The sequence below is a fragment of the Salvelinus namaycush genome, chromosome 32, assembly GCF_016432855.1.
Source record: "Salvelinus namaycush isolate Seneca chromosome 32, SaNama_1.0, whole genome shotgun sequence".
NCBI classification, from domain to species: Eukaryota; Metazoa; Chordata; class Actinopteri; order Salmoniformes; family Salmonidae; genus Salvelinus; species Salvelinus namaycush.
The window spans coordinates 7,645,696-7,769,139 of NC_052338.1; the positions used below are offsets into that span (position 1 = coordinate 7,645,696).

Sequence of the window (123,444 nt, forward strand, 5' to 3'; positions counted from 1 at the left end):
TCCATAGAATCCGCTCCTCCTAGGCAGAATTCTGTGGACCTAATTCAGATAACGCATGTCATAAGATGTCCGGCACCTCAAGCCTCCTCCTCAACCTGCTCTCTCCCCACCCGCAAAATGTAATTTGCATCTTGCGCCATAGGCTACACTTGTCTGTCCATCACGCATGTGAACAACTAGCTTGCCTGCTCTGTCCTCAGCGATTGGTGAAGTCATTCATGAGCTACATGTAAAAAAAACGGTTGATTTGACAGGTTAAAAAAGGAACAGAAAATAAACCAATACTTTTTTGGGGGCCGAACCAGCTCAAAACTTTATTTCGCTGGTCAGAACAAAACGTGAAAAAAAAGTGCTTCTGTTCAGAATGAAACGATGGGAAAATAATTTCAGTTTCAACGCCTGCTACACACAGAAACAAACACTCACATGGACACAATCACACAAACACACATACTGTACATACCTACACCAACCCACACCCTCCCCTCTTTTACCACACACTAACTAGAGCCCTGCATGGGCATGAATTTTAAGCCCCGACCTGCGACGATCAGGCCCTACCATACCCAGACCAGATTGCTTCTGCCATTAGCGGCTCCTCTCTGTCTGTCACTCGATCGCTCCCTGCGTGCAGGCAGCTCACTCTGCATGCGTTCTGCTCATAGCGGCTTTGAGTCTGTGTATCCATAGCAACGACTCTGCTTGGGCTGCTCTGCCAGACATATTAGAGAAAGGAGGACATAGGAATCCCATTGGCCAATGAATAGGGGAACGTATAACGCCCCACCCAGCAGTTTTCGGCCAATCGCATTCACATTGTCATGCTGCATCATGCGATTGCTAAACTAATCGTCACGCAATCCCTTCTCAAAGTCAGGGTATGAGTCAAGAAACGTGCCTATTTTCCTTGAAAGTACGTAATGTCACGATTCCAAAGTTCTACAATATTACAGATAGCAAGTTACAGTAAGTATCTCACATCTCGGAAAATATTTGTAATGTTGTACTTCTTGTTGACTGACGTTATGCTAAGGTTGCGTTTTTGAGCTAGCGCCCACTTGACTCATTCACTCCTTGAAGGAGATCTCTCCTTGTCTCGGAATCGCCCAGAATACACCGCACGGCCCATTGACGTAGCATGGGCAACGTACAAAATGGCCATCAATACGATTCCAATGGAGTTTTCCCATCTCCTCAAAAGTATCTCTGGCTTTGCTCTGCGAACGAAGAGACATGAGAAAGCAGTTAGCTACTTTTGGTCACTCTACACTCAAGGAAGTGTTTTTAAAAATAATTTCTCCTGTCTTTTATATTTGCCGAGGTTAAAGGACTTCTGACACCATGTTATGATCTTAGTCAGATATGGCTGTACTGCGCAGCAGAACACGAGCAAATGTCTCAGCTTCAAAACGTTAGTGATTAATTTAGCGATACCCGAGCCCTACTCGTACCTTTGTTATTGATGAAAAAAAACAGGCCCTAACCCGATGTATAACGTTGGGGCCCATCGGGCTCGGGTCAGGTAGCAGAGCTCTACTACTAACCATGTAGGCACTCGGGCACTCCCATCATGCCTGGCAGTCCGTTTGGTGGCAGCGGCACATTGTCCAGGCCCAGCAGCGAGGAGGAGGAAGATGAGGAGGACATGGAGGACGATGAAGAAGAACATGGCGGAGGGGATGACGGCGGGCACTGGGAGCTCTGGTTGGGCACGGCCGACTGCAGGGAGCTCTGCGAGGGCACCTGGGCGCTGGCGCTGGAGCCGTTGCCACCTTTGTTGTGCATGGCCATGCCGTTCTCAGTCAGGAACTCCTCCAGGTCCATGTACTGAAGCTGGAAGAGGCCCCCGTCGCTGCAGGGCAGCGTGCGCTCCCACAGATGGGGCCCCAGGAAGGCCGACTGGGAAGGCCGGCCACCTGGACCCCCACCCATTGAGTCCTCGTCTGAGTCCTGGGGCTTGTCTTTATCTGTTAGTGGGAGATGGGGAGAAAGAGATAGAAAGGAGATGGAGAAAGAGAGCGAGCGAGATGGAGAGAATAAATGAAAGAGAAAATTGGAGGAAAACGGGAGAGAGAGCAAGATAAAGAGAGAATAAATGAAAGAGAAAAATTGGAGGAAAAGGGGAGAGAGAGAGAGGGTCACTGAGTGCAAAAATCCAGCCTGTTCAGTGTTCATCACTGCTGTTGCTTGTCATCACATAATCTGCCTGGGAGCCTTGTGCCTTCAACAGCTCTGCAGGCAACCAACCGCCATTACATGGCTGCATCAGCAACAGTGCCAGCAGTCTTCCCATCCACACACAGGCTGGCTGACAAACGTGAGTAAGGGTGTGAGATGCTATGCTAATATCATGAAGGTGAACTGAAATGCTACTCTGACATCATGAAGAGGAAGTGAGATGCTAAGCTAACATCATGAGGAAAGAGAGAGATGCTAGGCTAACATCATGAGGAAAGAGTGAGATGCTAAGCTAACATAATGAGGAAAGAGTGAGATGATACGCTAACATTATTAGTGGAGGTGGCATCGTCTCGTGTCTCAGCCCTCCGTTGAGTTGGCAGCTTAGCGAGGGTAATAAGGGGAGGCGAGAGCCATCACATTAATGAGCAAGGAGAGGGGGCTCCAAAATGGGGGATGACTATCAGTGTGACACTGCTAAGAGCTAGGCAGAGGAGATTAGATAGAGGGTTGAAGGGGTAGGGAAAAGGGTGACAGGGCTGATTCATAGTGTGATGATCACGCCAGGGCTGTACTGGCCAGCACAGCACATTATTGTCAGCACACACACACGCCCACACACCGTTTTGGAAGTGAGATAGAGAGGAGAGAGACATGAAGAGAGAGGAGAAAAAAAAAAGGGAATGCAAAATAAGCCAGACAGACAGGAGAGATGATAGAGAAGGGAGGAGACATGAGAGGAGTGAGAGGGGTGAAAGGGAGGAGAGACGAGAGACGAGAGATAAGCAATTCAAAAATCATAAATAGACAGGAGAGGAGAGATGGAACAGAGGAGTAATTAGGGAGGAGAGGATGGAGACAGAAAATATAAAAAGAGGGAATGAATATGAGGAGATAAGGAAGAGGAAAGGGAAGAGGAGACTAAAGAGATTCAAATAGAAGGAGAGATGGATGACAGAGCGATATTGGTGGAGGAGGGGAAATATAGGAGATGAGAATAAAGAGGGTGAGAAGAGAAAGAAGAGAGTGGAAATAGGAGGAGTGATGGAAGAGAGAAAAGGATAGGCAGAGAGAGATATGCAATGCAAAGAAAAGAAGTGGGATGAGGAAAGAGATAGAAGTGAAGGGGGATTGAGGGAGATGTGACAAGTGCAAGAGGAGTGAATGAGGGGGATTTGGTAAATGTGCTAGAGGATGGAGAGGATGGAGAGGCGGACAGAAGAGGTAGGAGAGGAGAGATACGCACAGCGAGTGGGTGTATATGAGGGTGTCGAACAAAGCAAGCAAGCCGACCAGGGAGAGAAATATACTGTTTCTGTTCAAAGGGAAATGCATCATGTATCGAAGCCACAGGCAAGCAAATATGTTGGATGCAAAAAACACTCAAGACTCCATCTCATGTAATAAAACCCTTCTCCATCCATTAACATTAGTGATGCACCCCAACTATGTATGCTCTAATGGTGAACTTGATGCTGGTAGGTCCTTTATGCCCCGACTCCATTGGAGGAGCTGTCAGTCTTGGTCAGCGTCACCTCTTACACAAAGACATCCATGGAAATGGTGGAGGGCTGCTGTTCAACTCTATAGCCACCAGGGGGAAACTGTTAGTCAATGTGATTGTTGTTTGTGTACAAACAGCAGCTGACTAAGGTTGTGACATCCCTTTAACCTAAACGTTAAGTTCCTCATTTTAGGGGACTAGCTACAGAACTGTTTCGCCTGCACAGACTGGAATATGTTCTGGGACTCTTCCAATGGCATTGAGGAGTTTACCACATTAGTCACCGGCTTCATTAATAAGTGTATCAATGACGTTGTGCCCACAGTGGTCATACGTACATTTCCCAACCAGATGCCATGGGTTACAGGAAACATCCGCACTGAGCTAAAGGATAGAGCGGCCGCTTTCAAGGAGCAGGACACTAATCCGTACACTTATAAGAAATCCCGCTAAGCCCGTCGACGAACCATCAAACATGCAAAATGTCAATACAGGACTAAGATCAAATCCTACAGCACCGGCTCTGACGCTCATCGGATGTGTCTTAATGGATTACAAAAGGGGAAACCCGGCCGAGAACTGCCCAGTGACACGAGCCTACCAGATGAGCTAAATACCTTCTATTCTTGTTTCGAGGAAAGCAACACTGAACCATGCGTGAGAGCACCAGTTGTTCCGGACAACTGTATGATCACACTCTCCATAGCCGATGTGAGTAAGACCTTTAAACAGGTTAACATTCACAAGGGACAGACAGATTACCAGGATGCGTACTCAGAACATGCGCTAACCAGCTGACAAGTTTCCTCACTGACATTTTCAACCTGTCCCTGACTGAGTCTGTAATACCTACATGTTTCAAGCAAACCAACGTAGCCACTGTGCCTAAGAACGCCAAGGTAACCTGTCTAAATGACTACCGCTCCGTAACACTCACATCATAGCCATGAAATGCTTTGAAAGACTGGTCATGGTTCACATCAACACCATCATCCCAGAAACCCTGGACGCAGTCCAATTTGCATACCGCCCCAAACAGATCCACAGATGACACAATCTCTAATGCACTTCACACTGCTCAATCCCACCTGAACAAAAGGAAGAATGCTGTTCATTGACTACAGCTCAGCGTTCAACACCATAGTGACCTTCAAGATCATCACTAAGCTAAGGATCCTGGGACTGAACCCTCCCTCTGCAACTGGATCCTGGACTTCCTGACGGGCTGCCCCCCAGGTGGTGAGGGTAGGCAACAACACATCTGCCACGCTGACCCCCCTGCGTGTTCACCCACGACTGCGTGGCCGCGCAAGTCTCCAACACCATCATTAAGTCTGCCGATGGGGCTGTAGTAGAGCGGGTCGAGAGCTTCAAGTCCCTCGGTGTCCACATCACCAAGAACCTATCATGGTCCAAACACACCAACATAGTTGTGAAGAGGGAATGACAATGCCTCTTCCCCCTCAGGAGGCAGGAGTCTGAAAAGATTTGTCATGGGCCCTCAGATCCTCAAAAACTTCTACAGCTGCACCATTGAGGGCATCTTGACTGCATGCATCACCGCTTGGTAAGGCAACTGCTCGGCATCCGACCACACGGCGCTACAGAGAGTAGTGCATATGGCCCAGTATATCACTGGGGCCGAACTCCCTACCATCCAGGACCTCTATACCAGGCGGTCATAGCCGCGGGAAGTAGGGGGTTGCTAAGGGTGCTGCAGCCCCCCCTGAAAAAATCTAAATTCTATTTGAAATATATATTTTTTTTAAATCTGAAAAGTAGTGCTGTGCATTTAATAGTCCTGTATTAACAGACCAATATTACCGTCTGCAGTGCCAGCACAGGCAAAAAAAGGTTAGTCCAGCCCCACCCCAACTACTTCCCACAGCTATGCAGGCAGTGTCAGAGGAAGGCCCTAGAAATGGTCAAAAACTCCAGCCACCCAAGTCAGACTCTTCTCTTTGCTACAGCACGGCAAGCGGTACTGGAGCACCAAGTCTGTGATCAAAAGGCACCTGGACAGCCTCTACCCTCAAGCCACAAGACTGCTGAACAGTTAATCAAATGGCTACCCAGACAATTTACATTAAAGCCCTCTATTATTTATCTCTCAGTTGTTTTGTACTGACACTCCAACACACACATTACATACACTCACACACACATGCATATTGACGCCACACACACACGCTGCTGCTACTCTGTTTATTATATATCCTGATTGACTAGTCACTTTTCCTCCTACCTACTTGTACATACTATATTACTTCAATTACCTCGTACTACTGCACATTGACTCGGTACTGGTACTCCTTGTATATAGCATCGTTATTGTTTTAATTGTGTTACTATTTCCTTTTCTATTTAGCAAATATTTGTCTTTCTTTTTAACTCTGCACTGTTGGGAATGTCCTTTAAATTAAGCATTTCACTGTAAAGTCTGCACCGGTTGTATTTGGCGCATGTGACCAATAAAATTTGATTTGACTCAAAGTTCTGGTTGTCCCGCTTCACGTGCTGCTCTCATCTGAGATGCAGTATGTGAAATCTGACGCCTTATTTGCATAGGCCAGAAAATGTGTCGCTCCCTATCTAAACAAAGGATCGATTTCCTCTGGCTGTGAAGCTCGCAGCTCCACTTACAATGAATACAGCATATGAAACAGGTGACTGCAGAAAAAAATATATATCTCACTGTGATGTTCTCGGATGGACTTTGAGCTCTCAACATGAAAAAATACAAAATAATTTAGAACAATATAAACAAGACCACTTTCTCTTGGTCACAGAGCAACTAAATCATTTTGTGCTTAAGGTTGAAGTTGTAACAAGTTAGCAGGCGTTTGAATGGCGTCTTTTCCGTCGTCAGTTATATGAAATGGTGCCAATTTTGTACTGTCACGAAGTATGATCATATTTATTTTACAGCTATATGAAAGATTAAATAAGTCATTAATCATTTGATTGTTACTATATTTAGAATGCATTTTAATAATTTCAAACCCTTATCCCAACTTTTGTTGAATAGGAAATAAATCATACATGATTTTTCACATTTTCAACTGTGAACACCTCAGGATTTTATAACTACTTGCCAGAAAGGTGAGATTGTTATATTTCTAGCAGTAATGACTAGATATTGCTTATGGCCCTCATGATAAATAACTTATTTTGGGTACATCTATTTTTTTACATTAGATTTTACATTCCCTCTCCCCACCCTTAGTTAGCATTTGACCATTTACAATGTATCTAGTCTGTGTTTGTTTGTTGGATTGAGAGCTCGTGTACGTACACTGAGTGTACAAAACATTTGGAATACCTGCTCTTTACATGACATAGACTGACCTGGTGAAAGCTTGGATTCTTGGACACTTGTTAAATCCACTTCAATCAGTATAGATTTTATTTATTATTAAACTAGGCAAGTCAGTTAAGAACAAATTCTTATTTACAATGACAGCCTAGGACCAGTGGGTTAACTTCCTTGTTCAGGGGCAGAACGACAGATTTTTACCTTGTCAGCTCTGGGATTCGATCTAGCAACCTTTTGGCCCAACGCTCTAACCACTAGGCTACCTGCCGTCCCACACAATAGATGAAGGGGAAGGGCCAGGTTAAAGGATTTTTAAGCCTTGAGACATTGATTGTGTATGTGTGCCATTCAGAGAGTGAATGGGCAAGACAAAAGATTAAAGACCTTTAAATGGGGTATGGTAGTAGGTGCCAGGTGCACCGGTTTGAGCGTGTCAAGAAATGCAACGCTGTTGGGTTTTTCCATTTCAAAAGTTTCCTGTGTGTATCCAGAATGGTCAACCACCCAAAGGACATCAAGCCAACTATGGGAAGCATTGGAGTCAACATAGGCCAGCATCCTTATAGAACGCTTTCGACACCTTGTAGAGTCCATGCCCCCAACGAATTGAGACTGTTCTGATCACAAAAGGGGGTGAAACTAAAATATGTTCCTAATGTTTTGTACACTCAGTGTACATCAATATCACGAGATATGTCCTTAATGAAGGATAAACACACTCATGTTCTATGCTGTGTGTGTTGTTCTGGCAACAAAAATATGAACCTATTGCCATAATAAGTAATGCATGATACAAGTTAATGGAAGAATGCTTTATATTTATAAACATGAAACCAAGCCAACGAAATTAAAACAAAGTTTGCAGGCCACTTATTTTAATATGTGCTTTGCATATACTGTCCCCTTCCTTCCTGCCCTCACCACACACACAAACCTCACCTTTCATTACACAGCAGTCTTTCGCTCGCTGGTCAACCTTGATGGGCAGCTGTAGGAGAGTCTTGAGGCTGGCCATGGAGTTCAAGTGTCCGCCGGTCGGGACACTGCCCGCAAGGTTACCCGTACCGAACTGTGGGCTCGCTCCAGCCGGGAGGTCAGGCGGTAGGAGCTGTGTGAGCGGCCTAGACATGATTGTGATGGTCGTTGATTCCCACCGTGGAATGAGCGCGGAGTTTATCCGATTAATCCACAAAACGATTGACTGGCTGTCAGCGGGTTCACAACACAGTGACGTGAAGATTAAAAAGGTGGACAGGTGAACACACTGCTAGACCGACTGTTATTTACCTCATTCGAACACCGAATGTTAGCCTATCTAAATATGCATTAAGTGCTAGAGAATAATAGTAAAATTCGACATGACAAATAATTTGATATCAACAATAAACTATTGCTATTGCTCTTCCAACTTTCCATGAGAAAATCAAAAGTGAAAATGATGTCTTCAAAAATATGTTCATGGTAAAATGTGTTTTATTCAATAACCTTAACAGATGCAATGTGCCCTTTAAGAGTTAATCACTTATCCCAGCCTCTATCTATGAGATAAACAAAGTTGCACGTCAGCGCTCAGATTTCGCCAAAACGCCTTGCTTGATGATGTCCGTTTAATTGAGAATAGGCATCACACCGAGTTGATTTTCTTCTTGACCTGGACAAAAATAAAACAAACAAACCTGAGGGTTGTCCATGGAGTAAAATGGATTATGGAGCGATACCTGGAAATCCAATAATAGAGAAAATAAATGTGGGCGGGGGGTGATAGGAGGGAAAAAAAGTATTCGTCAAATAATATCCAACATGAGTAGGATAGGTGTTGAGGTCTCTTGTTTTTCCTCTCCCTACTTAGTCGATCTCGCTCCCTCCGTCTTTCTCTCTCGTTATTTTTGTCGTTTACATTCTTTCCCTGCCTTTCTGTAGGCTACGAGCAAGGAAGCAACCGAGCGCGGCAAGAGTCAGCTGGAATGAACACGGGCCGCTCTCGTGACATCACCGCTCACAGGGGATTGGCGCTGGGGGAGAGGCTGATCAATATTCATGATCTACAACTAAAACGCCCAAAACAACACTAATGAGCACCAACCCTTCCTAAACAAACCAGTCAGGGTGAGTTGTCGATTACTGTAACCAAACCACGCCGACTTGAACAATTCGCCCTCTGCATAACTTTTAATGTAACCAATGGATGGAACACGTGGTTGACCTTAATGTCAGTCATAAAGCTGACATTAAAGTAACCACGAGATGAATGGACCAATGTACATATCTGATTAAGATCACGGGTCCTGTAGGTTACACACAAACTCCACACCTGTAACAAATCCTAAACCTACACAAGAATGGAATTGCTTTGCAATGTCCAGTACCCTCTGATTTATTTTCAAAAATGTTACTATTTAATTCCTTGTAGACTACTTGGGGTGTGGACTATCTCTGTAATTTCAAGGATCCGGATCCCAAATTCAACAAATCATTAAAATCATCATCATCAATATTTTTGCATTTAATCCGCCAAAAATGTGAAAGTCTGTGTTTGGCCGACACAAAATATCTATCTCCCTACTACCTTAAAACCGATTCCTGCACTCGAAGGGAGCACATGGCCCTGGCACGCGCGGATGCTGCCTACCAGCGATTGGTTCAAATTAGGTTAGTCTCTGCCCTTCGCAGAACGTTATTGGACAAAACTAGGTCATTGGCTCCGCCCAAAGATTTCCCCATGGTACGGCCGCGTGAGACAGAGGCGAAGTAAAACAGGCAAATGAGCCCAGTGAGATTGAACGGATTAGTGTTTAATTTATCAAGATCCAGAGATCATACGGAATTTGCTTTAAAGTAATTGGTGACCACCGCACAGTGTAAAAGTTTTGCTTGATCATTTCCTTATTATAGTATTCCAATAATGACAATAGGCTATTCAAACTTGACCCTACTAATACATTATAGCCTAATAATGAGCATCAACACTTCAAATATATCTATGGAAGGTACTTCTCTATATTAACTACCCCTCTAGTTAATACTTGCTTTGAAAGTTAAATAGAATTTTGTCTTGATAGTAATCATTTCCCATTTTATCTGTCACACTTCTGAAGTACAACAGTGTGATGTGCTATTTTACATAATTTAAAAACAGCTTCTGAGGAACTGTGTTTAGGAAAAGTAGACCATATCATCAAATCCACATCACAACTCTAACAATTCATTTTTTAAAAGACAGACATTAATGCTTTGTATTATTTATATTACTATTCACATGGGGCCTTTCAATAAAGTAGGGGATATGTTGGGATTTGAATTAAATGAACAACATGGATTGTCTGCCTTGATAATCCCAAATTTGAGTGGTTAAAATTGCCTAATGCATTTGATTTTATATTGTGTCATTGATTAAACAATAACCTGTCACAATTTATTAAAACTTCAATTTTAAAATATGCATTAGACCTACAAACCACTAGATGGAGGTGATACTGCGGTTTTCAAGAGCAAACATATCATAAACCGAAAACACATTCAAAATACATGGACAAAATATTCACACAGATTAATCACTCCTTGACTTGTGTATATGGTGTGAATCGTTATAGAATGGATACTTTCAATGTGCATGTTATAACTTCATTTCTTTATGTAAATTGCAATGTTTCTCATACACAAAATATTCCCCTCCGTCTCCCTGGTCATGCTTCTTCTGTAAGCGTTCATAAAAGGGCCTCATATGGCCATCTAGAGGACACTGAATAGTATTACACAAGTCATTTTCTAACCACAGATGCATGGCTGTTCTCCCAACAGTAATCAAATGTTACTGTGCGTTTAATGTGTATCTATCTAATCTGCAGTTTTGACTGCAGATTCACACCATTTACCCTATGAGAAACTAACGTGTGTTTAATGCATGCCCTGCAAACTGGTGACAAAATACAGTATATCAAAAAATAAAGAACTTTCTAAAAGGAGAATTCTAGCAAATACACACATAAGCAATCTTCCAGTTAGGGAAACTTTCAGAACAGCCGGTTGTGAGTCTGACAAACAGCCATACTCATCCTCAGGGATTTTTACCCTCTGTTTCTAAATGGAGCATGGAATGTGCCAAGAAGTGAGCAATAAACATCTCTGCAGTGTAAGGACAGCGCACTGGGGCACCAAGTGTGGAGGACCTGGCGTTTCTGCCATTCTTTTGAACCTGTTAACTGATCAACATACAGCGCATTCGGAAAGTATTCAGACCCCTTGACTTTTCCACATTTTGTTACATTACAGCCTTATTCTAAAATGGAATATATACACTACCGTTCAAACGTTTGGGGTCACTTAGAAATGTCCTTGTTCTTGAAAGAAAAGCTCATTTATTGCCCATTAAAAAAAATACAGTGTAGACATTGTTAATGTTGTAAATGACTATTACAGCCGGAAACGGCAGATTTTTTATGGAATGTCTACATAGGCCCATTATCATCAATCATCACTCCTGTGTTCCAATGGCACGTTGTGTTAGCTAATCCAAGTTTATAATTTTAAAAGTTTAATTGATCATTAGAAAACCCCTTTTGCAATTATGTTAGCACAGATGAAACTGTTGTTCTGATTAAAGAAGCAATAAAACTGGCCTTCTTTAGACTAGTTGAGTATCTGGCGCATCAGCATTTGTGGGTTCGATTACAGGCTCAAATTGGCCAGAAACAAATAACTTTCTTCTGAAACTCGTCAGTCTATTCTTGTTCTGAGAAATGAAGGCTATTATTCCATGCAAGAAATTGCCAAGAAACTGAAGATCTCGTACAACGCTGTGTACTACTCCCTTCACAGAAAAGCGCAAACTTCATTAAATAGTATCCGCAAAACACCAGTCTCAACGTCAACAGTGAAAAGGCGACTCCGGAATGCTGGTCTTCTAGGCAGAGTTGCAAAGAAAAAGCCATATCTCAGACTGGCCAATAAAAAGAAAAGATCTGCAAAAGAACAGACACTGGACAGAGGAACTCTGCCTAGAAGGCCAACATCCCGGAGTCGCCTCTTCACTGTTGACGTTGAGACTGGTGTATTGAGGGTACTATTTAATGAAGTTTGAGCTTTTCTGACGAGTAATAACTGACGAGTTTCAGAAGAAAGTTATTTGTTTCTGGCCATCTTGAGCCTGTAACCGAACCCACAAATGCTGATGCTCCAGATACTCAACTAGTCTAAAGGCCAGTTTTATTGCTTCTTTAATCAAAACAGTTTTCAGCTATGCTAACATAATTGCAAAAGGGTTTTCTAATGATCAATTAGCCTTTTAAAATGATAAACTTGGAATAGCTAACACAACGTGCCATTTGAACACAGGAGTGATGATTGATGATAATGGGACTCTCTACGCCTATGTAGATATTCCATAAAAAATATGCTGTTTCCAGCTACAATAGTCATTTACAACATTAACAATGTCTACACTGTATTTCGGATCAATTTTATGTCATTTGAATGAACTTTTTTGTTGTTGCTTTTCTTTCAATAACAAGGACATTTCTAAGTGACCCCAAACACCCCATATAGACAAAGCAAAAACAGGTTTAGACATTTCTGCAACTCGATTAAAAAATAAAACATAAATATCACATTAACATAATTATTCAGAACTTTGTTGAAGCACCTATGGCAGCAATTACAGCCTAGAGTCTTCTTGGGTATGACGCTACAAGCTTGGCACACCTGTATTTGGGGAGTTTCTCCCATTCTTCTCTGCAGATCCTTTCAAGCTCTTTCAGGTTGGATGGGGAGCATCGCTGCACAGCCATTTTCAGGTCTCTCCAGAGATGTTCGATAATGTTCAAGTCCGAGCTCTGGCTGGGCCACTCAAGGACATTAAGCGACTTGGCTGTGTGCTTAGGGTTGTTGTCCTGTTGGAAGGTAAACCTTCGCCCAAGTCTGAGGTCTTGAGCGCTCTGAAGGAGGTTTTCAACAAGGAGCTCTCTGGACTTTGCTCCGTTCATTTCCCCTCAATCCTGCCTAGTCTCCCAGTCACTGCAGCTGAAAACATCCCCACAGCATGATGCTGCCACCACTATGCTTCACCGTAGGGATGGTGCCAAGTTTCCTCCAGCCGTGACACTTGGCATTCAGGCCAAAGAGTTGAATCTTGGTTTCATCAGACCAGAGAATTTTGTTTCTCATAGTCCCGAGTCCTCTAGGTGCCTTTTGGAAAACTCCAAGCAGGCTGTCATGTGCCTTTTACTGAGGAATGGCTTCTGTCTGGCCACTTTACCATAAAGGCCTGATTGGTGGAGTGCTGCAGAGATGGTTGTCCTTCTGGAAGGTTCTCCTATCTCCGCACAGGAACTCTGTCAGAGGGACCATCGGGTTCTTGGTAACCTCCCTGACCAAGGCCCTTCTCCCGATTGCTCAGTTTGGCCGGGCGGCCAGCTCTAGGAAGAGTCTTGGTAGTTCCAAACGTCTTCCATTTAAGAATGGAGGCAACTGTGTTCTTGGGGACCTTCAATGGGGCATACATCTTTTGGTACCTTTCCCCAGATCTGTGCCTCGACACAATCCTGTCTTTGGAGCTCTACAGACAATTCCTTTGTCCTCATAGCTTGGTTATTGCTCTGACATGCATAGTCAACTATAGGACCTTATATAGAAAGGTGTGTGCCATTCCAAATCATGTCCAATCAATTCAATTTACCAAAGGTGGACTCCAATCAAGGTGTATAAACATCAAGGATGATCAATGGAAACAGGATGCACCGGAGCTCAATTTCCAAGTCTCATAGCAAAAGGTCTGAATACTTATGTAAATAAGGTGTTTGTTTTTTTATATACATTTGCCAACATTACTAAAAACCTGTTTTCACTTTGTCATTATGGGATATTGTGTGTAGATTGATGAGGGCGAATTTTTTTTTTTTTAGAATAAGGCTGAAATGTAACAAAATATGGAAAAAGTCAAGGGGTCTGAATACTTTACGAAAGCACTGTATATAAAAGTAAATAAACAGCGAACTGTTTAGGAGTGGTCATTTGTGCGTTGGCAAAAATTGCTCTCAATTTAAATCAGTGGTATTCAAACTTTATCAGCGCAAAGCCCATTTTTTGGGCCAGAATTTCTACCAACCCCACCCACTCAAACAAATAGTGTAATCAGTCCACTTAAAAAATTTGCATTAAAGCCTACTTAATTTTTCAAGTTGAAATTATTTTTACTACATCAGGGATAGCACGTAGAGACATTTAGGATTTCCAGTCTTCTTCATTGTGTAGGTAAAATGTTATTTGAATTCAAAACAGCATTTGAAGGGAACAACCGATGAGCAGCAGGTGCTTCTCAGGGTTGCCGCTAATCTTCCAATCAGGGATGTGGGTTTCTGGTCTACCTGTATACAAATTATACCCCCATTGCATTTCCCTCGCATCCCCACTAGGGGGCGACTTCAAATACCACTGATTTAAATAAAAAGGAAAGGCATGAGATTTTTTTTTTTATTAGATTTGAGGGTTTCAACAATTCACTTTAGGCAAAGAAAAGGATAGTTATTTAGTAATAATATTTAATGTTTTAGTTTACTGAAAGGAAAACACTGGGGGACAGGACCTAGGTAATGAACAATGTGTATGCGTGTTACGGGATAGGGCTTAACTGTGGCAAAGGGTTGGTAAAAGGGGGAGAGAAAAATCACATCGATATATATACTCGTCATCATCCCATTGTTTTACAAAGAGTCCCCAAACTCATTCCCACCCACCCATAGAATAGCAACAATGATAAATAAATGATACTTGGGAGTATATAAAAAAAAAAAATGCAAATAAACAATATATAATAAAATATAATACGAATTGTACAGTATTCTCCTGTTGTTCCCATTGACCCTTTCCATTCCTGACACCTAAGTCCCATTAATGTTTTCCCACATATATATATATGATGGAATAGTTTACAGAAAAATGCTCTCTCATTCCATTCTGATCCATTTCAACCTATTCAGCTAGTCAGTTTTGCAAAATTTATCCGAATGTTTGAAAAGATACCTCCAGTTACACTAAGTGATTTGGTAAGTCAAGTTTCATAACAGGAGTGACTTAATTGACTTCCTTTTTCCGATAAATTGCTTCTTACAATGACTGGCCTGTTTTACCGGCCAATTTTTAGCTTCAGGCCAAACATCTGTATGAAAAATAATCTCTACAGGGAACAAAGAAAGAAACACATAGTACAGAACGAGACAAAGACTATACTGTTTAACTGTGAATAATGACAGAAAACATAAAACATCAGTACTTTTGGTACTCCACTCTTACTAGTATGCATTCATAATCCCAGCGCAAACACAGCTAACAAAAACGATACTGTGGTTGAAAGCATTTTAGAAGAGGTGCTACTCAAACACTCAGATCCAGAATACTCTCTCCCCTTTGGGGAAGCAAAGACCGGTGGATGGTGCTTTTGATGTGAGCCTTTAAAAGTCTTCTTACAAACATCTCTGCTATATTAAGGATTGTATGGGATGTAAGCCTGTTGCCCACATCTTTAAAACTTGCTAGTTCTTGCTTGCTTTTTAGTTTAAAAAAATCCTACACTAGAAAATAATTAGTGGCTGTATTCAGTCACCACTGTTGTTCTCCCAGGCTGGCCCTCCTGGCCCTCTTTTTCCGCTGTCTTCTCAACAACCTCTCTTGGGGGCAAGTTCACTTTCAAGGCCCAGTTTCCACTACCTAACAGAGATTGACCCTGGCATGCGACGCTGTGCCTCTCCAGGAGAGATCCATTCCAGAAGCGGGAGCGGCATTTGGGACATGAGAACCGCCCTTGGGAAAGGTGAAGTCCACGATGAATGAGGGCTTTCCGTAACGTCCGAGAACGCTTTCCGCAGACCGAGCACTTCAGACGGGCTTGGTGGCCGTTATTTCTTGGAGGATGCCTCACAGAACGATGGAGCAAAAGTTTGGCCTGACTGGCGAATGTGGTGCTGGGGCAGTACTGGCATGGAAAACGTTTTATGGGAACTTCCATAGATGACAGCCCACTGACTTTAACCACACCTCCGCACCATTGTCTAACTCTATACCCTCCTCTCATCCTCAGGAGCTGGGCGAGCAGTTTCTTTTGCTTAAGCTTTTCATGCATTATTCCCTTTTTCCGCTTCATCACTTTGAGTCTCCTGCTCGTGGCCTTATTCAAGGCAACCCCTACTAGTTGCCCCCCTCTCATTATACTTTGATATTCAACCCTCCTTTTTTTCTCTCTTTTTCTCTTGCCACCAACCCATCCTTCTTGGGACTGGAACTGAAAAGGGCGGTGTTGACCTTGGGAGGATTGGTTTGGCATGTAGGAGCCTGACGGATAAGTTAAGGGGTGGCCCGATTCAAAAAGAGGGATGTACTGATCTACTTGGGAAGGATGTTGGGTTCCACTAGCTGGTGGGTTTGCTGACCCGGTGCGGCCCAATCCATGCTGCGATTGCCTGTGCCTGGACAAGCTGTTAGAATAAGCAAAGGCCTTCCCGCATACCTCACAGCAGAAATTCTTTTCACCCCTTATTCCACCACCATGGACAGTTTGTTGATGGGCTGTCAGGTGGAACTGATGGCGGAAGGATTTCCAGCACGTTGTGCATGTAAAGAGCTTCTGAGTGGGCTGAGGGGGCTGAGTGGACGAGCTAGACCCCTGAGACTTATCTTGAGGGTACGGATAATAAGATTGAGAGTTTGCTTGATTTCCATCTAGATTATTGACCCCTCCATGGCCTTTAGCAAGTTTTCCTCCTGGTGTACCATCCAATTCCACTTTTGTGTGTAATTTTCCATGTCTCACCAAGCTCTGAGCGTAAGCAAACTCTTTACCACATAGGTCACATTTGTAGTTCTTCTGCCCAGAATGCACAGTGGAATGTTTAGTAAGATGGAAGTACTCCCGGAACTCTTTCCCACAAACATCACACCGGTGTGGCTTTTCACCTGTGTGAACACGGTCATGCCGACGTAGGGTCTCACGTCTCCTGAACCCTTTACCACATACTCCGCATGAATATGGCCGTTCTCCCTCTCCACGACTTCTTCTTTGTCGAACTATGATTCCATCAGGTCCTGGCTCTCTCTTCTGCCGAGGCTTGCGGGGCTTTTTCGGTTTAGCATTCATCATCTGCTGGCTTGGATGGGTTAAAGGGATGGTAGAGCCACTTCCTGATCTGTAGGTCTTGTCGATTTCTGATGTAGATGATGGACCACCTGGTGAGACTCCCATATTCCCAAAGCCAAGTCCTCCAAGCAAACCTCCAATGATGTCTCTTCGCTCCTCTCCTCGACTCTCGCCAGTACTTATCTCGCAGGATGCAGCGGCAGCTGCGGCAATGGCAGACATGGCACTGCTAGTGACCTCATCCTCAGAGTCATCCAATAGAGATGAAAGAGGAAGATGAGGTTGCTGTTGATGGAGATGGTGTTGCTGTTGACTTTGAGGGTGTGGGTGTAAGGTAGGAGCCAGTGGTGCCTTTCTGAGTGTCTGGCTTGACATCCCACTGCCATGGGAGCTCTCTCCAGAATAACAAGATGGGTTAGCCTGCTGTCGTCGGTAGTCATCGACACTGTAGGATGGCTGGTATGATGGCCGGTTCCTTGAATAATCCGTGCCAAATTTGCTCGCGCCATCTCGTTGGTAATCACCTGTACCACTGCCTCCAGCATCCATTACAGTTTTGCTGCTACTCGCACTTGATGAGCTTTGATTTTCACCACTACCACTTGGTCTGGGCCGGGAATTCCTTCCAGGCTTTCCACAGGTGCCAGACGCAGCATGGTTTAGCAAAGAGGTGCTCTCTCGGAAGCAGCGACCACAAGCAGGGCATCGGAAAGGCTTATCATCATGGATCTTCTCATGCCTGGTGAGGGACTCACGGCGGTTGAAAGACCGTTGACAGACACCACATGCAAATGGACGAGCCCCTGAATGGATAACACCATGCTGGAGGAGGTGCCCCCTTTTCTTGAATCCTTTCCCACATTCGGTACAACAGAATGTTTTGTCTTCGCTTGAAGTGTCTGGCTTGGCATCTTCAGAAGTCAAACCATGACTACGGAGATGCCTGCGAAGGCTTGTAAGATGACTGAAAGTCTTCCCACATTCACCACAGTGGTAGATGGCTTCAGGGTCAGGTTGACAAGGCATGGAGGCCATGGGATTTAGATTTTCAGGTTTAGGTAGCTGTGAATCATTAGCTACCAGCACAGAGGCTGTGGATGAGGAAGGGGCTGAGGAGGAAGAGGAGACCGTTGAGGAGGACTGTTGTGTTGAAGAGAGGACTGATGAATGGTTACCACCAAGGCTGGTTATGGCTCCTCCTACAAGGCCCGGTTGAATGGTTGAATTTTGACTGTGTTCAGTGGAGCTGCTGTGGCAGTTACTACCACTGCTACTGCTGTGACTGGTGCCATCTGCTTTTCTCTGGGGAAGGTAGCCAGCCATAGCCTTCTTTCTCCTGCTACCACCACTTCCACCAGATCCACTGTCTCCTTTCCCTTCATCTTTTGAAAGTGATAAATGGAGTGGTAGAGGGAGGGGCATACCACTAGCCTCTTGTTGCATCAACGAAGCCAGCTGATTGGAGGAGAGAACTGGAATACCTTGGAAATCAAAGCCACCCAGAGACGACGGCTGAGGTGTTGGGTGAAGAGGATGGTGTGGGTGGGTATGGCTGTGAGAGTGAGATAAAGCATGGGGTGCCAATGGTTGCTGCTGCTGTTGAGGCTGGGGAGTGGAGTGACTATGACTGTGAGAGGAGTGAAGAGCTGGAGGTGGGGCAAGGGCTGAGCTCGAGTCACTAGCTCCTTGGCCCAAACCCAAGCCAAGATGATTATGACCCCCTTGTTGAACCAGAAACTGCTCCAGACTGCTGTTGGTCGGGACACCAGAAAGAAAGTACTGATTGGCGGCAAGCATGCAACTGAACTGCTGATGTAAGCTACGTGGATCAGGCTGCCCAACGAGTGGTTGCCCTAGGGAGGAAACTGCACTGCCAGGGTTGTTAGAGGCGGACGATGAGGCTGATGGGGAGGGCGAGGAGGAGGATGGTCCAGGTGAGGCTTGGGGAACAGAGAGGCCAGGGTGTAAGGGTGGCGGTGGGGGAGCAGATGTAACCACTCCTCCAATAACACCAGATCCTCCACTGCTACTACCCCCAAAGTCAAAACGTCCCATTCCAGAGTGCAGCTGCTCCTGGGCTAGTGCTGCTTCTGCAGGGTGAAACGGACGTAAGAATTGTGGGTATCCTGCAGCAGAGCTCCCACTAACACTACTGCTCATCTTGCTGGATTTCCGTGAACTGTGTGAAGATGAGGACTGGCTCTGGTGTGATATTGGTGGAGGTGGGGCACTCATTTTGGCAAATATAGATGAAGAATCAGCAAAAGCATTACTTCTAGACCCCTGAAGAGACCCCAGACCGAGCCCAGATAGAAGAGCCCCTGAGGACTCCCCCTGCTGTTGGTGCTGCTGCTGAAGCTGTTGCTGGTGCTGAAGTTGGACTTGCTGTTGGTGCTGGAACTGTCTTTCCAATCCAAGGCCTTTAAACTGGTGGGCTTGGTGTCCACTTAGCATATCTAGAATGTCCAAGGGGTACTTACTGAACTGGAACATCTCCCACTCACTGATGGGAGGTTGTTCCTGGGTCACTCGCCCTACTGTTGAAGCACAACAATATCGCACCAATAATAATCAATGCTCAATAGCCACAGCTACTGGAAGTAATGCTTCATGAACAACTCTAGAATGACTCGCTGCTACCAATGTCTATCCCTGATCCCCTCTTATACAGATGAATGCCTACTGCTTGCACGTTACAACCAAGAAGAGCAGGTAAAGGTCCGTTTAAATAATAAATTATTTTCCTAATTTGGAATACAATGTATAGAACACAAAGTATAAATAGTATGCAGTCTACGTAGTGTTTTTAGATTCCTTCTATAGTTGTAGTCTTTATTTTTCACTAAAGATGTGAAGCTGTCAGCACCCAGCTGGGGAGTTGAAGGATGAACAGGTGTTCCACTTCGTTGTCTGCCCGTTGATGTCACGATCTCGAAGACTGGGGAAAAACAGAAACATGGATTAAGATAAATAGGCCGGGAGCTTGATAGCGCCTCATCCCCAGAGAATTTACAAAGCATAATTTCAAATTATGTTCAGCTCCCAGTGTTGGCATACATGACCACTTATCGCTAGACAAAACTCTGGAGACCTTCATTTTCCAACTTAAGAATGATCAAAATGTAAACAAACATTTGTGCCTTCAAAAGATTGATTATTTACAAGAACTGTTGCGTAGACCAAAACAGCCATCAACTCTGTTAAAGGTGCATTTGGTAATATAACCAACTGCAGGTATTAAAGGATTACAATCATTTACTTTATTGAAATACAAAAGGGACTACATTTTCAGGTCATTATCAGACACTGATTTGAAAGAGAGCAAAAAACAGGACAATGGCCCCAGAGAACCAAAGTTGCTTGTCCGCAGGGTCCTTCCATTTGATTTCAACCACTTTTTGACCTCACCCCTTTTGATATGAAAAAAGCTTTCTATACATATTTGCCTATGGTAGAAGCAGGGGTCACATTAGATTTTAGAAATCAGCATTTCAGGCCTCTCGAGTGGCGCAGCTGTCTAAGGCACTGCATTGGAGTGCTAAGGCACCACTACAGCCTGGGGTTCAATCCCAGGCTATGAAACAGCCGGCCATGACCGGGAGCCCCATAGGACCGTGCTCAATTGGCCCAGCATCGTTCGGTTTAACAGAGGGTATGGCCGGGGAGATTTCTGTGGCTCATCACATTATAGCGACTCCTTGTGGCGGGCCAGGCGACTTCGGTCATCAGTTGAACGTTGTCCCCTCCAACACATTGGTGCCATTGGCTGGCTTCCGGGTTAAGCGAGCAGTGTGTTAAGAAGCAGCGCGGCTCGGCGGGACATATTTCGGAGGACGCATGACTTGACCTTTGCCTCACCAGAGCCCATTGGGGAGATGCAACGTTGAGACAAAATCATAACTACCAATTGGATATCACGAAATCGGGGATAAAATTCCCAAGAAAATGTTATTATATACAGTACCAGTCAAAAGTTTGGACACCTACTCATTCAAGGGTTTCTCTTCATTTTTACTATGCTCTACGTTGTAGAATAATAGAGAAGACATTCAAACTATGAAATAACACATATCATGTAGTACCCCAAAAAAGTGTTAAACAAATCCAAATATATTTTATATATTTCAGATTCTTCAAAGTAGCCACTTTTTTTTTATTTTATTTTTTTATCCCCTTTCCTCCCCAATTTTCGTGGTATCCAATCGCTAGTAATTACTATCTTGTCTCATCGCTACAACTCCCGTACGGGCTCGGGAGAGACGAAGGTCGAAAGCCATGCGTCCTCCGAAGCACAACCCAACCAAGCCGCACTGCTTCTTAACACAGCGCGCCTCCAACCCGGAAGCCAGCCGCACCAATGTGTCGGAGGAAACACCGTGCACCTGGCCCCCTTGGTTAGCGCGCACTGCGCCCGGCCCGCCACAGGAGTCGCTGGAGCACGATGAGACAAGGATATCCCTACCGGCCAAACCCTCCCTAACCCGAACGACGCTAGGCCAATTGTGCGTCGCCCCACGGACCCCCCGGTCGCGGCCGGTTGCGACAGAGCCTGGGCGCGAACCCAGAAACTCTGGTGGCGCAGCTAGCACTGCGATGCAGTGCCCTAGACCACTGCGCCACCCGGGAGGCCCAAAGAAGCCACCTTGACAACTTTGCACACAATTTGGCATTCTCTTAACCAGCTTCATGAGGATGTCACCTGGAACGCATCTCAATTAACAGGTGTGCCTTGTTAAAAGTTAATCTGTGGAATTTCTTTCCTTCTTAATGCATTTGAGCCAATCAGTTGTGTTGTGACAAGGTAGGGGTGGTATACAGAAGATATCCCTATTTGGTAAAAGACCAAGTCCATATTATGGCAAGAACAGCTCAAATAAGCAAAGAGGAACGACATGAAGGTCAGTCAATGCAGAACATTTCAAGAACTTTGAAAGTTTCTACATGTGCAGTTGCAAAAACCATCAAGCACTATGACGAAACTGGCTCTCATGAGGACCGCCACAGGAAAGGAAGACCCAGATTTAGCTCTGCTGCAGAAGATAAGTTCATTAGCGTTAACTGCACCTCAGATTGCAGCCCAAAGAAACTCTTCAGAGTTGACGTAAGAGACTGGAGGTCGACCGATTATGATTTTTCAATGCCGATACCGATTATTGGAGGACCAAATAAAGCCGATACCGAAAATCAACCGATTTTTATATATATGTTCATTCAGTATTGTTGTAATTGTCATTATTGACAATACAACATATAACAATTACAACAATACTGAATGAACAATAAACACTTATTTTAACTTAATAGAATACATAAATAAAATCTATTTAGTCTCAAATAATGAAACAAGCTCAATTTGGTTTAAATAATGCAAAAACAGTGTTGGAGAAGAAAGTAAAAGTGCAATATGTGCCATGTAAAAAATCTACCGTTTAAGTTCCTTGCTCAGAACATATGAAAGCTGGTGATTCAATATTCCCAGTTAAGAAGTTTTAGGTTGTAGTTACTATAGGAATTATGACGCGTCGACTATTTCTCTCTATACCATTTGTATTTCATACACCTTTGACTATTGAATGTTCTAATAGGCACTTTAGTATTGCCAGCCTAACCTCAGGAGTTGATAGCACTGTTTGACTTCAAGCCTATGTTTCAAGCATTGCTAAGAGCTGCTGGCAAACGCAGGAAAGTTTGAATGAATGCTTACGAGCCTGCTGCTGCCTACCACCGCTCAGTCTGACTGCTCAATCAAATATCAAAATCACAGGCTTAATTATAATATAATAAACACAGAAATACGAGCCTTTGGTCATTAACATGGTCAAATCCGGAAACTATAAGTTCGAAAAAACTAAACCTTTATTCTTTCAGTGAAATACGGAACCGTTCCGTATTTTATCGAACGGGTGGCAACCCCTAAGTCTAAATATTGATGTTACATTGCGCAACCTTCAATGTTATGTCATAATTATGTAAAATTCTGGCAAATTAGTTCGCAACAAGCCAGGCGGTCCAAACTGTTGCATATACCCTGACTGCGTGCAATGAACGACAATTTCCCTAGTTAATACTGCCTGTTAACATGAATTTTTTTAAACTAAATATGCAGGTTAAAAAATATATACTTCTGTGTATTGATTTTAAGAAAGGCACTGATGTTTATGGTTAGGTACATTCGTGCAACGATTGTGCTTTTTTCGCGAGTGTTCTTTTGTTAAATAGTCCCCCGTTTGGTGAAGTTGAAGTAGGCTGTGATTCGATGATAGGCACCGCATTGATTATATGCAACGCAGGACAAGCTAGTTAACCTAGTAATATCATCAACCATGTGCAGTTAACTAGTGATTAAGTGAAGATTGATTGTTTTCTTACAAGATAAGTTTAATGCCAGCTAGCAACTTACCTGGCTCCTTGAAGCACTCAAGTAACAGGTGGTCAGCCTGACACGCAATGTAATCGGCCATAATTGGCATCCAAAAATGCAGATTACCGATTGTTATGAAATCGGCCTAAATTAAAGCAGGCCTTCATGGTTGAATTGCAGCAAAGAAACCACTACTAAAGAACACCAATAAGACGAAGAGACTTGCTTGGGCCAAGAAACAAGCAAGGGACATTAGACTGAAGGAAATCTGTCCTTTGGTCTGATGAGTCCAAATTGGAGATTTATGGTTCCAACCGCCGTGTCAGCATTCTGCAGCAATACGCCATCCCACCTGGTTTGCGCTTTGTGGGACTATCATTTGTTTTTCAACAGGACAATGACACAAAACACACCTCCAGGCTGTGTAAGGCCTATTTGACCAAGGAGGGTGATTGAGTGCTGCATTAGATGACCTAGCATCCACAATCACCCGACCTCAACCCAACTGAGATGGTTTGGAATGAGTTGGATCGCAGAGTGAAGGAAAAGTAGCAAACAAGTGCTCAGCATATGTGGGAACTCCTCATAATTCCTCATGAAGCTGGTTGAGAGAATGCCAAGAGTGTGCAAACCTGTCAAGGCAAAGGGTGGCTATCTAAAATATATTGATTCGTTTGACTTTTCTGGATACTACATGATTCCATGTGTTATTTCATAGTTTTGATGTCTTCACTATTATTCTACAATGTAGAAAATAGTTTTAAAAAAGCCCTGAATGAGTAGATGTCACCAAACTTTTGATTGGTTATATATATATACACACACACACAATATGCATTTAAACCCATTTCACCTGCATTTTATATTTGAAAGTCATCAAAAGTGATCAGGGGCATGCAACTATAGTTTTACTTCACACAAAATAAATGAATGGTACCCATTAGATTGCAACTCTATTTGGCTTGCATCATGTCAAAGACATCAGAATAGGCTAGAGCCCAATTGCACCCTTTGACTCATTTGTCAAAGGAAAACTCAGCTGGGTCGTTCCATACAATTTCAACCACTTTCTGACTGCACCCCTTTTGTGTTTAACAAAATCTTTCATACATGTTTGCCATTGGTGGAAATGGCCAGAACGTGACTTTTTGGACCCTTTTTTGACAAACCATTCAGGAGATAGAGGTGCTCAAAGTTGACCCATTTTGCATACCCCACCCTACCATGAGACATCCATGTCTTCATCACTGAAAAATATAAACGATTGAGTTAAATATCATTTGAAATCTTACAAAACAGGGTTGTCAAACTATTCTGAATCATAAAAAAAAATAATGGATTAAAAAAAGACATTAAGTTATCAATTATACTGAAAAATATAAACGCAACATGCAACAATTTCAGCGATTTTACTTAGTAACAGTAAATCTGTCAACTGAAATAAATTCATTAGGCCCTAATCTATGGATTTCACAGGGACGCAGCCATAGGTGGGCATAGGCCCACCCACTGGGGAGCCAGGCCCAACCAATCAGAACGAATTCCCCACAAAGAGGCTTTATTACAGACAGAAAAAGCTGTCCGGGTGGCTGGTCTCAGACAATTTAATGTATATAACCTTAATTTAACTAGGCAAGTCAGTTAAGAATACATTCTTATTTACCATGACGCCTACACCGGCCAAACCTGGACGACTCTGGGCCAATTGTGCACCGCCCTGTGGGACTCCCAATCACGGCCGGTTGTGATACAGCCTGGATTCGAACCAGGGTGCTGTAGTGACGCCTCCAACATCGGAAGGAGGCGGCTGATGCGCAGCCTATAAAACGTAGAAAAGTCATTTCTCGTCGGGGTTGGTGCAACCCGGATGTCAAAGTGAAGAAATCCTAAGCGGCAGATCTCTCGTACCGGAGATGCAGTGTCTTAGATCGCTGCGTTACTCAGGAGCCAAGGGTAAAAAAGCCGGATGTGGAGGTCATGCTGTTTAAATCGGCTCCTTGATATGCCACACCTTTCAAATCACAACAGCATGATCATTACACAGGTGCACCTTGTGTTGGGGACAATAAAAGCACATTAAAATGTGCAGTTGTCACAACACAATGCCACAGATGTCTCAATGGGGCGTGCAACTGGCATGTGGACTGGTGGAATGTCCACCAGAGCTGTTGACAAAGAATTGTATGTTTATTTCTCTACCATAAGCCGCCTCCACCGTTTTAGAGAATTTGTCAGTACATTCAACCAGCCTCACAACCGCAGACCATGTGTAACCACGCCAGTCCAGGACCGCCACATCCGGCTTCTTCATATGCGGGATTGTATGAGATCAGCCACACGGACAGTTGATTTAACTGTGGGTTTGCACAACCAAAGAATTTCTGTGCAAACTGTCAGAAACTGTCTCAGGGAAGCTCATCTGCGTGCTCATCGTCCTCACCAGGGTCTTGACCTGACTGCAGTTCTGACTCGTAACCAACTTCAGTGGGCAAATGCTCACCTTCAACAGCCACTAGCATGCTGGAGAAGTGTACTCCTCACGGATGAATGGCGGTTTCAACTGTACCATGCAGATAGAAAACATGTATGCATCGTGTTCGCGTCGTGGGCAAGCGGTTTGCTTATGTCAACGTTGTGAACAGAGTGCCCCATGGTGGCGGTGGGTTTATGGTACAGGCAGGCATAAGCTACGGGCAACAAACACAACTGCAATTTATCGGTGGCAATTTGAATGCACAGAGATACCGTGACGAGATTGAGGCCCATTGTCGTGTCATTCATTCGCCGCCATCACCTCATGTTTCGGCATGATAATGCACCGCAAGGATCTGTACACAATTCCTGGAACTGAAAATATCCCAGTTCATCTATGGTCTGCATATTCACCAGACATGTCACCCATTGAGCATGTTCGGGATGCTCTGGGTCGACGTGTACGACAGCGTGTTCCAGTTCCCGCCAATATCCAGCAACTTCGCACAGCCATTGAAGAGGAGTGGGACAACGTTCCACAAGCCACAATCAACAGCCTGATCAACTCTATGCGAAGGAGATGTCGCGCTGCATGAGGCAAATAGTGTTCACACCAGATGCTGACTGATTTTCTGATACAAGCCCCATTTTTTTTTTATTTAAGGTATCTTGACCAACAGAAGCATATCTATATTCCCAGTCATATGAAATCTATAGATTAGGGCCTAATAAATATATTTCAATTGACTGACTTCCTTATGAGCTGTAACTCAGTAAAACCTTTGAAATTGTTGTGTGTTGCGTTTATATTTCTATTCAGTGTATTTTGCAGATATGAAAAAGATTCACCAATAGTTGTTGATGTGCATAACTAGACGAGAGAGCCTACCTTTTCTTTGTTGTTTGATCAATAGAACTGTGAAGTACCCAAATGTAAGAGGACTCCCCTGGTATTGATATGTTTGCAGAAATCCATTCAGGTGTATTTTGTGACTTTTGGCAAATGCGTTCTAATGATCTAAAGTCAAGCTGTTGTTACTGCCTGTAAACACACAGGCCCGTGTGTCAAATGGCTTATTTGCATACAGGCCTACTGTAGCTCGGATTGGCTATGGCGCAATGGTCTCCTGGACGAGACAGATGTTTTTATTAGGTTTTATTTACTGCAGTGTCTTAATTGTGCAAACACACAGCCGCTTTCCCACTTTATATTGCTATAGATTTTTCACAAATGCTTGACTATACGTCATTCCCAAACATCCGTAGAATTTATGAAAACGTGAAAATGACCTTAAGTGCTCAGTTGTCAGAATATATATATATATATTTTTTAAGTTGTCAAATTCCCCCCGGGGGTGTATAGGAAAATATGTTTTCTAAGATTATGTTGCTAAACACTGTCAGTTCCACTTTAAGCATTGCACGTGTACTACCATTAATGTACCTCAACTCCACCTAGCAAAGTTTGCATTTCCTTCTCATTTAACTTCTCAAAGTATTACCATACTCTTAACAAAGAGCAATTTCTCAAGCAAGAATTTTACCAGGACTGTCTGGGAGTGAAGAAAAAACTGAAAACTCGTTATTGTCAGTGTTTTGGAACTTTTATTGGTCTATTAACTCATTTACCGCCTGGTAATGTCCCCAGGGAGGCCAAAACTCCATCCTAACACAACAGGCAGAAATTTCAGGCAGTCGTTTTAAACAGCTCTTACACTAAAAGGGCATTATCAACTCCAATTGGCAACATATTTGCAGGTGAATAAACATTTACGCGCATTTACCCTTCAGTGGTGTTTACATCAAACGGACTTGTTGCATAGGAAAATCTGTGCTTACTGCCCATCCCCCCCAAAAAAATTAACGTACAGAATAAAAATCTAGATCAATGTGTTTCTGTTGCATTTTCAACTCTACCGATAGCTGTCACAAAAACAGTTGCGTTAAAATAGCAAATGTGCCTACTCTGGTCTTGGCACCTGCACTCTAGCCCAGGGTTTCCCAAACTCGGTCCTGGGGCCACCACTGGATGCATTATCAAACGGCAGTCAACCATCAGTCATGTCACCAGAATAAGACCCTCGATATTTATTGGAAAGCAGCATCAAACTCATAGCGTGCACTTTCACCACCCCGTGAAGTTCATCATAACTTACTTCATCGTCGCGTGGCTCCAAGTTTGCTTCGATATGATGGTAATTAAATCAGCATTTGTGTATTAAAGGCATTTCCACCGCCATTTATCACATTATCCATTTGACCGAGACAAACATCCCACCATGTCAAATGAACAAAACACCTATCTGTATTTATAATATTGTACCGAAACGTCCTGTTTTCATCACAAAAGTCCTTTTTATATTTATTAAACATGGTTATTTTCACAATATTATTCCAACCTCAGTGTGGAAATATAAACACACATTTAACTGCAACCATTTGAAAGTTCAAATTTAAACTATTTTCATTTATTTCTTACATTTTATCAGTAAAAGCATGACAGCAACCATTCAAGACAGTATGCTGCGTCTCAACCGATCGCAGGCACAACAAATACCTCAGACGTAAAATAGGGTATAAGCTAAAATGTGAAATCTGAGTTCACGTGTTTAGATAATTGACGTTAAAGAGACCCAAAAAAAATGCTTCCCCCCTAATAAATCATACAAACAGGGTTGTTAAAAAGATTTCAAATGATAAACTCAACAGTTTTTTTTGTGAGGAAGACATGGATGTCTCATTGTAGGGTGGGGTTTAAAAAATGGGTCAAATTTGAGCACCTCTATCTCCTGAATGTTTTGGCATTCGGGTCGAAAAGATAACTTTCTGACCACTTCTACCATGGGCAAACATTGAAGGTTTCGTTCAAATCAAAAGGGATCCAGACAAAAAGTGATTGAAATCATATGGAACCGTCCAGCTATTAGGTCAGCCAATCATACGTTCCTCATGCACCTCAGGTTTGCTTTGAGAAGAAGTGAATTTAAAGTGTGCAGTTAATTATGTGCAAGAGAACTCACACTAAGCCAGTGTTTCAATTCTGGTCCTTGGGGCCCACAGAGGGGACACATCTTTGTTCTAGCCCATCACTAATTCAATTAACCACCAAGCCCTTGATTAGCCTAGTTGAGCTAAGGACAAAACCAACTATAAATATATTCAGGGGAAACACTAGTATGGTCAAAATAATCTTTCACCTCCTTTACCTTTTTTCCATGTGACTTTCCTGACTTGGTTAGAGACATGGGTAATTGGAGGAATGCCACAGGTACCTACCCACCTCACATAGAATATTCATAGGCTACATTTCAATACGGTAACACCAGCAGCGTGTTTAGCAGGATGCAATGTTTTGGAACGGTGAGATAGAAATGTGCAACGTTGAACCTACGTGAAATAAGGAATCACGTCAGCTCTATTCTTGGGTTTCAATCTGCAATGTTCAAGAACATTTTGCAACTGAACATGGCCCTGGGCTACACCTAACCTTCAGTGTTTTAAAGTAAATCTCACAGGAACCCCAGGGTAAAACTTCTGCTAGAGTACAACAATGAATTCACTGTGTCCTTCCCCATAACAATAGACACAAAAACAGTGTACCGTCTTGTGGGTAATTTTCAATTATATTTCTTATAGGGCGATAAGATCACCCAACCTATTGCTACCAAACAAGTTAGGTATTATAATAGCCAAGAAAATGCAATGATGAAACATATAACCCAACAGAAGTTGGTACAACTTATAATAACCAAACAAGTAGCCTACTCCATAGATTATTTGTATTGTCATATGAAACTTTAAAAACAAATGTAGGCCATTTACTACAAATAAAGTCTAAAATATTAATGTTGTTCTCATGGAATAACATACAGGCCTAGGCTAGGCCTATATCATAGGTGTTACCAGTGTTACCAGTAACGTTATGTATGGGTCGGGTTTTCTGTTCTCGATCGTTGACTCTTTTTCGGGAGGGCACTTTAATAGAATGCACAAATTGCAGATGTAGGCTATACACTAAAGCCTCAAAGGCAAATTAAATTAAATGCATGTAGCTAGTTATGAAATTCTCTACGATGAACTTTAAAGTCTGACGTAACAAGAAGGCAATCAAATAGGCCTAAACAGAATGCAGCCTTGGCCTAGGTCAAATCAACGTTTATTGGTCGCGTACACAGACTTGCAGGTGTTATAGCAGGTGCAGCGAAATGCTTATGTTACTAGCTCCAACATTGCAGTAGAATGTCCCGCAAATGCAACCCAACTAAAAACCTAACAAAAAGTAGATACATTAGCGAGAATCCAGAATATAAATACGTGACATAATTGTGCAAAGTTTAGCAAAAAAAAAAGTGAAAGGCATGCACAGCATTTCATTTTATGATAACATACTGGCATCATTATGCATAGCAAATGGACAAAACTAAGGATCGCTAACACGGCCATGTCTAGACCTGTAACGTTACCTGATATGTGCTAATTGCTTACTGTTGAGATATTATCAAACATAACAGAATGTGTTTTCACACATTTTTAGGTCAATACAATCCTTTGTAAATTATCAGTGACGTTCCCAGTATTCCCTAATAATTCCTGTTGGTCTGTGAAGACCTTGCTTGCCCCACTACAACGTTGTAACGTAGCTACCATTCTAACAATATATTTTAAAACATCTTACCAACAGGTTTGGTGGGATGTATATGGGCTGGAGACTGGTGTATCGCTTTCTTCTTGATCGAAGATCAAAAAGGGGGAACAGGTAGAAACGAATGGGTCTACTTCCATTGATCTTTAGGTAGGCAGCCAACTAGACTAACTTGGGGAAAAAAACACAAAATTGCAGGTGGTGGCAAAAATAAAGAAATGTGCAGTTCGTCATTCGCCAGCTAACGTTAGCAGGCTAACGTTACCTTGTTTTTTTTTATAGGCGGCTGCCTACAGTTTTCAACCAAAGTAACAAGAAAAAGTTATTTGGATTAGAATAAAGGAGTCTTTCAATCATGTCGTTGTTAGCTAGCTAGCTAATAAATTAGACTCTCGTATGAACGCCTGGTTGCATAGGTAGCCGATGCTAAGCTAACCTAGCCACAAAGATAATATCTAGGTTGATAGCTGTCGTTTTAGCTAACATATCTAGCATGCAAATTCCCTGCCAAAATGGTTAAAGAAAAAAATATATCATAAAAAGGTCGCGGGAAATGCCGTGATAACTACAACGGCCTCCTTTTTTTTAATGTCAGATAGCCATTTTTCTTCATCCAGGGAAAAATATTTTCAAAGGCCTGCCTCTCCATCGGCCCAGGAGGGCTATTTTCGACTCGTTGTTAACAAAAACTATTTCCGCTGGGTTGGCCTGCTAATTCAGATATGTCTCTTATTTGAAGCAGATGCTTGAATCGTTAACTCTTCCAAATGAGCCCTTTCTGGAGTTTTTGTCGTATTTTCATTATTTTTCTTCGCTTAAATATTTTCCGCCCCGTGTCAATTTTATGTATCCCCGTCTAGGGGCTACGGCTGCTAATGTTCTTCTCCTTAAAATGGTAGCTTCCGGTCTGTATTCTATTTCCGGGTAGTGTCACAGGTTAAGAAGTCCGACCAGCTGTATCTGGTTGTGCGTGTGCGTGTTTAACCCAACCAATCTATGTATGGCCATTGCATGGCATTGACAAATACATAATTAAATGCATTTATTTAGTTGAATTATGCATTAGAAAACAGCAACGTTATTATATTCAAATACATTTTTAGTCTAGGAAATAGAGTGAATACATTTTTGAAAGGAAATATTGCCAGATTAGTTACCATGTGTGCTCATACTGACATCATTCATACTGAATCCACAAGGGTGACAAAGGGGGGGGAAAAGAACAAATGACTTCATGTTTTGGTATAAGAAAGGTTGAGAGAACAATATCAAAGTGGCTCACATATTACTAGACACTTAACAGATGTGCATCACATATGTGAGGTAAAGCAATTAGAAATAATTAGTTCAGAGCATTTGGCCCAGAGAGTTTTATATTCCTGGAATTTTAAGTAAACGAGTACAGTGTAATTATAGGGCCATTTTCAGAATTTACATCCAGTTTGAATACTTTAAAGGCACAATCCATTTTTCATCCAAATGGCAGCCCTGCCACTTGATTTGCTATAGCGCTAAGGGATGGGGCTGGATAAATGAAACCACTGTCAAGTTCAAGGAGATATGGATGCAAGCTTTTACAGTCCATGAAATCGACATATTTTTAAGCAATACATGTTTCTTTCTTTACAAAGGCATTGTTACAAACATATTTTGGGTTATGATGGGGTAAGTCAATTGTGGGCTATTCAATTCGTGAGGCATTTGATAAATTGTATTATTTAAGAATCAATGGATACATATAATTAATTTTTATTATATTGAACAGCAATATTTAGCAGATTGCACATTTGAAAATTAATTTTCTCTCCCGTAATTGCTGACCTAACTTTAGGACAGGTGAAAGACAGGGCTCCGCACCACCACATAGCTGCAGCATCACCTGTTCATTTATATCTGATCAGAGATTAGGAAGGGTAAATCTGCCTGTCGGTTTGACTGTTTGTCTGTCTATCTTCTGTCTGTCTTTGTGTGTTTCCTATCCATCATTGATCAGTCAGTCCAACCGTAAGACAAAAAGCCAAAGTGATTTGAATCGAACAATCACAATCATAACTTGTGTTGATTTGATCAACACCAATAACCCAGTGGACAAAAATGAGTCATTGTGGATATTTTTTTTATTGTTATTAACAATTCAACAGTACGATTCTACAAATGCGAGAATTGACCAATAACCAAAATATGGGTTGCACGCTTGTAAGAGCTTCACTTAATATTCTTGGAAACAGACATGGGGATTATGTATTAGATGAATCCCTATAAATTTTTCTGAGGTATGCCAAATTACTTGGGGGATACAATGTAGCCCCGCCTCCTCCTCACCCCGCAATACAATTAAGGGCCAATGAAGCTGTCTCGTGCTTACTCACAACTCCTTCCTTCTAAAAAACCTCACGCCACTAACTGTCGCCCCACGAGCCACACACAAAAACAAACATTTTATACCACAACCTCCCTCTTACCTCCACACACACACACACACACACACACACACACACACACACACACACACACACACACACACACACACACACACACACACACACACACACACACACACACACACACACACACACACACACACACATTAATCAACAGTACATTTACAGGCACACCGATTAATGAGGACGTACTCAACTAAAACATAATCACAACATCAGTATACCTCCAAATGTACAATAAAAACATACATTGAAAATATAACTGAATCTTCGTGTGACATAAATATATTTAGCCTTTCTTCATTTTAGTTTAACAAGATTCTAGTTATGGAATCTGACGTTTCCTCTCTGTAAAAATCATTGGGCCATTCTAGTCCTATAACTGGTTATCCATAATCATGTCAAACAACAAGGCAAGCCACAATACATTCTCCAAACTATTCTAGAAAAATCCCCATTCTTTACAATAAAGAGTAAAGTTCTTGAAAAGAGTGACATTCCGGTTACATAAATGTAATCTTAAAACGAAATGCACAAATTTTCACCAAAAATGTTAACAATGTAATTTTATAGCTTTTGCTCTACAACTTGAAATTTGAGAAACATTTTTTTTTGTTACATTTGCTTTGTTGAATGTAGCTTAACAAGGAAAGCTGTGATGCATGTCCTTTGCGATATTAGGCTTTTGAATCCAAAAAGCCAATATGAATAATATGATCATAGCCTTGGGTTTTAAATAGTTTGTGGATTTTCTGAAAAACACAATTGTCTTACTTGTAATATCCCAAGTCAGATCAAATGTGAGATTCATCATTCCTGAAAAGACATTGAAATACACACACGGCAAATACAGACGCATGTACATTAGACATACACGCCATGACGTCATAAGTCAGCACTATGACATCATCAACACTGGCTTTGACATCTTCATGCGGTTTGTCTTTTTACTTTGATTGCATCTGGGGGGTTTTCCGTCAAGAATACAAAGGTTAAAATCCACTAGGAAGTTCAATATTCAAAATCCAGGAAACATTGAGCTTCACAGAGAATAAAAAAAACAATAGGGGTAACTAATAATCATGGTGATAATAATAATCTGAGTAAATCTATAGTAAACATAATCATGACTATAAACACACAAACACATATCATAGTTTTAAAAACGTTGTCTGAAAGTTCCATCAATCAATTTTTGTCTTTATCTATTCACAGTTAAAGGGGAGAGCCGAAATACTATACAAAGATTTGAAGTAAATACAATGGTCTCCTTATCCTTTCAATCAAAGTGGAGAGTCCAACCCTTTTAAAAATGGACAGTAACAACCACATCTTCCATCTTATAACAAGATAACTGTGAAACACACACAAAAATAAAAATGTTACTTTTGCAAATGTACAAAAATATGACATGTCCACCTCCACCCCTGCAATGTAAAAAACGATGGTATGATTGGCTTTTTGTCACACTCAATGTCAACCTCACAAGGGCACAAAGCAGCTTTGCAGAATTGACTCTGTTTTCATCACACTTACAAAATGTGTCTGTCATTTCTGCAGTGTTACACAAACTGTCTCCAATATTGACACAGAAAAATGTAAAAAGCCAACAAAGTACAGATCACAAACACACAAAGAGTTTTCAGAATAGCCCTTGGTGTTTAGCGTCCATTGTTCCCTGTTCCCCCTTTCCAACCTGTCTCCAAATATTGTAAACAGCTGGAGTTTCAGAAACAGTAATAATATGTGGAATTCAGAGAAGACTGTGAGTAGTGTATATTAACTACTGACAAATCCATTTATTACCTCACAATCTGTGGTAAACAGCTCAGAAAGTATCATCAATCGAGCAGGAGCTTGACTGGTTTTGGGGATTGTTGTAAGGGACAGACCCATGGGCAAGTATGGCTAAACAAAGCCTTTGCATTAGCCACTCTGTATGGCAGTGTCCCTCAAATTGAACACAACTTCACTGAGCTTTCATTCTCATCTTATGTGGTCAACAGTTTTGTCATCTTTTTTTCTTTCAGGTGGTCTTTATCTCCTTAAAAACAATGACTGACATTGTGTGTCGAATAACAGTGTCAAAGAATTTCTGTGTGACTATAAATGTAACTGGAATCAGCTCCACAGTTTGGAAACTGACCTCAGAGCTGTGAAGGGACTGACCATTGCCGTGGAAATGCTCTTTAGTGACTTATGTCTCTTTGGGAGTGACAGCCGTCACGTCGACCAGCCAGCCAATCAGGCGAGGGTGCAAAGGTGATTCAGCAAAGTGATGTTTGTGTCAAATCATTATAATAATAACTGAGAAAATCCAGCCATAATCAAGAGATGAACTTATACATGACCTTATACAAAATGTCTGCAGACTAAGTTATGGCTGTAGTGTTAGATTGTGGTATCTAGCAACAGTACTCCAAATCTGTCTATTTTCAAGTCTTCCAATCAAAAATTAGGAAAGTGACGATTGGCAACTCAAATGTCCACTCAGTGTCAGCCATTCAGTCATCAGGCTATAGCATATACACACAGAATATACATACTGTCCAACGGGGCTTTATTCTTTTACAAAAAACAAAACAATTTACAGTCTTGTATTTTCTACAAAAGTCAAACAACCATCACATTGTTCTGTACTCCATTGACATCTGTGTATGTTCAGATTCAAAGACAGGTTTGTTCTCTGTCAGAGCAGCTAGAGGCTTCATGACAAGAAACTCAATAACCATTTAATAATTTTGACCCAAGCAGGATCCACAAGTAAAAGTCATCATGTCCTAGGATCCTTTTTCAATTGCACAAAAAACTTTTTGAAATTGTTCATTTTTTGCTCTATACATGGCCCTTTTTCTTTCTCCCTCAACAATATGGCTGAATATTCTCTTTCCCAAGAATCAAATCAATGGGCTTCATTCAAAATTCTCTCTAATAATTAAATTTTTCTCTATCATTTCTTTCTATCATTGCCCTTTTCTGTGTTTCCTAGCAACAGGTAACAATGGCATCCACTCTTCTCTCACGTCTTTCCTTCTCTGGTCTTCAACACACTCATCTGAGGCGGTTGATGGGACGCACTATCCTTCTCTCTCTCTCATCAGCTTGCCCATGTCTCTCTTCTTGTTTCTCCTTCTATTCACCTTTCTCTCCATCATGCCCCAATTGACCTTTCCTTCTTCTCTTCTTTCTGTGTGAACACTTTCAGCTCGAACATTCTCACCGCGACCTTCATCACTCCTTCTCCGTTGTCTCTACTCTCTCACACGGTCACCTCGTTCTTACTAGCCGTTCTCAATGTCTGGCCCCCTCCCCCTCCTCCTCCCCCAGGGATGTATTGGAGCTGTTCAATGGTGTTCTGCCTCTTGGTGGCGAATGCCATCCTCCGTGCGTTGTGGCCCCCGAGGGTCCCCGCCCCGCTCCCTGATCCGTGCCCATGAGGGTCCCCCCAGCTTCCTGCCGGATGGCCCGCCACGCTCATCTCCAGCTCGTGGCCCGATGTGGGGTGGGAGTTCATCTTGATCATGTGATGGCGGTCCAGCGAGGGTGTGACGCAGACGTTCTGCTGTGATTGGGCTTTGTGGCTGAGGCATCCCATGGTCGGGACCCCCATCCCCCCAAAGTCACCCATGCCCCCCATACCCACCATACCGCCCAACCCTGGCATGCCCATGCCCACCATCCTCTCCTCCAGACGGTCGGGCGAGACTAGGAGTCTCTCGTGGGACTTGCGAAGCGTCTGTGAGGTGGAGCTCTTGCTGGTGGTCATAGCCTTGTAGTACTGGTGCTGCTGGTTCTTGGAGAGTCTGGAGAGGGTGTTGCCCTCACCAAGTGCCAGGAGCTGGTCCTGGGACATGACCCTCCGCGGGGGCTTGTCGAAGGCGGGCTGGTACCCCAACGACTGGGCTGGCAGAGGGTAGGGGTTGGGGGTGGATGTGGGCACGTGAATCCGTGGCCGGGAGGAGTGGAAGGGGAGGGTGCCCCTGGCTCCGAGAGTGTAGTCACCGCCCCAGTGGAGGTGGTGCTGGGAGGAATGGAATGACGGAGGGGCGTTGTTAGGCCGTCGCTTTGATGTGTAGTAGCCAGAGTAGTCGTCCAGCTCTTTCTCTGTTTTTTGGGAGGGGGGGGGGTTGAGTAAAAAAAAAAAAAAGAGGGAGGATGACAGAAAGAAATGTTGAAATGACAGTTAGTGAAATTCATTTATTATAAGGTGAAAAAAAGTGTTAAACATTTCTCTCCCTTAGAACACCTTCGTCTTTAAAGACTTTCCTTGGACTGAGCTCCCTGAGAGCCAATTTAAATGTGACGTTTAGGCAACCGTTACAATCCCCCAATACATCCTTCATATAATCTAGCTTTCAGGGGCACCCGTTTTGAGACAAACAAGCCTTTATCGAAGCCCATTCTATAGACTATAGCAGCCTACATTAAGGCACATCGAAAGGTAATACATCTGACACACATCATCGGCTGCTGCCTCTCGCCTGTTATGCCTTCTTCCACACACACATATCTCTGGAGCTCTCTCTAGCCACCGCCTCCAGTCGCCTTCCTCCCAGCAGCGGCTGCCACCCAGACATCCAGCCCCCGCCCCACTGCCCCTCCCCCACCGCCCCCCTCCTCACCGAGCCTCTTCAGGGAGCTGTAGCGGTTGATCTCAGGTTGCATGGCCGCCTCGTAGGAGGGGGGCAGCTGGGCCAGGTTGTGGAAGGAGTGCGAGAAAGGGGGCTGTGGGTGCAAGTGCAGGCCGGAGCTGTTGTTGTGCTTGCTGGTGAGGAGGGTCCCCGTGGAGGCTAGCTGGGCGTTGTTCATGCGGGGCACGCGCTCTGGAAGAGGAAGACATAGGGGAGCATTAACCAGGGACCTAACACATACAGTATATAGGGCTACAATTAGATTGGCATGTTAACCTAATATATATGAGTACATTAACCAGGGACCTAACACATACATTATATAGGGCTACATTTAGAATGACATGTTAAAATAATATATATGAGTACATTAGTTAAGGACCTAACACATACGGTATATAGGGCTACATTTAGAATGACATGTTAACATAATATATATGAGTACATTAGTTAAGGACCTAACACATACAGTATATAGGGCTACATTTAGATTGACATGTTAACATAATATATATGAGTACATTAACCAGGGACCTAACACATACATTATATAGGGCTACATTTAGAATGACATGTTAAAATAATATATATGAGTACATTAGTTAAGGACCTAACACATACGGTATATAGGGCTACATTTAGAATGACATGTTAACATAATATATATGAGTACATTAGTTAAGGACCTAACACATACAGTATATAGGGCTACATTTAGATTGACATGTTAACATAATATATATGAGTATATATTAAGGACCTAACATACAGTTCCTTCGGAAAGTATTCAGACCCTTTGACTTTTTCCCTATTATGTTACGTTACAGCCTTGTTCTAAAATAGATCAAATAAACTCCTCAGCAATCTACACACAATATGCCATAATGACAAAGCAAAAACAGGTTTAGAAATGTTTGATATTTATGAAGAAAAAAAACAACAGAAATACCTTATTTACATAAGTATTCAGACCCTTTGCTATTAGACTCGAAGTTGAGCTCAGGTGCATCCTGTTTCCATTGATCATCCTTGAGATGTTTCTACAACTTGATTGGAGTCCACTTGTGGTAAATTGAATTGAATGGACATGATTTGGAAAGGCCTGATTGGTGGAGTGCTGCAGAGATGGTTGTCCTTCTGGAAGGTTCTCCCATCTCCACAGAGGAACTCTAGAGCTCTGTCAGAGTGACCATTGGGTTCTTGGTCATCTCCCTGACCAAGGCCCTTCTCCCCTGATTGCTCAGTTTGGCCGGGCGGCCAGCTTTAGGAAGAGTCTTGGTGGTTCCAAACTTCTTCCATTTAACAATTATGGAGGCCACTGTGTTCTTGGAGACCTTCAATGCTGCATAAATGTTTTGGTACCTTTTCCCAGATCTGTGCCTTGACACAATCCTGTCTCGGAGCTCTATGGACAATTCCTTCATCCTCATGGCTTGGTTTTTGCTCTGACATGCAGTGTCAACTGTGGGACCTTATATAGACAGGTGTGTGTCTTTCCAAATCATGTCCAATCAATTTAATTCACTACAGTTGGACTCCAATCAATTTAATTTACCACAGGTGGACTCCAATCAATGGAAACAGGATGCACCTGAGCTCAATTTCGAGTCTCATTACAAAGGGTCTGAATACTTATGTAAATAAGGTATTTCTGTTTTTTATATGAAATAAATTAGCAAAAATTTCTCAACCTGTTTTCACTTTGTCATTATGGAGTATTGTGTGTAGATTGCTGAGGATTTTTTATTTTAATTTAATCCATTTTAGAATAATGCTGTAACGTAGCAAAATGTGGATAAAGTCAAGGGATTTGAATACTTTCCAAAGGCACTCTATATATGAGTACATTTACAAGGACCTAACACACATACGGTAGGTAGCTACATTAATAATGGGCCAACATGTATAAGTACATTTAAAATGGCCTTACATTTAAAGGTACATATACAATTGACGAAACGTGCCAATTCCTCAAAAATTATTAGTCTTAAGAAATTGCTGCCAATTCAAGTCATTCTAGGACGACTATTACAAAGGTCCCTTGAGCTAATATATAAAACAAGCCAAGATGATTGTCTGACACTTTGGTCATTGACCATGTACAATAATGGGCAATGACAGCCAATAATGTCTTTATAACCACTGAGCGAGCACACGGGAGACATTGACCACTGTGGAGTTCCAGGCTTCGTTCGGTAAGTGCAGTAACACACTGACTTCACTCAAGCCCAGGCCCACAGTGTAAGTAAGCACGCTTACAATACAAACGGATACAGTACATAGTGCATGCTGAGACACTTACGAGGGTGACACGCAGAATGAGTGGGAGTAGTGAAACGGCGACTGTGTTAAGAAAACAGCGACTGTGCTAAGGAAACACACCCAATGGTACATATACAACACCAGACAGACGTTTCATGAGGCCAACACACACCCGCCGGCTGTGTTAGCTAGTTCGGCTTACCCATAGTAGCCGAGTGTTTGGGACTGGAACCAGACACCTGGATAAAATTGTGGTGCAAGTTGCCAACTGCAAGAGAGCACAGCGAACACTGACGGTACTGCCACTCGTATGCGTGTGTGGTGGTGTGTGTGCTGTGGGATTACATGAGCGTGTTTAAGAGTGCGAGTATGTTGAACGTGACCCCATACAGTCAGCATTACTAGGCTATTGCATCCACCACCGCTGTCCACCATCATCACTGTAATGGTTCATATATCTGAAAACAGGCTAAAACAGACTATTACTATTTCAACGTAATAGCAGTGTTATAAGAGTGTTATTATACTAACAAAGTTATAACATTGTCATTACAGTGTTGTTATTGTCCCGTGCTTTCTGTGGCGTCACTCACTGCGGTTGTCTTTGCTCTGGAGCACCGGGGTGTAGAGGTTCTTGGGGGGACGACCGAGGATGTCGCCGGTGGTGTTGTTCCTCTCCCCCTGTTGGACTGGGCTGGCCTGACTCCGAAGGCTGTCCACCAGGGCTCTGGGAGAAAGAGGAGAGAAGAGAGGAGGGGAATGGAAAATCATAGACAAGGGCGAGACAGTAGAATAAAAGAAAAAAAGATGTAGCATTCAATTTAGTTTACCACCAATGTAAATGTGTTACTTGTTCATTGATTGTGGTTCAGTTTCATCACCCCTTTGGTCTGTGGCTTGTGACCTGCTTCGCAGTAATGTGCTGAATTTAAGACTACAACCCACTGACAGATCCACGTACACCCATATGGTCATTTTCAGACACTGCTTACTGATCTTCTATTCAAAGACACTTCTCCATTCTTTTCTCACCTGGGCATGTTGATGTCTCTGTTCCGGGGTCGTCGGGATATCTTGTGGAAGGCCACCTTGATGCCCACTGCCACCACTAGGGTAAAGGAGATCACCCCGCCAATCACGTACGCCGTGCTGTTGCTCTGCTGCTGCAACTGCTCTGAGTCTGGGTCACCCCGGTTCCCCGGGGGCGGGGTGTTCGTCGGCGGTGTGTCGAGCCACCCGGGTGAGTTGTAGTTGTTGCACGACTCCTGGTCCAGGCGGCTACGCTGGTGGTCACAACAGTAGCGGTAGTGGCAGGTGCCACAGCAGTAGATGTAGGTCCCCTTGGAGCAGTTGAACGTGTTGTCTAACTGGCCCATGACGTCGTAGTAGGCCCGGCACACGTCCACATCCACCAGGCGCCGGGGAGGTGGCGCTACCTGGGCGGCCCCCAGCGGAGGTTTGAGGGCGTCAGCTGCCGTCATGTTCTGAGGGAGCTTGATTTGGGGGAGGGGCTTTGGGAGCGTTTCGGGTTCTTTCGGCTCACTGTCCTGAGCGTCCTCCATTTCAGCCGCTTTAGGCGCCACCTTTGGCCCCCCCGGGGGCGGCGGCATCGGTTTGTTCCCAAAACCGGTGAGGAGGAACAGGGTGGTGCCGCTGGGGCCGCCGTTGGATGAGCGGCGCTCTGTGGTGATGGTCACGGCGGAAAGGACGAGGCCGGACACAAAGAAAAATATGAGGGAGGTGCTGAACATCCTTTTGTAGGTTCTAGGCCTCATTTTTCAGCGTTTCTGAGCCAATTCAAAAAATAAAAGGCTCGTCAAGAATTCAAATATGAAGGTCCTCCTCCAAGAGGGATAGTGTTCTCCTCTCCTTTCTTCTTTGAATTTCACTTACGTGTTAAGTGTAAAAATATTAAACGCTTACACTCAAGATTTCAGCCTAAATACGGTAAACTAATCCTTTGTTAGTGCTTCCATGTGCGTTACATACACTAGTGTGGAGGTTTTCACTTAGTTGAGGGATTTCTTTTGCTTGTTCAAGCAATACGTGTGGCATGTCACTTGTATGTATTTATGTAAACATATCTCTCAAGCTCTCAATACAAATCTATTATTGTGCGTAAGCAGCTTCATGTAAACTCTGAGGTTCTATATTTCTATGTTTTAGGCCTATATTATGGCTATACTTGCGAAAGGACTATTTGAAGTTTGTCTCGACAACTTCAACTTAGCACACAAAAACAAAACAGAATGATAAGGATGCTGGAAAATGTACAGATTGTAAACACCAGTCAACAAAGTGTTATTTTACGGAATGGTAAGAAAAATGATTGGAGTTTCTTGATAATTGTGTGGTCTCTACTGTGCAGACCTCACTAAAATGGCAAGTGTGGGTTGTCTTTCTTTGTGATAGGCAGTATTGTCTTGTAAACAAAATCAATGTGTAAACGTTTCAAACCCTTCGGAGTCTTTTGAACTCAACTGACCTATGGCACAAAGTTATGAATAATGTAGCTAGCGAATCCTCTTTGAAGGGAAGGTGTACTCTGTAAACATTAAGCGTTGCATGTAACTTTTATTTGAGTACTTTTCACCTACGCTTAATCCTATTATCACTGCAATTGGCACATCAGTTTTCTGTTGTAGGTATTTGACCCATAAAAACCTTTCTGTAACACTTTAGTCAAAATCCATTTCTAGCTCTTTGCGTGAATTGTAAACAATTTTGCTGGCAGCTTTAGGTGTCTGTAATTCATCATATCAATAAATGTGCTTGAACAGATTTGGCACTGTTTATTAACAGTATTAGCTTGCTAGGGAAATTTCTTCTGCAGTGAACTTTCTATTTGTTCACAAATAAAAACTCTTTAGGGAAATGAAAGAGGTTGGGTGGTCAATTGAGGAAATATTATTCGGAGAGATTTTAGATTCTTAATTCGGACTCAAATACAGCGGTTGAAAGTCTACAAGGTTTGCGCTATGAGACAAGGACCAATCACAAAGGCCTGTCACGAGGTCCGGTGAAAGTGGGTACTGCAGAATTGTACCAAGCAGCATATATAGTTGAGACAGACTGGGACCACACAATTCACACCTAACTTAGTGAGAAAAGGAAAACTGAGATATAACACAGTGAGTGATGGACAAAATGAATAAAGGCAGCCGGAGATAGTACAACAATTGTTTGATGAATTAGGAAAATGTGAGAGAGGGAATGAGGGACGAAATGGGGCTAAGGATCTATGTGCGTTTGATCCCCTTGCGTGAGTGTCTCTGCTCTGAGTTTAACTCGGCCCAACAGAATAGAACGAAGGTGGGCTTGGGCCCGGTTCTGGCAGGACAGCGCGGCTCTGCCCACAGAACAGACATGAAAATGTCTGGATTCATTCGTTCAATGCAGAATATGTGGAGGAAACGTACACTACGAAATGGTCACTTTCCAGCCTAACCTAACCTGGGCTGATGACTACAGATACATAGTAATTGTGACCTAAGAAAGAAACGTAGAACAATCTAATGTGAATAGCTTTATAAGCTATTGTCTTATAAATAAAATGGAAATGGTATCCTAGTATCATATGATCTCTTCACTGTATCCCTGAATGTATGAGCCCACCTATTGTTGAAAGTCAATATATGAGATGTTGTCAGTACAAAGAAATCTTAAACATAGTGAGATGATAGTTCAAAATGTTTGGTCATAGTACGGCAGGTATAATATGGCTTAATTGTTTCTTTAGTAAGTGTTCAAGTTTATCTCTTTTGACAGACAACATCAATACGCTCAGGGGCTGTGTTGCATGTTTCGAGAAAAGAGAACACAAGGGTTTGAATATCATTCGGGTTAAAAGGAAAAGGGGGCTTTTCAAATTGTTTAATGTGGCGTGCCTACATGCGCTGTATGGGAGAATGCTGGAGAGATTCTGACAGAAAATAATAAGAAGAAAAATCGAGGAGCGATGGATAAGCAAAGGAGCGACAGAATAGCAGCAAGGTCAATTTATCTCGTTATATGTGACTTGTGTTACCCATCAGTCAGTCAAAGCCCAGTTCGATTGATCGCTCTGGGGCCGAGCTGTCAGAGCCCGAGTAAATTTGTGAGTTAGCACTGCTTACCATGTTCCAGCTAATGTACTACAAACAGATGCAGGCCATCCATTAAAGATTTGTTTATAAAGCACTTTGGACCAATAATGCACTATTCATCCAAATCTGAAAGATTATAGGAGCAGATTTTTTTTTTTTTAACACTGACGTGGGAAAAGGAATTTACGTTTAACACCTCTCTACAGGCATTAGGCTAACTCTCCACAATGTGGTTCTAACTACTTTTTAATTAATATGTTTTGCGTTTATGTATGCTATGACCTTCAATGCTATTTTGATGTAATAGGGATCTGAAATGTGTATTTTATGTGTTAGGGAGACTAATTAAAAATGTGCATTTTGATATTGAATCAGGTATGAATGAAAAATGTGACTTTTTGATAGCTTTGTTGTTGTCGATATTTAGCTTTTTTCTTGGCGCAGTTCGTTTGGCACTGGTTTTGGTCTCTCTTGAAAACAAAACAGGGAACAAAGAAAAACAGTCTGTGCAAATTAAGGTCCAAAATCCCCCCCCCCCCCAAAAAGAAAGAAAACGAAAAAAAGGATGTAGAAAGGCCGTTGTAATTAGCAAACACCCTCTGGATCAAAAACTGGGTAGAACATCCCCCTAGTTGTTCCACCTGGCCAAGACAGGGTAGAACATTCCCCTAGTTGTTCCACCTGGCCAAGAGTGATGATGATGTAATCCAGGTTTGAGGTTCTTTTTGTTCTTTGCCCTTTTCAAATTTCTTCGACTTCTTTACTTCTTTATTTCTCAATTGACACTGCAATAAGAAGAAGAGAGCAAGCTGATCAATGGATTACATTTTCTTAGTCCACAGTTTAGCCAAAATGTTTCTATTCTAGGAGAGTTAGGTACAAGACATACAATAGCACTGATAATACCAACATTGAACAAGCATACATGATTACTCCTACATAAACAGTTGGCTAATAACTGAAATAAGCAGTAATTAGCAAGTACTAACATTCCCTCTGTTTGGCTAAATCGATTCATATTTCAGATTACCTGATATCCGTGGTGTAAAAATGACAATGCATGTTGCATTATTGCATTCATTTAAAACCAACAATTGAATTTATTCTAATCATCATACTGTCAACAAATCTGTAACATAATACGATTCGGAAAAGCTCATCCTTTCACACCAGACCTTGAATATCCCAAACGTAGACACCTGAGAACCATCGTCTCATACATTCCTTTGTCAGATAAGGACCTGCGAGCTCACACGACATTAACATCAACTTTGAGAGAATAGACATGTTTTGACTTCAAGAAAAACAGCTAGATGGGACATGATGATGATGAGAGACACCGTGTGGATAGTACTGACACCGAGAGACGAGTGTCAGGGGAGAAGATTAGGTCTCGTGGTAAAGACTAGGCCGCGAGAGGAGAGAAAGGAGCGGAGAAGCCACAGATGTGAGCAGAGTGGGGGGGTTGCCCTGAATGGGAGTATCCTGTCGAGATGAGAAGAGGAAAACAGAGAGCAATGCTGGGTTGGGGGCCCTAAAAGTGGAGTCTCTGGTGCTGGAAAGTTAAGGCTGCCTTTCAAATCAGTGACTGCCCTGGGGTCCATTTCCATTACGTCTCCTTGATGCAGCAATTAAGAAGCTACTGTTGACAGCTGATCTCCTCGAATGTGAAGCTTTCTAGGCAAACACATCGTTTTGACAGACACACCGCTCGGCCTGGCCACAAATAGTGAGATGTTTATGAGTCTGTTCGGGTGCATATGGAACAGAGCATTCCCAACATATATGCTGCCTGAGCATCTGCTGATGCCTGGCCCTGCCGAGCACAGGTCTTAAAGAGACAGTGTAAACGCTGACACACAGCGTGTTAGCTCTACACTGACCCCCCTCGCTCCCACTTCCCTCCCTCCCGCTCTCTCTCTCTCTCTGCCAGTGAGTGGGCTTGAGCAGGCTCTCTCAGAATAGCACTGCAGCATTGAACGAGAGAGGGAAAGAAAGTGAATGAGCAACACTGTCCTCCACTGTTCTCTCTATATACATACATATATATATACATACGTCTATTGTCTTAGCAATGCAACTCGTTGTACAATGGGCTTTGCTTCACCTCTTCTCCTTTCCCAAAGATCTCTCCATCTATCTCACCCTCCTCCCATGATGCTGTGTCAGATGTTTGTCCACCTCACTGCTCCATCCGTCCATCCATCACCCAGCCTACCTTTTCTCCCTGTCTTTCTCTGAACTGAAGCATGCTGGTTCTTAACGCAGTGCACTAGGACAGTGAGCCTTTGTAATTAGGTGTCAGCATTCATAGGCCTCCGAAGACAAGACATCATGAATTATGGAAGCAACGTAATTACCGTAGACCTATTACTGACTCCCTTGATAGTGAACGATAATTACCTTTAATACTGGGAAATGGCATAATATACTATAACTGCACAATTATTAAACTATTGTGGCTGTGTCTCAATGTGCCATATCATGTAGCATTCATTGAGCTTAGTCTATAGACTATTTGTGGGAGATTATATATGGACAAGACTCCCACAGCTGAGGTTTTGGGCAGCAAACAGGTGACTATGTGACAATGTTGTCAAAGCAAAACCATATCCATTCTAACTTCTGCACATGAGCGACCATGAACATTATAGCACGGTTGGTGTGTCGACATTTGCATTCATGTGGCGTTGTGGTATAGGCCAATTCACACTCTTCCATTTTCCATTGATGCTAGGGACTTAATTTATGGGGGAAACGGACAAGACAGACACAAAATGGGAGGGTATGTTATGGTGGTCGAGGCGCAAAGAGCGAGACTTGTTCACGTGCACGTTTCATTGGGCAATGTTGCAGCACTAAACAGAAATAAAATGAAGGAACGTCTTACCTATGTGTCGCTGGCTGTATTCAGAATGGCAATACGATGATGATCCTTATTTAGATGCGGCCGTCAGGCCCGTCACCATGTTTATTTGAAATTAAACTAGGAACAAATATTGCCGCACATCAATTGTTGCAGATTGATGCCAATAAAAGAATGCAAATATGCATTGATCAAAAATGGCCCTACACTACGCTGCATCACAATAAAAGCGCATAGATTGGAGTTCACAGGCGTATGCGCTCCTCTCTTTCAAATTACACCCAAATTGTATGTCTTATGGTCAAAATAATTGTTATATAAATAGGAGAAAATCTGCACTCAATTAATAATTTACTTCCATTCTAAATTGCGAGAATCATGTTATTCTATCAAGTCGAATGAGGTTGTGGAAATCCGTTTCAATCTTTGAAGTTATGCAGAGGAGAAAATGAATCAGATTTTGTTCTTAAAAAGTGTTCAAAAGATAGCTTTACCGGTTGTCTTAGTTGTCCATTCACCAACGTTGGATCTTTGTGATTCCCGGAAAATAATTGACCATGCCTACATTTTCATTGTAAATCCAGGTGAGGATGACATTAATTGGTCTCGAAATACATTTTTCTCTGAATAGACATATAAAATGGCACAATAATTTAAAAAACGAGAGGGAGCGCGTCTGAAAATATATTTTCCGCTATATTTTAGACCATCACATATTGCAATTTCCTTTTAGCGGTGACTATAATCCTCAATGCGCTCCCCCTTTGCTAAATAGGTTCTACCGCTTTTATGAAATTCGCAAAAAGTGATTGCTTTCACAAAGGTCCGCCACACTAGGTGCTCATTCATTGATTGGCCAATATGGTATTTGTCTACGTTTCCATTTGTTAAGTGTACAAAAGTATCTACCAATCGGTGACACACTTTATTCCCAATGAGATCTTTTTCTCCAGGAACCATTGGTTTACAACCGGGGATGGAATGGAATAGTTTAAACGCTTGCAACAAGAGCGAACACACAGACACCTTCAAAAGGGCCAATTTGTCTATTCAATGTGCCGAACAAAGCTCATTGCAATTAACAGTGAAATGTTTAACTCCTAAAACACTAGCAGAGTGATTGGGGGAAAATTACACCGCTTTACAGTTTTTCATGTGGAAAAGATGGAGAGGGAAGAGTCTATGATAATGCAGTGACATTAGTTGCCTTGACAACCGTGTCCCTGTATTTCGGCTAATTATTAATTTGATGGAAATTAGTAGATGCTTGTTTCCTTCTTCCCGAGTCATTGCCCCATTCACTAACTTCAAATTGTCACACAAACTATTTCCAAAATCTCTCAGGCATGCCTTCCTCAGTGACATAAATTACAGTACCCTGTGTGCTACATAAAATAGAACCGAACAGAGACGATTAGAAAATAATATGCATCAAAGGCTCCCATAAAGTCCACCATTGGGGAAAGAATTATTATGTGACAGAGACAGCTATTTCAATCATTGTACCAGAACAGGAGCAGGACTGCATGGTGTCTGGGGCCACACAGATGGTCTTCTATAACATGGCACATGGTGGCTCTTTGAGCCAGGGTTAGTCAACCACTTCTCGCCAGTGATTACTCTGAACGTCAATATATCAATGAATTAACCAAACAGACAATCAATACTGTCTCCAAAAGACTAACAAATATGCAAATAGTCATTTTAACAACAAAGGTAATTGCTGACAGAAAGCTTAGCAAATTGCATCTGATTGAAATGTCCAGAAACTCACTTTTCACTCCATAAAAGCCATTTGAGGACAGGCTAAAAGAGAACCCCTGTGAACCAGCCACAGGAAATGCTCCCCACCTGAACAGGAAATGGAGAATTCTCAGGGATATCTACACAGTCAATGGGCAAGCCCACCCATATGAAGCTGACAGGGTATTGGTGTTGAATGACTGCACCTCACAATGACAATGTGTAGACTTCGGGCAATGTGTTACAATGTGTTGTTTAGTAGTATTACTCTTAGATTCAAATAAAGAGACGTGTTTGGCTAGTCCTTGATGGCGTTACAAGAGCCTGTTGGTGGCTATGCCAAAATGATACTGGAATACAGAGTATGTTGGTCGAAAGCGTACTGTAATGGAAGTTAGTAATGGCTGACTTATTACTAATTTCAGGCTTTGGGTCAGGCTTTGAACCCGCCCCCTCCTGACCCAACATCCCCCAAGGGCTCATTTGATTGGGCTATTGCTGCGGAATGTCTTTTTTTTTTATTAGACTGCAATAGTGACAGTCCAAAGTATTACACAGTAATACAACATGCTGAATGCATCTTTTGGGGCGTAACTACAAAGCATATGGATGTATACAGTATATGAACCATTGAACAAATTAGTATTAAAGGATCAAATCTAGGTCACATGGAGACAGAGAGCTAACAGCAAGCTCCCAGATGTGACGTGGGAGAGAGTTACGGCATAAGGAGCCTTTCCTTGCCACTTGCGTCACTTCCTCCATTCCACGTCTTGAGGGCAAAAGAGAAGTATCGTCATCATCGCTATGCAGGTCTCTCAGTAGTAGACCTGCCAGACCTCTATTCAGTCAACAGAGCAGGATGACTCAAAGTGTCCTCTGGACAGGATGGAGTCGGAGTGCGTCTCACACACACACACACACACACACACACACACACACACACACACACACACACACACACACACACACACACACACACACACACACACACACAAACCAACTTCAGATACACAGGGCCAAGCACTCCTGGCTCCCAAACATCTTCAGGCGGTAGTCCATGACCAGGTAAATCATGTCATTCAAACAATAACAAAGCGTTCTACACTGCACTTTGTGGTCCACAGCTGAGGAATGGAGATGCAGAAATGTAACCATTATCATATTCATAGACAAAGCTATTGATGCAAGGACTGACCATGACCATGAGATAAAATGTATAGTTTTAACCATGTTTTGAGGCTATATGCAGTGCATTCGGAAAGTATTCAGACCCCTTCCCTTTTCCCACATTTTGTTACATTCAGCCTTATTCTAAAATGGATTAAATAAATAAAAATCCTCATCAATATACACCTAACACCCCATAATGACAAACAGGAAACAGTTTTTTTTTAAATGTTTGCACATTTATTAAAAGTAAAAAACTGAAATACCTTATTTACATAAGTATTCAGATCCTTTGCTATGAGACTTGAAATTTAGCTCAGGTGCATCCTGTTTCCATTGATCATCCTTGATGTTTGTACAACTTTATTGGAGTCCACCTGTGGTAAAGTCAATTGATTGGGAAAGGCACACACCTGTCCATATAAGGTCCCACAGTTGACAGTGCATGTCAGAGAAAAAAAACAAGCCATGAGGTTGAAGGAATTGTCCGTAGAGCTCAGAGACAGGATTGTGTCAAGGCAGTGTACAAAAAAAGTGTACAAAAAAATCTGCTGCATTGAAGGCCCCCAAGAACACAGTGGCCTCCATCATTCTTAAATCGGATAAGTTTTGAATCACCAAGACTCTTTCGAGAGCTGGCCGCCCGGCCAAACTGAGCAATCAGGGGAGAAGGGCCTTGGTCAGGGAGGTGACCAAGAACCCGATGGTCACTCTGATAGAGCTCTAGAGTTCCTCTGTGGAGATGGGAGAACCTTCCAGAAGGACAACCACCTCTGCAGGACTAAGCCCGCTTGGAGTTTGCCAAAAGGCACCTAAGGACTCTCAGACCATGGGAAATAAGATTCTATGGTCTGATGAAACCAAGATTGAACTCTTTGGCCTGAACTCTATGGCCAAGCGTCACGTCTGGAGGAAACCTGGTACCATCCCTACGGTGAAGCATGGTGGTGTCAGCATCATGCTGTGGAGATATGTTTTTCAGCGGCAGGGACTGGGAGACTTGTCAGGATCGAGGGAAAGATGAACGGAGCAAAGTACAGAGAGATCCTTGATGAAAACCTGCTCCAGAGTGCTCAGGACCTCAGACTGGGGCTAAGGTTCACCTTCCAACAGAACAACGACCCAAAGCACACAGCCAAGACAACGCCGGAGTGACTTCGGGAAAATTCTGAATGTCCTTGAGTTGCCCAGCCAGAGCCCGGACTTGAACCCGATCGAACATCTCTGGCGATACTTGAAAATAGCTGTGCAGTGACACTCCCCATCCAACCTGACAGAGCTTGAGAGGATCTGCAGAGAAGAATGGGAGAAACTCCCCAAATACAGATGTGCGAAGCTTGTAGCGTCATACCCAGGAAGACTCGAGGCTGTAATCAATGCCAAAGGTGCATCAGCAAAGTACTGACCAAAGGGTCTGAATACTTATGTAAATGTGATATTTCACTATTTTTTATTGCTAACATATCTAAAAACTTGTTTTTGCTTTATCATTATGGGGTGTTGTGTGTAGATTGATGAGGGATTATAAAATATATACATACATTTAGAATGTAACGTAACAAAATGTGGAAAAAGTCATGGGGTCTGAATACTTTCCGAATGCACTGTAGTGTTTGTTTACAATTAATTGCTTACAAACATTGGAGTAAAACAAGCTTGTATTTTGGGTTCGGATGGTGTACGGCAGAACTAACCTCATGAGACATTTATAAATTGAATTCTTCAATAATCAATGGGTAGATTGTACAAGTACAAATGTAGCAACTGCAGATTTCCCCATTAAAGAGCTTGTTCGTACAGGCTTGCTGCAAGCCTTTTCACGCTGCTTATTAGTGCATATGCCATGCATATCCTAGAGCAGCGTGAGTTAAGTGCCTAAGCCTAGCATCAGCACGCAGTGTTCCTAAATCTGGAACAGCAGGTAACTGCTTCTATTGTTACCTCGGTAGACACCTATCCTCTCTGTAGAATAGAGTACTCTAATCAAGTTTAAAAAAGCACCAGTCAGTCACTTCCAAAAAACGGTAGAACTATCCCATGAATATTGCATTGAGTCGTAGAGGCGTAATCCGTTTAAAGGTGTGACCACGTGTATTGCTTACAACGTAAGAGTGGAACCCATGCACGCTTATGACAAGTCTTTTAATGCATTATAACCGTATCATACCAGGGTTTTAAGTCAAATGTTACCACGTCAACCATTCGGCTGTATTTCGGCTGCCCCCTCTGTTTCATTGTATTTACATTGCTCCGTTGAGCGCCTATGTTTCCGCCCCCAGTCTCCCAAGACGGCTGCCGAGGCTCTCTTGGGAGACTGGCCCTGCATACACTGCACGTGGTAAATGTAAATATCATAGCGTTCAGTACACCTATTGGACCAACTATGTGTGGTCCTAAAAATGTGTATTGTAAGACAAAAGGAACTGTATTACTGTAGTAATACTGTAACACTATTATAACAAGTAATAATGCATTATACACGTCTGCTTTAAAATATCCCAGAAGCTTTATCAATATGACAAAAAAAAACAATACTTCTGAAAAGTAATTATTTTATTAATATTTTACAATCCTTTATTCATGGTTATGCTTCATATTTACTTAATTTTCTCAGCTCCACTTTGCAAGTGTCATTGATCATGCTGTCCAGAAGACGACGACGACGACAATCAAAAAGGATGAAAATGACAGTCTATACAACACCCTTTCAGAGGGGGAGAGATTCACATGTCAGCTCTGGATGACTTCCCTTCCGCTTGCCAAATAGGTAAAGGTAACATTAAAAACAGCAGGCTTGTCAGTAAATGGTACCCTGACAAGTTATTTTCTTTAAAAAAAAAACAGGGTCTCACTCTTTCGGATTGAAATGCTTTCCATCTCTGAGATGACATACACAGGCAAACGAAAATGACAAATTTAAGATTGCACTCCAAACATTGGAGGATATAATTTTTTTTTTTTTTTAAAGCCTGAAATGAAACAAATGGCCATTAAAAGGGATAGAAAGCCCTATTGGGGTGGACAAAAAAATTGCCTGCGATGTCAGTCTGATCTCTGTGGGGTTTTTGTGCTGCAATGGAGCTCCTGAACTGGTATATTTCCTCACACAATGATCCATCAAACACTTCCTGAGAAAACCTGGAGGTTGAAGTGAATTTTGGAAGTGCAATCACAACTGATTTGTACATTATCATCAAAGTGGCGGGAACAAAAATAATGAATTGTTATTACTAGGGCGGTCGAGTTTATTGTAAAAGCCCACCTCTCGGGTTAAAACACTTGTAAACATACTCTACAGACGAGACGCTTAAGTGCTGGTGTGGTTTCTGTTGCTGTTGACCACAGCAATATAAACGTAATGCTGTAACTTGGGATAAGAATGAATGGAGGGATGGAGGAGGGCTGGGTTACCATATTTTATTATAGCAGTCTTTATGGCAGTCTGGTCAATGCTGGGTGTACCCAAGAGGAAGCTATTAGTTTAACATTAGGGTGGGCTGGTGACCATGAAGAGTCTATTCATTAGGGCTAAAACATGGAGTCACCCCAAAAAGCCCTTATTGTAACATGGAAATGCTACCGTTTCCCCTCTAGTCTTTAGCTTGTGTACAACCCAGCAATGACCTCGGACTGCTGTGAACTGCTTTAGGCTTTGGACCCACCCCCCTCTGACCCACCATCTCCCAAGGGCTCATTTGATTTGCCTCTTGCTTCATCTTGTCACTTTTTTTTTCTTTTTCTTTTTTAAAATTGGACTGCCATACTGCTGGGAATTAAAACAGATTTGACCAATCATCTTTGGTTCTCTCAAATGAGTGGTAGGTGAGTAAAAAAATAATAAAGGAGTGTGTTATCAACCAAACATAATATATATATATATATATATATATATATATATATAAAAAGGGATCCAGTTCAGGTAAGAGATAAAAAGCTTCAATCTAAATCAAAACTGCCTTATGGGAAAGAGGGAGGGGTTTATCACTGTAGGGGGTGTGGCTTCACAGGGCAAAGAGGGAGAAGCTCCAAATGCATTATGCTCTGCTAAGACTGGCTCAGTCTGGCGTCTGCATCCGTCCCTCTTCCCAGTGTGTTGAGTTCAATCCAGGAATGTCGACGGTAGTCCACCCTTCTTTCATTCTCCTCCTCTGCCTTATGTCACTGGAGGTCTCGGTCCTCAAGGTACCTGTACTCAAACGTGAATCCCTCCTTCTTCCGTTGTCCCCACTTCTCGTAGTCAAAGTAAATGTACGTCCCCTTTAAAATACATTGGGAAAAGCACAGTAATGTTAGCGCACAAAAAGTAAAACAACAAATCACAAAGACAAAATTCTGACCAATCTTCAAAGAAAACTACATTTTAACGGAGCATGCAACGGCTAACATTTAAACATTTTGCAACGGAAAATGAAAATAAGTGTTTATTATTGGTCAAGTCTAGGTAATCGCTCCCATTTTCAATCCGCTTTCTTCCGTTTGGTGTCCAATGAACACGACCCAGGTTGCGGTCCAAGGAGCTGTGTGTGGAGGGGTGCCAAACTCACCTGCTCAAACTCATCTGTGATGGTCTTGGGCTCCTCGTGCCTCTGGAACCACATCATGTACTTGGTGTGGAACCGCCACGACTGCTTCTTCAAGGCCTTGGCTGCCAGATACTGGGCCTTAGTGCCCTGCGGAAAGAACCCAGAAGGGAATCTGTTACTATTAAGTGCACAATCAAATCCAAAACATGACATGGCTTGGGCCTGAAGATTGAAAAGACGCAGACCGCCATCTTCAAAAGTAAAACCATAGAAATGATCAGCGTCTCAGTCACACAGTCAAGCTTGTTTTGTCAAACGCACACACACCTCTAGGTAGTAGAAGATGAAGAACAGTGTCTCTGTGGACAGTCTCTGGTAGAACTCTACAGAGTCGGAGTGGGGGGGTGGCACCTGGTGGTGGAAAGGCAGGGTGGGACATGGGTTCCTCATCAGGTACTGCCTGGAGGACCAAAACAGTCACAATAGGGGATTAATACATGGAGTAATGCTGAGGAAAAATCTACACGCCTTTAGTCTCAAAAGCAATAATAAAGAAATTACCCAAATGTAGACCTGGGGTGAATCTCAAAAGTATTTTCCTTGATACCTCATGTCCTCTCGCTTTGCGAAAAATGTGAGAGGGAAGCAAGAAGACTTGAGATTCAACCCTGGAGACCTTTTTCAGATTGCGGCTCGGTTCGTACCTGATCCTCTCCGAGTCGGAGGGGTGAGGCATGTGCGTCCATGCCGATTCCTGCATGGCCTGCTGGTACAGCTGGTCTTTGGACAGGGGCACAGGCCCGAGTGGGCACACGCCCAGCGATGGGGGGATGCTGACCTCTGAAAGCGAGGGCTGCTGGGGGGCCGAGGGAGGCCCCGGGGGCAATGTAGCGCTGGGGAAAATGTCTGAAGCCACAGAGAGAGGGGAAAAAATTGTTATAAAAAGGAGAGTCTGGTGTGAAAGCCCCCCCCCCCCCCCAAAAAAGTGCTTTATTGTCACATACACTGGAAAAGACTATGGGAGGCTTTCACAGCACTACATGGAACTCTATTCCACAACAAGTAACACATGCAAGCAGTAGAATCCAATTATTATTATTTTTTTAAACATCTTATGAAACAGCAGGGACTGCGAAGAGAGACACAGGCACAGGCACACGCATACACACAAAATAACATACACAAGGATTTTGTGTTGAAGATATGTGGTAGTAGAGTAGTGGTCTGAGGGCACTCAAAGTGTTGTGAAATGTATTGTAGTGTTTTTAAAATGGTATATAACACTGCCTTTATTTTGCTGGACACCAGAAAGTCAGCAGCTAATGGGGATCTATAACAAATACAAACTGGTCTCATTCCAAGACGGATCCCCCATGGCCCAATTTTGAGCCTTCTCGTCCAGTCGGTTGCTTACCTGTGGTGAGGTGCAGAGGGAGCATCTCTCCCTCCATTCCTGAGCCCAGTGCCGCTCGTTCTGCCATAGACTTTAGAGTGCTCAGAGGCTCCTGGGGCTGAAAGAGAGGAAAGAGGTTAAACCGACTGGGTGAGAGATCAGGAAATCTGGCTTCAGGTTGAGTCCCAAGAAGATCTCCCTGTAATGGCTCAGGGCAGGGCAATTACTACATGAAGCTACCTGTGTTTTCCCTCACCTTGCTTTCAGAGGTCTGTGTGTAGGAGAGTGGCCCGTTGAGCATACCGCTGCCTGGAAGTTTACTCTCGCTGTAGGAGGGCGAGGGAGAGCTGGTGGGAAGAGTCATGGGCCCTAAGAGGCTGGGGCCACTGTCTTTACTGGGAGGGTGGGAGAGAGGAGAGACATTGGTTGATGTGCTTTTACGTTTGACTAATTCTGACCATACACATTGTACAGTGAGAGTCACAATCCAAGATACTATAGAATTTTTTTTATTATATTTGACTCACGGCTGATTGGTGGTGGAGGTCAAAGACGAGGGTTGGCTGCTTTGTAATTGGCTGGCACTGTTGAGGGCGGAATCGGGTGTGCTGTCTGCTACTACAGCACTGTAACCTGGGACAGAGGAGATTGAGAAGGAGGCTTACAAACTGAATCAGAACTCTGATAATACATAGATAGGTGATATACATTTGGTTTGCTCTACCTTATCTGTATAACCCAATGCTGGGTTGAACAACTACTATGGAACAAAACAAATACCCAAATAAGGGCATGGATGGATACAACCAATCAACAACAATATAAGTGGATAGTAATTCAAGCTTACTAGTGCTACCATTCTGCTTCTGTCCACTGGGTGGCCTTGTGATCGACGAGCTTCCTCCTCCCATGCCCACGCTACTGCTTGAACCTGAACCAGAGTTCCCTCCAATGCTTCCTATGGCTCCCAGGCTGCTTCCAGGGGACAGGCCTCCTATGGGACTGGGGGCCACCAGGGGAAGGCCCTGGACCGCCAACTGCCCTGAGCCAAGGCCGCTTAGGCTGAGGATCCCACCGCTGACACCAATTGCACCGGGCGCAGAGCCCAACAGGCCCGTGGATCTGTCGCCGACAGTGTTCCCGCCCACCGGTCCCACTGTGCTGGAGTTAGGGCTGCTACTGCAGCCGCTTTTCCCTGCTAGGGGGCTTCCGATGGTTCCGGAGCCTGCTGCTGCTGTGGCGTAGGGGGCCGAAGTTGAGCCCGCCAGGAGCCCGGCCATGGTGTTTAGGGATGCCGGCATCCCCGACAAGCCAAGGCCCGACATCTGGCTGACGGCCGGTGACCCCGTAATGCCGCCTTTACCAAGGCCCAAGCCCAACCCGAGCCCCAAGCTGGAGGACGGTGAAGGCCTTGACGGAGCATGCAACTGGGTGTTGGGCGTGAGTGGGGGGAGGGTCGTGCTAGAGTTGGCGGATGAGGAAGCGGAGGGGCTGGGGAGGAGGATGTTGTTCGACGGGTTGGAGTTGGAGGGTGTGTTGGAGGAGATGACTGAGTTTCTGGCCTGCTGGGTTTGGTAATGCTGCTGCAGCTGCTGCTGCTGGGTAGCGTCTCTGTAGCTGCCAGAGTTGGAGAGGAGACCCCCCATGTTGCCCAGAAGGCTGTTGCCCCCAGTGACAGGCAGGCAACCCCCGGCGATGGTCGCCAGCGAGGATGAGGAGGCTCCCGAGGAGGCAGAGGATGAAGAGGAGGAGGATGAAGAGGAGGAGGAGGACAACGACGAAGAGGGGTTGCCGTTCTTGACAGGCGACTGAAATGTTATAAAAGGCATTACTTCAAAACCACTCCTGGTGCAGCACAGCTGAAAATATATAGATGGAAAGTTGTGAGATTTTTAAGACCATAGACCCAAATCAATGCAAGTGACTCATACACAGCACTGTTACCATTGGAATTCATCTTACCTGACCGACTTCACTGTCTGTCGAACGTCCCCTTTTCTTGTCATCTTCAGAGTTCTCCTGGGGGGGAAAACAAAGAAATACCTCCTATAAGCACTCAGCCACGACCATCTGTTCTAATTCAACGCAAAACATGTTGTATCGCATGCTATGTTTTGTACCAAAATTCATACAAGTGCTGTTCATATTAAGGCTCAACACAAACTTCAAATCAAACGTCAACATCATAATCCTCTCGCTTTCATCCTCGTTGCTCCAAACCCCCTCTGATCTGAGAGCGAGGGACCACTGAGCACCCACTCCAACCCAGGAACATTCAACATTCACAAGACCTAATTACAGACTGAGAGTGGGTGGTTCTAAAGAATGGGAGAGCAAGTAGGGGATACAATGGCGGCTGTAGAGTGAGAAGTAGCGGGGGGGGGGGGGGGGGGGGGCGTTCCCTCACCGTAGTGTAAGTTGCGGGCGAGGGAGGGATGGGCGAGGAGGAAGTGGTGGAGGTAGGCGTGCCGCTGGAGATCTGATGGAAGAGATCATCGTCCAGGAGCGATTGGCCCGGCGGGGACGTGGCCACCAGCGACCCGGCTAGAGAGACAAGAGATGGATGGGGGGAGACAGAGGGAGAGGTAGCTACATAAAAACAAAAAGTTGCATATGGAAAAAGTTAAGTGGGCAGTTATACAGAGACAACAGGAACAGAAATGATAGAATTTACAGTATTGTAATAACCAAGCTATGCAGACAATTACATTGATAGAAGCCACTATCTCCAATATCAAAGCTGATCTACACACCATTTTTTTTTTTAAATAACCAAGCTATCATCCATTTGAGGCTATACATACTCCACATGCGGTCTAAGATACGCAGTACAAACGCAATATTCAGGAATAAACACACAAGTAGTGATGTCTCGACACAGTATCGATACTTCCGATACGCCATGGTTCTTTAAGAACCGGCTTTAGGGAAAACAATGTGTGCTATAGTGTAGGAAATAAACACATGTTGGGACTTTTGGGTGACTGTTTCCAACATCAGGATTGTTTCCTCAGGAAATTCAGTCTGCTCCCTGTTATGTTTCCTTGCCGTGATACTTTTGTCGTATCAGTAGCGCGATACTGAGTGTCGCGACAACACCACGATGAAGCAGCACACTTACGGAGCTCCTCCAGATCCAGGTCGTCGTAGAGGAACTCGTTCTCCTCGAAGTCGGGGTCCTGCGACGAGTCCATGTAGTACTCCACGTCGTCCTTGATCTTGCGGATGGAGTCCACCGGCAAGGTGTCGTTGTCCAGCATGCGCAGGATGGTCTCCAGCATCCGGATGTGGTACCGGTGCTTCTCGATGAAGCACTTCAGCTCTTCGATGCGGTCCTGTTTCTATAGCAGAGATGCGGGTGTAAGTCCGTGCTTAAAACTCACTGTATGTTTGGGCTAACACATCTCAAATCTACTATATGTATGTGTAGATGCATGGAAGTGGAACACATAGATGGTAAAGTAGATGGTACCTACTTTACATTTGGTGCATTGGGTAATGCAGCGTGCCGAGAAAATAAAGAGAGACATATAGGGTAAGAGATGAATTTGGAGTTAGAATGACAGCATCTGAAGAGAAAAGATTCAAGTAGTACGGAAGGAAACAGGGAGAGAAAGAGGAAGATATGGAGAAGATAGCCATATGGCGGGCAAAAAGACTATTGACCTCTTTGTCGCCCTTCTTCTTTCGAGTCTGGACTGAGAGGGACTCCACTTCGCTCTCAAACTGGTCCACCTGCATGTTCAGAGTGTCTATTGTATTCTGATGGGCGACAGGGGAAAGACACAGGAGGTCATTCATGATTTACACCAACACAACAGCCATAATCACACCACAACCACAATCTGTATGGACCACACTGCATAATAACCTATTTCATAGGTGAAACTATTAGGACTGGGACGATACCAGTATTGCGATACACTTTAGTATCGTGGCAAGGAAACAAAACACGAAGCGGTTTTTAACTTTCGAAAACAGCCCTAATGTTGGAAACAAACATCATTTTCCAAGCTAAAGCACACAATATTTTACATACAGCAGGTTTATAAAGGACCAAAGACTTCCGTCTGCTTCGTGTTTTCATTTTTGCCATGGATAAAAATGTGCGATACTGGTATCGTCCCAGCCCTAGAAACTATGCAGTGAAACAAAAGTAAATGCTAATTTTTCCCCCAATCTACTTTGAAAGGCCTAGCATGCATGACGAAATCGCTAAGTCCTTATTGTCATGTCATCAGACCACATTATTGAAATGTGCTCATGTGTGAAACAAATTCCCTTTGGGGTAAAGGTTTTCAATCAAAAGTAGTGCTCACCGTTAGCCAATTGCCGACCTCCTCTTTCTCCCTTTGGGCCGGGTCCACCTTCTGTGCCAGGCCCAGCCCCTCTTTCGAGTACGCCTTCGTCTTGGTCTCTCGCTCCACGATCTTGAACCGCTCCATTTGCTAAAAGGGGAGAGAGCAGGAATTGGTTTATAAATCACTACAGATGACAGGTTCTCTTTTGACCATATGCTAGCTATGCCAGAGCCAACTGCTCATGTCAAATCATTGGACTAGTTGCCAATCAATGAAGGGTCATATAAGGGCATTAGGACGCGCCATAGCAAAACATTTCAAAAATGTTTTTTAACGGTAAATGAAAGGGAGTGGGTTTTTTTTTTTTTAAATTGGTCAAGTTCAGATAATACCTCGCCTTTTCAGACCTACTGAACGTGTACCTGCTGGGCACTGTTGGTGGAGATTGAGACAGAGTCCTCACCAATTAAAGCCATCCAATATAACGGTTCAGGATGACTGTTGCAGGTGTACACATCTCCCAATCAGGCCAGTGATTACTAAGTTGAGACACCTGTGTGTGCTTCCTTGACTAGTAACGCTGTCTACGCTCTCCTAGGTGTTCTCAGTAGAGGCTCCACAACCTCTGACTTCCACACGCAACAGAGTTCACCGAGATTTTGATGCATGCCAGAGGAGAATGCTTGGAGGCGTGTAAACCCAGCCTAAAAGCCAATTGATGCTTGATCCAAAAATGTGGTCAGTGGCTCCCTATGGAGGGTGTGACGCAATCGCGGAGCCTCTAGAGGCATGCGGAGGCCAAATCGAGCTCCGTACCGCATCACCGTGCGCCTCCCGATTTTTTTAACAATACAGAGGGCTCCGCATTGACAGGATTGGTTGACGGTCGGTGGGGGACGGTCGGTCCTGTATAAACACAAACTCACTTCCTTGACAACAGCTCTGCTCCGTGAAGCGCAAGAAGTATGAATGCCCTGACTTCTGCAGAGGCCTTATCCCTGCGAATGCTGCACGGCCAATACAGATGTCGGATTGACTATGCAGCGCCTTTTTTTTAATGCGCAACACTGTTTCAATGCATTGCCCTAGAAGTCAGCTGCCCCTGTAAGTGTAGTAATATGCGTCGTCCACACGAGCATCCCAGCAGCACCTTTGTACATAAGATTGATAGTCCCCCTGTGTTAATCTGTTAACAGCATAACAAGAAGCTAAATTAAAGCCCTGGCATGAAGCCTGTGAATGCTTAGCAGAGCGGTGAGTATATGCTAAATGCTTTTTAGTGCTGATGTGGCTAATTGTTCTCCTGAGAGGGGGGGTCGTGTTTGTGGATGGAGTCTCCGCTGGGGTTTTTATTCTGCCTCAGCACTGGCGTGGACTGCTGAATCCTTGATCAGTGTAGGGTTCTGCGGACCTGAAACCTAAAGGCTGCGTCCTAAACTGTACCCTAATGCCATTTGGAACACAGACAAAGTGGCAAGCTGCCAGGTGTCGCCAAATTATCCTAAGTTCCTAGGACCCTAACCTCAAAACTACAATACATATCTCAAATACTGAGGGACGAACAAGACAATCAGTCTTCAATAAGTGCTATGGGGCAACTTCCTTTGTTAATCATATCTGCGGACCATACATTGGGCTATGGTGATGCCATAGATTTCACTAACAGTGATCAGTTTAGTTTTCCTCCCTTGTTAAAGAAACGCAGATATTGTCAGAGTCTAGAAGTTGAGCGCCAGCCTGGGGGGGACAGCAATAAAATGGAAGCACATTATGCTTCGATGCATTTTCATCAAAGGACCCATGAGCACCAATGTGAAATTCATAGCAGGGTTGGAGTCAATTCAGGAAGTACACTGAAATTCCAATTCTCTTCAATACTTTTCAATTAGGAACATTTCAAATTGCATGTGTTTACTTTCTGAATTGACGGGAATTAAAATTAAATTGACCCCAACCCTGTATAGGAGAATATCAAATTGGGTGTCAAATGAAAGCCATATTTTGGGGAAATGAAGGCATAGATACATTTTAACCATTTTCCAACTTACAAATTTGGAATAAGTAAAGGCTTTGATTTCTGGATAAACAGATGGAAAAGGGCTCTTAGAAAATATCTACCAGAAAGTCTTAAAAGGTATTAGAAATGATAACACAATGTTGAAGTAAAGACCCTTGCCAACTAATATCAACACTTGTTAGGCTTCTGTAAGTTTAAGAAATATTGCCTGGTGCCTTGTAATTCAGTTACCAAAAACTCACATTTCTTTAAGATATTTTCTAATATTCCTTCCCATGAGGGAGGATAATGAAAGCTCACAGAAGTAACAAGTAATGGTAGACCTACCAATTATTCGTTAAAGTGATTTTACTGATATCAATTGTTTCTGAATTAAGTGGTTAAAACTTGGTAACGGAATTACCCTAAAATCAGTAACGGAATTGTTATGTTCAGCTCATAACGGTTTTCTTTGTCTTTCTGTTTGGTGGTCAAACCAAGAGTGTTAAAACAGTCTAACTCTGGACAACTCCTCACCCTCTCTCTCACTCTGCAGCTTAAAGTCACCTATCCCAGCTCTTACTGACACCTACCCATAAGCCCCCTCTTTCCATTTACTTTAACCAGCATCCTCACCCACTGAGCGCCGACCAACACTGGGTGTCCATGGGCATTGAAAAGTATTTGAAATTTGATCAGTCCACCCTGGCCTTGACATCTACAGACGGACCGGACCAAATCTGAACCTATCAAAGACGCACGTTTCACAAGTTTGGACAGTATAGTACAGCGAGTACAGTACAATAAGTACAGTAAAGAAAAGTAGTGTACAGTATATTGTACTGAACTCTGCTCTACTGCACTGTGCTCTGCTGCGATGTCCAAACTTGTCAAACATGAGAATATCCATAATTATGCATTTCCGTGTCGTACAGATCAGGGACCTATGATGTAATTCCATTGCCGGGTGTAAAGCCATTTCACTTACTGTAGTTCAATAACAAAAATCGATTTTTCAAAACTCAAGATACCATGCCATAGCTGACACTCCATTCTTTCTGCAGACATATTTTCATCTTAATTCGGAGCAGATATTTATGAGTTTTTAGAAAAATTGGTCGCATAGAAACCTGAGATTTTAACCGTGAATCCATTATCAAAGTTGGCATCCTGACTCTTCCACTAAATTTGTTTGTAAATTTTTCAGTGGAAATTGTTCAAAGTAGTCCTTGTGCATAGAGGTGTATGCTTTGTTAAACTTGGAAACCAATGGTTTTTGTTTGGCATACATTTTAAGTGGGGAAAAAACAAAGTCAAAGTGCAATTTCATTACGTTGAATTGCCCTTAGCTAAGAACAGTGCCACAGGTGTGAAAAGCAGATGATTAAAGAACTGCAGTAGACTCAATATAGACCAGGGGTCTGCAGCAGGCGGTTTTGGCCCGCGAGCGATTTTTATCTGGCCCGGCAAAGCAAAAATGTTGTTACATTAACTAAATCTGTATTGCCACAAAAAAAAGAGATATGTGATCATGTCGCAATGTAATCAAGGTATGAAATAATTGTTATTTTTAAATATTTTCGGGCTTAGTTGTGGTCAATTTGCAGTGTACAAATTATGTTCTGCCCCCCCGACCATCCGCTCCAACAAAACTCCCCCGGCTGAATCTAGTTGCCTACACCTGATTTAAACCTTACTGCTAACAGAGATAATGGTATTCACAATGAACATGGCTTTGACATGAATACTAACAAAGATAATATTAGCAAAAGTCACCATTGTTTGTTTCTGCATTTGTATTGGCCAATCACCACAATACAAAAGTCACATCAAGAGTCTTGATATCCAAGTGTCCTTTTCACCATTATCCCATGTATCTTTGGCTTGGTAGCACCATGTTTCAGGTCAACCAAAACCACACAGATGCTCACACTTAGATACGAGACCCTCGATAAAAACTCTATTAAGATCCATAGGCTAAGATGACACATCCATCTCATTGTGTTAGCAGGTGCTGTTGTTGAAGCTGTCTGAATAACCTCAGTGCACTATGTGGCTTGGTAAGCCCTGCTAACCACAGGTGTTTTATACCAATTGTTTCGTCAGTATGCCGCTAATGAACGTGTTCCACACACTCACCGTCTCAATCAGTTTGCGATTCTCCACTAGCTGCCTTTTGTCTTTAATCTCGTTGGAGGCCACCCACGTCTTGATCTGGTCTCGAAGACGCTGGGGGATGAAGGTGAAGGAGAGGAACAAATGGAGAAAGAAAGAGATAAGTTCTCTTAGTGAAGGCATGCGGTGGCTTGCCCTGAAGTCAAGTATGGTTTACACGTAAGCAAGCTTGGCTTGGGGTAGGATATGTCCACATGGCCAAGTTAAGAAACAAACAAAAATGCACACACAGACACTTTCACTTGGTTTTAAGGATAGCTGACCCTCATATTTAATCGTCAGCACATAGATGCCCTCTCGCACGTGTACACACACCCCCCTACCTGTGGTCAGGCGTAACCATATAACACTAGTAAACAAACATTTGAGGAACATCGCAAAACCATGTGTCCTCAAGCCACATAACAGTTAAGAGTCATAGGGTTGTCGGTGTCCCACCTGTAGTTTTTTAATCTCTTTCTTGAGGTCGGCTTCATACTTCTCCTTCTGGTTAGCGTTGGCTGCATTGTGAAGCTGTGGTTTGGAGGGGTACAGTCATAGAGTACACTCAGACAATCAGTATCTTTTCCCAAACATGTTGCATATAGTCTTAGTAAACAACGTAAATCATGTAGCCTATAGCTTCAAAATACGTCTAAAACTAGCGTATCATGGACTGTCAGTCCTAGCAACCGTAGCTCAGCCTCCGCCTAGAAATTTGAGTGATTAGCCTACATTCCCCTCCAGTTTCATCCCTCAACTTTCAACAGAACCAAGTGCCAATGGGCCGAAACACAAACTCAGGAGTGTGCCTTTAAACCTTGTTCTTCTTCGGCTGTGCGGAACACACTAACAATGGGTCTCCTCTCCATCCCCACGGCCGTGAATAGGAAAGGCTACAACCCCACCAAACAAAGTGTGATGCCGTAGCGAAGACCCCTGCATACCCAACGGATGTTACACGTTAATCATTTTGGTGGACCTTCCTAAGGTCAGCACAAAACGTTCCAACAACCAGTGTTAGGGTGGTAGCACTGAACTTGCATACAGTGCCTTCAGAAAGTATTCGCACCCCTTGACTTTTTCCACATTTTGTTGTGCTACAGCCTGAATTTTAAAAAGGATTAAAATTGGCCTACACACAATACCCCATCATTTTTTACAAATGAATTAAAAATGAAAAGCTGAAATGTCTTGAGTCTAAGTATTCAACCCCTTCTGTTGTGGCAAGCCTAAATAAGTTCAGGAGTAAAAATGTGCTTAACAAGTCACAATAGGTTGCATGGACTTACTTTGTGTGCGATAATAGTGTTTAACATGATTTTTTGAATGACTACCTCATCTCTGTACCCCACACATCTTATCTGTAAGGTCCCTCAGTCAAGTAGTGAATTTCAAGCACAGATTCAACCACAAACCTCAGAGGTTTTCCAATGCCTCGCAAATTAGGGCATCTATTGGAAGATGGGTAAGGGGGGGAAAAGCAGATATTGAATATCCCTTTGAGCAAGGTGAAGTTATTACACCTCGGATGGTGTATCAATACACCCAGTCACTACAAAAGATACAGGCGTCCTTCCTAACTCGTTTTCCGTAGAGGAAGGAAGCCGCTCAGGGATTTCACCATGTGGCCAATGGTGACTTTAAAACAGTTATAGAGTTTAATGGCTGTGAAAGGAGAAAACTTAGGATGGATCAAGAACATTGTAGTTACTCCACAATACTAACCTAATTGACAGAGTGAAAAGGAAGCATGTACAGAATATTTTTTTCTCCAAAACATGCATCCTGTTTGCAACAAGCCACTAAAGTAATACTGCAAAAAATGTGTAAAGCAATTAACTTTTGGTCCTGAATACAAAGTGTTATGTTTGGGATAAATACAACACATTACTGAGTACCACTCTATATTTTCAAGCTTAGTGGTGGCTGCATCACGTTATGGGTATGCTTGTAATCGTTAAGGACTGAGTTTTTCAGGATAAAAAAAGAAAAGGAATGGAGAGAAGCACAAGCAAATTTCTAGAGGAAAACATACAGTTGAAGTCGGAAGTTTACATACACCTTAGCCAAATAAATTTAAACTCAGTTTTTCACAATTCCTGACATTTAAATCTTAGTAAAAATTCCCTGTCCTTGGTCAGTTAGGATCACTACCTTATTTTAAGAATGTGAAATGTCAGAATAATAGAAGAAAGAATGATTTATTTACATCTTTCATCACATTCCCAGTGGGTCAGATGTTTACACACTCAATTAGTATTTGGTAGCATTGCCTTTAAATTGTTTAACTTAATGTCAAACGTTTCGGGTAGCCTTCCACAAGCTTCCCACAATAATTTGGGGGAATTTTAGCCTATTCCTCCTGACAGAGCTGGTGTAACTGAGTCAGGTTTGTAGGCAAGCATCCCCTTTTTCCTCCAAACATAACGATGGTCATTGTGGCCAAACAGTTCTATTTGTGTTTCATCAGACCAGAGGACATTTCTTCAAAAAGTACAATCTTTGTCCCCATGTGCAGTTGCAAACCGTAGTCTGGCTTTTTTATGGCGGTTTTGGAGCAGTGGCTTCTTCCTTGCTGAGCGGCCTTTCAGGTTATGTCGATATAGGACTCGTTTTACTGTGGATATAGATACTTTTGTACCTGTTTCCTCCAGCATCTTCACAAGGTCCTTTGCTGTTGTCCTGGGATTGATTTGTACTTTTCACACCAAAGTACGTTCATCTCTAGGAGACAGAACGCGTCTCCTTCCTGAGCGATATGGCGGCTGCGTGGTCCCATGGTGTTTATACTTGCGTACTATTGTTTGTACAGATGAACGTAGTACCTTCAGGCGTTTGGAAATTTCTCCCAAGGATGAACCAGACTTGTGGAGGTCTACAATTTTTTGGCTGATTTCTTTTGATTTTCCCATGATGTCAAGCAAAGAGGCACTGAGTTTGAAGGTAGGCCTTGGAATACATCCACAGGTACACCTCCGATTGACTCAGGCTACTTGACATAATTTGACAGAAGCTTCTAAAGCCATGACATCATTTTCTGAAATTTTCCACGCCGTTTAATGGCACAGTCAACTTAGTGTATGTAAACTTATGACCCACTGGAATTGTGATACAGTGAATTATAAGTGAAATAATCTGTCTGTAAACAATTGTTGGAAAAATTACTTGTCATGCACAAAGTAGATGTCCTAACCGACTTGCCAAAACTAAAGTTTGTTAACAACAAATTTGTGGAGTTGTTGAAAAACAAGTTTTAATGACTCCAACGTAAGTGCATGTAAACTTCCGACTTCAACTGTAGGTCAGTCTGCTTTCCACCAGACACTGGGAGATGAATTCACCTTTCAGCAGGACAATAACCTAAAACACAAGGCCAAATCTACACTGGAGTCGCTTACCAAGAAGACAGTGAATGTTCCGGGGTGGGCGAGTTACAGCATTTACTTAAATCTATGGCAAGACCTGAAAATGGTTGTCTAGCAATGATCAACAAGCGATTTGACAGAGCCTGAAGAATTTTGAAAATAATAAATGGGCAAATGTTGCACAATCCAGGTGTGGAAAGCTCTTAGACTTACCCAGAAAGACACACAGCTGTAATCGCTGCCAAAGGTGCTTCTACAAAGTATTGACTGAGGGGTGTGAATACTTACGTAAATGTATATTTCTGTATTTCATTTTCAATAAATGTGCAAATAAAACACGCTTTCACTTTGTCATTATGGGGTATTGTGTGTAGACAGGGTGAAAAAAAAAAAACATACATTTAATCCATTTTGAGTTCAGGCTGTACGAACCACCACCCTCCCTGCATGTTACCTTTTGCCAAATGTCTTCAAACTGTTCCACGCCTTCTGTTACCTTTTTCAAACATCGATCTATTTCACCTGGGGAAGGGCATAGAATAACAGGGATGTTTTGGAAAGAGCCGTGGTTTAAAAAAAATCCTTCAACACGCATCACATCAGGATGAATAATGTAAAGTCAAAATGCGGAGCTCTCCCTCTCCCCATAAGCAGCACTGCTTTTACAACTGTGGCTGGCAGCCTTATCAAAGATACATGCAGTAAAACCTAAATGTGTCACCACAAACCTGTTTAAAAATGCAACACCATGGGCACTGGCAACAGGGTATGGTATATAGTCTTAATTTAAGAAGGTTGTCTCTGCAGACAAAGTCTGACTTTGGCCTTGTGCAGCCTTGCACAAGCCTTGCTTCTGGCTTCTTATTTTTGGTTTCACAGGTCACAACCCTTTTCAGTAATAGAGTGCAGCACTTCTCTTATTGCGATCACATCCGTGCAGGACAATTTGACAATCTCTACATCATGAATGGATAGAGAAATTAAAAGTGACATTCCATCTGTTGGATAGACATGCTTCATAGAGAAAAGGGAGGGAATATAGCGATGGACTGGGTTGTGGATCATTGGCAGGGGTACCATCTGGTCGACCATTTGGTAACCTCACCTTGAAGTTTCCTTTTATCAGCCATGACTGTTGACTAGGATGCTGTCTTCATGCCTTCTTTCACTGTAGAGGAAAATAACAGGTGTGATAACCGTAATCTCTGGCAACCTTTTTACGCTACATTACTTTTTCATAGCATTTTAGCTCGGCAGCCAAGTTCAGTGAAGTCAGCAGTGTGAAATCTTGGGTTGTATTCATTACAGCACAGGCACATCATAGCAAAATGTTTAGCAACAGAAAATGAAAACGAGCGTTTGTTATTGGACATGTTCAGGTAGTTGCTGCCTGTTTCATTTCGCTTTCTACCACTTGATTCCTAATGAATTACAACCCAGCTTTCCACCTGGGGAGAATGTTTGTCACAGCTCGATGTGATGAAGATGTATCGTGAGAGCATGCATGGTGCAGCTACATGGTTTTCACATTAGGCTACCACTTCAAAACTGCCAGCACGCAGAAAAAAGTTTGGATTCATTTCTAAATGGTACAGTATTACACTTTCATCTCAAGTTAATGACATTAAAAAGCATTTTGAACGAGACATACTCAGCTCTCTAATTTACTACCCTGGAGGCATCACCATTACATTAGTTAAATACTTAAAGGTTAGTTAAATAAAGGTTCAATAAAAAAAAAAAAAATTGTATCATAAAGTGTCTTATAGTTATTAAGGAGTAGTGGATAGACCATAGTTGACAGTCTGACTTGTTGACCTCTCACACACAGTCAATTCCTGGTAGAATGGTGCATGTAATTGGGTTTAGACATGATTCATTCAACAAGGCATTTCTGACCATTTTGGGAAAGTTACTTTTCAAGGGGGGCATAACAGAAACATTGATATTTAAAGTACTGTAAAGAACTAGCCTGTAGTTTTGAATTTAGAAATGTTTTAAAAACTCAATGTCTCAACAAAAATAAACATTGACCATGTTTCTTGAGAAAATGTCAGTGGTGTAAAGTACTTAAGTAAACATACTTTCAAGTACTACTTAAGTATTTTTGTGGTATCTGTACTTCACAATTTATATTTTTGACAATTTTTACTTCACTACATTCCTAAAGAAAAGTATGTACTTTTTACTCCATACATTTTCCCTGACACCCAAAAGTACTCGTTTTGAATGCTTAGCCGGACAGGAAAATGGTCTAATTCACACACTTATCAAGAGAACATCCCTGGTCAACCCTACTGACTCACTAAACACATGCTTAATGTGTAAAGAATGAGCCTCTGGCTATCTGTAAATAAAAAAAAATGAAAATGTGTTCGTCTAAACTTCTATATTTACTTTTGATACTTAAGTATATTCAAAACCAAACACTCTGAGACTTTTACTCAAGTAGTATTTTACTGGGTGACTTTTACTTGAGTCATTTTTTATTAGGGTATCTTTATTTTTACTCAAGTATGACAATTGGGTACTTTTTCCACCACTGGAAAATTTTAACTAAAATGTTAGCTAAAGTATTTTTTCTGTCAATTAATACTATAATACAAGAGTAAATATCACAAGTGGTAGTAGATTGCAGCTAACTGATGTAACTTGCTAGCCTGCCTACATGAAAACTTGAAACATTGTAGCCACTGAGTGACGTCTAGTCTGGATAATTTGACATTGACCGTTCACGTGAATTCTACAATGTAACGCGCATGGCAGGTTACTCGCTGAGCATCACTTAATACTTTTTGCGACAATTTTTCACGTCCACGCAACCACCGTTTGATAAGGTCATTTTACCATCACTTCAGCCAGTGAGTTTTGACCATGTATTTAACAAATGTTACCGACGCTAGACTTTCTCAACAGATCCAGCAAGCCAGCTAGACTAGTCTCCATATCTGGCTTGGGGGCAACGATCGCTAATTAAAATGTGAGCAGTTATAAAGAAACATTAAATGTGTACAAGCAACATAGCTAATGACTTTATAAGCTGTTTCTATTTGTCAGGGACAAGTAAACAAGTATACCACTTCAACACCTGAGTAACAAGAACTTGTCGGCTACATAATTGCCGTGCATTATAGCAAAATGTATGAATTTCCTTGGAAAATATATCAGGCGAACCCATGTCAATTTGGCTCTGTAGCTGATAGCCAGCTAGTGGATAACCACCAGCTAAGATATTAGTGAGACATTGGAAGGGAGAAGATAATGGCACATAACTAGATCTGTTTTAGCGTACAATTTATTTACCTGGATTTTCCGATTTATCTTTTCTGTTCTTAGTTGACACCACTCTTTTAAATCGTATTTGCTTAAGTCCTCACGCTATTTTTCAAAATTATATTAATTATTTTCGCCAAACAATCACTCCGCACATCCAAGATGGCTACCAGGAACACCTCCTCTGCTGTTGCCCTGATGGACTGGAGGCCCGCCTCCCTTGCAAGCGATTCGATCCTCACCCTAATTCTACGCCTTCCACTGGCTAGACTGCCTGTCACTCTGGAGTCTGGAGGGACAAGTTTCCCACTTCCGCACAAGTCGCACAATGATTGGTTAACTTTGAAAGGTGAAAGGTAAACATGAGTTCTCAGAACACCTCACCCCCTTCATGTTTTGGTTCCTGTCCCTAACCACTGACACTGGCCAGAAAATGTAAAGAAAACAACATGATAGTAAACTGAGCTGACAGAAAACCTATTGATAATATGAGCTGTAATAGTCCAAGTGTAGACTGCCATGTATATTATTAATTGCAGTGCAATATGAAATAATGAAATGCTGTCTTTCATTAATCAACTGGCCTTCATTGTTAAAACTGCATTGTTGGTTAAGGGCTTGTAAGTAAGCATTTCACTTTAAGGTCTACTACACCTGTTGTATTCGGCGCATGTGACAAATACATTTGACTGAAATTAGATTGATGACAACATCTTAAGTAAAATTAATTTTTTAAACCTTTATTTAACTAGGCAAGACAGTTAAGAACAAATTCTTATTTACAATATATATACACTTAACAAAAATATAAATGCAACATGCAACAATTTCAAAGATTTTACTGAGTTACAGTTCATATAAGGAAATCAGTCAATTGAAATAAATTCATTAGGCCCTAATCTATAGATTTCACATTACTGGGAATACGGCTATGCATACCTTAAAAAAAGCTAGGGGCGTAGACCAGAAAACCAGTCAGTATCTACCATTTGCCTCATTCAGCGCGACACATCTCCTTCGCATAAAGTTGATCAGACTGTTGATTGTGGCCTGTGGAATTTTGTCCCACTCTTCAACGGATGTGCGAACTTGCTGGATATTGGCAGGAACTGGAATAAGCTGTCATACATGTCGATCCATATCATCTTAAACATGCTCAATGGGTGACATGTCTGGTGAGTATGCAGGCCATGGAAGAATTGGAACATTTTCAGCTTCCAGGAATTGGTGGACGAGAGCCATGCGACATGGGGCCGTGCACTTTCATGCTGAAACCTGAGGTGATGGCGGGGAATGAATGGCACAACAATGGGCCTCAGGATCTTGTCACGGTATCTCTGTGCATTCAAATTGCCATCGATAAAATGCAATTGTGTTCGTTGTCTGTAGCTTATGCCTGCACATACCGCCACCATGGGGCACTCTGTTCACAACGTTGACATCAGCAAACCGCTCGCCCACACAACGCCATACACGTGGTCTGCGGTTATGAGGCCGGTTGGACATACTGCCAAATTCTCTAAAATGACTTGAGGCGGCTTATGGTTGAGAAAATCATTAAATTCTCTGGCGGACATTCCTGCAGTCAGCATGTCAATTGATCACTCCCTCAAAACTTGAGACAGCTATGGCATTGTGTTGTGTGACAAAACTGCACATTTTAGAGTGGCCTTTTATTGTCCCCAGCACAAGGTGCACATTTTTGTGCATAGGAAACATTTCTGGGATCTTTTATTTCAACTCATGAAACATGGGACCAACCCTTTACATGTTGCGTTTATATTTTTTGTTCAGTGTAGTTATCAAAACTCACTGAATAGAACTCTGGGCTGGCATTGTCTTTTTTTCCAACCCTACTGGGAGGCACTGTGAAATTAAAGACCGACCGATTCAAGCCTTAACCCATTTGGGAACACGTAATAGAAATGTTCTATTACCCCTTTTAATCCCCTTTTCCATCCACCATCAAAAATATTCCGCCTTGGAGCAGATCTCAGATAGTTGGCTCCATAAAATACCAAGGACGAGCCACACGCACACTCAAATTCTGATTCAATATCCTGTAGACATTAAACAGAGATCAGACAGACATCAGAGTACATTAAATATGTTTTAATGAGATTAGTCAGACCTTCTGTAAACAACCTTACAATGTAGAGGGAAGTGACGGAGTGCAAAAATTCTCACCTGCTAACCTGTTGACAGTATATGGACAGAATCAAAGCCATTCTCTTACATAATCGTTCAACCTGTTTAGGAACACAAACAATCTCAGACGTGGAGAAGCTTTGGTAATGCAAATCATCTAAAAGATCCTCAGGAGACTACAGCATTTGAAACGCAAACCTGCCAAAATAAAAGTCCATTATGAAACTCGAAGCAACGGAAAATCTTGGGGATGGGAATAGAAAGGAAAATAATTGCAGACAGGTTCTTCCAAGTGTCATCCTTGTTGTAAAGAGAAAATCGAAAACAATTGAATAAGAAAGAGGAGCAGAAGTGGAACAAAGGGGTATGTAATTGAACTCTTCACATCGTTTTAATAGGGCCCACCCACGCCTGCAAATTATCTAGACTTTTCTATTTTATTGCCTGTCATGAACCTGAATCCATGTCATCCACCAGAAAGCCTCACACGTGCATATCCACATCCTTTTTTGGTCCTAAAGTTATCACTTTGAGGCAAAACGTACTACAAAAAAAGAGCAGATATGATTTTACAGTGAAATAAATAACATTAAATAACATTGTGTCAATGTTGTTTTACAAAACCAACCAAGGGTCGAGGCAGGGCAGTGATAACTCTTTCGGGCTGTACAGCAGTTTGTCTGAGGAGAGAGAGAGAGAGAGGGAAGCTGTGGAAGGGGAGAGTTCAGGGTCGTGTTCATTAGGTACCAAACTGAAGAAAACGGACTGATACGGGGAGGGATCTGAACTACCTGAACTTGTACAATAAGAAATGCATGTTTATTTTTTCAGTCGCAAAACATTTTGCCATAGTATGCCCTAATGAACACGACCCAAATGTATCTAGTTACAGTACCTCTGATTGGGTGAATAATATATGCAGTGCATCCAATCTAATGTAGCTGGTTGGACATATAGTAAGGCCTAAAATACAGTTAAAGACTTAACACATACAACCCTATGAGATATGGTTAATAAAACTCTGCATTTCATCATCACCGCTGCGTCATATCATCAGCGTGGTCGAGAGCCTTCTATTACAGGCTCTGGATCTGGCCTGGTTCAGCAGGTACTTCCTGTTAATATACTGGCCTGTATATCAATGCAGTTGCCATTTTGGAGGTCTCATTGTTTTCTGTGGAATGGGGGTTGCCCACTGAGAAAGTCACATTGCATCATTTTCAGACATTTTGTTATCAAAAGAGGGCGGTGATGCTAAGTTAAATGTACACAAAGACACTTACAATACTTGAAGGTCCCCTCAGACTTAAGTCAGTGCTGACTTCACAATAAGTGGCATTGATGTTCTGAAAATTGGGGGGAGAGCTAGAACATAAAACAAATACCTGGCTCAGGTATGGACAAAACAAAATGGTTAAAATCGTGATTGAACTTGATTCATAGGAGAAAAGTCCGAATTTGACCAATTCTGCTGATAAGTGGCCTTAGGCCTATTGAAGTTAATTTCTGTTACTCATTATATCAAAGTGATAAATTAATAAATAAATACTCCATATAAAATACATATTATCCACTGGCCAGACCCAGTTTGCTGTACAAAATGTACCTCTCATTCTTATAATACAATATAGGTATAATCTTTGTAACAAGTCTTCCAGTCTGCCTCTCTAGTAGCTAAATTCAAACTTTGTCTCTTTAAAAAAAAAAAGCAAGTTGGGAGTGTTGTGATGCTCATAAATATTCATATCATTACATAAAACTCTGCTTCTCTCCCTCTCTCTGGTTCTCAGGTCTACCAGAAGTCTCGGCGGTGGTAAGCGTCTGGGTCACAGTACTTGGTCACCACCACCCTGTTGGCAAACTTCCTGCCTGTCAGCGCCTGCATGGCCTTCTGGGAGTCAAACAGGGTCATGAACTCCACAAAGATCTGAGAGAGGGAAAGAAAAGGATAGGAGAGTAGGTGAATAGCCATTCTGTATGGAACCAGACAACCATGTTAAATGTAATTCTACAGCAATCAACTATGATAAATCTTTACACATACACAAAAGGCTTATTGCATTGGAAACTTATCTTAAGCCTAGGCAAAAGTGATATGTTATGAAATGCTTGTTTGATGGGAGGTGAAAGGCAAACTTCTTCAAGGAATTACATTTTTTATTCAAACATTGTTTACCCCCTTTTTCTCCCCAATTTCGTGATTACAATCTTGTCTCATCGCTGCAACTCCCCAATGGGCTCGGGAGAGGCGAAGGTCAAGTAATGCGTCCTCCGAAACATGACCCGCCTAACAGCGCTTCTTAACACCCGCTCGCTTAACCCGGAAGCCAGCTCCAACAATGTGTCAGAGGAAACACTGTTTAACTGACGACCGAAGTCAGCCTGCAGGCGCCCACCACAAGGAGTCGCTAGAGCGTGATGAGCCAAACCCTCCCCTGACCCAGACGACGCTGGGCCAATTATGCGCTGCCCTATGGGACTCCGGGTCAAGGCCGGTAATGACACAGCCTGGGATCGAACCCAAGGCTGTAGTGACGCCGCAACACTGCGAAGCAGTGCCTTAGACCGCTGCGCCACTCGGTAGGCCAGGGAATTCAATAATTTAACCTGAACTGAACGGATTCACTTTAAAACTGTACAATTTCAGAATGCACACCACACAAACTCTCCTCAAATCACTGCAACAAACACCCCCATGCATCATGACCCCTCATCCCCTCCCATCTTAACATCCAGGTACTCCTTTACCCCTCCCCTTGCTCATCTCACCTTCCCAGTGCCTGGGACCTCCAGGCCATCCACGGGCCGGGGGATCTCAATGCTCTTCACCTGTCCGTACTTGCCGCACTCATCCCGGACGTCCTCCACGATCTCCTCGTACTCCTCGTCATCCAGCAGCTCCTCCACAGCCACCATGTTCATCAGGCAGAGGACCTCAGTGGGTAGGCCACCCAGTGAAGCCATGGAGGTGGGCATCAGGCCTGGCACCTGGAGGGTCACCGGGGTCTGGTTCATACCCGTCTGATGGGGGAAGGGTGGGGAGAGGTGTTGGCGATTGGGAAGGTTGAAAGAACATGAGCACTTTTAGAAAACGTTTTAGAATGTTTAGGGTGTAAAACACATAAGAATTTTAAAAAACATTGTTCAATTTCCAACTTGTTTTTGTAATAATAATGCGTCTACTTTGCAGTTGTGCATATGCTTAGTCAATCCGTAGTCAGCTCTGGATTGTCCTGATTAAGTTATGAAACAAAGCTTGATGTTCTAGGTCAGTCAGTCACACCCCCCCCCCCCCCCATTTTTTTTTAAAATATACATAAACCTCTGGAAAAAATTAAGAGACCACTGCAAAATTATCAGTTTCTCTAGTTTTACTATTTATAGGTATGTGTTGTTTGTGTAAAATTAAAAATTTTGTTTTATTCTATAAACTACTGACAACATTTCTTCTAAATTCCAAATAAGAATATTGTCATTTAGAGCATTTATTTGCAGAAAATGACAACTGGTCAAAATAACAAAAAAGTGTTGTCAGACCTTGAATAATGCAAAGAAAATAAGTTCATTAACATTTTTTAACAACACAATACTAATGTTTCATCTTAAGAGTTCAGAAATCAACATTTGGTGAAATAATCCTGATTTTCAATCACAGCTTTCATGCGTCTTGGCATGCTCTCCACCAGTCTTTCACATTGATGTTGGGTGACTTTATGCCACTCCTGGCGCAAAAGTTTAAACAGCTCGGCTTTATTTGATGGCTTGTGACCATCCATCTTCCTCTTGATCACATTCCAGAGTTTTTTTTGGGGTTCAGGTCTGGAGTTTGGGCGGGCCATGACAGGGTCTTGTGGTGGTCCTCCATCCACACCTTGATTGACCTGGCTGTGTGGTATGGAGCATTGTCCTGCTGGAAAAACCAATCCTCAGAATTGGGGAACGTTGTCAGAGCAGAATGAAGCAAGTTTTCTTCCAGGACAACCTTGTACATGGTTTGATTCATGCGTCCTTCACAAAGACAAATCTGCCCGATTCCAGCCTTGCTGAAGCACCCCCAGATCATCACCGATCCTCCACCAAATTTCACAGTGGGTGCGAGACCTGGAGAGGCCTACAAGCCACAGTATCTCACACCCACCGTGGAATTTGGTGGAGTATTGTTTTTTCCAGCAGGACAATGCTCCATGCCACACAGCCAGGTCAATCAAGGTGTGGATGGAGTGTGATCAAGAGGAAGATGGATGGTCACAAGCCATCAAACAAAGCCGGGCTGCTTGAATTTTTGCGCCAGGAGTGGCATAAAGTCACCCAACATCAATGTGAAAGACTGGTGGAGAGCATGCCAAGACGCATGAAAGCTGTGATGGATTTTTTTTTTATATGAAAGAATCCCTCAATCTACACATAATACCCCATAATCACTAAGCAAAAACAGGTTTTTAGAAATATTTACAAAATACATTTACATAACTATTCAGACCCTTCACTCAGTACTTTGTTGAAGCAGCTTTGGGTATGACACTACAAGCTTGGCACACCTGTATTTGGGGAGGTTTCTCCCACTCTTCTATGCAGATACTTTCAAGCTCTGTCAGATTGGATGGGGAGTGTCGCTGCACAGCTATTTTCAAATCAAATCAAATATACATATTTAGCAGATGTTATTGGGGGTGTAGTGAAATGCTTGTGTTCCTAGTGCAGTAGTATCTAACAATTCACAACAATACACAAATCTAAAAGTAAAAGAATGGAATAGATACTACTGCACTAGGAACACAAGCATTTCAAAATTAAACGTAATTAAGAAATATAATATAAATATTAGGACGAGAAATGTCGGAGTGGAATTTACTAAATACAGTAGAATAGAATACAGTATATATACATATGAGATGAGTAAAGCTGTATATAAACATAATTAAAGTGACTAGTGATCCATTATTTAAAGTGGCCAGTGATTCCATGTCTATGTATATAGGGCAGCAGGCGCTGACGTGCAGGGTTGAGTAACCGGGTGGTACCCGGCTAGTGATGGCTATTTAACAGTCTGATGGCTTTGAGATAGAAGCTGTTTTTCAGTCTCTCGTTCCCAGCTTCGATGCACCTGTACTGACCTCGCCTTCTGGATGATAGCGGGGTGAACAGGCCGTGGCTCGGGTGATTGATATCCTTGATGATCTTTTTGGCCTTCCTGTGACATCAGGTGCTGTAGGTGTCCTGGAGGGCAGGCAGTGTGCCCCGGTGATGCGCTGGGCAGACCGTACCACCCTCTGGAGAACCCTGCGGTTGTGGGTGGTGCAGTTGCCGTACCAGGCGGTGATACAGCCCGACAGGATGCTCTCAATTGTGCATTGGTAAACGTTTCTGAGGGTCTTAGGTACCAAGCTGTATTTCTTCAGCCTCCTGAGGTTAAGAGGTGCGGTTGCGCCTTCTTCACCACACTATCTGTGTGGGTGGACCATTTCAGATTGTCAGTGATGTATACGCCGAGGAACTTGACGCTTTCCACCTTCTCTACTGCGGTCCCATCGATGTGGATAGGGGGGTGCTCCCTCTGCTGTTTCCTGAAATCCACAATCAGCTCCATTGTTTTGTTGACGTTGAGAGAGGTTATTTTCCTGGCCCCACTCTGCCAGGGCCCTCACCTCCTCCCTGTAGGCTGTCTCGTCATTGTTGGTAATCAAGCCTACTACTGTTGTGTCGTCTACAAACTTGATGATTGAGTTGGAGTAGTGCGTGGCCACGCAGTCATGGGTGAACAGGGAGTACAGGAGGGGGCTAAGCACGCACCCTTGTGGGGCTCCTGTGTTGATGATCAGCGAAGTGGACGTGTTGTTTCCTACCGTCACCACCTGGGGGCGGCCTGTCAGGAAGTCCAGGACGCAGTTGCACAGGGCGGGGTTCAAACCCAGGGCCCCGAGCTTAATGATCAGCTTGGAGGGTACTTTTGTGAGGCTGAGCTATAGTTGTCACACCATGATCTGTTTCACCCGTCTTGTGCTTGTCTCCACCCCCCACCAGTTGTCTCCCATGTACTTATACCTGTGTTTTCTATTTGTCTTTTGCCAGTTCTTCTGGTCTTGTCAGAATGTTCTCCCGTTTTCCAGTATCTGTAGTTTCTGTTTTCCTATCCTCCCGGTTCTGACCATTCTGCCTGCCGTTCTGTCCCTTATTGTGCTGTCTTGGATTACTGACCTCTGCCTGCCCTGGACCTGCCGTTACCCTGCCCCCTGTTTTGTAATAAACATCTGAAATTCAAACTGTCTGCCTCCTGTGTCTGCATCTGGGTCTTATCCCGAGTTGTGTTAATAGTCAATGAACCGCATTCTGACGTAGGTATTCCTCTTGTCCAAATGGGATAGGGCAGTGTGCAGTGCAATGGCGATTGCATCGTCTGTGGATCTATTGGGGCGGTAAGCAAATTGAAGTGGGTCTAGGGTGTCAGGTAAGGTAGAGGTGATATGATCCTTAACTAGCGTCTCAAAGCACTTCATGGTGACAGAAGTGAGTGCTACGGGGCGATAGTCATTTAGTTCAGTTACTTTTGGGTATGGTGGACATCTTGAAGGAAGTGGGGACAGCAGACTGGGATAGGGACAGATTGCATATGTCCGTAAAAACTCCAGCCAGCTGGTCTGCGCATGCTCTGAGGACGTGGCTAGGGATGTTGTCTGGGCCGGAAGCCTTGCAAGTGTTAACACGCTGTGACGTAGAAGTCCATCACTGGACGCGGGCAGCATTTGGTTCTTTAACGCACGCACACATTCATCACTCCTCCCTGCTCCGTTATAAGATAAGTTAAGAATGTGGGTCGACACACAAATTAACTTCTGTCTTAGTACATACATTTCATACTTGTCAGTGTTCATATTTAAGATATGCAATATTTATTATACTTATCAATGTTGTGGATGAGCGCTTTGTTTGTTCGTTCTGTTCCTCTCTCTCTCCATCTCTGTAGCTTCTGGGTATGCTGGAAAAGGACCCGAGCTAAGGGATTGGGCTGACTTTATAGAGATACTGTCAGTAGTGATGTAATGTTGTAATGTTATGTTGTGATATTGTTTAAAACACGTGTTGCAATGTATATCCTTTAGTATGTTAAGTTAATGGAAAATGTAGGTTTGACTAGGTAATTGCTTAATTAATTAGTGGTAATTGTTCTGAGGGGAGGGGCTAGCCCTACAAAAGGAGCCTCTCTTTCAGTTCATGGAGGGGCATTTTGGATTGAGCTGTGGATGGGGCAGCATTGTTTTAAGCTGTCCCATAAGGTAGACGTTTGATGGCAGTACTGTTGTTTTTTGTTCCGGAATCACCTTGTAAATAAACACCTTTGCACAGAAGAACTTTTGCGGTTCCGCCATCTTTTTATTTTGATAGAGGTTAGGTTTTCCAGTTTAGCCTTCTGGCCTACTCTACGTGACATATGGTGGCAGTGGTGGGACCGCGCACCGCAAATCAGTGAATTCCAACAAGAGAGGTAAAGGAATGCGTACAGGATTGCGTTCTCAGCAGCAGAATCAACTGTCAGAAAAGGTACCTGAAGTTGAACTGGGGTGGAATACCATGGAATCGTCTGGTGAAGAAGAGGTCAAGTATGAAAAACTAAGAGCCCGACCAAGGGGCCAAACACAACCAGAACCGTTTGAGCAACCGGTTGAACCAGCAGATACAGCCATAAAAGACCAGCTGACTGAAGGCGCAGTTCGGGGACCAGAACCACATGCAACCATGGTATCCCTTTTCCAGCAACTTTCACCTGCCTTGAGAGGAGGGACGAAGACCTCAAGCAGGAGTTACGGGGCCTACGCCAATCTATCCTCACAGCTCCTCACCAAGCGGAACTCGTCAGTGAGAGCCCAAGATTGGGTCTGCCAACACCAGGACGACAACGGCTCGACGCTGCAGGGACTTCAACTCCACAGCAGGCTCCCCAAGCAGTAATGAGGCCAGCACCAGGAGACCAGTCCAGCAGTGTTAACGTCCATCTTCCAGCATTCCTGAGGAAGGAGCCAAAGATGCCCTCACACCAGCAGGGGGAGGACATTGAAAACTACCTGCTGAGGTTTGAGCGCATGGCTAAGACGTGGCAGTGGCCTGAGGTAGAGTGGGCCTGCAGGCTTGTCCCATTGCTCACGGGCAAGGCCTTAGAGGCTTACACAGCAATGGATGAGGGGCTGTCCAATGTCTACAAGGGCTTGAAGGAAGCGCTGCTGGTGAAGTTCGATATCTCACCGGAGACCTACCGTCAACGCTTCAGAGCTGCATCGACGCCATCGGGTGAGTCGCCGACAGAGACGTACCACCGCCTCAAGGGTCTCTACCGACAATGGGTTCGACCGGAAGAGAAGACACAGGACGAAATCGGTGAGGTCATCATCCTCGAGCAACTTCTACAAGTTCTACCACACGACATTCGAACCTGGGTCCGAGAGCACGAGCCCAAGGACGGGCTTATGGCGGCCAAGCTTGCACTGCAATACCTTAATGCACGTAAAGGGGGCCCACCACGACCTGCAGCACCCGCTCCAAGAAGTCTCAGAGACACACGGGACATCAGAGACGCCAGAGATGGTGGAGGTAACTCTGGGGGTTATGTGTCTGGGAGGAGGGAGGTAAGGGATCATGCAGTTCGCACTGATGGGAGGGGTCTGACCTGTTTTTACTGCCGGCAGCAGGGGCACAAAGCTTCAATGTGTCCGCTACGTAAATCCAAGCTCTCAGGTTACTGTTATGTACCCAGAGAGGGGGATGGTGTTCAGAATAGACAGACTCGGGAAGGGTCAGGCTTGGTACCTGTAAAAGTGAATGGTAAAAGTCTTACTGCAATGATTGACACCGGCAGTTCCCTGTCATTGATCAGAAAAGGTAATGTACCTGTTAATGATATTGATTACGGTCATCAGACACTGATCCAATGTGTTCATGGTGACCAGTCACAGCAGCCCACAGCTGAGCTCACAGTTGAGATTCAGGGTCAGAAATACCTCCTCAAAGTTGGGGTAATGGAGAAGCTACCTTTTGAGATGATTTTGGGGAGGGATGTGCCTGTACTCTCTGATCTGTTGGGAAGTGTGGGGGGTCAGCTATATAAGCAGTCAGTTTGCCAGGCTGATGTTCAGGTGTCATGTTCAGTTGTCACTCGGGCCCAGGCCAAAGCTGGTTTACAACCTCTGCCTGACTTGTGTGATAGTCTGTGCGAGGGGGGAACCAAAGGGCCCAGAAAGTCACGCCGCCAGCGGCGTCTTGAGAAGTATGTGGGAACCCCTGTACCTGTTGCTGATGTGTCTGGGTTAGAGGTGCAATGGGATGTTCCACAAAATTTTGCTACACTGCAGAAGTCTGACGCAACCTTGAAATGTTTGTTTGACAAGGCCTTAGCTGGGGACAGTCAATCTTCATGTGGGGGGATTTACACGGTAGACAACCACATACTCTACCTTGGGTCAGAGGCAGATAGCAGGAAGTTGGTGGTGCCATCTACCTGTAGACCACTTGTTCTCAACCTTGCACATACAGTTCCATGGGCAGGTCATCTAGGGCAACATAAGACCTATCTTAGGCTAGGCTCCCGTTTCTTTTGGCCCTCCATGTATACTGATGTACAAACCTACTGCAAGTCATGCCCCACGTGCCAGAAAACCAGTGCTGTCCGTAGGTCTGACCGGGCTCCTCTATGTTCACTGCCAGTTATCTCTACCCCATTCAAGAGAATTGCAATGGACATTGTTGGACCCTTGGAGAAGAGTAGTGCAGGTTACAAGTATATATTGGTGATCTGTGACTATGCCACCCGGTTCCCAGAAGCCTTCCCACTCCGTTCCATAACCACTCCAAAAATTAATCAGTGCTCTTGTTCAGCTCTTCTCTCGTGTAGGAATCCCAGATGAAATCCTGACGGACCAAGGGACAAACTTCACCTCGCGACTGATGGTTCAACTCCACCAACAGCTGGGCATTAAAGGCTTGAGGACCACTCCCTACCACCCCCAAACGGATGGGCTCGTAGAGAGATTCAATCAAACGCTCAAGAACATGCTGAGGAAGTTTGTGGATGACACTGGTAAAGACTGGGATAAGTGGTTACCCTTTCTGCTTTTTGCTTACAGGGAGGTGCCTCAGGCATCGACAGGTTTCTCGCCATTCAAACTCCTCTATGGATGGCCAGTGCAAGGACCACTGGACCTGCTGAAGAAGTGCTGGGAAGGTTCCCCAGTAGCTACCTCAGGACAGGGGATTGTCCAGTACGTCCTCCAGATGCGAGACAGGTTGGAGCGGTACCGAGAGGAAGCTAGGGCAAACCTTCAGCAAGCCCAGAAGGCCCAGAAGAGAGGTTATGACCAGCACGCTCGCCACAGAGAGTTTGAGCCAGGACAGAAAGTCCTGCTCCTCCTTCCCTCGTCTACCAGCAAGCTCCTTGCACAGTGGCAAGGACCGTACCTAATCGGGAGGAAGATGGGCCCGGTGACCTACGAGGTGCTGCACCCCGACAAGGGTAAGAAGAAGCAAACCTACCATGTGAACCTTCTCAAGGCCTGGGAAGAGAAAGAGGAACTCTCCAAGGGAAAGTCCTTTCTGGTCCACAGAGTAGAAGAAGAGGATGAGTCGGATGGGGTCACAGAGGCATGGAAAGAACGAGCAGAAGTCATACTGGCTCACCTGGAAGAAGACAAGCAAAATGAGCTGAATCAACTGTTTGGCAAGTATCCAGCCCTCTTCAGTCAGAGACCAGGAAGAACCAAAGTCCTAGAACACGTCATTCGTTTGAAACCTGGCCAGAACCCAGTCCGCCCGCATCCTTACCGTGTGCCTGAGAGGCTGGTGGTAGCCCTCAAGGAAGAGGTCCACACCATGATAGAAATGGATGTTGTCGAGCCATCTTCAAGTGAATGGAGCAGCCCTATTGTCATTGTCCCAAAGAAGGATGGCTCTTTGCGCGTCTGCATGGACTTCCGTAAGGTGAATGCCATCTCCCAGTTTGATGCCTATCCCATGCCCCGCATTGACGACTTACTGGAGAGAATAGGTAGAGCTCATTACATTACCACATTGGATCTCTGCAAAGGGTACTGGCAGGTGCCCCTGCATGAACAATCCAAGGCCTACACTGCATTCCGGACGCCGATGGGCCTGTTCCAGTTCAAGGTCATGCCGTTTGGCCTCCATGGGGCCCCTGCGACTTTCCAGAGGCTGATGGACAAGGTCCTCCAGGACTGTGACGATTACTGTGCTGCTTACTTGGACGACGTGGTGATCTACAGCCACTCCTGGGAGGAACACATACAGCATCTTAGCAGAGTCCTGGGGAAGATCCATGATGCAGGCCTCACGCTTAACCTCCGGAAGTGTGAGTGGGCGAAACAGGAGACAAAGTACCTGGGTTACCAGCTGGGTAAGGGTGAAGTTCGGCCTCAGGTGGACAAAGTGGAGTCCATCAGGAACAGCCCTCAACCCAGAACCAAGACACAGGTGAAGTCCTTCCTAGGTCTGGCAGGGTGGTACCGGAGATTCATTCCGCAGTTTTCGACCATCGCTGTCCCTCTGACCAACCTCACTTCAAAGGTGGCCAGCAACCCTGTGAAGTGGACTGAGGAGTGTGAGGAAGCCTTCATGATACTGAAAAACCGACTGTGCTCATTTCCTGTTCTCCAGACCCCTGATTTTCAGAAGCGGTTTCTCGTGCAGGTGGATGCTTCGGCTGTGGGAATTGGAGCTGTACTGGCCCAAGGGGATCCAGGAGAAGAGCTTCCTGTGCTGTACCTGAGTCGGAAGCTGTTGCCCAGGGAAACCAGGTATTCTACAATCGAGAAGGAGTGCCTGGCTATAAAGTGGGCCCTAGATAGCCTCCGTTACTACCTTCTTGGGAGGGAATTTGACCTACACACGGACCACAGAGCACTGACCTGGATCCAGACCATGAAGGACCGGAATTCTCGTGTGACCAGGTGGTATCTGGAGCTCCAGCCCTTCAGGTTCTGTGTCCGTCACAAGGCAGGAAAGGAAAACGTCACGGCGGACTACCTATCAAGGCTCCCGAACCTGGTCGCTTCAGGAGAGGAGGAAGGTAATGTGACGTAGAAGTCCGTCACTGGACACGGGCAGCATTTGGTTCTTTAACGCACGCACACATTCATCACTCCTCCCTGCTCCGTTATAAGATAAGTTAAGAATGTGGGTCGACACACAAATTAACTTCTGTCTTAGTACATACATTTCATACTTGTCAGTGTTCATATTTAAGATATGCAATATTTATTATACTTATCAATGTTGTGGATGAGCGCTTTGTTTGTTCGTTCTGTTCCTCTCTCTCTCCATCTCTGTAGCTTCTGGGTATGCTGGAAAAGGACCCGAGCTAAGGGATTGGGCTGACTTTATAGAGATACTGTCAGTAGTGATGTAATGTTGTAATGTTATGTTGTGATATTGTTTAAAACACGTGTTGCAATGTATATCCTTTAGTATGTTAAGTTAATGGAAAATGTAGGTTTGACTAGGTAATTGCTTAATTAATTAGTGGTAATTGTTCTGAGGGGAGGGGCTAGCCCTACAAAAGGAGCCTCTCTTTCAGTTCATGGAGGGGCATTTTGGATTGAGCTGTGGATGGGGCAGCATTGTTTTAAGCTGTCCCATAAGGTAGACGTTTGATGGCAGTACTGTTGTTTTTTGTTCCGGAATCACCTTGTAAATAAACACCTTTGCACAGAAGAACTTTTGCGGTTCCGCCATCTTTTTATTTTGATAGAGGTTAGGTTTTCCAGTTTAGCCTTCTGGCCTACTCTACGTGACATATGGTGGCAGTGGTGGGACCGCGCACCGCAAATCAGTGAATTCCAACAAGAGGTAAAGGAATGCGTACAGGATTGCGTTCTCAGCAGCAGAATCAACTGTCAGAAAAGGTACCTGAAGTTGAACTGGGGTGGAATACCATGGAATCGTCTGGTGAAGAAGAGGTCAAGTATGAAAAACTAAGAGCCCGACCAAGGGGCCAAACACAACCAGAACCGTTTGAGCAACCGGTTGAACCAGCAGATACAGCCATAAAAGACCAGCTGACTGAAGGCGCAGTTCGGGGACCAGAACCACATGCAACCATGGTATCCCTTTTCCAGCAACTTTCACCTGCCTTGAGAGGAGGGACGAAGACCTCAAGCAGGAGTTACGGGGCCTACGCCAATCTATCCTCACAGCTCCGCACCAAGCGGAACTCGTCAGTGAGAGCCCAAGATTGGGTCTGCCAACACCAGGACGACAACGGCTCGACGCTGCAGGGACTTCAACTCCACAGCAGGCTCCCCAAGCAGTAATGAGGCCAGCACCAGGAGACCAGTCCAGCAGTGTTAACGTCCATCTTCCAGCATTCCTGAGGAAGGAGCCAAAGATGCCCTCACACCAGCAGGGGGAGGACATTGAAAACTACCTGCTGAGGTTTGAGCGCATGGCTAAGACGTGGCAGTGGCCTGAGGTAGAGTGGGCCTGCAGGCTTGTCCCATTGCTCACGGGCAAGGCCTTAGAGGCTTACACAGCAATGGATGAGGGGCTGTCCAATGTCTACAAGGGCTTGAAGGAAGCGCTGCTGGTGAAGTTCGATATCTCACCGGAGACCTACCGTCAACGCTTCAGAGCTGCATCGACGCCATCGGGTGAGTCGCCGACAGAGACGTACCACCGCCTCAAGGGTCTCTACCGACAATGGGTTCGACCGGAAGAGAAGACACAGGACGAAATCGGTGAGGTCATCATCCTCGAGCAACTTCTACAAGTTCTACCACACGACATTCGAACCTGGGTCCGAGAGCACGAGCCCAAGGACGGGCTTATGGCGGCCAAGCTTGCACTGCAATACCTTAATGCACGTAAAGGGGGCCCACCACGACCTGCAGCACCCGCTCCAAGAAGTCTCAGAGACACACGGGACATCAGAGACGCCAGAGATGGTGGAGGTAACTCTGGGGGTTATGTGTCTGGGAGGAGGGAGGTAAGGGATCATGCAGTTCGCACTGATGGGAGGGGTCTGACCTGTTTTTACTGCCGGCAGCAGGGGCACAAAGCTTCAATGTGTCCGCTACGTAAATCCAAGCTCTCAGGTTACTGTTATGTACCCAGAGAGGGGGATGGTGTTCAGAATACACAGACTCGGGAAGGGTCAGGCTTGGTACCTGTAAAAGTGAATGGTAAAAGTCTTACTGCAATGATTGACACCGGCAGTTCCCTGTCATTGATCAGAAAAGGTAATGTACCTGTTAATGATATTGATTACGGTCATCAGACACTGATCCAATGTGTTCATGGTGACCAGTCACAGCAGCCCACAGCTGAGCTCACAGTTGAGATTCAGGGTCAGAAATACCTCCTCAAAGTTGGGGTAATGGAGAAGCTACCTTTTGAGATGATTTTGGGGAGGGATGTGCCTGTACTCTCTGATCTGTTGGGAAGTGTGGGGGGTCAGCTATATGAGCAGTCAGTTTGCCAGGCTGATGTTCAGGTGTCATGTTCAGTTGTCACTCGGGCCCAGGCCAAAGCTGGTTTACAACCTCTGCCTGACTTGTGTGATAGTCTGTGCGAGGGGGGAACCAAAGGGCCCAGAAAGTCACGCCGCCAGCGGCGTCTTGAGAAGTATGTGGGAACCCCTGTACCTGTTGCTGATGTGTCTGGGTTAGAGGTGCAATGGGATGTTCCACAAAATTTTGCTACACTGCAGAAGTCTGACGCAACCTTGAAATGTTTGTTTGACAAGGCCTTAGCTGGGGACAGTCAATCTTCATGTGGGGGGATTTACACGGTAGACAACCACATACTCTACCTTGGGTCAGAGGCAGATAGCAGGAAGTTGGTGGTGCCATCTACCTGTAGACCACTTGTTCTCAACCTTGCACATACAGTTCCATGGGCAGGTCATCTAGGGCAACATAAGACCTATCTTAGGCTAGGCTCCCGTTTCTTTTGGCCCTCCATGTATACTGATGTACAAACCTACTGCAAGTCATGCCCCACGTGCCAGAAAACCAGTGCTGTCCGTAGGTCTGACCGGGCTCCTCTATGTTCACTGCCAGTTATCTCTACCCCATTCAAGAGAATTGCAATGGACATTGTTGGACCCTTGGAGAAGAGTAGTGCAGGTTACAAGTATATATTGGTGATCTGTGACTATGCCACCCGGTTCCCAGAAGCCTTCCCACTCCGTTCCATAACCACTCCAAAAATAATCAGTGCTCTTGTTCAGCTCTTCTCTCGTGTAGGAATCCCAGATGAAATCCTGACGGACCAAGGGACAAACTTCACCTCGCGACTGATGGTTCAACTCCACCAACAGCTGGGCATTAAAGGCTTGAGGACCACTCCCTACCACCCCCAAACGGATGGGCTCGTAGAGAGATTCAATCAAACGCTCAAGAACATGCTGAGGAAGTTTGTGGATGACACTGGTAAAGACTGGGATAAGTGGTTACCCTTTCTGCTTTTTGCTTACAGGGAGGTGCCTCAGGCATCGACAGGTTTCTCGCCATTCGAACTCCTCTATGGATGGCCAGTGCAAGGACCACTGGACCTGCTGAAGAAGTGCTGGGAAGGTTCCCCAGTAGCTACCTCAGGACAGGGGATTGTCCAGTACGTCCTCCAGATGCGAGACAGGTTGGAGCGGTACCGAGAGGAAGCTAGGGCAAACCTTCAGCAAGCCCAGAAGGCCCAGAAGAAAGGTTATGACCAGCACGCTCGCCACAGAGAGTTTGAGCCAGGACAGAAAGTCCTGCTCCTCCTTCCCTCGTCTACCAGCAAGCTCCTTGCACAGTGGCAAGGACCGTACCTAATCGGGAGGAAGATGGGCCCGGTGACCTACGAGGTGCTGCACCCCGACAAGGGTAAGAAGAAGCAAACCTACCATGTGAACCTTCTCAAGGCCTGGGAAGAGAAAGAGGAACTCTCCAAGGGAAAGTCCTTTCTGGTCCACAGAGTAGAAGAAGAGGATGAGTCGGATGGGGTCACAGAGGCATGGAAAGAACGAGCAGAAGTCATACTGGCTCACCTGGAAGAAGACAAGCAAAATGAGCTGAATCAACTGTTTGGCAAGTATCCAGCCCTCTTCAGTCAGAGACCAGGAAGAACCAAAGTCCTAGAACACGTCATTCGTTTGAAACCTGGCCAGAACCCAGTCCGCCCGCATCCTTACCGTGTGCCTGAGAGGCTGGTGGTAGCCCTCAAGGAAGAGGTCCACACCATGATAGAAATGGATGTTGTCGAGCCATCTTCAAGTGAATGGAGCAGCCCTATTGTCATTGTCCCAAAGAAGGATGGCTCTTTGCGCGTCTGCATGGACTTCCGTAAGGTGAATGCCATCTCCCAGTTTGATGCCTATCCCATGCCCCGCATTGACGACTTACTGGAGAGAATAGGTAGAGCTCATTACATTACCACATTGGATCTCTGCAAAGGGTACTGGCAGGTGCCCCTGCATGAACAATCCAAGGCCTACACTGCATTCCGGACGCCGATGGGCCTGTTCCAGTTCAAGGTCATGCCGTTTGGCCTCCATGGGGCCCCTGCGACTTTCCAGAGGCTGATGGACAAGGTCCTCCAGGACTGTGACGATTACTGTGCTGCTTACTTGGACGACGTGGTGATCTACAGCCACTCCTGGGAGGAACACATACAGCATCTTAGCAGAGTCCTGGGGAAGATCCATGATGCAGGCCTCACGCTTAACCTCCGGAAGTGTGAGTGGGCGAAACAGGAGACAAAGTACCTGGGTTACCAGCTGGGTAAGGGTGAAGTTCGGCCTCAGGTGGACAAAGTGGAGTCCATCAGGAACAGCCCTCAACCCAGAACCAAGACACAGGTGAAGTCCTTCCTAGGTCTGGCAGGGTGGTACCGGAGATTCATTCCGCAGTTTTCGACCATCGCTGTCCCTCTGACCAACCTCACTTCAAAGGTGGCCAGCAACCCTGTGAAGTGGACTGAGGAGTGTGAGGAAGCCTTCATGATACTGAAAAACCGACTGTGCTAATTTCCTGTTCTCCAGACCCCTGATTTTCAGAAGCGGTTTCTCGTGCAGGTGGATGCTTCGGCTGTGGGAATTGGAGCTGTACTGGCCCAAGGGGATCCAGGAGAAGAGCTTCCTGTGCTGTACCTGAGTCGGAAGCTGTTGCCCAGGGAAACCAGGTATTCTACAATCGAGAAGGAGTGCCTGGCTATAAAGTGGGCCCTAGATAGCCTCCGTTACTACCTTCTTGGGAGGGAATTTGACCTACACACGGACCACAGAGCACTGACCTGGATCCAGACCATGAAGGACCGGAATTCTCGTGTGACCAGGTGGTATCTGGAGCTCCAGCCCTTCAGGTTCTGTGTCCGTCACAAGGCAGGAAAGGAAAACGTCACGGCGGACTACCTATCAAGGCTCCCGAACCTGGTCGCTTCAGGAGAGGAGGAAGGTAATGTGACGTAGAAGTCCGTCACTGGACACGGGCAGCATTTGGTTCTTTAACGCACGCACACATTCATCACTCCTCCCTGCTCCGTTATAAGATAAGTTAAGAATGTGGGTCGACACACAAATTAACTTCTGTCTTAGTACATACATTTCATACTTGTCAGTGTTCATATTTAAGATATGCAATATTTATTATACTTATCAATGTTGTGGATGAGCGCTTTGTTTGTTCGTTCTGTTCCTCTCTCTCTCCATCTCTGTAGCTTCTGGGTATGCTGGAAAAGGACCCGAGCTAAGGGATTGGGCTGACTTTATAGAGATACTGTCAGTAGTGATGTAATGTTGTAATGTTATGTTGTGATATTGTTTAAAACACGTGTTGCAATGTATATCCTTTAGTATGTTAAGTTAATGGAAAATGTAGGTTTGACTAGGTAATTGCTTAATTAATTAGTGGTAATTGTTCTGAGGGGAGGGGCTAGCCCTACAAAAGGAGCCTCTCTTTCAGTTCATGGAGGGGCATTTTGGATTGAGCTGTGGATGGGGCAGCATTGTTTTAAGCTGTCCCATAAGGTAGACGTTTGATGGCAGTACTGTTGTTTTTTGTTCCGGAATCACCTTGTAAATAAACACCTTTGCACAGAAGAACTTTTGCGGTTCCGCCATCTTTTTATTTTGATAGAGGTTAGGTTTTCCAGTTTAGCCTTCTGGCCTACTCTACGTGACACACGCTTAAAATGTCTTCCTCACATCGGCCACGGAGAACGAGAGCACACAGTCCTTGGGAGCGGGCCGCGTCGGTGGCACTGTGTTATCCTCAAAGCGGGTGAAGAAGGTGTTTAGCTCGCCTGGAAGCAAGACATCATTGTCCGTAATCCGTGATTGTCTGTGACCCTGCCACACACATCTCGTGTCTGAGCCATTGAATTGTGGCTCCACTGTCTCGGAACGGACGTTATGCCTGTTTGATTGCCTTAAAGAGAGAAAGACTACACGGTTTGTATTCGACCATTTTCCCAGTTACCTTGCCATGGTTAAATGCTGTGGTTCGCATCTATCCACAATTTCCGGTTTGGGTAGGTTTTAATAGTCACCGTTGGAACAACATCCCCTATGCACTTCCTGATTAACTCAGTCACTGTGTAAGTGTACATTTTATTCTCAGAGGCTACCCGGAATATATCCCAGTCCATGTGATCAAAACAATCTTGAAACATGGATTCCGATTGGTCAGACCAGCATTGAATAGACCTTCGCACGGGTACTTCCCGTTTGAGTTTCTGCCTATAGGAAGGGATGAGCAAAATCGAGTCATGATCTGATTTGCCGAAGGGAGGGCGGGGGGAGGGCCTTGTAGGCATCTCGAAAAGGCGAGTAGCAGTGATCTAGTGTTTTCCCTAAAATAGTACTACAGTCAATGTGTTGGTAGAACTTCGGTAGCATTTTCCTCAACTTTGCTTTGTTAAAATACCCAACTATAATAAATCAGGATATGTGGTTTCCAGTTTGCATGAAGTCCAGTGTCGTTCATTGAGGGCATACACTGAACATTAGCGAGTAATATACTCAGAAGCAGTGGATGGTGTACCCGCCTCCTGAGTCGGACTAGAAGTCCACTAATTACCTCTTCTCCACCGGCGGCGACTTGAAGCAGTCTCTGGGGGGTACGAACAAAGGATCCAAATTCAGGAAAGTTGTATTTCTAGTCATAATGCTGGAGAGTTACCTATGATATCGAAAAGTTATTTCCGGCTGTATGTAATAACACAAAACCATTTCTGGGCTAATAATGTAAGAAATAATACATTAAAAAAACAAAATACTGCAAAGTTGTTTAGGAGCTAGAAGCAGAGCTGCTATGTCTGTTGGCGCCATCTCGCCATCTTGCAAGATGTCTCTTCAGAGATGTTCAAGTCCGGGCTCTGGCTGGGCCACTCAAGGACATTCAGAGAATAGTCCTAAAGCCACTTCTGCATTGTCTTGGCTGTGTGCTTAGGGTCGTTGTCCTGTTGGAAGGTGAACCTTCGCCCAGTCTGAGGTCCTGAGCGCTCTGGAGCAGGCTTTCATCAAGGATCTCTCTGTACTCTGTACTCCGTTCATCTTTCCCTCGATCCTGACTAGTCTTTCCAGTCCCTGCCTCTGAAAAACATCCCACAACATGATGCTGCCACCACCATGCTTCAACGTAAGGATGGTACCAGTTTTCCTCCAGATGTGACGCTTCGCATTCAGGCCAAAGAGTTCAATCTTGGTTTCATCATACCAGAGAATCTTGTTTCTCATGGTCAGTCCTTTAGTTGCCTTTTGACAAACTCCAAGCTGGCTGTAATGTGCCTTTTATTGAGGAGTGGCTTCCGTCTGGCCACTACCATAAAGGCCAGATTGGTGGAGTGCTGCAGAGATGGTTGTCCTTCTGGAAGGTTCTCCCATCTCCACAGAGGAACTCTGGAGCTTTGTCAGTGACCATCGGTTTCTTGGTCCCCTCCCTGACCAACGCCCTTCTCCCCTGGTTGCTCAGTTTGGCCGGGCGGACAGCTCTAGGAAGAGTCTTGGTGGTTCCAAACTCCTTCAATTTAAGAATGATGGAGGCCACTGTGTTCTTGGGGACCTTCAATGCTGCAGACATTTTTTGGTACCCTTCCCCAGATCTGTGCCTCGACACAATCCTGTCTCGGAGCTCTACGGAAAATTCCTTCGACCTCATGGCTTGTGTGCCTTTCCCAATCATGTCCACTCAATTGAATGCACTGTATGTGCGCGTGTGTGTGTGTGTGTGTGTGTGTATTTACAGTACCAGTCCAAAAGTTTGGACACCGAATCATTCAAGGGTTTTTCTTAATTTTTTACTATTTTCTACATTGTAGAATAATAGTGAAGACATCGAAACTATGAAATAACACATATAGAATCATGTAGTAACCAAAGTAGCCACCCTTTGCCTTGACGACAGCTTTGCACACGTTTTCCCACGTTTTGTGCCTTACTCACACATTTTTCCCTCATTCCGTCTTCCATTTCGAAACGTTTTCTACCGTTTGCTCCTTTTGAACAGCACCCAGTTGTAAAGTGTGCCTCTACTTGTAGTCTATCATCTCTGCTACTCACCAGAGCTGCGTTCTTGGCCCCAACACTGGCTCTCTGGACCAGGAGCTTCTTGTCCCCCAGCTGCATCCCATTCAACCCTGCAATTGCCTGAGACAGCAAACAGAGTTAGAACAGAGGGATGCATCACAATAGTCAAAATTAGTTTCCTATCCACATCTCCTTTCCTTCAACATCGCTGATCTGCTAAGGCTGGACGGGTGACAGCAATATGGAAGACGACTACTATGAGATTGGCTTTCACCTGGCCAGGTATATCAGATCAGTGCGGATTAAAGACAGACAGGGTAGCCACGTTGCACTATTGACATGCAGCCCAACAGTTTGTGACCTTATGTTAACCTCATATCTATAACAAGAAACATATTGCACACAGCAATACAGGTGCAATATCTGACGCTGACCTGGTCGTTCAAATTGACGTCCACATATTCACAGAAGGCGTAGCCCTTGGAGAGGGCTGTGGCGCTGTCTTTGACCAGGTTGAAGGCCTTCAGAGGACCAAAGGAGGTCAATAGCTCTTTTACCTGGGGGGGGGGGGGGGGGGGGGTGAAGACAGGAAAACACAAACAAATAATATGAGGGGATGGATTGCTCTATCAGTAATATTGTCTGAACTAAAACAAATTAATTCTCGACCTTGATGATTGACAAAAATAAACAGTAGTACGAAATGTATTGATCATTCTAGAGACTTGGAAAGAAGGACTTGAATAAGTTAGAAAGGACTGACCTGATCATCATTAAGGTAATTTGGCAAGCCACCGATGAAGAGTTTGTGGGCTGAGTCTGGCACCACGGTCGAAACCACTCCTAATCCAAGCAACAGTGAGAAATAGGCTTGAGACATTTTTGATTGAAAATCAGAGGATTCAACTGGGTCAACAATCTTTTGAAAGACCCACCTGGTACATAGACACTGGGGCTCTCACTCATGCCGGGCAGGGGCTGGTAGTCGTGAGGCCGTCTGATCTTCAGGCTCTGACCCTGGAAGATGATGCCGTCAAAGGCCATGGCCTGGGTCGTTTCGTCCACTGAGCGGAACTGGAAGAGGAACAGGTAGAGAGAAGGTCAACATTATGACGTGCTATTGTAGAAGCATGCAGAACTCAACGATACTTCAGCACTCAGGACGGCAACTGTTAGCGGGCAATGCAAGTTAGCTAATAACTGCCATCCATGATCTACATGTATTTTATGCCATTTCATGTTTATACTAAATACATTTTAGTTGAGCACACACCTCGAGGAAGGCAAAGTTCTTGTCCTGGTTTATCTGTACAGCTAGAACAGGGTTGCCAGGGGCCTGGGTGAGTCCGCCAAGGCACATCTGGGCATTGAAGAAATCCATCATTGCCTCCTATTGACACAACATGGACGACCACTTATACGTTTTTCAGTGGGGAAGGCAGAAGTACATAGAATCAGCCTGGTCGAGAGCCTTCTATGACACAGTAGTGATAATGAAATGCAGTTATTTTTAACCATATCACATAGGGTTGAGGCGTGTGGCGGATGAATCAGAATTAGTTGGGTAACATAGATAATTAAGATGTTTTATTTGCATAATATGCTTATGTGAGATACTTGTCATTAGAATGTATCCTTTTGGACTATAGTGTTGGCAGTTGCACTTTTCCCTAAGCTGGGGCTCAGTCACCTGGGGCCCAGAGAGGGGAGAGGTCAGGCTTGTCTTTCACATGTCCCTGGTGCTATGCAGAATATCAGAAAGGGAAGAGGACAGAATGGAACATTGTCTTCATATGTGAATGTGTCTTTACCTATTCTTAAACCATGTGAAGGGATGGCGTGATTAATGGGGAACCAATTACTTGTCTCCACAATGTCTGTGCGCCAGTCACAGTCCTTTTCCCATTGGGGGGAGGTGTATGGCAGTGTCTGGAAACATTGTATGTCCTCTCTGATCTTACACTTATCCTGGGATAGTGTATGACCTGGAGGCTCACTCCCCTCAGTGAGCTTGTCCAGGAGTGGGGTTTACTTGAGATGGGAGTATCTAGAGTTGATAATTGATATGCCATTGGATGAGTTGGTGTTTTTGTACTATGAAGTACAAGGAACGAGATTAGAACCTCGTCTGAGGGGCCAAACTGAATGATAATTTATAGCGAATGTTATCTGGCTAAGGGATACTCCTTTCTCAAGAAAAAGTATTTCTTTGTGAACTGTTCCTAAGATCTGTGATTCGTCAGTGTAAGTTGAGGGGTGTAATCTTGGCTATAAATTTTTTTTGTACTTTTCTGGTGGTACTTCTCAACGGTTCATTAGAAATAGTGAATTGTTGAAAGTCAAATGCTATTGCAAAGCTTATTATTAAAGATGTAGTTTAAGTATAACTCTGACTGGTGTGTAGTTTGTAACTCTCCTCATTTGGTAAAGCAGAAATATGCCACCACAGGCGTTAGTCTTTAACTGTATTTTAGGCCTTATGTCCGATCAGCTACACTGAACAAACGCAACAATTTCAAAGATTTTACAGAGTTACAGTTCATTAAAGGAAATCAGCTAATTGAAATAAATTGATTAGGCTCTAATCTATGGATTTCACATGACTAGGAATACAGACATGCATCGGTTGGTCACAGATACCTTTAAAAAAAAAAGTCATCCCAAACATGCTCAATGCGTGACATGTCTGGTGAATATGCAGGCCATGGAAGACCTGGGACATTTTCAGCTTCCAGCAATTATGTACAGATCCTTCCGACGTGGGCCCGTGCATTATCATGCTGAAACATGAGGTGATGGCGGCGGATGAATGGCACGACAATGGGCCTCAGGATCTTGTCACGGTATCTGTGCATTCAAATTGCCATCGATAAAATGCAATTGTGTTTCTTTGTCCGTAGCTTATGCCTGCCTATACCATAACCCCACCATGGGGCACTCTGTTCACAACATTGACATCGCCCATACACGCTGTCTGCCATCTGCCTGGTACAGTTGAAACCGGGATTCATCCGTGAAGTGCATACTTCTCCATCGTGCCAGTGGCCATCAAAGGTGAGCATTTGCCCACTGAAGTCGGTTACAACGCCAAACCGCAGTCAGGTCAAGACCCTGGTGAGGACGACGAGTACTAAGATGAGATCCCCTAGACGGTTTCTTAAAGTGCTGAAATTCTTCAGTTGTGCAAACCCACAGTTTCATCAGCTTTCCGTGTGGCTGGTCTCAGACAATCGCGCAGGTAAAGAAGCCGGATGTGAAGGTCTTGGGCGGACGTGGTTACACGTGATTTGCGGTTGTGAGGCCGGTTGGAGGTACTGCCAAATTCTCTAAAAACGATGTTGGAGGCGGCTTATGATAGAGAAATTAACCTTCTATTCTCTGTCAACAGCTCTGGTGGACATTCCTGCAATCAGCATGCCAATTGCACACTTCCTCAAAACTTGAGACATCTGTGGCATTGTGTTGTATGACAAAACTGCACATTTTAGAGTGGCCTTTTAGGTGCACCTGTGTAATTATCATGCTGTTTAAAATCAGCTTCTTGATATGCCACACCTGTCAGTCAGGTGGATGGATTATTGTGAGAAAGAAGAATGCTCACTAACAGGGATGTCAACACATTTGTGCACAACATTTTAGAGAAATAAGTTTTTTGTGCATATGGAAAATGTTAGGGATATTTTATTTCAGCTCATGCAACATGGGACCAAGACTTTACATGTTGCTTTTATATTTTTGTTAGGCTACAGTTGAAGTTGGAAGTTTACATACACTTACGTTGGAGTCATTAAAACAAATTTTTCAACCACTAACATTTCTTGTTAACAAACTATAGTTTTGGCAAGTCGGTTAGGACATCTACTTTATGCATGACACAAGTACTTTTTCAAAAAAATGTACAGAGATTATTTCACTTATAATTCACTGTATCACAATTCCAGTGTTTCAGAAGTTTACATACACTAATATTGACTGTGCCTTTAAACAGCTTGGAAAATTCGAGAAAATTATGTCATGGCTTTAGAAGCTTCTGATAGGCTAATTGACATCATTTGAATCAATTGGAGGTGTACCTGTGGATGTATTTCAAGGCCTACCTTCAAACTCAGTGCCTCTTTGCTTGACATCATGGGAAAATCTAAAGAAATCAGCCAAGACCTCAGAAAAAAAATTGTTGACCTCCACGAGTCTGGTTAATCCTTTGGAGCAATTTCCAAACGCCTGAAGGTACAACGTTCATCTGTACAAACAATAGTACACAAGTATAAACACCATGGGACCACGCAGCCGTCATACCGCTCAGGAATTGAGTGTATGTAAACTTCTGACCCACTGGGAATGTGATGAAATAAAAGCTGAAATAAATAATTCTCTACTATTATCCTGACATTTCACAATCCTAAAATAAAGTGGTGATCCTAACTGACCTAAGAAAGGGAATTTTTACTGGGATTAAATGTCAGGAACGTGAAACTGAGTATACATTTATTTGGCTAAGGTGTATGTAAACTTCCGACCTCAACTGTACATTAGATTGGGTGAATAATATATGCAGTGCATCCAATCAGTAACTGGATCTGAAATTGATAAATCTGGTTGTGTTCTTTAGGGCAGACTGCAGCTATTTGTCAAGTGTTGCATTGACTTCACTTGCTATGGTAGCTGATGTGTAGTCATCAGCATATACAGAGAGACAGGCTTCACTCAGAGCCAGTGGCAAGTCATTAGTAAAGATCGGTGGGAAAAAAACATCAGTCTGCTTCATGTGAATTATATACCCTTTTCACACCATCATGCCAACCCAAACCGTACTGCAACTATGTTGAATGCTTAACCAGGCCAGCACAGTACCGCTCAGCTTGGCTCTGCTCAGTAGTGTGGAAAGGGTAGCAGTTTCCCCATTACCTACCTCTATGATGCCAAACGGTATGTTGCCTACGTAGAGCCTCCTGGCCTGCCTGGTCATTTGGCTGCCCACCACTGGTACAGAGGTGGGGGCGGGGGGCAGCCCCTCTGGAGTTATCATGGTGGGCAGCAGGGCCGTGGCTGGGATCTGGCCAGCAGCTGAGAGAGGAACATGGACTCAAGTTAGATATGAGTCTAACGGAGAAGAAAAACTCAACACCTGCTCTTTCCATGACATTGGCTGACCAAGGGACTCCAGGTGAAAGCTGTGATCCCTTATTGAAGTCAAAGAGTAGATGAAGGGGAGGTGACAGATTAAAGAAAAGTTTAAGCCTTGAGACATGGATTGTGTGCCATTCAGAGGGTGAAGTGGGCAAGACACAAGATTTAAGTGCCTTTGAACGGGGCATGACAATAGGTTCCAGGCGCAGCGGTTTGGGTCGAGAACTGCAACGCTGGTGGGTTTTTCGCTCAACAGTTTCCCGTGTATATCAAGAATGGTCCACCACCCAAAGGACATTTGGGGGGGGGGGGGCGCAATATTAAGAAGGTGTTCTTAATGTTTTGTACACTCAGTGTATGTATGACTATATACAGTGCATTCGTAAAGTACTCAGACCCCTTCCCTTTTTCCACAATTTGTAACGTTACAACCTTATTTTTTCTCCTCATCAATCTACACACATTACCCCATAATGACAAAGTAAAATCTGATTTTTTGAAATGTTGGCAAATATATATATTTTTAAAATAACAAATAAAATATAACATTTACATAAGTATTCAGACCCTTTACTCAGTACATTGTTGAAGCACCTTTGGCAACAATTACAGCCTCGAGTCTTCTTGGGTATGACGCTACAAGCTTGGCACACCTGTATTTGGGGAGTTTCTCCCATTCTTCTATGCAGATCCTCTCAAGCTCAGGTTGAGAGACTTGTACCGAAGCCACTCCTGCGTTGGCTTTGCTGTGTGCTTAGGGTCGTTTTCCAGTTGGAAGGTGAACCTTCGCCCCAGTCTGAGGTGGTTCCAAACTTCTTCCATTTAAGAATGATGGAGGCCACTGTGTTCTTGGGGTCCTTCAATGCTGTAGAAATGTTTTGGTACCCTTCCCCAGATCTGTGCCTCGACACAATCCTGTCTCGGACTTCAACAGACAATTCCTTTGACCTAATGGCATGGTTTTTGCTCTGACATGCACTGTCAACTGTGGGACCTTACATAGTGTGTGCCTTTCCAAATCATGTCCAATCAATTGAATTTACCACAGGTGGACTCCAATCAAGTTGTAGAAACATCTCAAGGATGATCAATGGAAACAGGATGCACCTGAGCTAAATTTTGAGTCTCATAGAAAAGGGTCTGAATACTTATGTAAATAAGGTATTTCTGTTTTAAATTTTTAATAAACTTGCAAATGTCTAAAAACCTGTTTTCGCTTTGTCATTATGGGGTATTATTGTGTGTAGATTGATAAGGATTTTCTTAAATTAAATGTAATCAATTTTAGGATATGGCTGTAACATAACAAAATGTGGAAAAAGGCAACGGGGTCTGAATACTTTCCAAATGCATTGTATTTATGTACAGTTGAAGTCGGAAGTTTACATACACTTAGGTTGGAGTCATTAAAACTCGTTTTCTACCACTCCACAAGCTTGACACAAGTAATTTTTCCAACAATTGTTTACAGACAGATTATTTCACCTATAATTCACTGTATCACAATTCCAGTGGGTCAGAAGTTTACATACACTAAGTTGACTGTGCCTTTAAACAGCTTGGAAAATTCCAGAAAATTATGTCATGGCTTTAGAAGCTTCTGATAGGCTAATTGACATCATTTGGGTCAATTGGAGGTGTACCTGTGGATATATTTCAAGGCCTACCTTCAAACTCAGTGCCTCTTTGCTTGACATCATGGGAAAATCAAAATAAATCAGCCAAGACCTCAGAAACAAATTTGTAGACCTACACAAGTCTGGTTCATCCTTGGGAGCAATTTCCAAATGCCTGAAGGTACCACGTTCATTTGTACAAACAATAGTACAAAAGTATAAACACCATGGGACTACGCAGCCGTCATAACGCTCAGGAAAGAGACGCATTCTGTCTCCTAGAGATGAACGTACTTTGGTGCGAAAAGTGCAAATCAATCCCAGAACAACAGCAAAGGACCTTGTGAAGATGCTGGAGGAAACAGGTACAAAAGTATCTATAGCCACAGTAAAACAAGTCCTATATCAACATAACCTGAAAGGCCGCTCAGCAAGGAAGAAGCCACTGCTCCAAAACTGCCATAAAAAAGCCAGACTACGGTTTGCAACTGCACATGGGGACAAAGATCATACTTTTTGATGGAACCTCCTCTGGTCTGATGAAACAAAAATAGAACTGTTTGGCCATAATGACCATTGTTATGTTTGGAGGAAAAAGGGGGAGGCTTGCAAACCGAAGAACACCATCCCAACCGTGAAGCACGGGGTGGCAGCATCATGTTGCGGGGGTGCTTTGCTGCAGGAGGGACTGGTGCACTTCACAAAATTGATGGCATCATGTGGAAGAAAAATTATGTTGATACATTGAAGCAACAGCTCAAGACATCAGTCAGGAAGTTAAAGCTTGGTTGCAAATGGGTCTTCCAAATGGACAATGACCCCAAGCATACTTCCAAAGTTGTGGCAAAATGGCTTAAGGACAACAAAGTCAAGGTATTGGCCATCACAAAGCCCTGACCTCAATCCTATAGAACATTTGTGGGCAGAACTGAAAAAGCGTGTGAGAGCAAGGAGGCCTACAAACCTGACTCAGTTACACCAGCTCTGTCAGGAGGAATGGGCCAAAATTCACCCAACTTATTGTGGGAAGCTTGTGGAAGGCTGCCCGAAACGTTTGACCCAAGTTGAACTATTTAAAGGCAATGCTACCACATACTAATTGAGTGTATGTAAACTTCTGACCCACTGGGAATGTGATGAAATAAATAAAAACTGAAATAAATCACTCTATTATTCTGACATTTCACATTCTTAAAATAAAGTGGTGATCCTAACTGACCTAAGACAGGGAATTTTTACTCAGATTAAATGTCAGGAATTGTGAAAAACTGAGTTGAAATGTATTTGGCTAAGGTGTATGTAAACTTCCGACTTCAACTGTGTACGTATTAAGTGAGAGGGACTGAGTTTAATATTTTCATACAAAATCGCATTAACAGCCTTTGCTTTTGAGCAAAAATAATACGGACCATGATGTGACACTATTATAGTGAGTGCTGACAAGTACTGACAAACTGACCCTGCATAGCCTTGTACTGCAGGGGGGTGATATGCTCGAAGCCTGGTGCCGGGACATCCCAGTACTTCCTCACTTTCTTCTTCTTCTCTCTGTGCAGAGCTGGAGAGCGACTGTAGGAGAGAGACAGGAGAGGACAGGAGAGATGGACATATAGCCTTGCAATGCAGAGACCGTGTGGACGGAGGTTAATGGATAGCACAAAAGTATGGGAATCAATGGGATATAAAAATACATTTTGGATTGATAGAGTTCGAAGAGCAATGTGTTATAACTATCTACCTGGCATCTACATGCTCCCATTTGTATATGGTTTAAACATCAGACATTTACCATAATATAAGCCCCGATTTCAAAGCAAGCCTCTGATCATTATAGATCCAAGTCGTCTCCCCTTACCTTGACCTTGTTTGTATTAAGAACCATTCTAACATTAGAACACTCAACAACCACCAAGTATATTACTTAACTAACAGATGGACAGCTGACTCATAATTAGCAGTTCAACTTTGATAGTGTCATGCACGTCACTGTCTGCTGTAATACTGTACCTCACAACAGTCTCTTGGGATTGTTTTTGAGTCTGTATGCTGAAATAACAGTTAAAACAAGGGTGTTTTGTTAATGCTTGCATAAAGGTGGGGAAAGAAATAGTTCAAACCAGTCAATGATCCACAGAAAGCTATTCACACAAAATGGAAGTGCAACTCATTTCAAATACTTGTACAGTATCCACCTGCGCCTGTGTCGACGACGTTCCTTGCTGTCGCTGCGGCTTTCCCTGCTCTTCCTGCTTTCCCGGCACCTCTTCTTCCTCTCTCGGCTGAGACTGCGGGACGGGGTACGCCACCCATGCCGATTCTCCTTGTCCCTCTCTGAAGGGGGAAAGAGGGAGGAAGAGGCGGCGAGCAGGGGAGAGTCACAGTGACAAAGTCACAGGATCCCTTAGTTGCAGCAGGAGAGAAAAATCCTTATGTATACTGCTTTAAAAAATGTCATATGCACAAGTATATGCTGCTACTCCTGTTATAGCTAACGTTAGAGTTAAAAGGCAATTGCCATTCACGCTATCAACATGCAGAGAAAGCACATCTGTAGGCATATCTGTAACACTATTCCCTGATTCTACATTGCACAAACGTGTCCTGGTTTAGTACCCTTTATATAAGCTAACTGATGGTGAGCGTGGTGCAGTTAATAAGAGCAGAAGTCATGGACAGGTCCCACATTTTTTTTAAATTCTCTCCCGGAAAAACCCCCCCCACTAATCAGGCAGATGTAACTAGCTATTCTGTGATGGCTAGCGGGTCAATCAGTGCCCTTTGTCGTACATTGCGAGCAGACGTGCCAGCATGTGAGTCTGTGTGTCGTAAATTAATATTGTTTTGGTAAACAAATCATAGGCCTAGTGCAAGCAGCTAGCTGACAGCAATGTAGTGACAGCGAGCTACTGGTACGCTAGCTCGCTATAATAATCTCTAAGAGCTAGCTGGTCAAATTAACCTTTACTATAGGATGAATGGGCAAAACTCACCTTTCTTATTTTCAGTCAACAATCTCTCGAATTCATCAAAATCCGACATTTTAGACCTAGATTGGATGATTTATCTTGTTAGTTTAGCTACCAAGGCTACAAATAAACACAGCTTGTTTGAATCAAGACTGGAGACAGGAAATTAGGACGCCCTCTGTCGGCATGGAATAATACTGCGCTAGTGTGTGCGGAACAGAGGCATTCTGGAACATTTTTCAGAGGCCAGTTAAAAAGACAGACATATTTCTTAAATGTATTATCTAGGAAGACAGATACCAACTACTAAAACGCATAACTGCATTTTGCGCAAACAATGTTTTTTTTATTGTACAGCAGATGGGTTACACTGCTTTCACTGAACTCAATATACTATCGAAATGTGGAAAGAAAATGTCAATAAATACAAATTAACAAAATAATATTGTAGCTGTGGATCAGGTATTAACAAATGGTTCAACAATGAAAACAAATAAACATGTACAGGTGGAGTTTCTTTAAACTCACGGCTCAGAACGGTGTGCCTGTCCATTAACTGTCTTTACCATCAAAACAACATTTGATGTATGCTCAAATTCTTCACATTTTCCATTAATTTGGACTCTGCAAACTTGTAGAAAATATTTCCCTGAATGGCAGTCATCTACAAAAACTAGCAGGGCTCTCAAAGGAAGGAATACAGTGTCTGCAGTATGCCAGTGCTTCTACCATTCATGCAGAAACTCACACCGCAGATCATCATTCTGCTGTGCCACCTGACAATGAAAGATAGCCATGAATCAAAGACTATAAAAACGTAATCCAATTACCATGAACAGCAGGATGGAGCCAACATTATTTTTCTATGTAACTGCTGTAATAGGCTACGTCACAAAATTATCCAGTGTGTGGCTTTTAGTGAATACAGTGACAGACTACAACCTTTTACACAAATTCCATCTCTTTCCTTGCAATAAAAAAAGATGGGCAAACATATCTCTCGCTCAACAATGAAAAACTACTCTCGGTGCCCCAATGCAGTAATCCTGCAATTAGCCCTTCAGAAGATGATTCAAACACAATGAATAAGATACTTCAAGAGAAGAGGTAAAAAAATAAATACAAAAAAAAATTATAATAATCTGAAGCTAGAGCCAAATGGCTCTTAACGAAGCCTTAGGTATGCGACTCCCCATTAAGGTCAATAACTTTTCAGTCTACCTTCCCTCCATGTCTAATCTTATAGGAGGAAAAGACCTTCCATTAGTTTCTGAACCTGTAGGAGATGGGCAGAAGCAGGTGGTTCTTCTTCATGGCTGCCACTTTGGCGTGCATGGGCTCGTCCAGGGCCTTGTAGCAGCGACGGGCGTAGTCCAGGAGCTTCTCCTTGGAAGACTCAAACTCGCCCACCTCGGCCACCTTCTCTGGGGCTACCAGCAGCAGCTCGGCGATGGGGGATGTGGAGGCCATAGTGTTGCGGTCCACCCGGTGGACCTGGAAGGCCTTGGACATGCTCCTCAGGCGCTGGTAGGTGAGGAGGATCTTCTGGTACCGATGGAGCACACCGTCAGGATCTTTCACTGAAGGAGAGGAGCCATTTTAGTTAGCAGTTGATAGGAATTTCCCCCAAAAGTGTGATAAGGAAACAATTTTTTCCAACATACAATTGAATATTATGATGCAGCAGAAATGCACCAGACATAGGAAATAACATAGAAATAAACTGACTTGATTACCTCTTTGTCTTTCCTTGCCCCGAGTAATCCGGAAAACCCGTCTCATTTTCATTCTTGGCTCCCCACCATTCTTGGATCCCCTTTTCTTGGACATCTTCTCGTCCGATGAATCGTCCTCCTCTTCCACTTCCTCTTCCTCCATATAACCGTCTTCCTCAAAGTACTTATCTTCTTCGATCACACGCACCTCCTGTTTTACTAGAGAGGGGGGGGGCAGTGACAAAATGTATCCTCGTACACATCAAGACACTAGATGACGGTTGACACTACAGCCTAGCTTAAGCCGTATGACTCTCCCACTCCTAAAAAGCCATCCCACCCAAATTCTATTCTGCTTCCCTCTCACCAGGTACTCTGCTGCTACATGTGTGAGGTTGGCTCTGGACGTGTTTCCGTAGCATTCCAGACCTGGTGGTCATGGGCGAAGGAGGAGGGCTTGGAGCTCTCTCTGGTGGAGGTTTCAGAGTAGTGTAGTTCAGACTAGTGTGTTGGGATTCGGGATAAACATCTAATAGAGGGGAGAGGATAATCGATTTTTAAACGAGTTCCAATTTTGAAATTATTTTTTCCCCTCTCCCTCAATTTCACCTCTCTCCATGTATCAGCTTATATAGTTGTGTATTAACTTGTATTATGTTTCCAAACAGTGCACTAAATAGAAAGTGTGACCAGATAAGAAACAGTGCTTCAATTGAACGTACAGTCAAGTACTAACCCACTGGGCACACACTGGTTGAATCAATGTTGTTTCCACGTTGTTCAATGAAATTACATTGAACCAACCTGGAATAGATGCTGAAATGACATCTGTGCCCAGTGGGAAGTCAGTAGAAAAGTGCTCCCCACCACCAACACCCCAGTCTTTACGGTTGCTCTCCGGCGTCCTCATGGAGGAGACAAAGCGTTCCAGCTGGCAGCGCAGGAAGTTGCGTTCCTCCTCCAGGTCCTCGATGCGCTTCTGCAGCCACGAATTCTTCTCCAGGGACACACAAAGGTGGGTGCGCAGGTTGGTGATCAGCATGAACGGGCTGTAGTGCGGAGGCATTTCAGAAGCCGCCTCTGGAAGGGTGCAGGTCATTATTTGACTGTTTGAGGCATTGGTCATACATGGGTAGGCCCTGATAAGTTATTGACCACCTGACTTATGACACCATAATTACATTATTCATTTAGTTGACTAATAAGGTATCAAGAGGTGATTATGCAGGGCACTATTCATGAGGGATGGTAATTTAATTACCTCCACCCTCCAGGTGAATGGAATGTCTGTCCAATTAGTGACAATCAATAAACTGTAGATCACTTTGCTCGGGTTTGAGTAGCCCTGAACTATCTGACATTGTCATGATAGGGGAACACATTTATAAGGGGTTGCTTAACTTACTAATATTCTGTATGAGACAGGTAAAATGGTTAATACAGAAGCCTGGTTGTTAACCAACACCCCCCCCCAAAAAAATATCTATCTGACTGGTATTATGCCCAAATGTACCTTCCAAAATCTGCTCACTCTGGTTCAGATAGGCAGACCGGCCCTGGTTCTCCTCAAAGGGGAAGGAGACTTCATATTCATCCACAACATTATACAGACCTTTAGGGACAACAGTCAATGGTAGTGACACATGAGTGACAAATAATAAACATTTGATAAATATACTGTTTAAATGGAAGTGCATTGAGTAAGCTAATTCTGCTTTTAAACATTTGCAAAGTAAATGCAGTAATTTTGTAAAATAACAATAAAGCCTATTCGGAGGAAGACAAATGAAAGTACCCGTTGCATTCCTCGTGCTTGTCCGATCAGTCATCCTTCGTGGGTTGAGTGCTGTTCTGCAAATCTGTAATAGATATGGCAACATTGTAACATTATAATAAGCACCATCGTGGATCATACGCTAAGAAAAGTGTTAAAACAGTCATTAGTCCGTCGAGACGGTGATGTCACCAGCTGTAAAACAATTAAGGTACCCCCAATGCGATTTCGCCATATAAGTGGTATCTAGTAAGTTCACCTGCTCCGAAATTGAAATGTAGCTAATCAATGTAGAATGCAATACGAATACAGGTAAAAACAACTGATGTTTTAGCATGAAATGTCAGTGAATGGTTTGTATTAGTTGTTACCCCGTTCTTTAAGTTAATAAGCAAGTTAATAACCATCCGCTTCCCATCAGGTGAAATGGAGTGAATTCAACAGCTTTTCTAATCGAGCCACGTGCGTAATTACTGCGTAGGGGGTGTAACGCTTCGGACTTCCTCTTCGATGACTAATGAGAATGTATAATAATTACAGTGAAACGAATCTAATACCTACTTCATCGTGTCTTCAAATAACCTACATCAACTACTACATTTGCATATTATAGCCTGCCATGATAATAATTTCATACAATTTTTGCATACTGTATGTGGGAGGAGCTCAGGTGAGATTGTGGGAGGGGATAAAATCGTTTTTGAGAAAACACAAAAATAAATTTAAGATGGGTTTGAATTCGACAATTCCGGGAGAATACAAAACTTGGCCAGATAGAAAATTATTTTTTCTAATAAATAACGACATTAAAAGGTGTCGGAGTCGACATCAGTGTCACCTGGGCAATTTAAAAACAAACGTGTAAAACATGACAAAGCGCAACTAAACGTCAGTCTACCGACATTCAAAAGCATGTTTAACAATATATTCTGCCTAGCTTTACTATTTTCTTTGTTGCTTTGGAGTGAAAATGTAATTAGTTTGGATATGCTGGGATTAGAAAATAGTACCTTCACACAGGGCACCTTTTTGATTTACATTTGGTTGAGTTGTCAACTAACGAGAATTCAACGTGAATTCAACCAACAATTTCACACTCGTTGGATTTATTTTAGTTGGGTGAAAAAAATACGAAATTCTCTTACTTTAATTACATTTTGCAATTCTAAACAGTTTTCCACGTTGATTCGACGTCATTACATATACTTTTTGGGTTGAAATGAAGTGGAAACAACGTTGATTAAACCAGTTTTTGCCCTGTGGATGGATTCCTGTTTATAACATACAAACATTGTGTTTACATTTTTGTTACATAATACCAACCACTTTTATTTCCCACTCATGTAGATGATAAATTATATCATATTTCATATTAGCATTTATTTTAAAAAAAATTGTGGCAGATTTCTGATTCCCTCGCTCATTCAGGTGTGACCATGAGGCTCTGTAATGGCCTGTCCCACTGTAAATGGACTTGTGCTGATGGACTTGCTGGGTGATGCCGCCTTGCTGATGGGAGTCTTTTTTTATGGAATGGTCTGCCTACCCATGTGAGAGACGCAAACTCGGTCTCAACCTTTAAGTCTTTACTGAAGACTCATCTCTTCAGTAGGTCATATGATTGAGTATAGTCTGCCCAGGAGTGTGAAGGTGAACGGAAAGGCTCTGGAGCAACGAACCGCCCTTGCTGTCTCTGCCTGGCCGGTTCCCCTCTCTCCACTGGGATTCTCTGCCTCTAACCCTATTACAGGGGCTGAGTCACTGGCTTACTGGTGCTCTTCCATGCCGTCCCTAGGAGGGGTGCGTCACTTGAGTGGGTTGAGTCACTGACGTGATCTTCCTGTCTGGGTTGGCGCCCCCCCTTGGGTTGTGCCGTGGCGGAGATCTTTGTGGGCTATACTCGGCCTTGTCTCAGGATGGTAAGTTGGTGGTTGAAGATTTCCCTCTAGTGGTGTGGGGGCTGTGCTTTGGCAAAGTGGGTGGGGTTATATCCTGCCTGTTTGGCCCTGTCCGGGGGTATCATCGGATGGGGCCACAGCGTCTTCTGACCCCTCCTGTCTCAGCCTCCAGTATTTATGCTGCAGTAGTTTATGTGTCAGGGGGCTAGGGTCAGTCTGTTATATCTGGAGTACTTCTCCTGTCTTATCCGGTGTCCTGTGTGAATTTAAGTATGCTCTCTCTAATTCTCTCTTGCTTTCTCTCGGAGGACCTGAGCCCTAGGACCATGCCTCAGGACTACCTGGCATGATGACTCCTTGCTGTCCCCAGTCCACCTGGCCGTGCTGCTGCTCCAGTTTCAACTGTTCTGCCTGCGGCTATGGAACCCTGACCTGTTCACCGGACGTGCTACCTGTCCCAGACCTGCTGTTTTCAACTATCTAGAGACAGCAGAAGCGGTAGAGATACTCTTAATGATCGGCTATGAAAAGCCAACTGACATTTACTCCTGAGGTGCTGACTTGTTGCACCCTCGACAACTACTGTGATTATTATTATTTGACCATGCTGGTCATTTATGAACATTTGAACATCTTGGCCATGTTCTGTTATAATCTCCACCCGGCACAGCCAGAAGAGGACTGGCCACCCCTCATAGCCTGGTTCCTCTCTAGGTTTCTTCCTAGGTTTTGGCCTTTCTAGGGAGTTTTTCCTAGCCACCGTGCTTCTACACCTGCATTGCTTGCTGTTTGGGGTTTTAGGCTGGGTTTCTGTACAGCACTTTGAGATATCAGCTGATGTAAGAAGGGCTATATAAATACATTTGATTTGATTTGATTTGGTCCCTCTGGATATCAATAGCAGAGACTTTGGGGATCTCCTGGTGTACACAGGGGCACTGTTCATGCTCATGTCTCTGGGTGCTGTGGTACAGCGGCAACATTGACGGCCTTGCCTCCAGCAAAGAGCTGGGCCACATTGGCACCACTGTTGACCGATTGGCCCGCACCCTCAGCCGCAAGATGCATATCCATCGCCCCAGGGACCTTAGGGCCGTGACTGTCCATAAAAGCAGGTAAGTTACTTATCGGGACTTAAATAATGGGTTATAGGCCCAAACATATTCTAAATTATACATACAGTATAGGGCTCATCTGTGAAAGAGACAGCATGATTCCCTGTTAAAATAAAGGTTAAATAAAATGAATACATGCCAAGACATGCTAATTGGGATGCATCTACTCTGCAACATGTAAAATAATGACATGCAATTGATCTGTAACCTCTCGTTCTCTCTGCCTCTTCTTTTAATAGGCTTTCCATCTTCACGTTGGTGGATGGATGCCAGACATGGATCAATTACCCCCGATCTCCTCTCACATTGAACCACTGCAATAGTTCTTGTTCTAGTGCAGTTTTACATTTTCTTCTGAGACTTGAGTCCAGCAGTATTAGTGTTTGATGGGTAATAATAGCAGTGTTTTATGCCATAGGGTTGACTGCACTCACCTAACATGTGTTGTCCCCTGTATAGGGGCGGCAGGTAGCCTAGTGGTTAGAGCATTGGACTTGTAACTGAAAGTTTGCAAGATCGAATCCCCGAGCTGACAAGGTAAAAATCTGTCGTTCTGCCCCTGAACAAGGCAGTTAACCCACTATTCGTAAACCGTCATTGAAATTAAGAATTTGTTCTTAACTGACTTTCCTAGTTAAATACAGGTAAAATATTACAAACTAGTCATGTCGAAACATTTCTTTAATAATGCTCATCTGTTACATGGATGCTATTGGTGGATGTGATTTGACATCTCTTGTGTGGTCTTACAGTCAATTTTTTTCTTATAATTATTTTGAATTATTTTTACTCAGATTAAATGTCAGGAATTGTGAAAAACTGAGTTGAAATGTATTTGGCTAAGGTGTATGTAAACTTCCGACTTCAACTGTGTACGTATTAAGTGAGAGGGACTGAGTTTAATATTTTCATACAAAATTGCATTAACAGCCTTTGCTTTTGAGCAAAAATAATACGGACCATGATGTGACACTATTATAGTGAGTGCTGACAAGTACTGACAAACTGACCCTGCATAGCCTTGTACTGCAGGGGGGTGATATGCTCGAAGCCTGGTGCCGGGACATCCCAGTACTTCCTCACTTTCTTCTTCTTCTCTCTGTGCAGAGCTGGAGAGCGACTGTAGGAGAGAGACAGGAGGGGACAGGAGAGATGGACATATAGCCTTGCAATGCAGAGACCGTGTGGACGGAGGTTAATGGATAGCACAAAAGTATGGGAATCAATGGGATATAAAAATACATTTTGGATTGATAGAGTTCGAAGAGCAATGTGTTATAACTATCTACCTGGCATCTACATGCTCCCATTTGTATATGGTTTAAACATCAGACATTTACCATAATATAAGCCCCGATTTCAAAGCAAGCCTCTGACCATTATAGATCCAAGTCGTCTCCCCTTACCTTGACCTTGTTTGTATTAAGAACCATTCTAACATTAGAACACTCAACAACCACCAAGTATATTACTTAACTAACAGATGGACAGCTGACTCATAATTAGCAGTTCAACTTTGATAGTGTCATGCACGTCACTGTCTGCTGTAATACTGTACCTCACAACAGTCTCTTGGGATTGTTTTTGAGTCTGTATGCTGAAATAACAGTTAAAACAAGGGTATTTTGTTAATTCTTGCATAAAGGTGGGGAAAGAAATAGTTCAAACCAGTCAATGATCCACAGAAAGCTATTCACACAAAATGGAAGTGCAACTCATTTCAAATACTTGTACAGTATCCACCTGCGCCTGTGTCGACGACGTTCCTTGCTGTCGCTGCGGCTTTCCCTGCTCTTCCTGCTTTCCCGGCACCTCTTCTTCCTCTCTCGGCTGAGACTGCGGGACGGAGTACGCCACCCATGCCGATTCTCCTTGTCCCGCTCTGAAGGGGGAAAGAGGGAGGAAGAGGCGGCGAGCAGGGGAGAGTCACAGTGACAAAGTCACAGGATCCCTTAGTTGCAGCAGGAGAGAAAAATCCTTATGTATACTGCTTTAAAAAATGTCATTTGCACAAGTATATGCTGCTACTCCTGTTTTTGCTAACGTTAGAGTTAAAAGGCAATTGCCATTCACGCTATCAACATGCAGAGAAAGCACATCTGTAGGCATATCTGTAACACTATTCCCTGATTCTACATTGCACAAACGTGTCCTGGTTTAGTACCCTTTATATAAGCTAACTGATGGTGAGCGTGGTGCAGTTAATAAGAGCAGAAGTCATGGACAGGTCCCACATTTTTTTTAAATTCTCTCCCGGAAAAACCCCCCCCACTAATCAGGCAGATGTAACTAGCTATTCTGTGATGGCTAGCGGGTCAATCAGTGCCCTTTGTCGTACATTGCGAGCAGACGTGCCAGCATGTGAGTCTGTGTGTCGTAAATTAATATTGTTTTGGTAAACAAATCATAGGCCTAGTGCAAGCAGCTAGCTGACAGCAATGTAGTGACAGCGAGCTACTGGTACGCTAGCTCGCTATAATAATCTCTAAGAGCTAGCTGGTCAAATTAACCTTTACTATAGGATGAATGGGCAAAACTCACCTTTCTTATTTTCAGTCAACAATCTCTCGAATTCATCAAAATCCGACATTTTAGACCTAGATTGGATGATTTATCTTGTTAGTTTAGCTACCAAGGCTACAAATAAACACAGCTTGTTTGAATCAAGACTGGAGACAGGAAATTAGGACGCCCTCTGTCGGCATGGAATAATACTGCGCTAGTGTGTGCGGAACAGAGGCATTCTGGAACATTTTTCAGAGGCCAGTTAAAAAGACAGACATATTTCTTAAATGTATTATCTAGGAAGACAGATACCAACTACTAAAACGCATAACTGCATTTTGCGCAAACAATGTTTTTTTTATTGTACAGCAGATGGGTTACACTGCTTTCACTGAACTCAATATACTATCGAAATGTGGAAAGAAAATGTCAATAAATACAAATTAACAAAATAATATTGTAGCTGTGGATCAGGTATTAACAAATGGTTCAACAATGAAAACAAATAAACATGTACAGGTGGAGTTTCTTTAAACTCACGGCTCAGAACGGTGTGCCTGTCCATTAACTGTCTTTACCATCAAAACAACATTTGATGTATGCTCAAATTCTTCACATTTTCCATTAATTTGGACTCTGCAAACTTGTAGAAAATATTTCCCTGAATGGCAGTCATCTACAAAAACTAGCAGGGCTCTCAAAGGAAGGAATACAGTGTCTGCAGTATGCCAGTGCTTCTACCATTCATGCAGAAACTCACACCGCAGATCATCATTCTGCTGTGCCACCTGACAATGAAAGATAGCCATGAATCAAAGACTATAAAAACGTAATCCAATTACCATGAACAGCAGGATGGAGCCAACATTATTTTTCTATGTAACTGCTGTAATAGGCTACGTCACAAAATTATCCAGTGTGTGGCTTTTAGTGAATACAGTGACAGACTACAACCTTTTACACAAATTCCATCTCTTTCCTTGCAATAAAAAAAGATGGGCAAACATATCTCTCGCTCAACAATGAAAAACTACTCTCGGTGTCCCAATGCAGTAATCCTGCAATTAGCCCTTCAGAAGATGATTCAAACACAATGAATAAGATACTTCAAGAGAAGAGGTAAAAAAATAAATACAAAAAAAAATTATAATAATCTGAAGCTAGAGCCAAATGGCTCTTAACGAAGCCTTAGGTATGCGACTCCCCATTAAGGTCAATAACTTTTCAGTCTACCTTCCCTCCATGTCTAATCTTATAGGAGGAAAAGACCTTCCATTAGTTTCTGAACCTGTAGGAGATGGGCAGAAGCAGGTGGTTCTTCTTCATGGCTGCCACTTTGGCGTGCATGGGCTCGTCCAGGGCCTTGTAGCAGCGACGGGCGTAGTCCAGGAGCTTCTCCTTGGAAGACTCAAACTCGCCCACCTCGGCCACCTTCTCTGGGGCTACCAGCAGCAGCTCGGCGATGGGGGATGTGGAGGCCATAGTGTTGCGGTCCACCCGGTGGACCTGGAAGGCCTTGGACATGCTCCTCAGGCGCTGGTAGGTGAGGAGGATCTTCTGGTACCGATGGAGCACACCGTCAGGATCTTTCACTGAAGGAGAGGAGCCATTTTAGTTAGCAGTTGATAGGAATTTCCCCCAAAAGTGTGATAAGGAAACAATTTTTTCCAACATACAATTGAATATTATGATGCAGCAGAAATGCACCAGACATAGGAAATAACATAGAAATAAACTGACTTGATTACCTCTTTGTCTTTCCTTGCCCCGAGTAATCCGGAAAACCCGTCTCATTTTCATTCTTGGCTCCCCACCATTCTTGGATCCCCTTTTCTTGGACATCTTCTCGTCCGATGAATCGTCCTCCTCTTCCACTTCCTCTTCCTCCATATAACCGTCTTCCTCAAAGTACTTATCTTCTTCGATCACACGCACCTCCTGTTTTACTAGAGAGGGGGGGGGCAGTGACAAAATGTATCCTCGTACACATCAAGACACTAGATGACGGTTGACACTACAGCCTAGCTTAAGCCGTATGACTCTCCCACTCCTAAAAAGCCATCCCACCCAAATTCTATTCTGCTTCCCTCTCACCAGGTACTCTGCTGCTACATGTGTGAGGTTGGCTCTGGACGTGTTTCCGTAGCATTCCAGACCTGGTGGTCATGGGCGAAGGAGGAGGGCTTGGAGCTCTCTCTGGTGGAGGTTTCAGAGTAGTGTAGTTCAGACTAGTGTGTTGGGATTCGGGATAAACATCTAATAGAGGGGAGAGGATAATCGATTTTTAAACGAGTTCCAATTTTGAAATTATTTTTTCCCCTCTCCCTCAATTTCACCTCTCTCCATGTATCAGCTTATATAGTTGTGTATTAACTTGTATTATGTTTCCAAACAGTGCACTAAATAGAAAGTGTGACCAGATAAGAAACAGTGCTTCAATTGAACGTACAGTCAAGTACTAACCCACTGGGCACACACTGGTTGAATCAATGTTGTTTCCACGTTGTTCAATGAAATTACATTGAACCAACCTGGAATAGATGCTGAAATGACATCTGTGCCCAGTGGGAAGTCAGTAGAAAAGTGCTCCCCACCACCAACACCCCAGTCTTTACGGTTGCTCTCCGGCGTCCTCATGGAGGAGACAAAGCGTTCCAGCTGGCAGCGCAGGAAGTTGCGTTCCTCCTCCAGGTCCTCGATGCGCTTCTGCAGCCACGAATTCTTCTCCAGGGACACACAAAGGTGGGTGCGCAGGTTGGTGATCAGCATGAACGGGCTGTAGTGCGGAGGCATTTCAGAAGCCGCCTCTGGAAGGGTGCAGGTCATTATTTGACTGTTTGAGGCATTGGTCATACATGGGTAGGCCCTGATAAGTTATTGACCACCTGACTTATGACACCATAATTACATTATTCATTTAGTTGACTAATAAGGTATCAAGAGGTGATTATGCAGGGCACTATTCATGAGGGATGGTAATTTAATTACCTCCACCCTCCAGGTGAATGGAATGTCTGTCCAATTAGTGACAATCAATAAACTGTAGATCACTTTGCTCGGGTTTGAGTAGCCCTGAACTATCTGACATTGTCATGATAGGGGAACACATTTATAAGGGGTTGCTTAACTTACTAATATTCTGTATGAGACAGGTAAAATGGTTAATACAGAAGCCTGGTTGTTAACCAACACCCCCCCCAAAAAAAATATCTATCTGACTGGTATTATGCCCAAATGTACCTTCCAAAATCTGCTCACTCTGGTTCAGATAGGCAGACCGGCCCTGGTTCTCCTCAAAGGGGAAGGAGACTTCATATTCATCCACAACATTATACAGACCTTTAGGGACAACAGTCAATGGTAGTGACACATGAGTGACAAATAATAAACATTTGATAAATATACTGTTTAAATGGAAGTGCATTGAGTAAGCTAATTCTGCTTTTAAACATTTTCAAAGTAAATGCAGTAATTTTGTAAAATAACAATAAAGCCTATTCGGAGGAAGACAAATGAAAGTACCCGTTGCATTCCTCGTGCTTGTCCGATCAGTCATCCTTCGTGGGTTGAGTGCTGTTCTGCAAATCTGTAATACATATGGCAACATTGTAACATTATAATAAGCACCATCGTGGATCATACGCTAAGAAAAGTGTTAAAACAGTCATTAGTCCGTCGAGACGGTGATGTCACCAGCTGTAAAACAATTAAGGTACCCCCAATGCGATTTCGCCATATAAGTGGTATCTAGTAAGTTCACCTGCTCCGAAATTGAAATGTAGATAATCAATGTAGAATGCAATACGAATACAGGTAAAAACAACTGATGTTTTAGCATGAAATGTCAGTGAATGGTTTGTATTAGTTGTTACCCCGTTCTTCAAACGAGACGTAAGTTAATAAGCAAGTTAATAACCATCCGCTTCCCATCAGGTGAAATGGAGTGAATTCAACAGCTTTTCTAATCGAGCCACGTGCGTAATTACTGCGTAGGGGGTGTAACGCTTCGGACTTCCTCTTCGATGACTAATGAGAATGTATAATAATTACAGTGAAACGAATCTAATACCTACTTCATCGTGTCTTCAAATAACCTACATCAACTACTACATTTGCATATTATAGCCTGCCATGATAATAATTTCATACAATTTTTGCATACTGTATGTGGGAGGAGCTCAGGTGAGATTGTGGGAGGGGATAAAATCGTTTTTGAGAAAACACAAAAATAAATTTAAGATGGGTTTGAATTCGACAATTCCGGGAGAATACAAAACTTGGCCAGATAGAAAATTATTTTTTCTAATAAATAACGACATTAAAAGGTGTCGGAGTCGACATCAGTGTCACCTGGGCAATTTAAAAACAAACGTGTAAAACATGACAAAGCGCAACTAAACGTCAGTCTACCGACATTCAAAAGCATGTTTAACAATATATTCTGCCTAGCTTTACTATTTTCTTTGTTGCTTTGGAGTGAAAATGTAATTAGTTTGGATATGCTGGGATTAGAAAATAGTACCTTCACACAGGGCACCTTTTTGATTTACATTTGGTTGAGTTGTCAACTAACGAGAATTCAACGTGAATTCAACCAACAATTTCACACTCGTTGGATTTATTTTAGTTGGGTGAAAAAAATACGAAATTCTCTTACTTTAATTACATTTTGCAATTCTAAACAGTTTTCCACGTTGATTCGACGTCATTACATATACTTTTTGGGTTGAAATGAAGTGGAAACAACGTTGATTAAACCAGTTTTTGCCCTGTGGATGGATTCCTGTTTATAACATACAAACATTGTGTTTACATTTTTGTTACCTAATACCAACCACTTTTATTTCCCACTCATGTAGATGATAAATTATATCATATTTCATATTAGCATTTATTTAAAAAAAAATTGTGGCAGATTTCTGATTCCCTCGCTCATTCAGGTGTGACCATGAGGCTCTGTAATGGCCTGTCCCACTGTAAATGGACTTGTGCTGATGGACTTGCTGGGTGATGCCGCCTTGCTGATGGGAGTCTTTTTTTATGGAATGGTCTGCCTACCCATGTGAGAGACGCAAACTCGGTCTCAACCTTTAAGTCTTTACTGAAGACTCATCTCTTCAGTAGGTCATATGATTGAGTATAGTCTGCCCAGGAGTGTGAAGGTGAACGGAAAGGCTCTGGAGCAACGAACCGCCCTTGCTGTCTCTGCCTGGCCGGTTCCCCTCTCTCCACTGGGATTCTCTGCCTCTAACCCTATTACAGGGGCTGAGTCACTGGCTTACTGGTGCTCTTCCATGCCGTCCCTAGGAGGGGTGCGTCACTTGAGTGGGTTGAGTCACTGACGTGATCTTCCTGTCTGGGTTGGCGCCCCCCCCTTGGGTTGTGCCGTGGCGGAGATCTTTGTGGGCTATACTCGGCCTTGTCTCAGGATGGTAAGTTGGTGGTTGAAGATTTCCCTCTAGTGGTGTGGGGGCTGTGCTTTGGCAAAGTGGGTGGGGTTATATCCTGCCTGTTTGGCCCTGTCCGGGGGTATCATCGGATGGGGCCACAGCGTCTTCTGACCCCTCCTGTCTCAGCCTCCAGTATTTATGCTGCAGTAGTTTATGTGTCAGGGGGCTAGGGTCAGTCTGTTATATCTGGAGTACTTCTCCTGTCTTATCCGGTGTCCTGTGTGAATTTAAGTATGCTCTCTCTAATTCTCTCTTTCTTTCTCTCGGAGGACCTGAGCCCTAGGACCATGCCTCAGGACTACCTGGCATGATGACTCCTTGCTGTCCCCAGTCCACCTGGCCGTGCTGCTGCTCCAGTTTCAACTGTTCTGCCTGCGGCTATGGAACCCTGACCTGTTCACCGGACGTGCTACCTGTCCCAGACCTGCTGTTTTCAACTATCTAGAGACAGCAGAAGCGGTAGAGATACTCTTAATGATCGGCTATGAAAAGCCAACTGACATTTACTCCTGAGGTGCTGACTTGTTGCACCCTCGACAACTACTGTGATTATTATTATTTGACCATGCTGGTCATTTATGAACATTTGAACATCTCAGCACCCTCAGCCGCAAGATGCATATCCATCGCCCCAGGGACCTTAGGGCCGTGACTGTCCATAAAAGCAGGTAAGTTACTTATCGGGACTTAAATAATGGGTTATAGGCCCAAACATATTCTAAATTATACATACAGTATAGGGCTCATCTGTGAAAGAGACAGCATGATTCCCTGTTAAAATAAAGGTTAAATAAAATGAATACATGCCAAGACATGCTAATTGGGATGCATCTACTCTGCAACATGTAAAATAATGACATGCAATTGATCTGTAACCTCTCGTTCTCTCTGCCTCTTCTTTTAATAGGCTTTCCATCTTCACGTTGGTGGATGGATGCCAGACATGGATCAATTACCCCCGATCTCCTTTCACATTGAACCACTGCAATAGTTCTTGTTCTAGTGCAGTTTTACATTTTCTTCTGAGACTTGAGTCCAGCAGTATTAGTGTTTGATGGGTAATAATAGCAGTGTTTTATGCCATAGGGTTGACTGCACTCACCTAACATGTGTTGTCCCCTGTATAGGGGCGGCAGGTAGCCTAGTGGTTAGAGCATTGGACTTGTAACTGAAAGTTTGCAAGATCGAATCCCCGAGCTGACAAGGTAAAAATCTGTCGTTCTGCCCCTGAACAAGGCAGTTAACCCACTATTCGTAAACCGTCATTGAAAATAAGAATTTGTTCTTAACTGACTTTCCTAGTTAAATACAGGTAAAATATTACAAACTAGTCATGTCGAAACATTTCTTTAATAATGCTCATCTGTTACATGGATGCTATTGGTGGATGTGATTTGACATCTCTTGTGTGGTCTTACAGTCAATCTTTTTCTTATAATTATTTTGAAAATGTATGTTTCCTTGTGTGAACAGCCTCTTCGGGCTCTTTCAAGTTTGGAAATGTTTCGAGGTGTACTAGTAATGTAAATAATTTAGATGGTATTGAAATATTGATTGCTTGTCACAAACTGTGATCCATTGCGCTTTACATTTCAAGTAGGCACACTTCCAGCAGTTGTAGTATTTTCAGTCTCTCTGACCATTCCCGCTTGAGGTGCTCTTATTTTGGGACAGTTTCTACAGTGAACTGTAGATGGAGACAAACATATTTATTCTCAGGTCCCCACAAGGAGAGTATGTACATTATGTACCAGTAGACCTGTTTGGACTGATACTCTTATTCAACCAAATCACACAGCATACATTTAAACACACTTAAGAACTTACATACACACAATGCATATTCCATCGTAGAGATACACCAATGCAAGTATGTATGGTGACTATTTTGCCTACTACTATGTGTAGATAGATATTCATAATTGTACTCTATTTTCTAGGTGATGTGTTATGACCACAATTCAATATGCCAATAAGAGCAAATGGGAGCTTTTTAAACTACTTAAACAAAACATCATTAGCTTTATATTGAGAGGGCTCAAATTAAGTTTAATGCTATTTTATTCAGAGGATACCGTCAATCAACTCATATCCTGTAAACCTGGCAAGAAGTATTTAGTACAATCATACTAAAAACAACAACAGGCTTAATAGAAGGCGGGGGAGAGAAAATGGGCTCTCCTGGAAGAAGAGAAATTAGATTTGTCCTGTCAAATTTAGTTTTAGTTCTATAAGAGGGCAACTCTGGTCCAGGAGGGCCAGCCGCAGTGTGTGCAGAGTTTTGTTCTAGCTCAGCATCAACACCTGATTGAATTAATCAATGATGGTCTTCAATTTAATCATGGCCTAAAATGAAGATCATGATCAGTCTAATCCGGTATTTAAGAGCTGGAACAAAAGCCTGCAGTCTGAGGTCCGCCGGGAGCAGAGTTAACCTGCCTATATAGCCTGTCCTGCCCGGGTTTGTTCCATGTTCCATTGTTGTGATCTAATTGCCAGCTCTTTTCATACCCCTCACTATATTTATCATGGCATGTATCTGACATACAGACAGATGGATGGCATGGCCATTAGATCGCTTTGGCACCGCTCCGTCCTGGCATAAACCATCACTTTAACCTCTCCTCCCTCTGTCTCTTCGTCAATCAAAAGATCCCTTCGTTAGCACGGTCGGCCCGCCACCCACTAGGCTTAAACCTTAATTTAGAGCGAAGGTTAGATTGTATTCGGTCTTGGGGCAGCAGCTTTACTGGCTCAGAGAGTTGAGGGTGCTGTTGAAACACTTAAACAGAAGTATAGTTCCAGCCCAGGGGGGAAAAACACTCTTTAAAATAGGAATGGATGGACAAAACAAGTGGGGGTGAATGTGTGTCAGGCCAGGGAGATCACAGTGGATAAGGTGTGTGTGGAGAAAGTGGAATGTGAGGACTAGACTATAGCTGAAGAGTGGCACTATGCCAACCTGTTTTAAGGGGATCTGGAGCTATGCCTCTGTCAGTGGGTGTTCTGGTCATCTGAACCTTTAAGTAGTTTGAATTCATTCACAGGTTAATTGGGGGACTGATGTTAACACACATGTCTTGGCGCCAGCCTTTCCAGAGGTCTCTCTTGATGTGGTTGAGAAAATTGAATCAATGTTATATGTATTTCAGTATCTGGCATCATTTAAATTAAATTCAAACAACTTCATTTTCCCCCTTAGGACAATTCTAGAAGTGATATAGTGGGGCTTCACACATACAGTGCATTCGGGAAGTATTCAGACCCCTTGACTTTTTCCAAATTTTGTTACATTACAGCCTTATTCAACAACAAAAAATTCCCCTCATCAATCTACACACAATACCCCATAACGACAAAGATTTTTTTAAATCACATTAACATAAGTATTCAGACCCTTTACTTTGTTAAAGCACCTTTGCAGATCCTCTCAAGCTCTGTCAGGTTGGATGGGGAGCTATTTTCAGGTTTCTCCAGAAATGTTCAATCGGGTTCAAGTCCGGCCTCTGGCTGGGCCACTCAAGGACATTCAGAGACTTGTCCCGAAGCCACACCTGTGTTGTCTTGGCTGTGTGCTTAGGTTCGTTGTCCTGTTGGAAGATCAACCTTCACCCCAGTCTGAGATCCTCAGCACTCTGGAGCAGGTTTTCATCAAGGATCTCTCTGTACTTTGCTCTGTTCATCTTTCCCTCCATCCTGACTAGTCTTCAAGTTCCTGCCGCTGAAAAACATCCTCACAGCGTGATGCTGCCACCACCATTCTTCACCGTAAGGATGGTGCCAGGTTTCCTCCAGACGTGACGCTTGGCATTCAAACCAAATAGTTAAATCTTGGTTTCATCAGACCAAAGAATCTTGTTTCTCATGGTCTGAGAGTCTTTAGATGCCTTTTGGCAAACTCTAAGCGGTCTGTCATGTGCCTTTTACTGAGGAGTGGCTTCCGTCTGGCCACTCTACAATAAAGACCTGATTGGTGGAGAGCTGCAGAGATAGATGTCCTTCTGGAAGGTTCTCCCATCTCCACAGAGGACCTCTGGAGCTCTGTCAGAGTGACCATCGGGTTCTTGGTCACCTCTCTGACCAAGGCCCTTCTCCCCCAATTGCTGTTTGGCCAGTCGGCCAGCTCTAGGAAGAGTCTTGGTGGTCCCAATCTTCTTCCATTTAAGAATGATGGAGCCCACTGTGTTCTTGGGGACCTTCAAAGCTGCAGACATTTTTTGGTACCCTTCCCCAGATCTGTGCCTTGATACAATCCTGTCTCGGAGCTCTACGGATAATTTGTTCGACCTCATGGCTTGGTTTTTGCTCTGACATGCACTGACCTTATATAGACAGGTGTGTGCCTTTCCAAATCAATTTCGAGTCTCATAGCAAAGGGTCTGAATACTTATGTAATTAAGCTATTTTTGTTTTTTATTTTTAATAGATTTGAAAACATTCAATTTGTCATTATGGAGAATTGTGTGTAGATTGATTAGGAAAAATATATATTTGATACATTTTAGAATAAGGCTGTAATGTAACAAAATGTGGAAAAGTGAAGGGGTCTGAATACTTTCCAAATGCACTGTACAACAAACAAGCACATAGACAATAAATGGACAAGAAACATAATCAGTATCCTCGATGATATCTTTTATTGGTGTGCCCTTGAGCAAGGCACTTTAACCCCTGAAACAGCACCAGAGGCGCTCACGGAAAATTGGTAACAGGTATTATACTACCTACCTCTTTTGCTGTAAGAATGTTTGTATTCATTTGATCAATGAAATGATGTTCACTGTGTGAAACACAAAATAAAGTGAACAAATTTAGATTCAGACACACTTTGGCTGCATTTAAACAGGCAGCCCAATTATGACGTTTTGCCAATAATTGGGCAAAAGATCGGAATTGGGATGCCTGAGTAAACACATCCTTCCTGGCTTATATTCAATACACAGTATTAAAATTAGTACTTTCTAACGTTCATAGGCCCATCTTTTTCAGTGTTGATAAATGAAACAGTGTTGTGTCCCTATAATACACTGACTGGGGGTGTCGAAAATTAACATTGTGCCAGTCAATTAAGCAATAACACTAAGCATTACAGGTGGGGTAAGGAAAAGGCCAGAGAAAACAAGGGAGAAGGAGAAAACAGGTTAACCAAATCAATAAAAACTTGGCCCCTCCAGAGGGCAACACTACAAAGCAGGATCAACGAGTTAGCCAGCTAACTTTGATAAACAACTAGAAATAACTATTGGTTTTCTGGTTCATTAAACTTAGGTATGTGTTTCTGGTTGTTGAGTCAATTAGACCCTACCCATTTCAAGCTCCTCTTTTTTAAAATATATATAAAACGTTTTTTCAGAAAATGTATGCAAGTTAGCTTGCTAACTTATTGATCCTACATTGCAGTAAACCCCTCAGGTCCTAGTGATAAACAAAAGTAGACAGATGTGGTGAAACCTCCGGCTATCAAGACCCATCCTTCTATTATGTACAACTATCATAGTTGTCAACCAGTGACCGTCATTATACTTATACCAATTCCAACTCAATTAGGGAAGTAATTAGCACTTTACCAACAAACATAATGCACATTTTCTTCCAGGCAGTTTCACCTGAGCAGGTGGTGGGCTACGGCTCTATGGGTCATAGGTCAGGTAAGCGCACTTAAGACCCCTGGGCCAAAGACAGAGGGGCCAATCATCACTAACTCGTCTTAGTTCTGTGAGACCCAAGAACCTGAAAGTTTATCCCTTTCTAATGACGGGAGAAGAATAGGTTACCTGTGTGTTGTCAGACCACCCTTTACTATTCTGTCTGTCTCTGTCTCGATAGCGGTTAAG

General features: G+C 43.6%; 7 protein-coding genes across 24 annotated transcripts in view; all 7 read right to left on the minus strand.

The window, feature by feature from the left end:
• dbpa (D site albumin promoter binding protein a) overlaps positions 1–8,947 on the minus strand; it is a 13,733-nt gene extending 4,786 nt beyond the window's left edge. The window contains exons 1-3 of one of the 2 annotated variants that reach the window (XM_038972423.1): positions 8,675–8,947; positions 7,938–8,203; positions 1,545–1,967 (exon numbers count right to left, since the gene is read on the minus strand). In XM_038972423.1, coding sequence (XP_038828351.1) covers positions 1,545–1,967; positions 7,938–8,127 — 613 coding nt within the window. In that variant the 5' untranslated portion in view covers positions 8,128–8,203; positions 8,675–8,947. Of the gene's footprint in view, positions 1–1,544; positions 1,968–7,937 lie in introns of both variants that reach the window. The other variant, XM_038972422.1, reaches the window with a different exon arrangement.
• A 5,563-nt stretch (positions 8,948–14,510) lies between these two features.
• On the minus strand, positions 14,511–31,486 carry LOC120026859 (zinc finger protein 865-like). The gene is made up of 2 exons (XM_038971574.1): positions 30,627–31,486; positions 14,511–20,056 (listed from the first exon to the last, which is right to left on the minus strand). The coding sequence occupies exon 2, from the start codon at positions 19,609–19,611 to the stop codon at positions 15,571–15,573; it is 4,041 nt and encodes a 1,346-aa protein (XP_038827502.1). The 5' UTR covers positions 19,612–20,056; positions 30,627–31,486; the 3' UTR covers positions 14,511–15,570.
• Positions 31,487–36,293: 4,807 nt separating this feature from the next.
• shisa7b (shisa family member 7) lies at positions 36,294–41,678 on the minus strand. Its single transcript, XM_038971505.1, has 4 exons — positions 40,960–41,678; positions 40,521–40,654; positions 37,657–37,857; positions 36,294–37,138 (listed from the first exon to the last, which is right to left on the minus strand). Exons 1-4 carry the CDS (start codon positions 41,676–41,678, stop codon positions 36,294–36,296), a joined length of 1,899 nt encoding a protein of 632 aa, XP_038827433.1.
• Positions 41,679–52,326: 10,648 nt separating this feature from the next.
• On the minus strand, positions 52,327–70,989 carry LOC120026950 (CCR4-NOT transcription complex subunit 3-like). Of its 6 annotated transcripts, none has more exons than XM_038971737.1 (18): positions 70,830–70,989; positions 68,632–68,694; positions 67,981–68,048; positions 64,618–64,692; positions 64,144–64,233; positions 60,027–60,155; positions 59,374–59,469; positions 58,829–59,048; positions 58,115–58,251; positions 57,670–57,726; positions 56,555–57,515; positions 56,235–56,340; positions 55,964–56,102; positions 55,729–55,825; positions 55,019–55,220; positions 54,642–54,774; positions 54,336–54,461; positions 52,327–54,048 (listed from the first exon to the last, which is right to left on the minus strand). In XM_038971737.1, the coding sequence occupies exons 2-18, from the start codon at positions 68,654–68,656 to the stop codon at positions 53,950–53,952; spliced, it is 2,760 nt and encodes a 919-aa protein (XP_038827665.1). In that variant the 5' UTR covers positions 68,657–68,694; positions 70,830–70,989; the 3' UTR covers positions 52,327–53,949. The 6 variants fall into 6 exon arrangements, with proteins under 6 accessions (XP_038827665.1, XP_038827662.1, XP_038827664.1 ...); XM_038971734.1 differs by having other exon boundaries at positions 56,555–57,566; XM_038971736.1 differs by having other exon boundaries at positions 58,115–58,296.
• A 1,907-nt stretch (positions 70,990–72,896) lies between these two features.
• Positions 72,897–103,343, minus strand: LOC120026923 (splicing factor U2AF 65 kDa subunit-like). Of its 3 annotated transcripts, XM_038971677.1 has the most exons (12): positions 103,178–103,343; positions 102,380–102,518; positions 102,195–102,233; positions 101,647–101,756; positions 98,354–98,508; positions 94,718–94,834; positions 94,380–94,518; positions 94,208–94,287; positions 93,879–94,001; positions 93,478–93,564; positions 75,717–75,968; positions 72,897–74,874 (listed from the first exon to the last, which is right to left on the minus strand). In XM_038971677.1, exons 1-12 carry the CDS (start codon positions 103,224–103,226, stop codon positions 74,740–74,742), a joined length of 1,425 nt encoding a protein of 474 aa, XP_038827605.1. In that variant the 5' UTR covers positions 103,227–103,343; the 3' UTR covers positions 72,897–74,739. The 3 variants fall into 3 exon arrangements, with proteins under 3 accessions (XP_038827605.1, XP_038827606.1, XP_038827607.1); XM_038971678.1 differs by lacking the exon at positions 102,195–102,233; XM_038971679.1 differs by lacking the exon at positions 94,718–94,834.
• A 130-nt stretch (positions 103,344–103,473) lies between these two features.
• LOC120026924 (coiled-coil domain-containing protein 106-like) lies at positions 103,474–112,355 on the minus strand. Of its 7 annotated transcripts, XM_038971680.1 has the most exons (10): positions 112,197–112,354; positions 111,399–111,606; positions 111,214–111,252; positions 110,666–110,775; positions 106,664–106,727; positions 106,382–106,480; positions 105,673–105,948; positions 105,236–105,397; positions 104,890–105,087; positions 103,474–104,733 (listed from the first exon to the last, which is right to left on the minus strand). In XM_038971680.1, the coding sequence occupies exons 4-10, from the start codon at positions 110,720–110,722 to the stop codon at positions 104,417–104,419; spliced, it is 1,173 nt and encodes a 390-aa protein (XP_038827608.1). In that variant the 5' UTR covers positions 110,723–110,775; positions 111,214–111,252; positions 111,399–111,606; positions 112,197–112,354; the 3' UTR covers positions 103,474–104,416. The 7 variants fall into 7 exon arrangements, with proteins under 7 accessions (XP_038827608.1, XP_038827611.1, XP_038827609.1 ...); XM_038971683.1 differs by lacking the exon at positions 111,214–111,252; XM_038971681.1 differs by having other exon boundaries at positions 111,214–111,606.
• A 137-nt stretch (positions 112,356–112,492) lies between these two features.
• On the minus strand, positions 112,493–115,912 carry LOC120026925 (coiled-coil domain-containing protein 106-like). 4 transcript variants are annotated; one of them, XM_038971689.1, is made up of 6 exons: positions 115,683–115,912; positions 115,401–115,499; positions 114,692–114,967; positions 114,255–114,356; positions 113,909–114,106; positions 112,493–113,752 (listed from the first exon to the last, which is right to left on the minus strand). In XM_038971689.1, exons 1-6 carry the CDS (start codon positions 115,798–115,800, stop codon positions 113,436–113,438), a joined length of 1,110 nt encoding a protein of 369 aa, XP_038827617.1. In that variant the 5' UTR covers positions 115,801–115,912; the 3' UTR covers positions 112,493–113,435. The 4 variants fall into 4 exon arrangements, with proteins under 4 accessions (XP_038827617.1, XP_038827619.1, XP_038827618.1 ...); XM_038971691.1 differs by having other exon boundaries at positions 114,776–114,967; positions 115,683–115,911; XM_038971690.1 differs by having other exon boundaries at positions 114,255–114,416; positions 114,776–114,967; positions 115,683–115,911.
• Positions 115,913–123,444: the final 7,532 nt, after the last annotated feature.

What these genes read in the sequence shown, in the direction of transcription:
- LOC120026859 (XM_038971574.1), bottom strand. Translation starts at nt 19,611, where the DNA reads ATGTTCCAGTTCAGTAAGTACCCCTTGGACATTCTAGATATGCTAAGT.
- shisa7b (XM_038971505.1), bottom strand. Translation starts at nt 41,678, where the DNA reads ATGTTCAGCACCTCCCTCATATTTTTCTTTGTGTCCGGCCTCGTCCTT. An exon ending in CCAGAGCAAAGACAACCGCA is followed by an intron (nt 37,858 to 40,520) that starts GTGAGTGACGCC and finishes TTCCTCTTCCAG; the next exon opens with AGCGCGTGCCCCGCATGAAC. An exon ending in CAGCTCCCTGAAGAGGCTCG is followed by an intron (nt 37,139 to 37,656) that starts GTGAGGAGGGGG and finishes CCCAAAAAACAG; the next exon opens with AGAAAGAGCTGGACGACTAC.
- LOC120026950 (XM_038971733.1), bottom strand. Translation starts at nt 68,656, where the DNA reads ATGGCTGATAAAAGGAAACTTCAAG. An exon ending in TGATAAAAGGAAACTTCAAG is followed by an intron (nt 68,049 to 68,631) that starts GTGAGGTTACCA and finishes GCCCTTCCCCAG; the next exon opens with GTGAAATAGATCGATGTTTG. An exon ending in CACAGACCTCTGAAAGCAAG is followed by an intron (nt 55,826 to 55,963) that starts GTGAGGGAAAAC and finishes CCTCTCTTTCAG; the next exon opens with CCCCAGGAGCCTCTGAGCAC.
- LOC120026923 (XM_038971677.1), bottom strand. Translation starts at nt 103,226, where the DNA reads ATGTCGGATTTTGATGAATTCGAGAGATTGTTGACTGAAAATAAGAAA. An exon ending in TCCCAAGAGACTGTTGTGAG is followed by an intron (nt 101,757 to 102,194) that starts GTACAGTATTAC and finishes TCTCTCCTACAG; the next exon opens with TCGCTCTCCAGCTCTGCACA. An exon ending in GGGCCAAGAACGCAGCTCTG is followed by an intron (nt 75,969 to 93,477) that starts GTGAGTAGCAGA and finishes TTCCCCCATCAG; the next exon opens with ACGGGTATGAACCAGACCCC.
- LOC120026924 (XM_038971682.1), bottom strand. Translation starts at nt 110,722, where the DNA reads ATGTCCCGGCACCAGGCTTCGAGCATATCACCCCCCTGCAGTACAAGG. An exon ending in AAGCACGAGGAATGCAACGG is followed by an intron (nt 106,481 to 106,663) that starts GTACTTTCATTT and finishes TTGTCCCTAAAG; the next exon opens with GTCTGTATAATGTTGTGGAT. An exon ending in GGGCAAGGAAAGACAAAGAG is followed by an intron (nt 104,734 to 104,889) that starts GTAATCAAGTCA and finishes CCTCTCCTTCAG; the next exon opens with TGAAAGATCCTGACGGTGTG.
- LOC120026925 (XM_038971688.1), bottom strand. Translation starts at nt 115,800, where the DNA reads ATGATCCACGATGGTGCTTATTATAATGTTACAATGTTGCCATATGTA. An exon ending in AAGCACGAGGAATGCAACGG is followed by an intron (nt 115,500 to 115,682) that starts GTACTTTCATTT and finishes TTGTCCCTAAAG; the next exon opens with GTCTGTATAATGTTGTGGAT. An exon ending in CATTTCAGCATCTATTCCAG is followed by an intron (nt 114,417 to 114,691) that starts GTTGGTTCAATG and finishes CCCCTCTATTAG; the next exon opens with ATGTTTATCCCGAATCCCAA.